General features: G+C 34.7%; 1 protein-coding gene across 1 annotated transcript; it reads left to right on the top strand.

Moving 5' to 3' along the window:
* Positions 1-56,707: 56,707 nt before the first annotated feature.
* Positions 56,708-109,380, top strand: LOC106088356 (cell death protein hid). The gene is made up of 4 exons (XM_013253833.2): positions 56,708-57,740; positions 92,031-92,487; positions 93,020-93,206; positions 108,533-109,380. The coding sequence occupies exons 1-4, from the start codon at positions 57,521-57,523 to the stop codon at positions 108,608-108,610; spliced, it is 942 nt and encodes a 313-aa protein (XP_013109287.2). The 5' UTR covers positions 56,708-57,520; the 3' UTR covers positions 108,611-109,380.
* The last annotated feature ends 34,799 nt before the right edge of the window (positions 109,381-144,179 follow it).

Here is a 144,179-nt window from a genome sequence, read left to right as displayed (position 1 = left end):
TTATGACTTCCCAATAACGTGGAGCACAAGTGCAGTTTAGGTACCAGGATCAATACGAAACCATACCTGATCAAAGACTGTTCCCCCTCCCCTCTTGAAATGTTCACAGATGATGCATAATGACACCGTGGTGAAAATAGGGTACTACATTTTTTGATATCTGAAGGGGGGCGGACCCTCCCCCTTACCTTAATTTTCAGAAACGCGAAATTTTGTGTGCTCTCATATAGTACCCTAAAAATAAAAATTTTCTATCCACATTTTGGATGGGGCACCTAGGGGGCTGCCCCACCCTAAAAACAACCAAACATATATTTTGACCAATCGCGACAATATGGGACTCAAATGAAAGGTACTTAGGATAAGCAAATGTATCTGATATCCAATTGTCAGACCAAGTGCTACCCCAACCCCCAAAACACCTCTAAATAGGACATATTTACCGACAATGAGAATATCGGACTCAAATGAAAGGTATTTGGGAGTAGAATACGAATCTAATATCCAAATGTGGGACCACGTTTCTAGGGGTCCACCCCTTGGGGCTTAAATAAAAGGTATTTGAATGTAGAATACTAATCTGATATCCAAATATGGGGCCAAGTATTTGGGGGGCCGCCTCTCACCAAAAACATCCCCCAAAAGGGACAAATTTACGACCATAGCAATATGGGGCTAAAATGAAAGGTCTTTGGGAGTAAAGCACGAATTTGATATCAATATTCGGGAAAAGTGTCAATGGAGCTACGCCACCCCCACAACACCACCCAAATAGTAAGTATTTTTTGACTATTGCAATATGAGGCTCAAATAAGAGGGAATATATTTTCAAGGCCAACTCACTGAGTGGCCGCCCATCCCCCAAAACACCCCCCAAGCCCGTCATGTTTGCCGACTGTGGAAATATGGGGCTCAAATTAAAAGTATGTAGGAGTAGACCACGTATCTAATATCAACATTAGGGGCCAACTGTCTAGCGGACGTCCCACCACCATAACAACGCCCTAAAGGACGTATTTACTTACTCACCAAGACAATTTGGGTCTTAAAGAGAGTGGAACTAAATATTCATAGTTTTTAAGGCAAATACCCCAAACCGGACATATTTGCTGACTTTTGCAATTAGGAGTTTAAATGAGATTAGTAAACGAATTTGATATCCAATTTTGAGGCCAATGGCAATATGGGGTTCAAATAGATGATATATAGATATATGAGAATAGAGCACGTTGCTGATATATTTTCCGGGCGTAGTGTTTGGGGGACCACCCCAATCCCCAAAACACCCCTTAATCGGGCATATTTACCGACCATGTCAATGTGGAGCTTAAATGAAATGTATTGGCCAGTAGAGCAAGAATTGATACCCACTTTCGGGACCAATTTTCTGGGGATCTACCCCTTTCCAAAAATACCCCACAAACAGCAATTTTTTAGTGACCATCGCAATATGGGGCTCAAATAAAGGTATTTGGGAGTAGAATACGAATTTGATATCCAAATGTAGGACCATGTACTTAGGGCATCACCCCATCCCCAAAGGGTTAAAATTTTTCGACCATGCCAATATGTGACTCAAATGAAAGGTATTTGAGATTAGAAAACGAATTTGATAACCTATTTTAGGGCCATATGTTTGCTGGACGCCTCATCCGGTAAACTTCTTTTAAGCCAAAAGCAATATGGGGTTTAAAAAAATGGTACTTGAGAGAAGAGCACGATGCTGAAATTTTTTCAGGGCCAAGTATCTGGGGGACCACCTCTCCCCCGAAAACACCACTAAATCAGACATTATGAGAATATCAGGCTGAATTGAAGTATTTTAAGAATGGAGTACACCTTACATCCAAACTTAAATTCGTAGACCAATAAAGATCATATGGGATTCAGATAAAGGCATTTATATTGTTAAACTCTCAGTCAAGTTAGCATGGTATTTCACTAAAATATCTTCGAAAATAAATATTCCAAGGAAACTTTTGTTCCATATAAAATAAAAGAAGGCGCAGCAGAGCGGGCCCGGGTCAGCTAATATTTTATAGAAATGATTGTACCATCTTTTTATACCCTCCACCATAGGATGGGGGCATACCCAGACCCCATAAAGTACATATATTCTTGATCGTCATGACATTTTATATCAATCTGGCCCGTCCGTCTGTCTGCCGAAATCACGTTAACTTTCGAAGAAATAAAGCTAGCCCCTTGAAATTTTGCACAAATACTTCTTATAGGCGTAAGTCAGTTGGGATTGTAGATGGGCCATATCGGTCTACGTTTTGATGTGGCTGCCATATAAACTGAACTGGGTTCTTGAATTCTTGACCCAATAGAGGGCGCAATTTGATTTCGATCTGACAGAAATGTTGCACGTGGTGTTTTGGTATCACTTCCAACCGCAGTGCTTAGTTTGGTTCAAATCGGTTCATAACCTGATATAGCTGTCATATAAACCGATCTGGGGTCTTAACTTCTTGAGCCTCTAGAATGTATTCCGTCACACAACTGTGCCAAGTATGGTTCAAATCGATCCATAACCTGATAAAGCTTCTATATAAACCGATCTTGAATCTTGACTTCTTGAGCCACAAGAAGAGGCAATTCTTATCCGATTTGGCTGACATTTTGCCCCCAATTCTTATCCGCAATTCTTATCCGATTTGGCTGACATTTTGCCCCCATCCTATAGTGGTGGATACAAAAAGAAGATAGAATCTCCCAACTAAAGGTTTTGCAAAAACATCATCACTCCAACTGGGCAGATATGTGCTTCACTACGCTTCCACAATTCTGCACAAAAGAGCCTATAATTACCGAGAAATATGAGCACGTACTACTCTCCTACACTTGAGTCTCTAATGGACTATTGTATTAGTTGCAGGAGAACATTATCAGGTTCTTCCTTTTTAATATCTGGTCGGTATGATCCCACCTTTGATATTTAAGGCCAACAAGGTTTTTTCCGTTCTTTATACTCAAACACAATTAAGCTGCACTCGACCATACTTTTCATTAGATTTAATTGAACAAGAAAAAAAACCACTCTTATTGGAAATAAAATTGTTATGCAACCCACTAGCATGGCTTCTCATTTGGAGTCTGTGGCCGGGTATTTTTTAAAGGCATACTCCATGCCTGACGTTCTGCAGCTATCATTCAAAAATTATGATGCGAGTACTCATGTCAACGCTAGGCCAGGCATTAAATTGCAAAAACAAATCAATAAAAAAATACATGCAAACGGTTGGTGGTGCAGGAAATTGCATTGCATTGCAGGGGAACGAGGAAAAAAAAGTGAATATAAATTCTCGGCAATTAATGAAGGCTTGACAATGCCTAAGTCTCACTTATAGTATGTACCTCTATTTTCAATGTGAGTTTTTAATTATGCAGCAGAATTTTCATGCCACTAAAAATGTTAAGAAAAAGATATGAGGAATATTATTTCCTTTTTTACATTGGCTGGCTTCGTGTCTTTATATTTCTCCCTCATTGAAGCCAAAAAGAAAAAAAAAAACACTTTCTAATTAAACCCTATATCTCTGGCTATCACCCCACCCATGGGCCATATATGCCACCTCATCCCCACCATCTTTTCTTTGTCAGATAGGGGGAGTTTGAAGATAAAACCATATCAACTACGCAATATATTGTTTCTAATAATAGTACATTTTACTGTACCCGCACCCAGATCATTTTTTGCCTACATACTCCAATTCGTGATGCTGCCCATACATCCATCCAACCATCCTTCTGTGGTTTATGGTTTGAAAGATTTATTTTCTATACACATTTCTTGGGGATATTGCCCCCTCACCATTCAATCGCAACTTCGTTTGGCAAAACTAACACAATTGCAATCGCACTCAGATGCACTCTGCAAATCTAAGGAACTCTATGGAAATGGAGATGGCGATGCAGATGCAGATGTAGCTGGAGCTGGAAGCAAAGTGTCTGAGTGGTGAAGCTGTTTGCTGTCTAAAGTGTGGGTTGTAGGCATCGTCTCAGTCATCTTGCGGTTGTGGCTATACCAATGCCTGACTGCCAGCCCGTCTTCCTGCCCAAACTCCCTTTAAGCATTAGTATTTTTACATATCATTTATGCGGGGTATTCTTGGAGCTGTTGTACAATATTTTTTTATGTTTTACTACTCCTCTGCCTCACTTAGTTAGTTATCATTATTTAAATAGACAAACGCACATAACGCAAATGTGATGTTAGGGTGTAACAAGAAAAAAAGAAAACCAAATGGAAAGAAATTCAAAACCAAGTAATTATCAAAAAAATTTCGCCTCTCAAGAAAAAACTCTGTTTGCTATTAGTATGTCCAACTAAACCTGAGTTTTTAGGAGTTTTCAAATTATAAGCCTAACTCAATTCTTTTCTTACATCGTGACACTCTATTATATGACATTTAGAAGGAGTTGCATTAAACTCTTCGTTTTTTTTTTGTTTTTAATTTTTTCATGCCATTGTGTGGTGGCATGCAACACGCGCCACAAATTGTTCATAAAACACAACAAAACACAAAAACCCAGAGATCTTTCGATTTAAATCGTACAACTGACTATGTTTACCATACTTACTACAGCGGCTTGTATTTCTGCAAAATAAAATGCATCTCATAGATTATGTATGTTGCATTCTGCCCCCCAATTCAATAGATGAGACTAAGGTTATACTTCTTGTTCGCATAGAAAGGATTACTCTGGAACAGTTCACAAAAAAAAAGTAAGAGCGTGCTAAGTTCGGCCGGCCCGAATTTTATACACCCTCCACCATTGATCGCATTTGTCGAGTTCTATGCGCGGTATCTCTTTTTAGACAAACATAGAATATTGAATAAGAACTGTTATGATATTGGAGCTATATCAGGTTATAGTCCGATTTGGACCATAAATGAATGCTGAACATTGTAGAAGTCATTGTGTAATATTTCAGTTCATTTGGATAAAAATTGCGTCTTGTAGGGGCTCAAGAAGCAAAATCGGGAGATAGGTTTATATGGGAGCTGTATCAAGCTATTGATCGATTCATACTATTGGGTTGCCCAAAAAGTAATTGCGGATTTTTCATATAGTCGGCGTTGACAGGTTTTTTCAACGGTTTGTGACTTTGAAATTGCATTCTTTCTTCTGTCAGTTATCAGCTGTTACTTTTAGCTTGCTTTAGAAAAAAAGTGTAAAAAAAGTATATTTGATTAAAGTTCATTCTAAGTTTTATTAAAAATGCATTTACTTTCTTTTAAAAAAATCCGCAATTACTTTTTGGGCAACCCAATATATTAGACACGTATATTGAAGGTCATGAGCAAAGCTGTTGTACCAAATTTCAGCCAAATCAGATGAGAATTGCGCCCTCTAGAGGTTCAAAAAGTCAAGATCCCAGATCAGTTAATATGGCAGCTATATCAGGTTCTATACCGATTTACGCCATTCTAAGCACAGTTATTGTAAGTCATAACAAAACACCTCATGCAACATTTCAGCCAAATCGGATGAGAATTGCGCACTCTATTGGCTAGAGAAGTCAAGATCCAAGATCGATTTGTATGACAGCTATACCAGATTATGAACCGATCCCAATCGTACTTAGCACAGTTGTTGAGAGTGATACCAAAACACTACGTGTAAAATTTCAGTTAAATCGGACGAGAATTGAGCCCTCTAGAGGCTCAAGAAGTCAAGACCCAAGACCGGTTTATATGGCAGCTATATCAAAACATGGACCGATTTAAACCATACTTAGCGTTGTTGTTGGAAGTGATACCAAAACACTACGTGCAAAATTTCAATAAAATCGGATAATAATTGCGCCTTCTAGAGGCTCAAGAAATCAAGACCCAAGATCGATTTATATGGTAGCTATATCAAAACATGGATCGATTTGGCCCATTTACAATACCAACCGACCTACACTAATAAAAAGTATTTGAGCAAAATTTTAAGCGGCTAGCTTTACTCCTTCGAAAGTTAGCGTGCTTTCGACAGACAGACAGACAGACGGACGAACAGACGGACGGACATTGCTAGATGGACTTAAAATGACATGACGATCAAGAATATATATACTTTATGGGGTCTTAGACCCATATTTCGAGGTGTTACAAACAGAAGAGGAAATTAGTATACCCCCATCCTATGGTGGAGGGTATAAAAAATCAGCTATGCAATAGAACATACTGACGGGCGGACAGACGGAGGGACTGACGAACGTGCATATATAAAAACAGCAAACAAGTTGTTTTATAATTAGCTGTACTTTTAAACAAAAGGCAAGATTTTAAATTACTAATCGTTCATGATATTAAAAGAGCACAGATGATGATTTGAGGGAAAATTTCTAAAGAAAATGTGTCGCAAGGCTGGTAATTTTCTATTTTAAGAAATATCTTCCCTAGAAAAAGTAAATCTCTTATGTTGTTACATATGTGACAGACGCTAAAAATACAAACAACTAGGGGGTAAGTTATGGCAAAAGTTAATGCCAACCCATGAAATAAAGTCTAGGGAAGGGATTATTATAGATAAACTTTTATGGAGAATATTTTCCTAATATTTACTGTCATATATTATATCGATATATATTATATCCAACACGTATTTTGAAAAAAAAAATTTAAATACATAAAAGGGTGGTACCAAAACGTGTTTTTTACCTAGGTAAAATCAGAAATTCCATATAAAAGTTGAAAAATCTCGTAAAATCTGTAAAAATTTTTCAAGAAGCTTTAGTCGAACTTACGGTTTTATACAAGACACTTATTTAACAATTTCACGCCTGGCCCTCTTCGATTCCATTGTCCGATTTTGTATGACTTATTTCATATTTTCATTATTTAGAACATTTATATTGACATAGTGTTTTTTATTTTTTATTGTGTTTGAAATTGCGTCCAGCTTAGACCGAAGAGCTTTTGTTTCTATTTAGAATTGGAAAGCGAAATAAAAACCCTTTAAACAGTTTAGGAAAAGCGTAATGTAGCTAAATGTATTGAGCAGGCTGCAGTGATAGCGATTTCGGCCTTATCAGAGAACTCTGTGGACTGCTTTGCCACTAAAAGATTGCATGCTTTCACCCTACTCAATAATTCCCATGGTAAAATGAATCGTTGGGTCGAGTTGGTTAACTTTTTCTTTGAGCGCCATAAGCAGTAATACACAAACGCAAAACTTGTTACCCAAGCAATCTTCGGTTGCCAATGGAATAACCTTTCGCTAAAATTTTGCTAAAGAAACCATTTTTATGGATTTTTCTGAGAAGAAGTTTTTAATGATATGTTCTCTAGGGACAACATTTTTTATATATAAATGTTTATGAAATTTTTCTTAAACAAATATTTCCAAAAGAAAACATTTATTTTTAAACCTTCTAAATAACAAAAAATCGATAACATTTTTCTAAGACAAAATTTCAATAAGTAAAATCTTGTAAAGTTCGGCCGTGCCGAACTTTGGATACCCACCACCTATCCCATTTTATTATCACTCCACTAACAAATCCATAGTTATATGTAAAATGGGGCTGGTATGGAACATATCTTATTCGGATCAATAGGACTCTGATACAAGTAACGGTTTCAGCGAAATCAGGCAATAGATCCGCTTTTTATTGGATTAAGGCCCTAAATTGCAACAACGGTCTATATGTCAGCTATATATATATACTAGCTGACCCGGGCCCGCTCCGCTGCGCCTTCTTTCACTTTATATGGAACAAAATTTTCCCTGGAATATTTATTTTCGACAATTAAAGAGATTTTAGCGAAATATCATGCTACGAAGATAGTATATCGCTTGACTAGCAGTTTAAAAATATAAGTTCCTTTATCTCAATCCCATATGATCTTTGTTGGTCTATGAATTTATGTTTGGTGTACTCCATTTTTAAAATACTTTATTTCAGCCCGACATTCTCATGATATCTGATTTAGGGGTATTTTCGGGGGTAAGGTGGTTCCCCAGACACTTGGCCCTGAAAAAATATCAGCATCGTGCTCTCCTTTCAAATACCATTTATTTAAACCCCATATTGCCATAGGGAGTTAACACGATGAGGCGTCCCCCAAACATATGGCCCCAAAATAGGTTATCAAATTCGTTTTCTAATCTCAAATACCTTTTATTTGAGCCACATATTGGCATGTTTTTGGGAAGGGGTGATACATGGTCCTACATTTGGATATCAAATTCGTATTCTACTCCCAAATACCTTTATTTAAGCCCCATATTGCGATGGTCAGTAAAAAATTGCTGTTTGTGGGGTATTTTTGGAAAGGGGTAGACCCCCAGAAAATTGGTCCCTAAAGTGGGTATCAATTCTTGCTCTACCGGCCAATACCTTTCATTTAAGCTCCACATTGACATGGTCGATAAATATGCCCGATTTAGGGATGTTTTGGAGATTGGGGTGGTCCCCCAAACACTAAGCCTGGAAAATATATCAGCAACGTGCTCTATTCTCATATATCTATATATCATTTATTTGAACAAACAAACACAAATTGTTTTTTATGTACAATATAAGATTTGTTAGTAAAAACAACAACAACAAAATGTTTGCTGAAACAGGAGAAAATCTGCCGAAAATGGGACAGCAGTAATTTGTTGCTTAAACAGCAACCATCTGTTTTAAAACTTTGAAAAGTTTAAAAAACTCAACAATTTTTATACCCTACACCACTGCTGTGGCACAGGGTATTATAGCTTAGTGAATTTGTTTGTAACACCCAAAAGGAAGAGAGATAGACCCATTGATAGGCATACCGATCGACTCAGAATCACCTTCTGATTCGATTTAGCTATGTCTGTCTGTCCGTCTGTCCATGTTAATTTGTGTACAAACTACAGGTCGCAATTTTCATCCGATCGTCTTCAAATTTGGTATGGGCGTGTCTTTCGGCCTAGAGACAAAGCCTATTGAAATTGGAAAAAATCGGTTCAGATTTGGATATAGCTCCAATATATATGTTCTCCCGATATGCATTAGTACTGCAATAAAATGGTAATTTGTTAACCGATTTCTTGAAATTTGGTATGGGCGTGTTTTTCAGCCTAGAGACGAAGCCTATTGAAATTGAAAAAAAATAGGTTCAGATTTAGATATAGCTCCCATACTCCCGACATCACAGGTGAATTTCATAAAAATCGGTTCAGATTTGGATATAGCTCCCATATATATATTCGTCCGATTTGCATATAATAATGCAATAAAATGGTAATTTGTTGATTCTCTCGAAATGCAGGAAGGATTTTCTAATGACTCTCGACGTTACTATTTGTTATAGCTCCCATATATATGTTAGTCAGATTTTGGGCAATTTGCAATAATGTTGTCATTTGTTAACCGTAGTTATTACAGTTTGAACATATTTTTGCTCGCCGAGTTCCATCAAAAATAGTTCGGAATTGGATATAGCTTCCACATTGTACTTATAGGGTAGGTGTAGGGTATTATACAGTCGGCACCGCCCGCCTTTTACCCTTCCTTACTGTTTTTTTTATTTTTACAAGCACATTACTTACAATTTTTTAAAATTTTCTTCAATTTGCTAATTTTTCATCGAATTTAAATAACAGCAGACAAACTAGCTATTTCTTTTTAATATATACTTTTTACAAATTTGTTTACTTATATATAACAAAAATAAATTCAAAAATTCAAAATTTTTTATTGAATATCAGCAGACTAATTTTTTGGGTGTATAAAAGGCCAGCAATGGTTTTGTCCTGCTTCGAGCGTAGCTAAACCACAGTTTTATGGCAAATCGGCTTTCATGTACAGATTCCCACCTTGTCAACGACTTCGCAATTGTCATCCCCTCTTCTATGTTCAGCAATCAATGTATGAAAGACTGGTTACCGTTTCGATCGCAACGGAGTGCCCCTTGCTGGTATATTCGTTTGCGGAATACCATCGCGTCCGGGAACCCAAGTTAGCGGCCGGTGGTTATTCATGGATTTCAAAAAATCCACCAAACATTTTGACCTCCAAGGTTCACGAATCCAATACCATGAGAGCCGCCATTCTGAGTTGCGAAAGCGGTAAAACCCTTTCCTAGATTTAATTTGCGGCTATTTTAATTGCACAGAACTTTGTCTGAAGGTCTCACCAACTTATCCATGTCGTGTATCTCGCTGTATACCCCAAACTCCGTCCTGGTCTTCGTCTTGAAGCCATATGTGTAAATCGAGGTCACATTTCATCCCGTTCCAAGAGAATCTACATATCTACGTTTTGCATTAACATACTAATCGGTATCCGGTTAATTGGTATCCGGTTATGATTTTGTTGCCCTAGTTAGGCCTACATAAACTACATTTAACTTTCAATCACGAGTAAGGCTTTTTTCCTTAGTGTTCTTATCGCCTTACAAGTGTAAATTAAGTGACGAGCAGAGAACCTACAAAGACGAACAACATCAAGAAAAAGTGCATATTCTTTAAGACGTAATTGCAAAACTACGTGGAAGGCTCGTGCTTGAAAGATAACGACAACATCGTGTAATCAAATTGCTACAAAACTGCGATTCGCATTCCGAACACTCACGCGCGCCTAATCACACAGAATGCATGCACACATATACACGGGGGCGCTGAGAAAGATTAAATTGGAAGAAGCTGACACTGTACTACGTAGCAGGAGTCCTACTTGAGACTCCTACCTCGCCTTCCCTCCCCACCTAGTCAAGTTGTTAGCAAGAATGTAATTGCATTGACTTTATTTTCAATCGCTTGGTTGTTCTGTCGATCAGTTGGTGTTGTATGTGGGCATGCAGCATAAGTCCATTGTACCACTGCCACTTGATTTAATGATTGTGACAGCGTGCTCTTTCATTTAATATTAATTGAAATTTGTTAGTGTTTTCGCATCGAAAGGCAAGCAACTCTGTGGCACACATATTCAAGTAAACGCTCATCATAGAGTTAAGAGTTTTAATTTGCAATATTTCGCAAAATAGAACTTACAACTCTTTCATATAGGCCAAAGCAACTTAAACAGGGTGAGGGTGGAGGTTACAGTTGCCTTGATTAATGCTTTGGCAAAAGGGGAGTAACATAAATCATTAGATTTAGACACAAACACAGTTTGCCTCCATTAACACAAAGTCTCCATTAGGCCACATGGAGCCTAAGGGTTCAGTCATTTATTATTTTAAATTAATAATTTTAAAAGTTTTATTGTGTGCTGTGTGTGCTGAAAGTTATTAATATCGTACCACTCTTTTTGTTTACCATCTGAAAAAATTAACAAGACCTACTTTTGAAATGCGATGTCCACCCCATACATACAAAAAAATGATTAGGTTTCGTTGGCTTATATTCTGCTGTAAACAGCAGCCTTACCAATGTCTACCACTTCTGTTACAACACGGTTTAGTGGAATTTTGTTAAATTGCGCAATATTCATTGATAGAAGGATTTGGAGAGACAAATGTAAAGTTTTTGATATTCAATATTCATGGAGGCCACCGTAAAGCAGAGCTTAACATATCCGCCTATGATGCTGAACGCCTGGGTCCCAAAGGAGAATATCAGAAAATGTTTTCAGCGGTGGTATCCCCTCCTATTGCTGGCTACATTTGTGAGGTACTATGCCATGTATTTAGAAACTTCTCCTCGCCAAAGAGGTGTCGCACTGCGGCACTCCTTTCGGGGTCGGTTATAAAAATGAGGTTCCTTAACATTGAGCTTGAACTTAAATCGGGCAGCACTCATAGATATGTGAGAAGTTAGCCCCTGCTCCTTAATGGAGTGTTCATGGGCAAATTTGCAATGTTCATGAAATGGTGTAAAATGCAACTCTGGTCTTAAATATCAGTTATTTATGTTTAAGCTGTATACTGCTCAAGATCCACACCGGAATTCACAAAACTTAATATGCATATAATTGAAATAGGTTTATTTGAATAACTCCCTTTAACGAACAGTCAAATAATAAACCTATTTTAAGGTTTCATTATCCCCTTCACCAACACTGTGGAACAGGGTATTATAAGTTTGTGCATTTGTTTGCAACGCTAAGAAGGATTAGAGCTAGATCCATTGCTAAGTACCCAGATCGACTCAGAATTACTTTCTGATTCGATTTTGTCACATCCGTCTGTGAGTCCATGTATTCCATGTATTTTCACTTAAATGGCTCTAGTAACTACAAATTTCCACCTATCTACAAAAAATTTGGCTTGGATTGTTTTGTTACTGGTCTTAACGTATATGAAACGACCATTTCAACCGATCTGCACAAAACTTGGCACGGATTGCTCTGTTGCTGATTTTAACATATCTGCCAGATTTGATCAAATCGATTAAGATTTAGCTCCCATGTATATGTATCGCCCGATTTGCACTTAAATGGCCGTAGAAACTAAAATTTTCAGCCGATCTGCACAAAATTTGGAGCGGGTGGGTATGCTGCTGGTCATAAAATATTTGCAAGATTTCATCAAAATCGGTTCAGATTTTGGGGGGGGGGGGGGGGGGAGGCACCCTACATTTTTGCAAAATCTTATAATTTACAAAAAATTCTGCTGCTAGTGTGAATTTGGTAGAGACGCCTCAAATTTTTTATTCAAAATTGTGGTCGCTACAGGGTGCAAGAACTAACCCATCGGCGGTGATATTTTGTCACAAAGCCAGAGCTACATTTTGCATTGCTTGCCAACACATTATTTATAAGCCTATCCTAGTCTTTTAAATCCGTCAAAATGTGCTTGACTTTGCGAATATCTAAGTTTTATAGTGATAGTTTCGACGAATCAGTTTCAGTTTTTTTATGACATTTTTTTTTTCTTTAGCGCTCATTTTAATTTGCTCTCAAACTAAATTTATGATTTCAACAGGTTATTGTTTGTTTCGGTCAATTGGTTTTAAAAGACTTATTTCCATAAACGTTTACGCAAGCAAGCTAAAAACGTTAATCAACTATAGCATATATAATTGTTAAATATTAAAAAAAAAAATTTACAAATTTTTACGAAGAGCCAACTACACGCAAAAAAATAACTCGCTTCACACAAAGGGAATTTTCGCCAAGTAAACTTATTTTCTAAAAAAAATTTGACTTTCTCACCGACTAAAGTACATATTTGTTTGCGTAAAAATATATGGCAAATATCAAATTGTTTTTTACCCTGACAATATCTGTAATTTTTGATATATTATTTGGGGTTTCAACTAATTTTTCTTTGTTTATAAATTAATTTAACGTCATTTTACATCTAGAATATTATTTTTAATTTGAAAAGTTCGTTCAAAGGCTGTAACTTAATTTAACCTCAGTTGGTAATTCAATCTCTTTAAGAATTTATTCAGATTTATTTCGATGTTATGAAGAACAATTATATTGAAGGTCCTCCAGTTTCGCACAACTCCATTTAGTTTTGTGTAATGTTCTGCTGTATTCGTCATGCTATAAATAAAACAAAACACTTATTATGGGAGTTGTTGTTTTCGCACAATAAAATGCCAGCTTTGGAAATGGATTCTTCTTAACTGCGTAAATAATACCAAACAATGTATGTGTCTTAGAATATACCAGCGACGAGCACAAAATTGCAATTATTTGGAAGCCCTTGGGCCTACTTGGACTTATGTTCTTTTGTACGTACACAATAGTGTGAGTATTTTCGCCCACCACTGGTCTATACATTCAAATATGCATCCTTTCTCTCTAGTAGGAGAGCCACACGAAAAGTTACTGATCCGGCACACGCTTAATTTTATGCGGCTATCGACCCACAATTAAAAAGTTTTTGGTACTATAACAAAAGATAGGTCCTTTTACCGTGGGCGAAGATGTTAAAGGGTTAAGAATAAACAAAGCTAGTTACGTTCAATAATCCTACGTTTATGGCAAACGTTTTATATGTTGAAGCGAAACGTTACAACGTTATAAGGTTATAAAAGAAAAGCCTCGTGATAAAATTATTCTGTTTATCGTAAAAATATCCCAAACGTTAAATTAAACAATGGGAGCTGTATCGAATTCTGAACCAATTTTTATGGACCTCGGCGAGCAACTATGTTCAAACTGTAGTAACTACGGTTGACAAATGACAACATTATTGCAAACTTTCCAACATCTGACGAACATATATATGGGAGCTTTATCGAAATCTGAACCTGTTTTGATCAAATTTTATAGACATTGTGGTAGTCGTCGAGGAAAGCGTTGTGCAAAATTTAGGCGAAAATCGGGCGATATATATATATATATATATATAAGAGCTATGAGAATCGCTAAACAAATGAGCACTTATTGTAACATTTCTCAAAATCTGACGAACAAAATATATATAGGAGCAATTTCTAAATCTAAACCGATTTCGAGCAAACTTCTTAGATATTTTGGTTAGTTAAACAAATTTTCCCGTCATATAACGTCTTGTTGAAAATCAACGATTTTTTATAGTCCAAAAAATCAAATCTTGATGAGCAATTTCTGAAAACCGTTTTGGAGTCTTATTGCATTTGATAGTTGCTATATAAAATTAAACGCGATAAGCCTACTAATTTTGACTACATGTGCGGTGTTATGTCAAAGTCATTAATATTCACTTTTCTTCGGTAAATGGTAATAAAATATTCACAGTTTTTTTTTATAAAAGCATAGTAGCTTGGGAAATAATAAGAATGTTTTATTATTGTAAAAATTTTTGAAAATTTTTTAAAAAAATTTAAATGCTTCAAATCGACTTCGGAGTCAAGCAATCTCCCCGGAGTCGGAGTCAAGTCAAAATTGCTCGACTACGCAGTGCTGGTTGTGCTCACAGTTTTCCCAACTCAGCCGTTATCACTTAATTCCCCTGAGGTGCCTAATAGTCGACACTTGCCGATTTTGAAAATTTTATATCATTTATCTTCTTTTTTCATAGATTTGTATAATTGCATATGATATTCGCATGGTGATGTGTTACAAACAATTTACAGCAATTTGTTGCACGTTCGTTCAGTATTTACAATGGACAACAATTTTATCATATATTGACTATTATATGATAAACTTGCAAGCTAGACAGACTTAGAGACCGATAGATAGACGGATAGTTAACACAAACGACTGTTGGTCTGTTTGGAAACTTTATCGCTATGACGCTCGAACGTCCGGCCTCGCGCCTGCAATTTATTCTGAAATTCGAGAAGAGTTCTTTTCAAAGTGTTGTCATTCTTTTGTCTCCTACAAACTCCAGATATTGACATACATCACACTATCGCCACAAACTGTGACGATAATGGTAAAGAAGTAACTTTTTCCACATGTAGTCATACATTCAAATCACATGCATTTAAGACTATTTCTTGCTGCTTTAGCTTCAGCTAAATGTTGTTACTGTTGAAATTGCAAGAGTATGAATATAAAGATGAAATTGAGAACGTCTTGCTGGGCAATTTTACGAGGGTGGTACCTAAACTGATTGACACACCAAAGAAGACATGTATGCAAAAAATCTATTTTTTTTTCATATATAGGTCGAGCCAAAGCTCTTTCATCCGTTACCAATGTAAGCTCAAGGGTATTTGGCGCCAATCTGACTATATGACTATATCCAATGGCTCTGTTCGAAACGAACAGAAACCTAAATCTCAGGAAGTGTGGAAACTCAGGGAATATTGTTAGAAGGCATTCGGAGCCCTCTAGCAGTAGGTCATTATGATATTTGTTTACATATAACCCCCATTAAAAGAATTGATCTTACAATTATTGCACCACTCTCGCAACGCGTATGTTGTGATGTGTTTTTTTTTGCTGGTGCTGCTCTTCTATTAAAGGCATATTGTTGTTAGTTTGAGAGTTTATGTTCATGTGGTAGTTTGTTGTTCTGTACTGAAATTATTTAACATCGTTGGAGGCAAACACCGACACACTCGCTTGTGTACCTCAACAATTATTACAGCATGCGAGAGCAGCACAAAAATTGCATTCGCCATCATGGCCCTGTCTGCCCATGTGATATGTTCAGTATTTGACTGATGTGGCTATTGCTGCTGCTACGAAAGTTGTATGCGAAATATCGTTCTGAGGTTGATGTTGTTCTGTAAAGGCTGCAAACAGCTTGTTGTATGGCATTGCTGTTATGATTATTATTATTATTTAGAGTTGTTTTTGCAGTTTTTGCTTGTGTTTGTTTAGTTTTTATACCCACCACAGAAGGGTGGGGGTATATTCATTTTGTCATTCCGTTTGCAACACATCGAAATATCCATTGCCGACCCTATATATACAATATATATATATATTCCTGATCAGTGTAAAAAACTAAGACGATCTAGACATGTCCGTCCGTCTGTGTTTTGAAATCACGCTACAGTCTTCCAAAATAGAGATATTGAGCTGCAACTTAGCGCGGATTCTATTTTTGTCCATTAGCAGGTTAAGTTCGAAGACGGGCTATATGGGACTATATCTTGATATAGCCCCCATATAGACCGATCCTCTGATTTAGGATCTTAGGCCCATAAAAGCCACATTTATTATCCGATTTCGCTGAAATTTAGGATAGTGAGTTGTGTTAGGCCCTTCGACTTCCTTCGTCAATTTGGCTCAAATCGGTCTAGATTTGGATATAGGTACCATATAGACCGTTCCTCCGATTTAGGGTCTTAGGACCATAAAAGCCACATTTATTATCCGATTTCGCTGAAATTTAGGATAGTGAGTTGTGTTAGGCCCTTCGACTTCCTTCGTCAATTTGGCTTAGATCGGTCCAGATTTGGATATAGCTGCCATATAGACCGATCCTCCGATTTAGGGTCTTAGGTCCATAAAAGGCGCATTTATTGTCCGATGTCGCCGAAATGTGGGACAGTGAATTAAGTTAAGCCCCTTGACATACTTCTGCATTATGGCACAGATCGGTTCCTATTTGCATATAGCTGGCATATAGACCGATCTCTCGGTTAGGTTTTGAGCCCATAAAAGGCGCATTTATTGTCCGAATTCGCCGTAATTTGGGACAGTGAGTTGTGTTAGGCCCTTCGACATCCATTTTCAATTTCACTCAGATCGGTCCAGATTCGGACAATGCTGTCATATAGACCGATCTTTCGATTTAATATTTTGGGCCCATAAAAGACGGATTTATTGGCCGATGTTGCCGAAATATGGGAAAGAGAGTTAAGTTAAGCCCCTCCACATATTTATGCAATTTGGTCTAGATCGATCAAGATTTGCATAAAGCTGCCATATAAATCGATATCTCGATTTAAAGTCTTGGCCCCAAAAAAGGCACATTTATAAACCGATTTAACTGAAATTTGACACATTGACTTATGTTAGGTTTTTCGACATCCATGTTGTATATGGTTCAGATCGGTTTATTTTTAGATATAGCTACTAAAAAGACCAATATTTTGCTATACACAATTCATCAATGACTTGTACTTATTAGTATTTGGTCCAAATCGGATCATATTTCGATATAACTGCTATGGGACATAAGGTATGCAATTTTCACCGGATTTTGATGAAAGGTGGTTTACATATATAGCCGAGTTGGTGGGTATCTAAAGTTCGGCCCGGCCGAACTTTCGGTTTTTTACTTGTTATATTTAAATGTGTTTGTGAGCGCTGTATGCAATGCAGTGCAATGTGCTATGCATATGAAATAATGCTGCAAAGTTTTTGAGGCACCACCAACTACCCATCGACGTCGTTCATACAATCCAAGCCAACCAACGAACCAATAAAAAAAATGTGCTGTTTGGGTCGCTGACCCAGAAATGTCAACAGGGAAGTTAAACTGTAAAAATGTTCTTTAATTATTTTTATTATTATTATTGCGAGTATTAAGTATTCGAGAGTATTATGTATGATTTTATTATGTTGTAAGGACAGGCGCACAGACACACTGCCCGCTTGCCCATATGTTCAGGCCTTATCTGAGACAAGAATTGAATTCACATTGGGCCAAAACCACTTACTTTTTATACCCTCCACCATAGGATGGGGGGTGTACTAATTTCGTCATTCTGTTTGTAACTACTCGAAATATTCGTCTGAGACCCCATAAAGTATATATATTCTTGATCGTCGCGACATTTTATGTCGATCTAGCCATGTCCGTCCGTCCGTCCGCCCGTCCGTCCGTCTGTCTGTCGAAAGCACGCTATCTTCCGAAGGGGTTAAGCTAACCACTTAAAATTTTGCACAAATACTTCTTATTAGTGTAGGTCGGTTGGTATTGTAAATGGGTCATATCGGTGCATGTTTTGATATAGCTGCCATATAAACCGATCTTGGGTCTTGACTTCTTGAGCCTCTAGAGTGCGCAATTCTTATACGATTTCGTTATGATATCCAAGTACGGTTCAAATCGGTCCATAACCTGATATAGCCGTCATATAAACCGATTTTGGTCTTGATTTCTTGAGCCTCTAGAGTGCACAATTCTTATCTGATTGGAATGAAATTTTGCTCATAGAGTTTTGTTATGATATCCAATAACTGTGCCAAGTATGGTTCAAATCGGTCCATAACCTGATATAGCTGCCACATAAACCGATCTTGGGTCTTGATTTCTTGAGCCTCTAGAGGGCGCAATTCTCATCCGATTTGACTGAAATTTTGAACATAGTGTTTTGATATCACTTCCAACAACTGTGCGAAGTATGGTTCATATCGGTCTATAACCTGGTTAGCTGTCATATAAACCGATCTTTGATCTTGACTTCATGAGCTTTTAGAAGGCGAAATTCTTATCCGATTTCACTGAAGTTTTGCCCAATGTGTTTTAATCTTTCTTAAAACAATTGTGCGAAGTACGGTTGAAATCGGTACATAACCTGATATAGCTGCCATATAAACCGATCTTGGGTCTTGACTTCTTGAGCCTCTAGAGTGCGCAATTCTTATCCGATTGGAATGAAATTTTGCATGACGTGTTTTGTTATTATATCCAATAACTGTGCCAAGTATGGTTCAAATCGGTCCATAACCTGATATAGCTGCCATATAAACCGATCTTGGGTCTTGACTTCTTGAGCCTCTAGAGTGCGCAATTCTTATCCGATTGGAATGAAATTTTGCACGACGTGTTTTGTTATTATATCCAACAACTGTACCAAGTATGGTTCAAATCGGTCCATAACCTTATATAGCTGTCATATAAACCGATCTTGGGTCTTGACTTCTTGAGCTTCTAGAGGCGGAATTCTTATCCAATTTGAATAAATTTTGTATTATTTTGTTATGATATCCAACAACTGTGCCAAATTAAGTACAAGTCGGTTCATAACCTGATATAGCTGTCATATAAACAGATCTGGGGACTTGACTTCTAGAGGACGCAATTTCTCTCCGATTTGGCTAAAATTAGGCAAGACGTTTTTTATTGGTACTTTCAACAACTATGTCAAATAAAGTACAAGTCGGTTCATAACCTGATATAGCTGCCATATAAACCGATCTGGGATCTTGACTTCTTGAGCCTCTAGAGGTCGCAATTATTATCCGATTTGCCTGAAATTTTGTGCGACGGATTCTCTCATGACCATTAACATACGTGTTTATTATGGTCTGAATCGGTTTATAGCCCGATACAGCTCCCATATAAATCGATCTCTCTATTTTACTTCTTGAGCCCACAAAGGGCGCAATTCTTATTCGAATTGGCTGACATTTTACACATATAATTTAATTGTGGTCCAAACTGGACCATATCTTGATATCGCTCTAATAGTAGAGCAAATCTTTTCTTATATCCTTTTTTTTTTGCCTAAGAAGAGATGCCGGAAAAAGAACTCGACAAATGCGATCCATGGTGGAGGGTATATAAGAATCGGCCCGGCCGAACTTAGCACGCTTTTACTTGTTTTAAAAAACTTTGTCATAAAAAAGACTGGTGTTTAAATTTGGAAAACTTCAAAAACTAATGTTGTACTACGCATTAGTTTTCTGGCTATTGGACATTACTCTCAACTGGCCAATATCGTAGGGACAATAATAGAAAAAATTTTGAAAATAGTAGAATAAATTAACTGAAATGTCTGAAGAAATTTAAGTATACACGTATTGAGCTCGGCCGTGCCGAACTTTGTATGCCCCCACCGTGTATATGTGTATGAGGCTTTGATAGGCTTAAGACTCAATATCGTCAGATCTGTCTATATGACAATTATATCGAAATGTGTAACTTTACCTTACTTTCATTGGCTATGACAGAACATTTGTCCCATTAGCCAAACATAGAAAAGCGTATCCAACACCTCGATCTTCTGCGCTCCTTCTAAAATCTCTGACACCAAGTTTCGAGATGTCCTACCACTTGATCTTTCCATTGGGCTTTTGGCCTTCAAACGACTTCTTCGCGAGAGCTTCTTCATTCATTCTGACAACATGACCTAGCCATCGCATCCGTTGAATTTTTATGCGTTTAACTACACGACAGCTTAATCCAAATTTAGTGCAATGTGGCAGACTTAATACAATATCGGCAGACTTAATACAACAACTGTTCAAAACTTCATCAAAATGTGGTAATAAAAGTGAAATTTATGGGTTAAAGACCCTTTTAGCCTAACTGAACCATATACATTTTGAAAGTGTGCAGACTCAAATTTTCGAATTCCACCGAAATCGGGTAATAAATGCGACTGTTAGGGGCTTAAAACCCTATATTAACAGATCGATCTATATGGCAGCTTTGGGTAAATAAAGTCCCACCGGGACCGTTTGAGCGTAATCGGGTAATAATTGCGACTTTTATGGGCTCAAGACCCCAAATCGGCGAATTGGTCTATATTGCAGCTATATATAAATATGGTTCGCTTTACCCTGCTAAAAAGCAGAAAAAAAATTCAAGGTTATAACAAATTTCAGCTCAATATTTCAATTTTTAGAGACTGTTGCGTGATAAAAACTGATAGATAGGCCGAGGCACGGACATCGTTATATCGTCTTTAAATTTTACAACGATCAGGAATACATATCGAGATTTGCCCGGGGAAATTATGTAAGCGACTAAATCCAATTTTTACAAGAGATGGTTTTAATTCAAAACTTTTATGATTTACAATTAAAATTTGGTATAGTACGTCTACTAAAGACTATTTACGCAAATAACCAAATATTTTTAATATATTTCCGTATAAAGAAATTTTTATGTCGCTTACATCATATTTTGCGGTCACGCTGGAAGACTAGTTCTCAAGAAAATGGTGGTTGCATTATTAACATTAACATTAGACTACAGATTGCGTTTTTGATACGATTTCCTTGAAATTTGGTACAGCTTTTTAAGGCTGTAGAAGCCACAATTTTCGTCCGATCTTCACAAAATTTGCCATTGGGTATTTTATTTGATTTTGTATGCAAAATTTCATAAAAATCAGTTCAGATTTAGATGTAGCTCCCATATATATCTTTCATCCCACATGGACTTTTATGGCTGTAGAAGCCACAGTTCTAGTCCGATCTTTAAAATATTTTGCACGCTGTGTTTTATTTAACGTCCGAATATGAAAATCGGTTCATAATTAGATATAGCTCCCATATATATCTTTCATTCGATATGGCCGTCTTAGGCTGTAGAAGGCACACTATTTACCGATCTTTACAAAATTTAGCATGGGTTGTTTTATTTGATGTCCTAATATGTGTGCAAAATTTCATAAAAATCGGTATCGCCCGATTTACACTTAAATGGCCGTTGTAGCTACAATTGTCAACCGATCTGCACAAAATTTGGCACGGACTTTGTTGTTGCACTTAATATATCTGGAAAATTTCATCAATATCGGTTTAGATTTGGATATAGCTCCCATATATATCTTTCGTTTGATTTGACTTTTTAAGGATGTAGAAGCCACAATTTTGGTCCGATCTTTACAAAATTTTGCCTGAGGTGCTTTATTTGACATCTACATATGTGTGCAAAATATCATGAAAATCGGTTTAGATTTGGATATAGATACCATATTTATCTTTCATCCGATATTGCCTTTTAAGGCTGTAGAATCCACAATTTTTGTCCGATTTTGCATGAGGCGTTTAAATTGACGTTCCAATACATGCACAAAATTTCATTAAAATCAGTCCTATTTTAGATATAGCTCCAATGTGTATATTTCATCCGATATGGACTTTTAAGGCAGTAAAAACCACAATTTTGGTCATCTCTACAATCTATAGGGCGTAAGATACTGTATTTGACTTCCCAGTATGTGCCGTTAAAATCGGCGCAGGTTTCGATATAACTTACTTTTAAAGATGTGGAAATCCAAATCTTTTGTCCTATGGTAGGAAAATCTTACAAGATTCTAAATTGCTATTTCAATTGGTATTCAAATTAAAGTCTGACTAGATTTCGAGATAAGTTCTACATATAAAAAGAACTACATGCACTAGGTGCTGTAGGGCATTATATAATCGGCACCGCCCGATTTTAAATTTCCTTACTGGTTATATATAAGATTGGCCGATTTCCACTTATAAGACCGTAGTAACAGCAGCACCCTTCTGAACACATTCGCCAAAGCGCATCACAAATAGTGGAGATTTAGATAAAGCCATCTTATTGGGTTGCCCAAAAAGTAATTGCGGATTTTTCATATAGTCGGAGTTGACAAATTTTTTCACAGCTTGTGACTCGGTAACTGCATTCTTTTTTCTGTCAGTTATCAGCTGTTACTTTAGCTTGCTTTAGAAAAAAAGTGTAAAAAAAGTATATTTGATTAAAGTTCATTCTAAGTTTTATTAAAAATGCATTTACTTTCTTTTAAAAAATCCGCAATTACTTTTTGGGCAACCCAATATTATGATATGGCCTAATTTAAACTTATATATAGTGTAGTTGTAGGGTATTATTTTCCTTACTATCCCATACTTTCCCTTGCTTTATATATAAAAATATGAGCAGAAAAGGTATAATTTACGATATAAGTAAGACTTTGTGACAAAACTTGTACAATAAAAACCAAATCGTTGTTAAATTAATCAAATTATTTCATATTTAATGTGGTATTTGGATGAAAGCGAAATATCGCGGTCACGCAAAAATGTAAACAAACCTTAAACGGCGCTTGCACCAAAATCATTTTCGCTCTTATTTTATAATGGTATAGCTCTGATATTTGAATAGAATGTGTAATTCCATTCGAGAAGACCACCGTAGCGCAGAGGTTTGCGTGTCCGCCTATGCCGCGTACGCCTGGTTTCAAATGCTGCACTGAAAAAATATAGACTTAATTTAACCGATTAAACATGGTATTGATTTATACAAATATACCAGGTGTTTGAATTATTTTTGATATAGAAATTCTATATTTTTTGTATCACGGCAAGTGGTTGGTAAATAAGACATACGTTGAATATATTTTTTAATAGTTTAAATTTTTATTTAATAGTATAAATTGTGTATTGATTAAGCTATATTGTGTTCCCTTTCACACATTTGTAATGGGAAAAGAAGTGCGAATGAGTCAAATATATGTCTAGTTTCTATTACATAAAGACACAAAGTAACGTGGCTAGACAAAAAAAAAATCATGAAAATTACAAGTGTGGGTTTTATCTCTACATAAAATTAAATTTTTTTTGTTATAACTGTAAAGTTTAACAAATTTATTGTGAAAAATTTTGGCTCAAATAGTATAATGGCGAAAAATGTCGTATGTGAACATATATTCTATATGTTGATTTCCAAACGCAACAAATTGGAGGACATTGTAGGATGTAAACATGATTAGTATATTCTTATTTTATTAAATACCTATTATTAATATATTCTTAATATTTTATTATCCATGTATAGATTATATTGACTTGGCCGCTGAGGATGGAAAATTACACTTGTAGGTCTATTGTACATTTCGTGGTATTCCACGCAAAATGCTAAGATTGGCTTTTATTTCGATTCATTTTAAATACGTATGTTTATAAATTACAATATATTGTTTAAAGCACTCTTAATAGACAGTGTCGCCTTTAACAAAAAAAGGCTCCAATGGAATCGACAATTTTTCTTTTTTTTAGGAGCCTTGGACCATTAAGAAAAAATATAAATACCTTGTCCATGTTTTATACGCAATTTAATCCAATAAAATAATTTTTTTTTTATTAATGTGAAAAATATCAATTATTAATTTTTTTTATTAAAACAGTAAAAAAGTTATATAAAAGAAATGTTTATGGAGCAAATAACCACTTTAATTGGATTTTTAAGCTTTTCAAAAAACTAAATTGCAAAATTGTTAATCAATAATACAAATTCCTTTATAGGTCCGATTTTACCAAATGTTTTAATTGATGTACAAATTTCTTTATTGAACGTAGTATTTCATTATTTCAGTGTGGCTATAACATCATAAATAACTTTACAGTGAGGTCTCCCACTGCGGCACACTGTTCGGATGCGTCTACAAAAAGGAGTCAACTTATCATTGAGTTAAAACTTGAATCAGATAGCACTCATTGATATGTGAGATGTCCGGTTCCGTACCTAAATGTCGCTTACATTATTTTCGCAGGATGGGCTCAATATGTAAGCTTTGAAAGGTAAATGAAATTTAATGTACATAGAATTGAAAGTAAAAGTTTTGCAAAATACTAAATTCATAAATTTCGTACACAGATTAAAGCAGCAATGAGCAAATTCACATTGTACTCAATTGTGTACGTACACAAAAACAAAAGCCCATGGGCTTTGGTCTCATAGTATTAAGATGTTCTGTTTGAAACAAGATATCTTCCTTATTAAACTTTAAAACTTTAATAACAATCCCATAAAGATTTCCTTAGCAGCAACTTTAAAAAAAGTATATCGTAAATTTGTGTATGCACACTTCATCTTTCCATTTTATTCGCACCCTATGGTTGAGTAAAGCTTATGGATAGTCTAAATGGTTCTTTATAGTATCTTGAAGTCAGCATTGAAACCAAAGGAGTTTATGTTTTACATTTGTTCATGCTTTTTCGCCGTTGGTGTAGATGTTTTGTCTTTTCGCTGACTGAGTAGTATTTGTGGGTCAGTAGTATGCAGCAGCACCATAATATTTTCTGGAAATAAACAAAGATAAGTTTCAAATTTAAAGAATTTATGTAATGTCATATAGTAAATCATGCAAAACAAAAATATCAGCACAATAAAAGTGAAAGTGATAATGAATCATTTCAAGCGAATCAAAAAAAAAAAAAAAACACCAGATATCATTAAGGGGAAAAAGCGACAGGGTTGACCAGTGGAAAAAATCAAGCGAAAGTCTAAAGTGAATTTGCCAAAGTTCAACATAAACAAAAAAGATGCTTTTATTTCACTAGCTTAAAAAAGCTACATAAAACGTTCTTGGCTCTTAAAAAGAAGACAGGATTGAACACGTTCAATCAATAGCTTAGTACAAAGGTTATAATTCCCACATTCAGCAGTTGATAAACCCTTTTTGTGGTGTTATGTATGAAGCTGGCTCAAGGTTTCCTTTGTTCCATTTCTTGCATTAACTTTTGTTATAATTTATTGGGGTGTTTATACTTACATTTACCACTGTTTGTTTATTCCTTAATTGCTCTTGTCCTGGGACAGGAATAAACTACCACATTATTGCCCTTCAGCCACAAAGAACAAAAGATCACCATCATCTTGCACATGATGCCATTGCTGCTGCGGCCGCAGTTAGTGCATGCTGCATAAAATAACACTTTGCATTGCAATTGACTGTCGTATGGTATGGTAACCAGGAGAGGAGCAATTTTCTTCTTCTGGGCTCAAATCATGCATAAACATGCTTAGTTTTATATTGAAATTTTAATGGTGGCCTATGCAATTTCGCAATGTTATGAAATACAAATTTTTATTTTATTTGTTTGATGTTCCCTTCACTAAGGCTGACTGCAGTTCATCAACTTGTTGACGTTCTTGTGCCATTTCCTCATTTTGTCTTGCGAAAACATATAGTTTCAAGTGTGATTCGTTTTTTGTGGTTATGAAATACGACGCTTAGTCGTATTAATCAGTTGACCTTGTTCTACTATTAATTATCTTCCTGGGAATTGAAAAAAAGAAACATGCGAACTTTTTTTAAGCAAATGCTTAAAATAAAGCCAGTGCAAAAAAATTGTTTTGTACAAATGTTGAAGGCTTTGTTGGCAATCTGAAAGGAAAATGTTTAAGCTTTATATTTTTATGTCTCTCCCCTTATCGCCATAAAGTGGGGGGGGGGGGGGTGCACTAATACAGTCTTTCTCTTTACAATACCATGAAATATCGGTATGTCGATTTTTTCTTCTGAAATCACAATGTCATTGAACGAATTGAGCTATCTTAAGCCCTTAAGATTGTGTATGGATAGTTCCTTGGTGTATGCCATCGGGGATTGCAGATGGTCTATATCCGTTCATATCCCCCAAGTTGCTTTGCAAGCGTATGCTGTAATTTGGTGTGTTCAGTACACCGATTTCTATGCAATTCTCGCAATAGACTTTGGGTTACATTTTCCATCTCCGAAGAAAGGCGGAAATGGTAGAGTAAGTTTAAAGTGGCAATCTGTAATCACACTCACATATTTTCCCCCATTCTGATGTCACAGGAAGAGGGAAAGGAAGATGCCTCCTAGTTCCTATCGTTGAATCATCCAAATCGCTTTAAAAAGTGATTGTTTACATCCTCTAATGCAGACAAGTCCTCAAAGAAATGACAATCTAAAGTGACAATCCTACTGCCTTCCATTCCGGGAAACACACCTAGTAGATGTTTCATAGACTCATCATCCTCAGAGTCTTTACAGATACTGTAAATGTCCTTACTTCCATTCTTCAGTCAATCATCATTTTTTCTAATCAGACTGTGAGCTGGCATGATGGATACAATGACTGAGACCTCTGCTTAAGCAAAGCAGTAGACCTCTTTAAGTCTAGATTGGGTACATAATTTTTGGAATGTTCACACATCCAGAAAAATTGATACGATCGTACCAAATATGGATCCCAAAGTTGACTTTCGACGAATCGATTGGTCGACTTTTGCGTAAAAAAGTCGAAGTCGACTTCCAATGATAAAAAAGTCGAATAATCGATTTTGAAGTGCAAAAGAAAGAGATACAAGTTTGGCATTGCTAATTTCCCGATATCTCTTATTAGGCAAACAAAGCATAAATGTAAAGAATTGCTATGCTTTTGGAGATATATCAAGTTATGTTCCGCTCAAAAATATCTACAAAATATTGTGGTAGTCGTCGAGGAAAGCATTGTGCAAATTTTTGGCAAGATTGGTCAATAAATGCGCTTTCAATGACACTTGGAATGAAAATCGGGCGATATACAAATATGGCAACTATATTTAAATCTGGGCCGATTTTTATGAAATTACCCAGTAACGTCGAAAATATAAGAAAATCCCTCCTGCCAAACTTCGAGAGAATTGGTTAACATTTCAAGCAAACTTTTCAGATATTGCGGGAGTCCTCGAGCAAAGCGTTGTGCAAAATTTTGGGCAAGATTGGTCGATAAATGCGCTTGCTGTGACTCTAGAAGTTAAAATCGGGCGATGATAATCTAAGCCGATTTCCATGAACTTCACCAGTAATGTCGAGAGTCAAGAGAAAATCCTTTCTGCCAAATTTCTAGAGAATCGGTTTACAAATGACAATTTTTACTGCAAATCGGACGAATATATATATCGGAGCTATATCCAAATCTCAACCGATTTATTCCAATTTCAATAGGCTTTGTTTCTTGGCCGAAAAACATGGCTGTACCAAATTTCAAGACGGTCGGATAAAAACTGCAGACCCACAGATGGACAGACGGATGTAGCTAAATCGAATCAGAAAGTGGTTCTGAGTCGATCGGTATACTTATCAATGGGTCTATCTCTCTTCCTTCTGGGTGTTACAAACAAATGCACTAAGTTATAATACCCTGTACCAAAGTAGTGGTAGGGTATAAAAAGGAAAAAAAAGCGTGAATGTGGTATCTTTTGAAATTAGTAAAAAATATTGGACATATTAGCTTTAAGATGGCGGGGTGGATTGATAAAAAAATTCGCCAATTTTGCATTTAAAAATTGTTATTTAACCTCCCCTTTATGAAAATACAAAGAAATGTTTATACCTTGATGGGAAAAGTTTACAAAAAATTGTAGGGAATAGAAGTATCTTCTTTAGGAAATTTTGCAAATTTTTGACAAAAAGTCCACTTTTTGATAAAGGTGAATGTCGACTTTCTTTGTTGCAAAGAAACAGAAATTTGTGTTAGGATCAGCAACATACATTTTAAATATGATCCAGATCAGACGTCCGTTGGACGCTTCCTTCGTCCCAAATATATATTAAATCAGTAATATTCTCCCAAAGTTGTTTAATTTAATCCAAAATTTTACAATCGACCTATATTTCCCTCTTTGGGAGTTTCTTTCGTTGTCCCCAAATTTGGAAATGACCTTCGTACCTTATTTCCAAACGCCTTTTATTTGCTTCCCATATTGTCCCGGCTGACCAATATGGGTTTATTGGTCACCACTGTTCTTCCTAAGACTTTAAAATTGAGTCCAATATTGTCCCGGTCGGCCAATATTTCCCTTTGGCGGTTTGCTCGAGGGTGGGGCGCCCCTCAGATACTTTTAAACAACCGATTCTCACTCTACTTCCAAATATAAAACGTTTCATTATGATCACTTACATATTTTGGCAATTATTGCTAAATTTGTTTGAGGCTTGTGTCTGGCAAAAATAATGTAAGTGCCCTTCGCGTCACAGAATTTATCTATCAAAATTCAAACTTACATTAAAATTGTTTTTGTTGTAAAATCATAACGGCTTGGATTATTGACACACAATTTTAACAGAAGGTGGAAACAGGCATCTGCTATCGATTCCTATTGAAAACTGAAAATCCCAAAATTCGGCACTTATATCTTTTTGCTTGTATTGCTGTTAACCAAACACAAACAAACTTGTATTGCTGTTAATACCACACCATTATTGGTTTTAGTACCAAACCGTTATTTTTATACCCTCCACCATAGGATGGGGTTATACCAATTTCGTCATTCTGTTTGTAACTTCTCGAAATATTCGTCTAAGACCCCATAAAGTATATATATTCCAGATCGTCATGTCGTCTGTCCGTCCGTCCGTCTGTCTCTCGAAAGCACGCTAACTTTCGAAGGAGTAAAGCTAGCCTGAAATTTTTTCACAAATACTTCCTGTTTGTTTAGGTCGGTTGGGACTGTAAATGGGCTATTTCGGTCCACGTTTTGATATAGCTGCCATATAAACCGATATTGGATCTTGACTTCTTGAGCCGCTAGAGGGCACAATCCGATTTGGCTGAAATTTTGCATGAAGTGTTTTATTATGACTTCCAACAACTGTGCTGAGTATGGTTGACATCGGTATATCACCTGATATAGCTGTCATATAAACCTATCTGGGGTCATGACCTCTTGAGCGTCTAGAGTGCGCAATTCCCATCCGATTTGGTTGAAATTTTAAACGACGTGTTTTATTATAACTCTCAATAACTGTGCTAAGAATAGTTCAAATCGGTCCATAACCTCATATAGCTGCCATATAAACCGATATGGGATCTTGACTTCTAAAGCCTCTGAAGAGCGGAAGTATTATCACATTTGGCTGAAATTTTGTACAATGGCTTCTCTCCAAAGAGCTCGACAAATGGGATCCATGGTGGAGGGTATATAAGATTCGGCCCGGCCGAACTTAGCACGCTCTTACTTGTTTTTTTGGATTTTTGGAGATATTTGGAGATTTACTTTCTTCAAGTTATCTAATAGCTGTCTGAGAATACCAATAATAATGCCAATAATGTGTCCAAATCGGTCTATAAACTGATATAGCTCTCATATAAAACCGATCTCCCGATTTAATTTCTTGATCCACTGGAAGGCCCAATTTTGGTCCAATTAAGCTAAACATGACCTTACAAGGCGGTAAATTTTTTATACCCACCACCATATGAAAGGGGTATATTTATTTGGTCATCCTGTTTGTAACACATCTAAATATCCATTTCCGATCCTACAAAGTATATATTTTTCGAATCGAATTTAACGATATCCGTGTGTCTGTCCGTCCGTCTGTTATAATCACTCTACAGCCTTCAACAATTTAGATATCGAGCTGATACGCCCTTTCGATGTCCGCAGGTTAAGTTCTTGAACAGGCCAAATCGTACCACATTTGGATATAGCTCCCATATAGACCGATCTGCTGATAAACGGTCTGAAGCCCATAAAAGCTTTATTTATTACCCGATTTCGCTCAAAATTTTAACATGGAGTTTTTTTAAGCTTCCAGCTGAACTTTCAATAATCTTACAAACCTCAGTGACATGTTTTATGGTGACTGCTGGAGTCTTCGAGCAGTTTATGAAACATTATACAAAAATCTGACAAGTGACAAAATAGCGTTGTATTTATACAATATGCGGTAAAGCAATCCGATAAACATATTCAATGCGACTAACTTATAAAGTATTCATTTTAAAATATATTTTCCTTCGTATTAATGATTTTTATATCCTCCACCATAGGATGGGGGTATACTAATTTCGTCATTCTGTTTGTAACTCCTCGAAATATTCGTCTATGACCCCATAAAGTATATACATTCTTGAACGTCATAACATTTTAAGTCGATCTAGCCATATCCGTCCCTCTGTCCGTCCAGCTAACTTTCGAAGGAGTAAAGCTAGCCGCTTGCAATTTTGCACAAATACTTCTTATTAGTGTAGGCCGGTTGGGATTGTTAACGGGCCATATAAACCGATCTTGAATCTTAACTTCTTGAGCCACTAGAGGGCGCAATTCTAAACCGATTTGGCTGAAATTTTGGATCAGGTGTTATATTATGGCTTCCGATAACTGTGCTAAGTATGGTTCAAATCGGTATATAACCTGACATAGCTGCCATATAAACCGATCTGGGGTCTTGACTTCTTGAGCCTCTAGAGGCCTCATTTGGCTGACATTTTTTGCAACGGCTTTTCTCACGACCTTCAATATACGTGTCAAATATGGTCTGAATCGGTCTATAGCCTGATACAGCATCCATAAAACCGATCACCCTATTTTACTTCTTGAGCCCCAAAAGGGGCAAATTCCTATTCGAATTGCCTGAAGTTTTACAAAATGTCTTCTACTGGTCTCCAACATTCAATTCGATTATGGTCCGAATCGGACCATAACTTGATATAGCTCCAATAGCATAGCAATTATCTTGTTTATCCTCTGTTAGCCTAAAAAGTGATACCGGGAAAAAAACTCGACAATTGCGATCCATGGTGGAGGGTATATTAGATTCGGTCCGGCCGAACTTAGCACGAATTTACTTGTTTTATTTTAAATGATAGGTTAATAAATCCTGAACTTTGCGTCTTGTTATTAAAGACAAAAATCTAAAATGAAGGAAAAAATCTACTTGACAATTAGGAAATTGACTTTGGTGCAAGACAACGGTGTACCGTAGTGAAATGAGCAAAATAGCCTTAATAGGAGCATCGTTAAATGTTATTTTTTTTAGGTTAAGATGCTTAGTTAAAAAAAAAATAATTTTCCAAGAAATAATAATTCGACAGTCATCTATGAATTAAAATAGGAACCAATCATCGATCAACATTTGAAACTGATGGTCATGCCCATTATTAAATGGGAAGTTAAATTCAAAGACAGCATCTTTATTTTATAATTTTGATTCTTTGGCTCGTTTTCATTGCTAAAATCCTACGAATAAGGAAACATTTTAAATTTTCGGCCAACTTTTTTTTTGTATATACCGAAGAATGATACAGAATCTGCCTTATCAATAACTAGCCGAACCGGGTCCGCTCCGCTGCACCTTTTTTAACTCTCAAATATCTTTTTTGGTTGGGGACACTTCGCCCTGAATGTGGATATCGAATTCGTGCTACTGTAGCCTATGTCCGCCTATGACGCTGAACGCCTGCGTTCGAATCTTGGCGAGAACATCGGACAAAATTTAAAGCGGTGGTTAGCCCCATTTCCCGAAAATCAATCAATGTTTTGGGGTGGGCGCCTCTGCAAACACATGGCTCTATATTGCCATGATTGGTTATTATATCTATTTGGAGGGTTTGGGCGGCCCCCGCGGCACCCGACTGTAAGAGTGCAAAAAAAAATTCGAACAAATCACATTACCAATCTCCTAGATCTGACCTAGTTTTGAAAATTAGGGTAATGAGAAAAGCTTTTTTGGGGAGACATTTCGACTTAAATATGGATATCAAATTCGTGCTCCAAATCCCTTTAATTTGAGCCCCATATTGCCATGGTGAGTATGTATGAACCGTTTGGAGGGTGTTTTGGGCTGAGGCGGCCACCGGCACTGTGCCCTGAAAATAGATATCAAATTCGTTCTTTAACCCCAAATACCGTAGATTTGAGCTCCATATTGCTATGGTCGAAAATGAAGTTTAGTTAAGGGGGTGATTTAGGGCGTATCCTCAAACACTTGGCTCCAAAATTTGATATCAAATTCGTTATCTACTCTTAAATACCTTTCATTTCAGTCCCATATTGCCATAAAGGTCAATTAAGCTGATCGACATATTTTTAGGAGGAAAAGGGCCACCTAGACTTTAACGCAAATTTTAATGTCATATTCGTAATCTGCTCCCAAACATCTTTCATTTGAATCTCATATAGCCATGTTCGCCTGATAAGCCCATTGGGGGCTATTTGGGGGTGGGGCGACCTCCCATTTCTTGGACCTAAGTTTTTATGCCATATTTTCATTTGAGTCCCATATTGATAGGAACGTCGAATATATCTGTTTAGAGAAGTTTTGATACGATGTTCGTATCAATCCCTATCAGTCGACTTTTGGTTTTGGTTGGCGTTTTTGAGGTAAGGATGAGGGTCCGCCACCACCCGATATCGAAAACTATATAAACAATGTTTCCTTCCAAAAACCTACACAATCTGTGGAACGAACAAACAAACCGAGTCTCATATAGTCATGATGGGCCCATTTGGGGCGCTTTTGGGGGGTGGGTGGCCCCCTACACTTTGATCTGATTTTGTATGCCAGATTCGTATTCTGCTACCGAATAACTTTCATTTGAGCCCCATATTGCTATGGACGTTCAATTTGTCTGCTTTTAGAAGTTTTGGGGTTAGGGCGACTTTCTGGGCAACAATTTTGAATGCTATATTAGTATTCTATTCTTCAATACCTTTTACTTGATATCCGTAATGTCCTTATCGGTCTACTTTTGATTTTGGGTGGTGTTTTTTTTTTTTGACTTGGAGCTTTGGGGACCTGGCAGGCCAATGTTTAAACCCCGAACTTTAGCCTATGGCTCTGTTGCAAGTGTATGGGGCAAGAGTTGCCTTTCTTTTTCAAATCAAGCTGAGACTTGCCAGCATAAGAACGGTCAAGCAAACACTTTAATATTCCTCAAACGCAAGCGGCATGGCAGAGTATTATCTTTATAATTTAGATGGTCATAAAATGTAATTAGTCATAAATTACCAGCTAATTTATTAAATACAAACAAATACCAATTCGATTAAAAGAACTAAAGGGCCAAGCCATAGGACTAAGAAACAGACAGACGCACAGCCTAAGAGTTAACAGCATGGTTGACAGATTTCCAATGGACTTAGTGGTATTGAAATCATTTCAATTTGAAAAGCAAGTGTCGGAGGGCCGGGTGTATGTATGTGCTTGAGTTCAATTCCAAATCTATTTGAAATTTACAATTTATGGTCACTTAACATTTCTTTCGGTTGTTGTTTAGTGTGTTTTTTTAGTTTAAATTATAAAAGCCATCAGAATATCCATTATGGTTAGCACTCCCAGTAAACGCACACGGCAGACAGGAGTTGAACTTCACTTAGAAGGCTATTTGATTAGGCTTCCAATGTAAGGGAATGAGAAGATTAGAGAGAAAGGGGACTTAAATTTTCTATTTAGAAGCGACCTTAAGAAGTTTCGCTTTGCAGCTATTAAACCAAGCTTTGATTCCAGCTGTAATTCATCGCCTGTCCAGAATGGTTTTTGTGGGGATTTTCTTTTGTGTGTTTGTTTTGCCGATTGTTTGTAAGTTGCCAGCCAAGTGTTTTGATTTCGTTTATATTTTGTTTGGGGTTTCTTCTATGCTATGAGGCTTCGATGTTTGGATCATTCGCTCTCTTGTCTGGACGGGGTCAGTGTTAACGTATTCCACGTTTTGTTTCGTTTTGTGCCCAAATGGGCTTCCAGAAGTGCATGACTGCCACACCTTCTTCTGGCTATTCCGTGTGCTAAAGAGCCAGCTAGGCAGCCATCCATCCGCCATCCATGCATCTGTGGTGCTGTTTTATGGCGTCCATTTGTATACGGTTTTCGAAATTTGAATTCAACGATCATAAATTTATAGATTTTATGTTTATATTTTGTTTTGATGTTCTCTGCTTTTTTGTGTCTTCCCTCTTTTATACAAAATGTCTCTTTTTTACCAATAGAAAAAAGAAAAACTGATATGGATAGTAGAGTTTTCTGTTATTGCTGTTGATGTTTTTTTTTCATGTCTAATCAATTGTTTGTCTATTTGTTTTGTTGTGATTCTCAGTTTCGTGGCATTTAGAAAATGTATCAAAATTTCATATAAATTCAATCATTAGTATTTTGTTATTTAAATAAAGTTTTTGATTTTTTTTCTTTTTTTTTTTTTTTGGTTCAACTTTTGATATATGGCAGAGGGTAAATCTTCATATCCATTGTATTGAATGCTTTAAATCGTAAAATTTGTGTTTATTGCTCCAATAGTGCAGCCGGTACAATGGTGTACCTATTGGTCTTGACATTCCGTTGCGGATGTAAAAATTGCTACTGCAGTTTAATGGTCAACAAAATTAGGGTGTCCCCGAACCATACCGGGGAGAATTTGTATAAAACTATATTCTAATTTAACATTCTCTCAAAAGAAAAACAACAACTATTTTAATAAATTTAATTATTTTTTTTTAATTTTATGCTTTTTTATCTTTAATGAAAATTTTGCCACAATTTGATTTCTATAGAAAATGTCATACTTTTTTTATAGGAAATGTTTTCAAAATTTCTTTTTTATAGAAAACTAGCTGACCCGGGCCCGCTCCGCTGCGTCTTCTTTTACTTTCTATGGAACAAAATTTTCCTTGGAATATTTATTTTCGACAATTAAAGAGCTTTTAGTGAAATACCATGCTATGCAATATAAGTACCCTTATTTGAACCCCATATGATCTTTATTGGTCTACAAATTTAAGTTTGGATTTTTAAAATACTTTTACTTTGGATTCTTAATTACTCCATTCTTAAAATACTTTATTTCAGCCCGATATTCTCATGATATCTAATTTAGGAGTGTTTTCGGGGGTGAGGTGGTCCCCCAGACACTTGGCCCTGAAAAACTATCAGCATCGTGCTCTTCTTTCAAATACCATTTGTTTAAACCTCATATTGCCATTGGTTTAGTGGGGTTTACACGATGAGGCGTCCCCCAAACTCATGACCCCAAAACAGGTTATCAAATTCGATTTCTAATCTCAAATACCTTTCATTTGAGACACATATTGGAATAATCGAAAATTGTTTACCCTTTGAGGGGTGTTTTGGGGAAAGGGTGATGGATATCAAATTGGTATTCTGCTCCCAAATACCTTTATTTTAGCCCCATATTGCGATGGTCAGTAAAAAATTGCTATTGTGTGTTGTGGGGTATTTTGGGAAAAAGGTAGACCCCCCGAAAATTGGTTCCGAAAATGGGTATCAATTCTTGCTCTACCACGCAATACCTTTTATTTAAGCTCCACATTGACATAGTCGGTAAATATGCCCGATTTAGGGGTGTTTTGGAAATTGGGATGGTCCCCCAAACACTAAGCCCGGAAAATATATCAGCAACGTGCTCTATCCTCATATATCTATATATCATTTATTTTAAACCCATATTGTCATTGGCCTCAAAATTGGATATCAAATTCGTTTTCTAATCTCATTTAAACTCCTCATTGCAAAAGTCGGCAAATATGTTCGGTTTGGGGCATTGGCCCTAAAAACTTTTAATATTTAGTTGCACTCTCTATAATACCCAAATTGTCTTGGTGAGCAAATACGTCCTATTTGGGGGTTGCTATGGTGGTGGGACGTCCCCTAGAGATTTGGTCCCTAATGTTGATATCAGATACGTGGTCTACTTTCAAATACCATTATTAAAGCTATATTGCCATGGTCAGTAAATAAGTCCAGATCTGATAACAATTGCTTCATCTAGAAGCTGAAGAAGTCTAATCGGGAGATCGGTCTAAATGACAGCTATATCAGGCTATGGACTGATTTAGACCATGCTTGCCACAGTTTTTGGAAGTCGTATCAAAACACTTCATGCAACATTTCAGCCAAATCGGTTAAGAATTGCGACTTCTAGAGGCTCAAGAAATCAAGACCTAACATCGGTTTATGCGGCAGATATATCAAAAGATGGACCGACTTGGCCCTAGCGCCTAGCTTTACTCCTTCGAAAGTAAGCGTGCTTTCGACAGACGGACATGGCTCGATCGACCTAACATCTCATGCCGATCGAAAATATATGGGTTTCCCAAAAAGTAATTGCGGATTTTTCATATAGTCGGCGTTGACAATTTTTTTCACAGCTTGTGACTCTGTAATTGCATTCTTTCTTCCGTCAGTTATCAGCTGTTACTTTTAGCTTGCTTTAGAAAAAAGTGTAAAAAAAGTATATTTGATTATAGTTCATTCTAAGTTTTATTAAAAATGCATTTACTTTCTTTTAAAAAATCCGCAATTACTTTTTGGGCAACCCAATATAATGGGGTCTTAGACGAATATTTCGATTTCGACAAGCGGAATGACGAAATTAGTATACCCCCATCCTATGGTGGAGATTATGAAAAGTTTAAATTGAAGAACCATTTTAAGACGCAAATATAAGCGAACAAATCTTAAGCACCCCCAATTTAAGTTATAAACAAGTAAAAGCGCGCTAAGTTCAGCCGGGCTGAAACCTGGGAACCCACCACCATAGATTCCGCTATAAATTTATACAACATACATTTAGTTGAAGGCCATAATTTTATTTTATTCTACATGCTTCTAGGAACCGAACAAGGATGATCGAGAGACCGGTTTACATGAAAGCTGTATCAAATTATTAACCGGTTTAGACCGTACAGTGGTTGCAAAATTTCACCCAAATCGGACAACAATTGCGGCTTGTATGGACTCAAGATGTCAAATCAGGAGATCGGTTTATATGGAAGCTATATCAGGTTGTAGACCGTACTTAGCACAGTTCTTGGAAGTTATAACAGATCACTACATGCAAAATTTCAACCAATCGGACAAAAATTGAGGCTTCCAGGGGCTTCCAGAAGTCAAATCGGGAGATCGGTTCATATGGGAGCTATTTCTAAACCTGAACCGTTATGGCCCAAAATCTGTACAAAATTTCAAGCGGCTAGCTTTACGCGTACGACCGCTATCGTGATTTCGACATGGCTAGATCGAATCAAAATGTCGAGGTGATCCAGAATATATATATTTAATGGGGCCCAGAACAATATTTCGAAGTGTGAAGGAAACGAACATAGTACCAGGCATAGGAGGAAACCTTTAATCTCAGCCATTTGCCATATTTTTAATGACAAAGGGCCTCTTCAAAATAGATACATTATTTTCATATTTCGTACGTTGGCTGCAAAGCGAAGTTGCCCAGGAAAACATTCCATTAAGGAAAAGGGCTACAAACGTGTGTGTGTGAGTTAATGCTTACAAGTTTCGCCTTATTCATCCTAGTACGTTTTCTTCTTTAATACAACATTATATGTAATAATAACTCAAATTTGCACTACAATGTATGCGATGTGTACAAGCAAACGTATAGCGATCGAATTGTCAATCATACTACATAAAGGCGCTATTGCACGGAATATAGATATATTATGATATGTCACTTTTTGTATTCGCATGTTATTGAATATGTTTGTCTAAACTGTCAATTAACATACGATTCACCATTTTCGCTATCACGCCTGTATGTTATTTTCGAATGACATAACCTAAAAATTGTAGCAAAAGCAGATTTTTTATGCGTAAAATTGTTAAAGTTGCCAGAAATCTGGCTAAATCATAAATTTGTGAAAACAATTTATTTTCTTCCTGATATCTTTATGTTTTTGTCAGAAGGAATAGAGCATGCTCTAATTGAACAAATGACATGTGCTATTTTAAAAAGTGATTTTCATATGTTAACATCGTTTGTATCACACAACATATAGAATTTTAGATGTGCTTAATTTGGCATGTCATAAGCCAACGACATGCCGTGTAATAGAGCCTTTAGCAGAGAATATATCTTCGGGCCCTTACACTTTTTACATACATATATGAATGTTTATGTACATACGAATGTATAATCTTGCATTTATGTTTAAAATTGTATCATAAATCCATAAAAAAAACTCAACTGAACTTCAATGGGTATAGGGCTGCAAAGGGCAGCATAACAGCAACAGCAGCTTCACCATCAGTTTCTAAGGCAGGTAGCTCCACCAGCAACACCAGCAGCAGCAGGAGCACACCATGTGCAGCAGCAAAAACAGCGGCGACACTACCAACAACAAATTTTAAGAATCATAGATAGTAATATTAAGGGGAGCAAAAACCAAGACCAGCAGCTCCACTATCGACAACAACTACGATGACTTTGTTGTACACTTTCGCCTATGACTTTGTGTACCGAAGAAACCAGGCGTGGAGTGTAAAAAGTCTTTATTATACCCTCCACCATAGGATGGGGGTATACTAATTTCATCATTCTGTTTGCAACTCCTTGAAATATTCGTCTAAGACCCCATAAAGTATATATATTCTTGATCGTCATGACATTTTAAGTCGATCTAGCCATGTCCGTCCGTCTGTCTGTCGAAAGCACGCTAACTTTCGAAGGAGTAAAATTAGCCGCTTGAAATTTTGCACAAATACTTTTTAATAGTGTAGGTCGGTTGAGATTATAAATGGGCTAAATCGGTCCACGTTTTGATATAGCTGCCATATAAATCGATCTGGGATCTTGACTTCTTGAGCCGCTAGGGTCACAATTCTTATCCGATTTGGATGAAATTTTGCATGAGATGTTGTATTATGACTTCCAACAACTGTGCTGAGTATGGTTGAAATCGGTTCATAACCTGATCAAATAAACCTATCCGGGGTCTAGATTTCTTCAGCGTCTAGACGGCGCAATTCCTATCCGATTTGGCTGAAATATTGCATGATGTGTTTTGTTATGACTTCCAACCACTGTATTATGAATGGTTCAAATCGGTCCATAACCTGATATAGCTGCCATATGAACCGATCTTGGGTCTTGACTTCTTGAGCCACTAGAGGGCGCAATTATTATCCGATTTAGCTGAAATTTTGTATGACATGTTTTGTTTTAACTTTCAAAGCGGTCCATAACCAGATATAGCTGCCATATAAACCGATATGTGATATTGACTTCTTGAGCCTCTAAAGGGCGCAAGTATTATCACATTTGGCTGAAATTTTGTACAACGGCTTCTCTCATGACCTTTAACAAACGTGTCGAATATAGCATGAATCGGTTTATAGACTAATATAGCTCCCATATAAACCGATCTATCTATTTCACTTCTTCAGCCCCTAAAGTGCGCAATTCTTACTAGATTTGGCTGAAATTTTACACAATGAATTCTACTATGGTCTTCAATATTCAGTTTAATTATGGTCCGAAATGAAACAGAACTTGATATTGTTCCAATAACATAGCAATTCTTTTATTTTATCCTTTGTTTGTCTAAAAAGAGATACCATGGCAAGAGCTCGACAAATGCGATCCATGGTGGAGGGTATATAAGATTCGGCCCGGCCGAACTTAGCACGCTTTTACTTGTTTCATTATTTATATATTTGAAAGAGCAACATCCAACAGAGAAAGAGAAGATAGATGGAATAACGCCAAACAACAAAATAATAGGGAGGACGAAAAAACAAAAGCAATAAAACGAATAACATTTATCGATACACAGAAGAAAAAAAGTGAACAAAAAAGGGCGCGCCGAACTTTGGATACCCACCACCTCGGGTATATATTTAAACAACCTTTCGTCAAAATCCGGTGAAAAATTTATAGCTTATGCCCCATAGCAGCTATATCAAATTATGTTCCGATTTGTGTATTACAAAATATTGATCTTTTTAATAACTATATCTAAGATAAAGCGATCTGAGCCATATATGAAATGGATGTCGAAAAGCCTAACACTTTTCAAATTTCAGTGAAATCGGATTATATTAGGTTGCCCAAAAAGTAATTGCGGATTTTTCATATAGTCGGCGTTGACAAATTTTTTCAACGGCTTGTGACTCTGTAATTGCATTCTTTCTTCTGTCAGTTATCAGCTGTTACTTTTAGCTTGCTTTAGAAAAAAAGTGTAAAAAAGTATATTTGATTAAAGTTCATTCTAAGTTTTATTAAAAATCCATTTACTTTCTTTTAAAAAATCCGCAATTACTTTTTGGGCAACCCAATAAATGCGCCTTTTATGGGGCCAAGACTTTAAATCGAGATATCGGTCTATATGACAGCTATATCCAAATCTGGACCGATCTGGGCCAAATTAACGAAGAATGTCGAGGGGCCTAACATAACTCACTGCGCCAAATTTCAGTAAAATCTGATAATAAATGTGGCTTCTATGGGTCTAAGACTATACGGGGGCTATATCAAGATATAGTCCGATGTAGCCCATCTTCGAACACAACCTGCTTATGGACAAGAAAGAATCTGTGCAAATTTCAGCTCAATCTCTATTTTTAAAGACTGTAGCGTGATTTCAACAGACAGACGGACGGACATGACTATATCGTCTTAGAGTTTTACGCTTATCGAGAATATATATACTTTATAGGGTCGGAAATGGATATTTTGAAACGGAATGACAAAATTAATATATACCCCATCCTTCGGTTGTGGCTATAAAAATCAATTTGTGTTTGCACTCAGACAAATTTGTTATTCAAAACAGTAAAAATATTTGCTGGAACGGCAGCTTTTGTCTGCTGAAAATGGGAAAGCAGACATTACTACATTCAGTGGTGATTATAAACATCAACTGAGACATACATTTACATGTTAAATTTGTATACCCTCCACCATAGGATAATTTCGTCATTCTGTTTGTAACTCCACGAAATAATTTTCTAAGACCACATAAAGTATATATATTGATCGTCATAACATCTTATGTCGATCTACCCATGTCTGTCCGTCGACAGAGAGACGGACGTCTCTCTGTCGAAAGCACGCTAACTTTGAAAAGAGTAAAATTAGCCGCTTGAAATTTTGCACAAATACTTCTTAATGGTGTGGTCGGTTGGGAATGTAAATGTGCTATATCGGTCCATGTTTTGATATAGCTGCCATATAATATATAGCTGCCATATAAACCGACCAATCTCTTGAGCCACTAAAGGACACAATTCTTATCCGATTTGGTTGAAATTTAGTATGAGGTGTTTTCTTGTGACTTCCAACAACTATGCTGAGTATGGTTGAAATCGGTGAATGACCTGATATAGCTGTCATATAAACCTATCTGGGGTCTTGACTTCTCGAGTGTCTAGAGCGCGCAATTCCTATCCGATTTGGTTGAAATTTTGCACGAAATGTTACGTTATGACTTCCAACACCTGTGCTAAGTATGGTTAAAATCGGTCCTTAATCTGATATAGCTGCGATATAAACCCATCTTAAACCTTGATTCTTGAGATGTTTGAGGGCGCAATTCTTGTCCGATTTGGCTGAAATTTTATACAACGGCTTTTCACATGACCTTCAATACGTGTCAAATATGATCCCAATCGGTCTATAGCCTGATGCAACTTCCATAAGGGCGCAATTCTTATTCGAATTGGCTGAAATTTTACACAATGACTTCTATTATGGTCTCCAACATTAAATTTAATTATAGTCCGAATCGGACCATGACTTGATATAGCTTTTACATTATAGCAATTCTTTTCTTATTTCTTTGTTTGCCTAAAAAAAAATATCGGGAAAAGAACTCGACAAATGTGATCTATGATGGAGGGTATATAAGATTCGGCCCGGCCGAACTTAGCACGCTTCTACTTGTTTGTTCTAACAACACCTTCATAATTAAGCAGCAGTATTTTCAGCAAACAATAGACAAATATGTATATCGCCCGATTTTCACTCCTAGACCCACTGCAAGGGCATTTATTGACCAATATTGCCAAAATTTTGCTCAACGCTTTCCTCGATGATTTCCATAATATTAGAGAACTTTTAAATCGGTTTAGATTTAGATATAGCTCCCATATATTATTTATCATTTAGATATAACAGTTTGAACATATTTGCTCTAAATTCGATACGGATTGTATAATAACCCATCTGAAAACATGCGCCGAGGTCCATCAAATTTGGTTCAGAACTGGATATAGCTTCCACATTGTACATATAGGGTAGGTGTAGGGTATTATACAGTCGTCACCGCTCGACTTTTGCCCTTCCTTACTGATTTGATATCAGCAGGAGGGCCCGACCCTCCCTCAAACTCTATTTTTCAGATACGCCAGATCTCGGAGATGGGTGCTGCGATGTAAGCGATATTTTGTTTGCCCTCTGGTAGTAGCCTAAAAACGAACGTTTGCTATCCAAATTTCGGGATGGGTTCCTAATGGGGCCGCCCCACCTCCAAAGTCTACCTAGTATATATATAAAGCAATCACCAGAATTTTGGACTCAAATTGAAGTTATTTGAGAGTAGAAACCGTATACGATATCCAATTGTAGAACCAAGTATTTGGGAGGCCACCCAGACCCTAAAACACCCCTAAATTGGACATATTTGTCGGCCATAGCACTATGGGGCTAAAATGGGACCAAGTTTCTGGGGGTCCACTCCTTCCCAAAAACACCCCCGAACAGCGCTTATTTACTGATCGTGGCAATATTGGCTTCAAATAAAAGGTAATTGAGAGTTGAATACAAATCTAATATCCAAATGTGGCACCAAGTTCTTAGGGGGCCACCCCTCCCCAAAATACCCACAAAGAGGACAAATTTACCAATCATAGCAATACGAATCTGCCATTAACATTCGGGAAAAGTGACCATGGGACCACCCCACCCCCATAACACCGCTTAAATAGAACGTATTTGCTGACTATTGCAGCATGGGGTATTTTAGAGTAGAACACGAATCTCATATATATTTGGCATCCTCAAAAACACCGCCCCAGACCGGACATGTCAGCCGACTATAAAAATATGGGGCTCAAATGAATTTGGGAGTAGATCACGAATCTGATACAAACATTTGGGACCAACAGCCAAGGGGATATCCCATCCTCATAACAACCCCCAAATAAGAACATTCCAGTAAGGAACACGGGCAAACTTCTCACATATCAATGAGTGCAGTCCCATTCAAGTTTAAGCTCAATGATAAAGGGCCTTCTCTTTTTATATCCGAGTCCGAACGGCGTGCCGCAGTGCGACATCTCTTTGGAGAGAAGTTTTAAATGACATAGTACCTCACAAATGTGGCCAACATAGGAGCAGAAAACCACTGCTGAAATTTTTATACCCACCACCGACGGATGGGGGTTATTCATTTTGTCATTCCGTTTGCAACACATCGAAATATCCATTTCCGACCCTATAAAGTATATATATTCTTGATCAGCTAAAAATCTAAGACGATCTAGACATGTCCGTCCGTCTGTACGTCTGTCCGTCTGTCTGTTGAAATCACGCTACAGTCTTCAAAAATAGAGATATTGAGTTGAAACTTTGCACAGATTCTTTTTTTGTCCATAAGCAGGTTAAGTTCGAAGATGGGCTATATCGGACTATATCTTGATATAGCCCCCATATAGACCGATCCGCCTATTTAGGGTCTTAGGCCAATAAAAGCCATATTTATTATCGGATTTTGCTGAAATTTGGGACAGTAAGTTGCGTTAGGCCCTTCGACATCCTCCGTTAATATGGCTTAGATCGGTTCAGATTTAGATATAGCTGTCATATAGACCGATCCTTCAATTTAGGGTCTTAGGCCCACAAAAGCCACATTTATTATCAGATTTTGCTGAAATTTGAGACAGTGAGTTGTCTTAGGCCCTTCGACATCTTCTGTTAATATGGCTCGGTCCGGTTCAGATTTGGATATAGCTGCCATATAGACCGCTCCTCCAATTTAGGGTCTTAGGCCCATAAAAGCCATATTCATTATCCGATTTTATTGAAATTTGGAACAGTGAGTTTTCTTGGGCCCTTCGACAGCTTCCGTTAATATGGCTCAGATCAGTTCAGATTTGGATATAGCTGCCATATAGACCGATCCGCCAATTTAGGGCCTAAGGCCATAAAAGCCACTTTTATTATCCGATCTTGCTGAAATTTGGGACAGTGAGTTGTGTTAGACCCTCCAACGTCCTTCGTCAATTTGGCCCAGATCGGTTCAGATTTGGATATTGCTGCCATATAGACCGATCCTCCGATTTACGGTGATAGGCCCATAAAAGCTACATTTATTATCCGATTTCGCTGAAATTTGGGACAGTGCGTTGTCTTACGCCCTTCGATATCCTCCGTTAATATAGCTCAGATCGGTTCAGATTTAGATATAGCTGCCATATAGACCGATCCTCCGATTTAGGGTCTTCGGCCCATAAAATCCATATTTATTATCCGATTTTGATGAAATTTGGGATAGTGAGTTGTCTTAGGCCCTTCTCCATTAATATGGCTCAGATCGGTTCAGATTTGGATATAACTGCCATATAGGCCGATCTTCCAATTTAGGGTCTTAGGCCCATAAAAGCCACATTTATTATCCGATTTTGCGGAAATTTAGGGCAGTGAGTTATGTTAGGCCCTTCAACATTCTCCATCAATTTGGCTTAGATCGGTCCAGATTTGAATATAGCTGCCATATAGACCGATCTCTCTGTTTTAGGTTTTGGGGCCATAAAAAGCGCATTTATTGTCCGATGTTGCCGAAATTTGGGACAAAGAGTTAAGTTAAGCCCCTCCACATATTTCTGCAATTTGGTCTAGATCGATCAAGATTTGCATATAGCTGCGGGAGGTGCATTTTTAATCCGATTGCACTGAAATTTGACACACTGACTTATATTATGCTTTTCGACATCCGTGTCGTATATAGTTCAGATCGGTTTATTTTTAGATATAACTACTAAAAAGACCAATATTTTGTTATATATTGTAAAATGGAACAATGACTTGTACTATTAGTATTTGATCCAAATCGGAACATATTGCGATATAACTGCTATGGGACATAAGGTATGGAATTTTCACTGGATTTTGATGGAAGGTGGTTTACATATATACCCGAGGTGGTTGGTATCCAAAGTTCGGCCCGGCCGAACTTAACACCTTTTTACTTGTTTTCTGATGGTTTCGCCAGGATTGGAACCCAGGCGTTCGGCGTCATAGGCGGGCATGCTCGGCGCTACGGTGGCCTCCATATCAATATGGGGCTCAAATGAATGGTTTTTGGGAGTTAAAAACGAATTTGATACTTATTGTTAGGGCAAAGTGGCGGATTGCTAGCCTCAGCCCCAGCCCCAAAACGCCCTCCAAACCGTACATATTTCTCGACCATAGAAATTTTGGGCTTAAATGAAAGGTATTTAGGAGTAGAGTATGAATTTTACATCCATATTTGGAAGAAATATTTGAGTATCCATCCCACCTCCAAAAGCCACTCCTCGTCAAATGGATTTAACGACCAATAACGACAGTATTGGGCTCAAATGAAACAGGACTTATTTACCGACTATGGTAATATGGGGCTCATATAAAAATAATTTGAGAGTATAGCACGAAGCTTATATTTACTTTAGGGGATAAGTGTCTAGGTGGCCACCTCAATACCAAAATACACCCCAAATCGTCTATATTTGCCCAAAAAGTAATTGCGGATTTTTTAAAAGAAACTAAATGCATTTTTAATAAAACTTAGAATGAACTTTAATCAAATATACTTTTTTTACACTTTTTTATACCCTCCACCATAAGATGGGGGGTATACTAATTTCGTCATTCTGATTGTAACTACTCGAAATATTCGTCTGAGACCCCATAAAGTATATATATTCTTGATCGTCGTGAAATTTTATGTCGATCTAGCCATGTCCGTCCGTCTGTCCGTCCGTCCGTCCGTCCGTCCGTCCGTCCGTCCGTCCGTCCGTCCGTCCGTCTGTCTGTCGAAAGCACGCTAACTTTCGAAGGAGTTAAGCTAGCCGCTTGAAATTTTGCACACATACTTCTTATTAGTGTAGGTCGGTTGGTATTGTAAATGGGCCATATCGGTCCATGTTTTGATATAGCTGCCATATAAACCGATCTTGGGTCTTGACTTCTTGAGCCTCTAGAGTGCACAATTCTTATCCGATTGGGATGAAATTTTGCACAACGTGTTTTGTTATGATACCCAAGAACTGTGCCAAGTATGGTTCAAATCGGTCCATAACCTGATATAGCTGCCATATAAACCGATCTTGGGTCTTGAGTTCTTGAGCCTCTAGAGTGCGCAATTCTTATCCGATTGGAATGTAATTTTGCACAACGTGTTTTGTTATTATATCCAACAACTGTGCCAAATATGGTTCAAATCGGTTCATAACCTGATATAGCTGCCATATAAACCGGTTAGGGGTCTTGACTTCTTGAGCCTCTAGAGTGCGCAATTCTTATCCGATTGGAATGAAATTTTGCACGACGTGTTTTGTTACGATATCCAACAACTGTGCCAAGTATGGTTCAAATCGGTCCATAATCTTATATAGCTGTCATATAAACCGATCTTGGGTCTTGACTTCTTGAGCCTCTAGAGTGCGCAATTCTTATCCGATTGGAATGAATTTTGGCACGTAGTATTTTGTTATGATATCCAACAACTGTGCCAAATATGGTTCAAATCGGTTCATAACTGATATAGCTGTCATATAAACAGATCTGGGGACTTGACTTCTTGAGCTTCTAGAGTGCTCAATTTCTATCCGATTTGGCTGAAATTTCGCAAGACGTTTTTTATTGTTACTTTCAACAACTATTTCAAATAAAGTACAAGTCGGTTCATGACCTGATATAGCTGCCATATAAACCGATCTGGGATCTTGACTTCTTGAGCCTCTAGAGTGATTTGCCTGAAATTTTGTACGATGGATTCTCTCATGACCATTAACATACGTCCCATATAAATCGATCTCTCAATTGTACTTCGTGAGCCCCAATGGACGCAATTCTAATACGAATTGGCTGAAATTTTACACAGGTCTCCAACTCCTGTAGAGTGCGCAATTCTTATCCGATTGGAATGGAATTTTGCACGACGTGTTTTGTTATGATACCCAACAACTGTGCCAAGTATGGTTTAAATCGGTCCATGTTTTGATTTAGCTGTCATATAAACCGATCTTGGGTCTTGACTTCTTGAGCTCCTAGAGGGCTCAATTTCTATCCGATTTGGCTGAAATTTCGCAAGACGTTTTTTATTGTTACTTTCAACAACTATGTCAAATAAAGTACAAGTCTGTTCATAACCTGATATAGCTGCCATATAAACCGATCTGGGATCTGGACTTCTTGACTTCTTGAGCCTCTAGAGGTCGCAATTATTATCCGCTTTGCCTGAAATTTTGTACGACGGATTCTCTCATGACCATCAACATACGTGTTTATTATGGTCTGAATCGGTCTATAGCCCGATGGGCGCAATTCTTATACGAATTGGCTGACATTTTATACAGGTCTCCAACATATAATTTAATTGTGGTCCGAACCGGACCATATCTTGATATCGTTTTAATAGCAGAGCAACTCTTTTCTTATATCCTTTTTTGCCTAAGAAGAGATGCCGGGAAAAGAACTCGACAAATGCGATCCATGGTGGAGGGTATATAAGATTCGGCCCGGCCGAACATAGCACGCTTTTACTTGTTATGAATGGCATAGTGCCTCACAAATGTCTCCAACATTAGAAGGCGATAACCACTACTTAAGAATTGTCCAATGTTCTCGCCTGGATTTGAACCCACGCGTTTAACATCATTAACGGACTTGCTTAATTCTGCTCTTCAATGACACGAATTCGATATCTACATTCGTGGCAAAACGTCCACATCTTAAAACTCTGCTAAAACAGGAGTTATATATCGACCATTGCAATATAAGGCTCAAGTTAAAGGTATAAGAGCATTAGAGAAGGTGCTGCGGAGCGGACCCGATTCGGATTGTTTCCTAGAAAAATATTTATTTTGAGAATTCTTCTAAGGAGTATCAATCCCACCTCCATTTTGGCAAAAAATTTTTTATGGAAGTAAAATTTTGACAAAGTTTCGATAGAAACAAAATTTTGGCAAAATCTTCTCTGGAAGTAAAATTTTGACGAAAGTTTCGATAGAAATAAAATTTTGACAAAATTTTCCATGAAGTAACATTTTCACACAATTTGCTTTAAAGAAAAGTTGAAAAATGTTCCTAGAAAATAAAAATTTAAAAATAGCTATATTTGTGGGAACAACCAACGTCCACATACAACCACAACCAAGTTAAAAACAAGACTATCGTCTCACAAATCGGATAAAAATGCAAGGAAGAAGCCCATAGAACAGAACACCCAGCTCGCTGCACAGTGCACCTTAAAAGGGCACACAGAACTTCAAGGACGTAGATATATTAGCCCAAGAATCTAATAACAAAAGACGCTACACTCTAGAAATGTTGCATTTAGTTGACACCCCGGGGGACAAACGCATGAATTTTAAGACTGAAACCGACCACTGTGCTCAAATGCACAGAAATTTGGAACAGAGACATGAACACAAAAGAGAAAACTTCTAGTCGAACTTAGACGATACAGGAAATAAGTCAAAAAGTTTGGTGTTAAATGTAATTATTCTGTCTATATAAATATATTTTTGGTTAATAATTGTTAGTGTTAAATTTTTAGTTCAAATCTTACGGTTGATCAACGGTGGTTGTCGAAATATCGATAAAATCTCTAGATAAAAATCTTTGCTCTAGCTCTAGATAAAAATCTTTTCAAATTTTGACAAAATTTTTTATGGAAGTAAAGTTTTCCAAATTTTGTTGTATAAATACATTTTTGACAAATTCTTTGATAGGAACAATCTTTTGAACAAACTTTTTAAAGAAGAAACTGGTTTATAAAATATTTTTTGAAATAAATAAAGAACATTTTCCATAGAAAAAAATTTCTTTAGAATTTAAATTTTTAGATTTTAGTTTAAATTTTTCAAAATATTCTAATTAAATTTTAAGAAAATATTCTATAAGAGAATCTTTCAATTTGTTTAAAAAATTTTCTATACGTTTAAAAATGGATGAAATGACTTTTTGCAGTGTATTTCTGCCAATGGTGAAACTGTAAAAAAGGAAATAAGAGTATAAAACCAACATCATCTTGGGCGCAAAAGGCTGATTTTCGAAACGAACGACAGTAGCAGCATCAGTTTTACATAAAATAACAAAAGCCAAACAGCAGCAGTATTGCCGTCTATGTTGCTACTGCTATTGCTTTCTGTCTGTTTGGCTGTTTGCAACAGCAACAGCATTACAAGCATCGGCAAAGTTAGAATCTGTATTTAACAATTATACAGCTTCAACTGGGTCGCTGACCTATCAAGTGATTTTTTTTCTCATAACTTCAGTTTTTTTATTTTCCTTTTTGTTTTGCCTCAAAACATATCCTCTGATGGTGGCAGCAAAATGTGGCAATAACATTGGCTGCACCAGTCGCCACAGAAGTAAACAGAGAATGGCCCAGAGTTCAGAACTTGGGTAACAGTAGCTCTAACTCTAAAAGTTCTGTGACTACAATCCAACTAGCAGCATAAACAGAGTAACAGAACATCAGCAGCTGCTGTTTGGTTGTTGGGTGTGCAGCGTCATCATCGTTGCCCTTCTCCTTGGTTTTGTGGGGCTGCTGATTGGGCTCCCCAAAGCATGCCTCATATAAAACACCCGGCAAAAATCAACAGCAGAATACAAATGGAGAAGAAGAATGATAGAATGAAAAACGCTTTTGTTTTGCTATATTTTTTGTTGTGTCTTTTTTGTATAGAGCCCAGGGGGAACTTCCTCTCAAAAAGGGTAAAATCCTATACAGAAAAAAATCAATGTTACTACAACAACATAGAACAACAACCAAAGTGTTGCCAACTGTGGCCCTTTGACTGTAAACACCGCAACATATGGGCCCAGTTCTTAGAGTAACCAAAGAAGAAGAAACGGCAGCAGCATCTGCAACACCAAATGTATATAGAAGTTCCTCGACCCATCCCTCGGCCACAAACACTATCATATCATTACAACAACGGCATACCTGAGGCCCAAGAGCACAACATCGGCAATAGGCTAGCCAGCAAGCCACTCCACCCGCCAGGATGCAGTAAAAGAAGATGATGACGTTGAAATGTAGTAAATTCAAATTGGGTTAATTTTTCTTTCATTGGTTGAGGCTAGCAGTTTTTGTTGCTATTTTTTTCTTTTGTTCTCAGTTTCAAACACAAAATAATCATAAAATGAGTATTGTATATAGAAAAAATAAGGGTATATAGAGAAGTAAAAGCGCCAAGATTTTCTAATTATACCAACATAATTATTCAAAAGCATTTTTACTGGACTCATAAATCATATTTGCGTATCGTTTTACACGGGAACTACATATGTATATTGGGGTGGTTGTATCTCAAAGGGAAAAAATCGATGTCGATTTTTGGGGGGCACCCCCCTAAAATGTACATTTTAAGATACCCAAAATTCAAGCACAATAGGGTGATGTTAAGACGTGTTGCTAGGTCATCAAAGTTTTGAAAATTTCGATTTTTTGGCTATTCGGCAATTTTGGCAATTTCTGAAACGGCTAAAGCTATTTTCTCATGTCATCATCAAATTAAAGGCCATTCCCTTTTTAATATTTTATGCTCCATAACGAAGAACGTAAGTAGTGCCGAATTCGAGATAATGAAGCCAAGGTCCCTAAAGGCAACCCTTGTGCTGATATTCAGTCTGTCGTTTTTTGTAATTTAATTCCAGATCGCATTTATTATTAAATCATCACAAAATTGTGCACGTGTCACATTCTAAGCCCAAAGACAAACGCTATGAATTTTAAGAAAAATCGGTTCAGATTTAGATAAAACTTCCATATATATAATTCGCCCTATTTACACTTCAAAGGGCGTAGTTACAAAAATTTTCGGAATGCTGTACTATCCATCCGAAAGCCTCTGGCAATTTTTATTTATATTGATTTAGATATAGCTTCCATATAAATTATATATATGGGAGCTATATCTAAATCTGAACCGATATGGCCCATTTGCAATCCCCAAGCGGCTGGCTTTACGCATTCGACCGCTATCTTGATTTCGACAGACGGACAGACGGCTAGATCAACTCAGAATGTTGAGACGAATATTTCGAATGACTAGATTAGTATATCCTCATTCTATTGTGGTGGGTATAAACACGACTTACGTTCTTCGTTATTGAACATAAAATTAGAAAAAATGGCATTTAATTTGATGTATGACACGGTCAAATAGCTTTAGCCTTTCTAGAGATATTAGTCTCCGAAGTCCCTACAGTCGGCAAATAACCAAAAAATTATCAAAACTTCGAGGTTCCAGCAGCACGTGTTAACATCTACTAGTTGTGCTCAAATTTTGGGACTCTCGAAATCTAACAAAATAAAAAACTTTAGGGGGGCGCCGACAAAAAACCTCTCTAATGTGTATGTACCGTGTTTGAGGATAGAGTCTACTGGATCAAATGTGGTCGTAGCGACTCTGACGATACAAAACATGGCAGACGTTCCATGTAGTATCAGTTGATATGAGAGACGGGCGACATAAATATATAAACACCTGTAGTCTCTGAACACTATTTTGATAGTATAAAAATTATCGAAGTCGCACATTATAATCATTTAACCACTTTGGACTACCTCCTATAGCTCCAACTTTTTTGTTCGCCCCTTATTTGATCTCTTGTTTGACTGGCTGTGGCCCTTCGTTAATGGCTTTGATCCCTGAATGTCGACAGATAAACACACACAAAAACGAAAAGACAACGAACGGCCAACATTAGCGGCAGCATCGATCGGCCATTAGCTTTACTTGCCGGCAACTTTGAGGTCAACAATTAATAGGGCATTGCAATTTTTTATGTAAACATTTACAATGTGCTAAAAGATCTTATGATTCGCTTTTCCTTTTCAGCTGCATGTTGCTAATGCCGATGTAACAGGCTGATATTGTTGCTGCCTGTTGTTTGTTTTTCCCCCATTTGATATGCATCCATCCATCCATCCAGTTTGTGGCCACTGGAGAAGGAAATCTCTTCCTTGACGTTTTCCATGGAAACCTAGAATAGTGAACTTTAAAATAGTAATATCGCTAATAGCTACAACAAAAACAAAAAAACCAAACATATGTTGTTATTGCTTCTAGTCATGGAGAAACTTGGTTAATCGCTTAGTTGATTCTTCTTTTCATTTTATGCCAATGATGGACACAACTCATGGCGAGGCTAACAAGGATGATGATGCCCTTGCTGTTGATGTAAAGCCTGATAATATTGACAAATAGTTTTAGGCTTTGATGTTTTTTTCTTCTTTTTCTTTCTCTATTGAAATTGGCAACTTTTTCCAGAGTTCTTCAAAATGTTTATAATTTGACGCGACGATAGATTAAAATAATTCGCTTTTGATGCTTTTCCAGATCTCTTTGGGAACAGCTTGAATCAAAAATAGCTTGAGGTTAGTTTATTTTTTAAAGAAATTGATTGAATTTCGATTCTGTATATATTGAGCCTCGTTTTACTCTTTAGTATGAATTCAAAAGGCACAGAAGATATATTTTTCAATGATGTGAGAAAAGTCCCACGTTATTTAACTGAGCTTATATATCGCAAACAGTTTATGCGACCAAATTTTTTGTCGGCTAGCCTAAATTTACATAAATAATTGTTATAATTGTTTAGAATAAATTGAATATATTTTTAATTACTTTTTCTAAACATTGTTTTTCGACATAGAGTTGTTGTTCTAGTATTTACTATTCTTATCTACATTATCTAAAACATTTTCATTTTTTTTTTATTCTAAAGTCTCTTCGAACCATAATTTTTTTCAAATAGTTCACGATTTTGAGTTCTCTTAAAAAAGTTTGCTTCTCTTTTTTACAATTTTTCTTTTCATATCATTATTCTATACAAATCCCATAGCACTACAAGTAATATCATCATCCACCAGTCCTAACACACACACCCGCTTATTAGGCTGCTCACACAGATACGAACGATTTGTTTTTGTAGTTTTGTTTATATTCTTGAATTTTATGCTATGCTCAAGTATCGGCAAAAGCAGAAACAACAGCAAATAAGCCGTTGAAGACAAATGTGAATATCAAAACAAAACAAGTGAAAAACATGCAATCGTATGTTTTGTTTTGCTTAAGCATTCGTGGCGTAGGCTACTGCTTGTTGTCATTGCTGCTGCTTTGTCGTTGTTGCTATTGCTGATAATGATGATGACTGTGATGTGGTTGCGGTGGTTTTGGTGTGACAGCGATGGTGAGTAGCACGCTGAGCCAACAAAAAGAGGGGGCCACTCTCTGATTAACTTCACATCTATACCTGTTTCAGAGCTGCCATATTAGTTTGGTGAAAAATCTGAAGTAACAAAAATTTGGCATTTTCAGTGCTCCAATTTAATAACTCGGATTTTTTTTTTAATATGATGCATAGTTTCACATAAAAACGGTGCTCCTTTACCTAAGTAAAGGCCCAGTACGCACCTCAAGCGAAATTTTCGGTAGGAAACACGTGGTGACAGAAAACTATGCATTCGTTTTACCGCACTTTAATTAAGCGTTATTTTTTAGAAATAACTCCATTATGTGGTGCAAAAAATTATCAAAGCAATAATTTTCTTGCTATGATATCAAATTAAAATATATAATGCATTCATTGTCACTCTGCAAACAAAACAAACAGAAAATTTTGGGAAAAACCGGGATAAAAATTAGTTTGATCTCAAGAAGTTAAAAGTAAGATCAGTTGTGTGGCATCTTAATCAAATTATAACCAAAATGTTGGCGAAAACAAATAAAAAATACGTTATTTATGCGATGAAGAAGTTCAAGCGGGGAATCAGTCTATATGACAGCTTTATTTAAATATTGTTCGATTTTGACATGAGTTTCAACCTATGTACTAAATTTTTGCAGAATCGGGTCAAAAATACATATCAAATAAGTTCAATTCGAAATCAAATGAAGCAAGAAATCGAGATACATACTACATGGCGGCAACATACATATAACCATTCTGATTAATTGCCTTCGAATTGGAGTGTAGTTGTATGTTTATCACGGGGTCTTATGATTTTCAACGGAATCAGGAGTATATTATTCGTAAATAAGCTTAAGAAATTTTATCGAAATCGATCTTTACCGTAACTAAACGGTCCGTTTTTCGCCGTGTTTCACATGGGTGTTAAGTTATTTTTTTTTTTAACAATTGAAATACGGCTGCTCTGAGATGAAAACGTTAAATAGGAAAACCAATAAAAAATTAGTACTAATCCAGATATTGCCCATTTGCAATACCCAACGAACTACATCAATAAGAAGTATCAATGCAAAATTTCAAGCGGATAGTCACAAAATTCCGGACTTAGATTTCCTTTCTCGAGGTTAGTTTTTAGTATTTAGAGCGTACAACAAGCCGATTACTGGCTACGGTGTATGTCCATAGTGACATGGGACGGGTTAATGTCCCCACCTTCTTTTCAACCTAAGCTAAGCTAACCTACTTTATTTTGGTTAATTTGTTTTATTTTTCAATAACTAATTTTATTTATGTTATTTTTGCTTAGTTTTTAAACTTATTGTGTTTTAATCTATTTTCATCGTCTGAACTTAATTTTCTTTTTTATTTTATTTAATTTTTTTAATATAATATTTTTAAATTTTTTAAATCATTTTATTTTATTGTGTTATATGCTAAATGTTAAATTTTTTGTGTTGTTTAATTTTCTCAATCATTTCACATGACGTTTCATTTTATTTTATTTCGTTTTCTTCATTTAAATGTTGTTGACTTATTTTATTTCATTTAGGCCAGGTTTCTCTTCTGGTTAAAGGAATTTGGTTTTCTGAATTTATGCTTATTGCTTGTCCTAACGATAAACCTTAACCGGCAGATGGGTTCCAGTTAGCGACTTATCGTCCCAATGAATACAGCTGTATTTTGTTTACCAACTGCTGCATAATATTGCCAATAAGAATTTGCAAAATGATAAGAAACTTCTGCGTGGGGGAAAAAACAACAAGAATAAATTTGTAACCTTTTATTTATAAAAACACTTCAAATGTTTTCGCTCTCACACTCTCTTTTACTAAAATACAAACGACTTTCCGTAAAAGTTTGTGCAAATTTTTGAGTACGCGAACACTTTAATTGCTGATTGCTGGTAATGTTGCCATATCTTTTAAATTACCTTAAAAGTGTACGTGAAAACGAAATTTGTTAACAGGAGGTTCAACCCCACGATAAATTAATGTTCTGATTAGCTAACCGAACTTTTTTTTTTCTACGAGAAACTCGCTCTAACAATTGTTAATTTTTATCACTTGTAGATTCTATATTTATACAATTTTATATTATTTATACAATTTTAATTTATTTAACTTAATTTAATTTTTTTTAAGTCTTATAACTATTATCTAATTTTTTTTTATTTTATATTATTTTATTTGGTTTTACGTTTTTTATTGTAGTTATTTTCTTTGATATTACTTATTTTTGAAGTTCTAATTTTTATCTTTTATTGCCTTTTATAATTGCAACTAGTTTTTGCTAAAAATTTTAGCTGCATGGCAACTCTTCTAAAGAGTACCTAAATTAAGGCTTGTTTAGTTCATTTAGTTACTCTCGCTAAACCTGAAACAGCTCAAGAGCATCAATACAGCAGCAGTATTACTGCTGCATAACAAACAAGTGATGTTGTTAATGGCCTTTGACAGAGTGAAATTCTCGCTACAGGGCTCTGTCTTCTCTTCCTATCTCTGATACTCCACTGCCATCTCTGTTGTTTTGTTTTTGTGGCATTCTAAGGTTGGTTAATGAAAGCCTTTAACTCGGACAATGCCAAGACCGTCTGCTGTCTCAACACAATTTGTAATACTTCTTCGCAGTGAGAGGCTTGTGTTCTGACTTTGTGTATATACAAATCTTCTCTCCATCATGTCATGAGCATACATTTGATATGCATACATATGTACGTATGTACTAAGATAGATGGATGCATTTGGACAATTTGTCAATGTGTTGGTTTATGCGGCTGTTTGCTGACTGTGTGTTGGTTGCTTGGTTGACTATGTTGCGTGCATGATTTTGCTGTTGCACTGCGGTGCATGTTGTGGGCCTATGTTTTTTTGTATTCATATTTCGATGGTTTTTGTTGCTGCTGCTGTTGGCTGGCTGTATTTACTTCTCAGTTTCCATTCTCGTTCTCGCAGCCTATTTTCTGCCCAGTGTGTGCTTTGTTTTTGTAATATGGATTTTTTTATTTTAATTCTGTGCTTAGTGTAGTGTGTTGTATGTTGTTGCTGGTGCCGCTGCTGCTGCTGCTGCGAGGACTGTGTTTCTGTTGTTCGTTCTTGCCGTTGTTGTGAGTAGACAATAAGCAAAAGTGCTCCCCAATCCGTCGGGTCGGGTATGGTGTGAGGCACCTATCCGCAGTATCAGCAGTTGATTTCGAGCTACGAAGCGAGTAAGACGTGTGTTGTTGTAATTTATCTGTACGTTCGACGACGTTTTAAGTGCTTTTTAGTTAAGTTTTCTTTAAGAAAAATCACAAACCGAAGAAAAAGACAACAAGCAAAAAAAAAAAAAATACTAAAACACCAACGACTTGAGTGCAAAGAAAGCCAGTAAGCGTTAACAATAAAAAACAAATATTTACTAAATACGACTTTTGTGAAAAAGAAATTGTGCAAAAAATTTAATAACCTAAAAATTTATGAAAAATTAAAAAAATTGTGAAATACCCATAAATCCTTACTACAGAAAAAGTACAGTGCTAAAAACTGCCAAGTGTATTATAAAAAATAATTAAAACACAACACGTGAAATTATTTTTTTAATTAAATTTAATTTAAATTGAATTAGAAGAAAAGTTCTCAAAACAAACAGAAAGTCACAAAAAATTTAAATAAAACGAAAGAAAACAGAGAATTCTTATTAAAAACAACATAAAAAACTAAACACTATTTGGGGGAAACAAATAAAAGTTTTCCTAAGGACAACCACTGCCACGAATTATTTGCTGCCTTCCAAACATTCAACTTGGTCATCGGCAGCAACAACAACAACTGCCGGGACATTATTGCCATAAACATTATTGTTGTTGCTGTTGCCTACAATAGTTTTCGTATTCTCATAACAATGGCTGTGCCCTTTTATTTGCCAGAGGGTGGTGCCGATGATACCGCCTCATCCGGCGGCACCACCTCTTCGGATGGCACCAACAGTGCTGCCAGCTCATTGCAATCATCACCCAACACCACTTCCTCAGCAACACAGACACCAATGCAGAGTCCTATAATGCCGGGTGATTTTGCGAGAATACTCAATGATGTCTTAAATCATTTTTCTGCCAATAATGGTAAGTGTTTAAAATTTTGTCGTGAAAGTTATTCGATTATAAACATAGTAGGTATTTATCAAGAATTAAGCAGTCGTTTCTTAATTTGACAAAATGTTGGCAAAATTTTAACATTTTGTTTATGATTGTTTTTGTATTATAATTTCTTTTTTATTATTTTTTTAATTCTTTAAATTTTTAAACCTATTTTTTTAAAACTTTCCTTTTTTCCTTATTTTATTTTTCCATGTTTCCTTTATAATTTTTTCAATTGCTCACATTCCTTATAATTTTTATAACATTTAAACTTTTTTGTTAGTCGCTTAGCGTTACAAATAAGAATCATTGTGAAATTCTTCACCTGACATCGTTCGTCTGCAAGAGCATGCGCAGTCATGTAACTGACTATACGACTGCAAGATTTTAATATAAAGAGAGAAAGAGTTAATGATAACTAAGGTGATCGATTCAAATCAGGTATCAATAATACATACTAAAGCAAGAAAATTTTGTACAGTTTGGAAAAATAACAGCCAAGTTTTGTGGGTTGTGGGCTTTTGTCTTATGGTAATTTCGATTATGAAAAAAATGTTACACCAAAGTTTCACTTATACTGTGCAACATTTTGCAAATGTCGCCTCAACCTCTCATAGTGTTACACCTTTTGCATCTACAATTGAACATGTTCGTATGTTCATATAAATAATACGGTCGCATCCTCGTCTTCGGATGAAAAACTTTCAAGCAATGTACATATGTAATATACCATTAGCTAAATATTTAGATTTTTTTTTGCCCAAAAATCAAATCAAATCAAATCAAATCAAATCAAATCAAATCAAATCAAATCAAATCAAATCAAATCAAATCAAATCAAATCAAATCAAATCAAATCAAATCAAATCAAATCAAATCAAATCAAATCAAATCAAATCAAATCAAATCAAATCAAATCAAATCAAATCAAATCAAATCAAATCAAATCAAATCAAATCAAATCAAATCAAATCAAATCAAATCAAATCAAATCAAATCAAATCAAATCAAATCAAATCAAATCAAATCAAATCAAATCAAATCAAATCAAATCAAATCAAATCAAATCAAATCAAATCAAATCAAATCAAATCAAATCAAATCAAATCAAATCAAATCAAATCAAATCAAATCAAATCAAATCAAATCAAATCAAATCAAATCAAATCAAATCAAATCAAATCAAATCAAATCAAATCAAATCAAATCAAATCAAATCAAATCAAATCAAATCAAATCAAATCAAATCAAATCAAATCAAATCAAATCAAATCAAATCAAATCAAATCAAATCAAATCAAATCAAATCAAATCAAATCAAATCAAATCAAATCAAATCAAATCAAATCAAATCAAATCAAATCAAATCAAATCAAATCAAATCAAATCAAATCAAATCAAATCAAATCAAATCAAATCAAATCAAATCAAATCAAATCAAATCAAATCAAATCAAATCAAATCAAATCAAATCAAATCAAATCAAATCAAATCAAATCAAATCAAATCAAATCAAATCAAATCAAATCAAATCAAATCAAATCAAATCAAATCAAATCAAATCAAATCAAATCAAATCAAATCAAATCAAATCAAATCAAATCAAATCAAATCAAATCAAATCAAATCAAATCAAATCAAATCAAATCAAATCAAATCAAATCAAATCAAATCAAATCAAATCAAATCAAATCAAATCAAATCAAATCAAATCAAATCAAATCAAATCAAATCAAATCAAATCAAATCAAATCAAATCAAATCAAATCAAATCAAATCAAATCAAATCAAATCAAATCAAATCAAATCAAATCAAATCAAATCAAATCAAATCAAATCAAATCAAATCAAATCAAATCAAATCAAATCAAATCAAATCAAATCAAATCAAATCAAATCAAATCAAATCAAATCAAATCAAATCAAATCAAATCAAATCAAATCAAATCAAATCAAATCAAATCAAATCAAATCAAATCAAATCAAATCAAATCAAATCAAATCAAATCAAATCAAATCAAATCAAATCAAATCAAATCAAATCAAATCAAATCAAATCAAATCAAATCAAATCAAATCAAATCAAATCAAATCAAATCAAATCAAATCAAATCAAATCAAATCAAATCAAATCAAATCAAATCAAATCAAATCAAATCAAATCAAATCAAATCAAATCAAATCAAATCAAATCAAATCAAATCAAATCAAATCAAATCAAATCAAATCAAATCAAATCAAATCAAATCAAATCAAATCAAATCAAATCAAATCAAATCAAATCAAATCAAATCAAATCAAATCAAATCAAATCAAATCAAATCAAATCAAATCAAATCAAATCAAATCAAATCAAATCAAATCAAATCAAATCAAATCAAATCAAATCAAATCAAATCAAATCAAATCAAATCAAATCAAATCAAATCAAATCAAATCAAATCAAATCAAATCAAATCAAATCAAATCAAATCAAATCAAATCAAATCAAATCAAATCAAATCAAATCAAATCAAATCAAATCAAATCAAATCAAATCAAATCAAATCAAATCAAATCAAATCAAATCAAATCAAATCAAATCAAATCAAATCAAATCAAATCAAATCAAATCAAATCAAATCAAATCAAATCAAATCAAATCAAATCAAATCAAATCAAATCAAATCAAATCAAATCAAATCAAATCAAATCAAATCAAATCAAATCAAATCAAATCAAATCAAATCAAATCAAATCAAATCAAATCAAATCAAATCAAATCAAATCAAATCAAATCAAATCAAATCAAATCAAATCAAATCAAATCAAATCAAATCAAATCAAATCAAATCAAATCAAATCAAATCAAATCAAATCAAATCAAATCAAATCAAATCAAATCAAATCAAATCAAATCAAATCAAATCAAATCAAATCAAATCAAATCAAATCAAATCAAATCAAATCAAATCAAATCAAATCAAATCAAATCAAATCAAATCAAATCAAATCAAATCAAATCAAATCAAATCAAATCAAATCAAATCAAATCAAATCAAATCAAATCAAATCAAGCATAGGTTAATAAATAGATAAGTAACAAGTAAAAGCGTGCTAATTTCGGCCGGGCCGAATCTTATATACCCTCCACCACGGATCGCATTTGTTGAGTTTTCGGCATTTCTTACGTAAAAAAGGATAAAAGAAAAGATTTGCGCTGTTATTAGAGCGATATCAAGATATGGTCCGGTTTGAACAACAATTAAATTATATGTTGCACATCTGTGTAAAATGTCAGCCAATCCGAATAAGAATTGCGCCCTTTGGGGGCTCAAGAAGTAAAATAGAGAGATCGATTTATATGGGAGCTGTATCGGGCTATAGACCGATTCGGACCATAATAAACACGTATGTTGATGGTCAAGAGAGGGTCCGTCGTACAATTTCAGGCATATCGGATAATAATTGCGACCTCTACAGGCTCAAGAAGTCAAGATCGCAGATCTGTTTATGTGACAGCTATTTTATCAGGTTATGAACCGATTTGAATCATACTTGGCACAGTTGTTGAATATAAAACGTAACAAAACACGTCGTGCGAAATTTAATTTCAATCGGATAAGAATTGCGCCCTCTAGAGGCTCAAGAAGTCAAGACCCAAGATCGGTTTATATGGCAGCTATATCAGGTTATGAACCGATATATAAGAATAAATAGCAAAACACGTCGTGCGAAATTTCATTTCAATCGGATAAGAATTGCGCACTTTAGAGGCTCAGGAAGTCAAGACCCAAGATCGGTTTATATCGCAGCTATATCAGGTTATGGACCGATTTGAACGATACTTGGCACAGTTGTGGGATATGATAACAAAACACGTCGTGCAAAATTTAATTTCAATCGGATAAGAATTGCGCACTCTAGAGGCTCAAGAAGTCAAGACCCAAGATCGGTTTATATATCAGCTATATCAAAACATGGACCGATATGGTCCATTTATAATACCAACTGACCTACACTAATAAGAACTATTTGTGTAAAATTTCAAGCGGCTAGCTTTACTCCTTCGGAAGTTAGCGTGCTTTCGACAGACAGACGGATGGACGGACGGACGTGGCTAGATCGACATAAAATGTCGCGACGATCAACAATATATATACATTATGGGGTCTCAGACGAATATTTCGAGTAGTTACAAACAGAATGACGAAATTAGTATACCCCCATCCTATGGTGAGGGAATAAAAATATCCCTTTATAACACTTATAATCTGATTGTTCTATAATCCTCCTGCTTCAGCCCATAGGAGCCTTGCTTCGCATGAAATTTGTTAGGTGAAGGACATGAATAATCCCTAATAATCCTACCACATACGGACTAGATGCCATGAACATTCCATTAAAAAAACTGAGGGTAAACCTCTTGCATCTCACAACCCAGATGGGCCCCATAAATGGATTTAAGACCCACATAAAGTAGTCCCCAAATAAAAATGTTAATCCCAGGAACTTGTTTGACAAAAATTATTAATTTCCACAGAGAACCATGCCGGTTTTGACTTCAGGAGCCCTCCATCACATTTATACCGTCTTATATCCGCACGTAATAGGAGCTCCACAGGTACATTATTATACAATATGTTGAGAAAGTTCCAATATAAATTGGTCTTTATGTAAAATCTCACGTAAATTTTGTCTTTAGAGACAATTGCAGCGCAATTTTGTCTTTTAAGAAAATGTCATTATAATTTTGCTTTGGCTATAATTTTATTAAAAATTTTTCGTTCGAGAAAGCTTTGCCAACATATTTTGTTCGGAGAAAATTTCACCGAAATCTTTTTGGAGAAATTTTGAATTAAACTTTGTTTCCACACAAATTTTCATAATATTTTCTTAGGAACATTATTTTTGGAGAAAATTTATAAAAATGATCAAATCAAAATTAATGTAAAGACAAAAATTTCAGTAAAATTTTCTCAAAGACAAAGTAACAAAGTATGTAAAGACGAAATTTCATTTAAATTTTATCCAAGGACGAAGTCTCAGTAAAATTTTATTTAAAAACCAAAATTTCAGTAAAGTTTTTTCTTAAGAAAAAATTTTGTTTCAAGATAAATTTTTTTCTTTGAAGACCAAAATCGTAGTAAAATGTTCTCTAAAGACAAATATTCAGCGAAATTTTCTCTAAAGTCAAAATTTTGGTTGAAATGTTCTTTAAAGACAAAACTTCAGTGAATTTTTCTTTAAAGACTAAATTTTAATAATTTTTTAAAAAAAAAGGAAATTTCAGAATAATTTTCTTTTAGAAAATTCGCTTGAATTTTATCTAAGATCAAATTTAAGTAATATTTTCACAAAATACAAAATTTTTGTAAAGGTTTCTCTAAAAATTTAATTTTTTTCAATAAAATTTTATTTATGATGAAGACTTTACTGAAATGTTTATAAAGAAATGTAGGTCATTAGAATGTATTCAATTAAATTTTGTATACACTGAAACAGTATGAGCTGTGAAAAATGCGCTTTTTATTCTAAAAAACCTAGCTTGGCAAAATAAAAAAATAAATATTAATTTCACCAATAAGAGTTTCATTAATTCGTGCCATTGACCTGGATTCATGTTCTTGATTTCAAGCACATATTTCGTCATTTTATGTAGAGGATAAACGTGCTTAAATATAATCCCCATAAATCCACTACAAAAATCGCTTAATAATAACTTCTGGCCAATTAATAAAAACAAAACTTTACTACTTCAGCACTTTTCTAGGGGATATTGTCATATCCATTAAATGAAATGCGTCTTGAAGGCGTTCGCTAACTAAGCCATAATTCACACCTGTATACTGAAAAGTTGCATTGTCATTATAATCACCATCGTTATCATCATGGATGGTGTCTTATATACATTTATTCATAGTTATTGGCACTTTATGTAAAATAATATTCACAACTATATGCCATAATTATATTGTGGTAATAATGTGTACTATAATCAGCTTATGTATCTAATTTCAATAAAAAAAATCCTCATTTTCTGTTTCTCGAGCATAAAAATGTCTTAAATTACCAAAGGCAAACGATGCAAGCGAAGCCCGCAATTATGACGATGCCGATGACTATAAAAAATAAGCTAAAGTAAGCATTTTCTGTTATTCCGCTATAGCAGTCAGAGACAAGTAGATAATAAAAAAATAAATGTTGTAAAATGTAAAAAAGTTCATAAAAATTGCATTATTAAGTGCATTGATGTATAGGGGATAACAATGAATAAGAGGTTGATGGTAAAAAAGAGATTAAATAAAGAAAAGGATGCATAAAGAATGAGGTAAATTGCTTTGAAAAACTAATGGACAAACTTTTAAAAATTCTTCTAAATTACTGACCTAGGAAAAAAGTACATTCTAAGCAAATTAATATTAAAGCAAGTAAAAGATTTCATTTAGGCATATTGTCCATTACCTTAAAGAACTTTTAATAAATGAGTCATAAAATAACAACCTACATTGCCCCTAATATGTATACATATTCTTTACCTAGATTTTAAATCTATGCAAAAAGATCTATTAATGCGGTTTTGTGTTTAATTGATAAAAAAAAATCCTATGGTCTTTACAAGACCAGGAATTATTGCAAAATCACTAGTAATGGAGACAATAAAAAGCCACAAAATCTTACTGACCACAAACACCGCCTTCGCCAATTTAATAGTAATGCTTTTTTTTTCTTATTCTCTCGAAACACAGTTGGCCTTTTAAAAATATTAGCTAAAATAACCGTTAAATGCATGGTATTTGTGAGTGTACTAAAGTCTTAATTAATAGAAGTTTGAAGTCATTTTGCTGCATATGTAAGATTGCAGTTGTTGATGTAGGCAACAAATTCATGCTAAATTTAATAATAAAGCGATGTTGACGTAAATCGTTAAATACAATTTGTAATACAGCACAAGGAAATTCAAAGAGTATTTCATTAGGGTGTCATGCTATACTGTAAGAATCAAATATCCAGTTTAAAAAGTTTTTAAAATATGTTTCTAAGAATATTTTCGAGAAAATGTTATTTAAGTTTTTCTTAAGATAAAAATTCTTTCGAGAGTTTTTCAATGAAATGGAATAATTCGGCGAAATTTTCTTTTTGGAGAATTTTTTATTAAAATTTAATTTTAAGAGAAACCTTTACAAAAATTTTGTATTTTGTGAAAATATTACCTAAATTTGATCTTAGATAAAATTCCAGCGAATTTTCTAAAAGGAAATTATGCTGAAATTTCCTTTTTTTTAAAAAAATTATTAAAATTTAGTCTTTAAAGAAAAATTCACTGAAGTTTTGTCAACCAAAATTTTGACTTTAGAGAAAATTTCGCTGAATATTTGTCTTTACAGAACATTTTACTACAATTTTGGTCTTTAAAGAAAAAATTTTTTCTTAAGAAAAAACTTCACTGAAATTTTGTTTTTTAAAATAAAATTTTACTGAGACTTCGTCCTTGGATAAAATTTAAATGAAATTTCGTCTTTACATACTTAGTTACTTTGTCTTAGAGAAAATTTTACTGAAAATTTGTCTTAACATTAAATTTCACTGAAATTTTATCTTTAGGCAAAATTTCAGTGAAATTTTGTCCTCACATGAAATTTTGTCCCCACATGAAATTTCATGGACATTTTGTCTTCAAAGAAAATTTTGCTGAAATTTTGTCTTGAGAAAAAATGTTTTTCTTTAGAGAAAATTTCTCTAAAATGTTTCCTTTAGAGAAAATTTTAAATTTTTTCTTACAGAATTTTGACTGAAATTTTGTCTTTTGAGAGAAAATTTCACTGAAATTTTGCTTTTAGATTTGCTTTAGAGAATTTTGACTGAAATTTTTATCTTTTGAGAAAATGGCACTAAAATTTCACTGAAATTTTGTCTTTAGAGAAAATTTCACTGACATTTTGTCTGTAGAGAAAATTTCACGGAAATTTTGTCTTTAGAGAAAATGTCACTGAAATTTTGTCTTTAGAGAAAATGTCACTGAAGTTTTGTCTTTAGAGAAAATTTCACTGAAATTTTGTCCTTAGAGAAAATTTCACTGAAATTTTGTCTTTAGAGAAAATTTCACTGAAATTTTGTTTTAAGAGAAAATTTCAGTGAAATTTTGTCTTTAGAGAAAATTTCATTGAACTTTTGTCTTTAGAGAAAATTTCATTGAAATTTTGTCTTTAGAGAAAATTTCATTGAAATTTTGTCTTTAGAGAAAATTTCATTGAAATTTTGTCTTTAGAGAAAATTTCATTGAAATTTTGTCTTTAGAGAAAATTTCATTGAAATTTTGTCTTTAGAGAAAATTTCATTGAAATTTTGTGTTTAGAGATAATTTCATTGAAATTTTGTCTTTAGAGAAGATTTCACTGAAATTTTGTCTTTAGAGAAAATTTTGTTGCCTAGATTTAGGTAGCAAAAAATAAAAAATATCTTTTTATCTTAAAATAATATGAACAATTCTATCCAATAACTTTAGCAATGGACTTAAATTCAATGTTTTGACTTAATAATAACTTCTGTTTGATGATTTTGTTCTACCTTTTTGTAGAATTTTTATACATTTAGCTTTACTTCGTCAAAATTATAATTTACAGGTATTAGCTAAGCTGCCTAGTTTGCTTGGCTCCAACTTAACGCTTTTTAACACTTAAGGTCAATTTGAAAATGGGTTTGTCTGTCTTACAACATGAACTCCATTTGCTCAGACAATGGCCACAACAGCGGCAGCAGCCACCAAAAACCATAACAAAGACAACAGCCAGTACCAGTAGCGAGCCATGGAGTTTCCTTTGAACCAGTTCGAAGCTGATACTTTTTGCCAAAGTGTGTTTGTCGCGTGCCCATGCTAGCCATGTTGGTGCTCCATTTGTGTTTTGTTTCTTTTTGACTTCTCCGGCCCCCTCCCACCCAATATTTCCTTTCTTATTATGCTGCTTAGTTTGTATACTGACACAATCAATTTTTATGTTGTTCATAATATCTCAGCTGGTATCTTATGGCACATTAATAGGCCTCACACGCCCACTTTTATTCAGAGTCTGTGTGTAGATCCATAATAACTACAAACCAGTCATGTTGTAGCTGCTGTAAATAAAGTTGTGGCTTTGGTTTTTCTTTAAAGATCAAGGGGAGTTTCCCCTCATTCGATTTTTTTCTCTCTAAAGAAACGTAAAAGCCAAAGAAATATCAACAACAACAAAAGTTAAATCTTGTAAAGCTCGCGTGCTCAGATATCAAATAACGTTTTTTCATAGTTTTATTGTTAAGTTCTTCGTTTTTTTCTTTTCTTTGGTATGCCTTTTTGGAACTTGACAAAATCTAGAAATTCAAGTTTTTTCATTCGTTTTGTGAACTTCTGGTGCTTTCGTTTGGCAAAGCACCAGTTAACAAGACGAAGAAGAAGAAAAAAGTTTAGGTATCCTTTGGCATAAAACTTGTTTTCTTGGTGCATGTTTTTGCTGGCCATTAGTTGTTTGGGGGCTTATGATCATTTATTCTTTGGAGTACGAGTATATTGTTGGGGTTTGCTAGCAATTACAAGCATGTTAGTTGCAGTTTGAATTGATGCAACAGCATGTGTAAGCTACTGAACTCTTTATTTCTGATCTGAAAAATTCAATTTTTGTTTTTTTTTATCCAGGGGGAATGAAATAATCAATTTACCAAAAATAAGTCAGTTTTTAGTAAGAGTAATTCAAAAAAGCTGAAGGGATATTTATGAGTTTTGTTTATATTTTTTTATTAAAGAATACAAATTTCACCTATACAAATTTAATAAAATTTAGCCCTTATTTGCAACATTTAAAGCAAATTAATTTTAAAAATTGTAAATTAAGAACAGAACTGAAACAAAATCATGATTAAAGGCATTTCCCTTTTTAGTTTGCATGTATTAATTTATTTACAAAAAAAAAAAAAAATTGCTTTTAATTTCACATTTTAGTTTTTCTTATTTTTTTTTCCTTTTCTACTAAAGTAAAAAAAGAGATATTTATATTTTATATCTATTATATTTGTTCTATTGCTTTGTTTCATTTATTAGATTTAGTTTAAAGTTATTATTTTTTTTTTTCCTTATGTAAATAAACATATTTTTTTTTTATTTTACTAATTTTATTTGCAACTATTTATTACGTTTTATTTAATTTTTGTTCTTTTTATATTATTGTATCTTATATCAAATTTCATAGTTTCAATTTGTCTTTTGTTAATTTATTTTCTTTTATGTCGATATATATAAATAAAGAAAATTTTTTTTTCATTTTATTTTTCTTATAGTTAATTTTTTATTTACATAAAGTTTTTGTTATTTTAAGCAGTTTTATTTAACCCATTTTTAACACCTAACCTTACGTGTAAGATGGTTTTTTCTTCCATGAAAAAGGGAAGGTACACTCAGTGTATTCGGAAATCATGGTTAGAAAAAATGTTAGGAGAGACTCCAAATTAAATATCAAAAATAAAATTTAAGATTTTTTTAATTTTTCCTATCTTCTACTGGACTTCGAAATGTACTAAAATTGATATTTTGCATTCATAGAAAAAAGTTTGCTGAAAATAGCAGACACTGTCTGCTGAATGTTAGTAGTAAATTTTACTTACTCCTGAAAAGTCTGCTGTTTGCTGAAAATGGTTGCTGCCTAATTATAAAGGTGATGTTAGAAGAGAAATTAAAATACAAATGTAAATGTGGGTCTCAGTGAATTTTTAAAATCACCACAGAATGTATACTTGCCGTAAAATTTTTTCTTTAAATTTAGAAACAAAAGGACTGGCAGTAATGAACACAATAGTAGCGCAATAACTAAAAATGCGAGCAAGCTCTGCCACATTTGGAAATGTTTGCCAACGAATGGAACAGGTAGCTTCTTTACAGTAATATTCCACAAATTAAAATCATCTCTTCCTAAAAATTTTCAAATAAAAAATTAAAAAAAAATTCAAGTATTAGGCAAACATAAAAAATTGCATACTATTTTTAGCAGATATTTGTACTTGAAACAGCAGATTTTGTTTACTGATTTAGCTGAGCGAAATGTTTGCTAATACAGCAGCCCTATGTTTTTTGAATAAGCAATAATGTCTGCTTTCCCATTTTCAGCAGACAAAAATTGCTGTTTTAGCAAACGTTTTGTTGTTTTGAACAACAAATTTTGGTTGATCAAAATATAAAGGTTGCAACAAAGTGCAATTTTTCAAAAAAAATCATTAGCTTAATTTTACGAAAAACTATAATAAAAATTCCACATGTAATTTATTATTATGTAGTCAGGGCAATCCGCAAAAAACTATTTTTCAATATAAGTTGATAACATACAGCCAATAAATACATGTAAATGTTCGCCAAGTCAATGATGCGAAAACGCAACACCAGTCCAAAGTAGACTATAAAGATTTTTTGATATACAACTTTTTATTTATTATTATATAATTCCTGCTCAAAGAAATTTCAAATTGAAATTTTAATTTAAACTTTAATTTTAATATAATTTAAACATTTATAAATTCTTATTTATCACTATTAACAACCTTTCTTTTTATTGGTGTTTTGAATGCAAAGCCTACTTTAGGGCTTTTTTACTATTGAAAATTACGATTTTATTAAGTTTGATTTGTAAAAAGCTAATGTGAGATAGTTTAGTGAGATACACTAGTCTTTTAATCGTTGAGGTTTTTATAGAAATTTAGTATGAGTCTATAAGCCCACAACATACTTTTAGGGTTTGAACAAATATTTCTGGGTTTAACGTTTAACAAAACATATGTCGATCTATTTTTTGTTTGCCGGTTTGGCTGGTCATTTGATTTCATCTATTTTTCATCAATTTCCCCATTTTGTTGAAGCTTTAAGCTTTGCTCTTCTACTTAATTGCAAGTTTAAAAACTCTTCCATCAACTAAATGCGCAATAAATTTTGGTCCAATAGTTTACTTGAAGTTTTGCCGTATTTTGTCCATTTTTTTTTTTGTTTTGTTTTTGTAAAATATTGTTCACACCTTAAACTCAATTTTTAATAATTTTTTCCTTTTTGTACCCCAATGACTTGTTTGCCTCATGATGAGTCACCATCGTCATGCAGCAAAACAGAATGGACAAAATAACCTAAACATCAACATTTGCATTGCCGACATGAGTAGCAGCATCATCATAAACCATTTCTTGCCATATAGCAAAAAAAATATCACGACATCCTCAAAAGATGAAAACACAGATACACAAAGGGAAATTCTAACACACTACACAAACACCAACCACACCATGGTCTAGCCTAACTGAAATTGCACAAAAAAAATCATTGGTTTCCACCCAAACAACTTCACTTTATTCAGTCATCAGTATGTATGCCGCCTGAATCCCTTTGTAAGTAAAGGAAATTCACACTCATTAGGATAGGAACTTCTTTTTTTGCAATCCCGCTCTAGACGTCTTGTCGCATATTTGCCACCCTTAGACCCTCACATCAAGGCCTAGACTGGGGGATCCTACTCTCGCCATGGGTGCCGCTGAAGAAAATCCTTTCGTGACTCAGCATCCTTTTTCCGGAGACACCAAAACATGTTACCAGCGTTGTTTTCCACAAAAGCCTATTTTCCTCATCTCTTCATTTGAGGGATTAAGTGTTAAAATTTAAACGCCTTGTGTTGTTGTCATGCGTTACATTTTTTACATCAAAAAAATCCCTAAGCATACACTGGGACAAACCCATGCTTTTCAACCCAAGACTTACTAAAGGCAATGCTCTTGACTTTGCTGGGTGGCGAGCGCATGCAAGCGAGCTGCACTTGTCAACACTGCTGATTTTGCTGCTGTTGTTGGGTCTTCCGTGCTGCATGTTACTTGCCACATTTTTCAAATATTTCTATATTTTATTACTCTTAAGCTTTCTCATTTTGTTTTGTTTTGGTTTTCTCTGCCTAGTTGGCATTATCAGCTGTTTTTTGCACAACTCTATTGGGGGTTCATGGTTTATGCACATTCTCTTCTACCTATTCTAGGATTTGTTTTGCTCAGCAACTTCGTTATTATGAAAAATTATGTAGCCTAAAACAGGGCGCGTTCCCATTATTTGGGTTCCTCTTTCAATGTTTATTTACTTAGAAAAACTTTATATATATGCAGAACGAAGGAGATATCAACAAAACGTCGAAAAATTGCAGAAAGGAAAGCAAATAAAAAATGGCGGCAAACATGGCCGCCTAGAAACAGCTGCTTTTTGGTATTCTGAATGCCCATATAGGCTGGGAATGGTATAGACACATAGAAGGAGGGCTCGTCGTCTGGGTCTTTAGGGCCAACACATACACACAATCGCGTGCCTGTTTTGGAGTCTCCGTTTTGCATTATCCTTTTGAAAATGCCATTGGAGTTGTGTTGAATGCTTCCGCGCGCTAATGTTTTTTTTTTTTCTTTACGGAGTTTGGGTTGCTTATGTTTTGTTGGCATATTATTCAATGCCATTGACTTTGTTTACTTTGCTGCTTTGGATTTGTGAAAATCTATGCACAAAAAAGAGTTTTCCTAAGGTTTTTCATGGGCCTACTTATGCTCTGCAAAGGCATTCAGCATCAACAAACCACCCCAAACCCTTCCAATATTGAGACTTTATGTGTAGATTTTGTGGTGTTTACAGGAAGATTAACAGCTTTTTTTCTTCAAGCCTCATATTTTTTTTTTTGTTCGACCATGAACTCACTTCCTTGGCTTTTCAGTTGGTTTTTTTATTTTAAAGTTTTTTTTTTTTTTTTTTTTTTTTTTTTTAAATGAATATAGTCATGTTGTCTTAGGAAAAAAAATGAGAAAAATATAGCTTTTCTTCCACCAAACGTGCTTAAGTTTATACCGTCTATATTATAATTTTCAAGTGGTCTGATGACAAGATCTAGGAAGTAGATACAATTGCTTTTGATCTCCTTAGACAAAGCTTATGTTTGTGTGTTTGCAGTGAAAAAAGGTTTGTTTAGTTGGTATTGTTCTTGTCCTGTCTTTTATTGTCCTTGAAGTATACAATAAAGAGCCATTTTTCAAGTATTACGCTGAAAGTAGGCAACAACAAATGTTTGCTACAAAACAAATAGGCGTGAAATTACCCCCAGACACTTTATAATTATGGTATTGTGGGGAAAATAAAGGCTTTAGCCACAATAAGAAAATAAAACTGTCAATAGTAGGGGGAGTAAAAATGCCGAATGGCTTGCAATGTTGTATTTAGCGAAATATTTTCTAAGGTATATATAAGCATTTTGTTTTGACTTTCTGCTTAATTAGATAGAAAAATTAAAGGGTACTTAAATTTCATATTTATTTGGGATAGTATACTTGTATATGGACTAAAATATATGAGAAAAGTATTAATTTTATGATTTAAACAATATTAAAAAAAAAAAAAAAATTAACAAAAATTAAATTGGTATCACAAATGTATGTAAATTATATTTTTTGATTTAATTGAATCAAAACTTTTATAATTGTAGTCAGTTGAATTGGAAATCCTGCTATAGAGCATAGAAATGCATGCTATGTATATGAAGCGGTAAGTGAGGAGTTTGCTCCCTGCTCGTTAAAGAAATGTTTGTATGAAAATTTGAAATTTTTTCAAGTTTTTTGCGCTATTTATCTAATAGTCGGATGGGCAATAGAATAGATAAGAATTGCTTTCGGTAGTTGCTTAAGAGGTCAAATCGAGAAGAGGGTTATACGAGATCTATTTCAGGCTATGAACCAATACTGATCATATTTGGCACGAACGTCGGAGATCACAGTAGAAGTCATTGAAGTAATTTCAGCCGAATTGAGTAAGAATTATACACTCTAGGATATATATACTCTATGGGGTCCTATACGAATATTTCGAGGTGTTACAATAGTTTACGCTTAGTCCTTTTTTCTAATATAATACAATCTATTTTAAAAGGCATTGAATTCCATTGCATTATTATTACCTTACATTGCCTACTTCTAGGATGCATCTTTCCATTAATAATGAGCTTAATAACATTTAATCTCTTAATTTACTAATTGTTATAATTAAATTTTTTTTCATGTATTATTATATATTTATTAACAAATTAGCGAGACATTATAGAAAATCAAAAAAAAAAATAAATCAATAAAATATAACAAACACCCAGCCAACAAAAGCTAAACAAAGCTATGTAATAAGGCGATAAATTTCCAAAGCTACTTATTAATATATTGTAGAATTACCGAAAAACAACAACCACAACAAAGCAAATGTAGAAAAAAATAGAAAATACGTTTTTACAATTATAGATTAATCATCACAGCGAACAAGCTAAGCTGGCTGGCGTTTTATTTTTACAAAGAAGCTCAAGAAAATTAAAAAAGAAATAAACGCAATTAAAATAATTAATTTAACAAAACACCAAGTCCCCCCAGAGTTTATTACAAAAGAAAATCACACGTTTTGTGTGGCAGACAAGCAAAATATAAAATTACATTTGAATCTTCAAAAAGACCCATATAGGAGGTGATAAACGGAAATCGTGCGTCATATTTCCAGATGCATGAAATAGGAAAATAATAATGAAAAAAAAAAAAAAATTAAATGATGATAATGAAAAAAAAAGAAGGCGAAACAATAGTTTTGATGTATATATAGAAAGACAGATGGAGGGAATCTAAAGCAATACGATTTCATTTTTGTTTAACAATGCATTGAATGCATTTGAGCTGCATGGGGGCTATGACGATTATCAGCAAGTACTCCCTTTGGAAAACGGCAATAAGTTATTGTTTGGCTAATTTTAACTAATTTTTTTTTATTCTTGCCCCATTGAACAACACATTGTTGCAATCTTAACTATTTTCTATTGTGTTTTTTCTCAAAGAAGAATTTCACAAAACAGACGTATCAGAAAGTAGTAGTCATAAGACCTGTTTGTTGCTCTGCTACAATACTAGCTACCATGTGTGCGCTATTCCATCATATTTGCACTTTTGTTCATTGCCATGCCGGCATATGCTGTAATCACAAAATTAGACGACGAGTCTATGGGTAATTGCAAGTGTTTGTAAGTGCGCCTTTCGACAGATGGAGGAATGTCTGAATGATGGTATTACACTTAATTATCGCAAAATGTTAATTGTCGTTTATAATTTGTTCTGTAACAGTCAGTCATTGTATAATAGATCGGCGTACTTGTAAGCTTTCTATATAAAAATTCTTAATCATTTTTTGAGTTTTCCATTCATTGAAAACTATTTTCTGGCCTGCAACAATGCTAAGCAAAAGTACTGATAAGCAAACAAATGCGTACAATTTCCACTATTCGTTTTAATTTTTAATGCCAAGGTCTTTTCTCATTACCCAGAGATGTGGTGCATTATCATCAGAACTTGGTAATGAAATTGATAGTAGACATATTTCTATACCATTTTTGTTAAATGTCATTGGAAGCTGTAATTGGTATGGTTTTTTTTAAGACTGTAGAAAATTATGTCAATGGGAAGTTCATCACGTGTGCTAAAATAATTATAGTGGAATTGACATGTCAAAAATTAGGTTATGGGGATTTTTTCTTGGGATAACTAACACAAGGGCTTAAAAGTTATTTAAAATAGTGTATTTGTAGTTGAATTGGTGCTTACTTTTTAAAGACATCTGTGATTCCACCATAATTATAGTGCCAACAAGGATTTAAAATTTGTTGTTTTTCTACTAATGAAAGAATAACAATTTTGAAGTGATTTTGATTAAATGGTTTACATCGTCAAGGATCCCGTTGAATAGGATACAACCATCAAAGGTTGCTTGGGTTACTCCAAATAAGATCGCAGGAACACTGATGATGCAATTCAAATAAGGTCCGATAAACACCCTACTCGATTGACAACAAAAACAAAACTTTGATATGCTGCCTTCAAACGCTATCACAGAATACACTGGAAGTCCAAATTTGACATTGAAAAGGAGGAAAGAAGTATTTGTACTTCTGGTAAATGGTATTTTTCGAAAAGTAGCGCAACGGTCGGTAGGACAGCGAAAATCTTATGTACCACGAGCTCACTTATGTAAAATCGGTGCGGCAAATAATAGCATGTATATGGCATGCGGGAAAGATGATGAGACGTTTGTAAGTAGCTTGGCATTCCTAACTTAGATTTTCTTTTTCGAGATTACTTTTTTAGTATTTAGAGCGCACAAACAAGCCGATTACTGTCTTAGGTGTATGTACATTGTGGCATGGGGCGGATTAATATCTAAACCGTCTTTTAAATCTAACCTAACCGTAGGGAAAAAAACCCACTACATAATAATAAAGGAAAAAAAATCATATATAGCATATTTAAAAAAAGTTAAAAATGTTGCATACTTTGTTGTTGTAGCCACATTTTCATTTAGAGGTGGTGATCCTTGTTCTTGCCTTGTGGTTTTTTTATATATAACTCAAATTAATACTTCCTAAACATTTTTTCAATCCTTGACCATTTTAAAATTATGGCAATGCTCAGTCTCATTAGTCGAATTGATTTCCTGGCAATCTTTGCCTTCACAAAAATCATCCCATTTTAAGAAAGTGAAAGATTTGTTCCGTGAATACCATAAACGTTGAGTCATTATAACTTTTAAAGGAATTTGTCAACAATTTTTTCACCTTTTTTTGAAAATAAAGAAAACATACTTTTTTCATCTACAGTTTCATGACTTTGTTGTGCACTTGACAAAGTGTCAATCATTTCTACACAGGCCTGGTCATTTGACAAATAACTAACGCAGCTATTGTCAGAATTGTTTAAAAAAATTTGAGGTGAACAATTCACATAAAAAAGTGTTGAATCTTAATGAATGATTGACTGTTGTCTTGGCCAAAATTGAAAACTAACATGACATGACGGGGAACATAAAAAACTTTTCAATAAATTGACATGAGTTGGTAACCAAGATCAATACAAACAGTAAAGGGGAGGCCGGTAAGTTTAAGTAGCCAACAAAAAGCTATTTTAAACTTAGAACACAGCTAATTAACACATGTTATTGTGTAATTAGCCGCTAGAATCACAACAATCCTCTAATAAGTCTCTAAGATGGCCCCATTTATGGTAAAAAAATTTTTAGTTTTAAATAATACTTTATTAAGTGTCACGTTTGAGGCTGAAATTGTTTTCCTATGAAATTCTCTCACGCATGTAAACTTCAAAAAAGAGATGCCCAAAATGTATATCCTCATCGAGACATAAAAAGATTAAGCACGAATGTTGTTTGTTTTTGAGATTCAAAAATGGCCACATGTCCTCAGCCACAGAACGAAATAAAAACCGTTAGCTTTAATTTATAAATGTTGTTTATTTTTTTAAAACAGACTAAGCCTCGATTTTATAAATGTGACTTATTTTATAAACAGACTAAACCTTGTTTGGGGGATTTTATTTTTTCAAAACGCCTACACTAAAATCTTCTGTATCACATGTTATTGCAAGGCCTTCTTATACCTCATCACCATCAACCTCATCATTGGGGTCAAGTCAAGATGTTTAAGTGTATTTGCTTGTTCTTTGTTAGATTTGGGTTAAATCTTCTTAAATGTTTCAATGAAATGTTGGCCATTTAAGGCATATTTTGAAATGCAGGCTACTTTTTCTTTCAAGTCGCCTAAACAGGCAACCATTTTTGACAAACGTGCTATTAAACGTTTTTCAGCGCATGTTTACAATGCATGAGTGTTGATCGATTTTTATCAGCTTTAACAGCAAATAACAGCTTTGGTCAACGACCATTCACAGTTAAAGCTGTGCTTGCAATTAAGAATGTTTTTGTTTTGTATTGCTGACGTTTTTGAATTTTGTACAAAAAAAGAGCAAACGTGTTTCAGAATCAATTTATCAGACAATTACGACATAAGATTAAGAAATTTTTGATTTAACTATTGTAGCTCTTAAGAGAATCGAAAAAAGGTCAATGAACATTTGGTCAGTCATGAGTCAGAGTTTAATGATATATTGAAAAAGGCAAAAGACAAAAGAAATGCCTTAAAATAGGCAATATGAATGCCTATATTAATATTTTGCCCTGACTATTTACACCGGTATTCATAAAACTTAAAACAGTTTTATAGTAGGTTTATTTAAGAGTTATATAATAAAAATCTGTCAAATAAGCCTTCTTTAACGCTTTTTTGTGAATATGTGTTCTTTTTTAAATATATTTTATCAGACAAAAGTTTTCATCCTCAAAGTAGGCAATTAGTGAAAAATTTTCCAAAATTGTGCTAAAACAAGAATATTGGGAAAGAAAAAAAATCTCAGACAAATGTTGGCACAGTCTTCAGCCAAAAATTGTCGAATCATTCTATTCTTAATGTTAATTCAATAGCAAAAAATGAGTTTCAATGATTCGCTAATAACTTAGCTATGAGAAAATGGCAAATGTTGATCCATTAGACTAGACCCTATTGATAAGTACTGTTTGGTGGCAGACGAAATCGCGACCTAGGAATCAAGCTAATGCTATTTACAACAATTTAAAAAAATATTTTTTCCAATACTTGTGGCCAGATAAGGATCTCAACCAGCTTTTTGTTACTTAAGTTTCAATGATATTTTTCACTTATTGCTTATTTTTTCAGAGTTTAAAAAGTTTAATCCTAAAAGTAGGCAATACAAATTTTATTTTCTCATTTCGTCAAAAAAAATTAAAATACGACTCATTCTAAAAAATGTATAGAAAATAGTATAACTTAAATTAGGTTTTATTTGTTCAGTTCAATATTGTCATGGCTGTTAGAAGTCATAGAAAAATACCATATCCAAAATTTAAAGCAAATCAATTAAAAATTGCGCCCTCCAGTGGCTCAGAGGGTCAAATTGGGAGATCGGTTAATGTGCAAAATTTCAGTCAAATCAGATAAGAATTGTGCTCTCTAGAAGATCAAGAAGTCAAGACCGAAGATCGGTTTATACGGCAGTTATATCAGGTTATTAACCGATTTGTACCATACTAAGCACAGGTGTTCAAATTGATACCAAAACACCACCTGCAAAATTTTATTCAAAATGCTCAAGAAGTTAGAGCAAAGATCGGTTTGTAGGCAGCTATAGCAAAATATGGACCGATTTGGCTCATTAACAATCCCAACCGACCCACACCAATAATATTTATGCAAAACTTCTAGCGTCTAACTTTACTCCTTCGAAAGTTAGAGTGCTTTCGACAGACGGAAGGACATGGCTAGATCGACTTAAAATGTCATGACGATCAAAAATATATATATACTTTATGGGGTAAGACCTCATATGCATATTTCGAGGTGTTACACACGGAATGACGATATTAGTATGCCCCCATCCAGGATTCACTGAATAAGGTTAAGCCAAGCGATCAGCCGATATACTTTTTTTTTAATATTTGGCAGTACTTGGCATTGAGGATGTCAACTTGTTCTCTTTTTACATTCATTCTTTGTTTACGTTTTCTCCTATATGATGACATTTTCAATCGTCAGATTTGACATCCTTAATGATGTTTATGGGGCCTATCCACTTTGTGTTTTGCATGTGACCTAACCTTCTATTAGTGAATCCTGGCCCCCATCCTATGGTTGAGGGTATTAGAATATCGCAATTATGATTTTTGATAAAATTTTTTAATGGATATGTGTCCCCTCCGCAAAGTATGCAACATATTTGAAAATGTGTCTTAGCTTGAATAAAAATAAAACAAATATATTTGTTCAAAATATAATTTTTGTGTACGTTACCGTCCAAATAGTATGCCAAAGGTGTTGTGATTATAGCAACGTCGAAATGCCATTAATTTTAGTTTGTTTTTATACTTTTTATTATAAAACCGCGATTCTTTTCATCCGTGATGTTTAAACATTTTTTTGCTCAAAATATATTTGCTATATATTTTGTTACACTCCTAAGATTATGCAACATATTTTATTGTATTATAATGAATACAGCGCAATATCGCTGTAAAATATTCTTACTTTGTCCTCTCTTGTCCACTACGATTTGTAAAAATATTTTGCGAATTAATATACTAATCATTGCTTAAAAGTTAATCATGTTAATTGTTTCGTATACAAGTTCCCTAAAACTAACCCTTAAAGCCTAAAACTGCTGCTGTATATGCTGATATAGTCTTTTAGTTGTTGCCATTATTATTATTAGTTTTTCATACACTAACAAATGAATAAACAGCAATAAACGTTAATTATTTTACTTTGACCTCCAATCCTTGATCTCCAGCGGTGGTGCTGTAAATAGCAAGGCAACACATGACGACAACAACAAGCCAGCAAGCAAAGACAAGCTGCAACATATTTGCAACTTAACGAAACATTTTGCTAATGATTCTAGAGAGGGGGAGAGTAGCACAACGAAAAAAAAAATTAATTTGAAACAAAAGGCTATAGCTGCTGCTACAGAACTAAATACTGTTGTTGCTGTTATTCTACAGCGAAGATTTTACAGCATTTTAAAGCTATTTAGTAAAACTTATAACCAAAGGGGCGCACAACAACATTAGCCAGCCACTTAAGCTTAAAGTGCAGCCAGCAGGCAACGTGGACATACGTGCACAGATTTATAAGCTCTATGATATAATTTATTTGCTTTTCTGCTGTGGTAGCTACGATGGCTGAAGCATTAAACACGATTTAAGAAAAGGAGTGGTTTAACAACAAATGCTAACAACAGTCTACTACTCAGTCTGCGAGCTTATACAAAAAGTAAAGACAATTGTTTCTTAAGAGCCATACCATTAGGCAACAACATTAGTGGAATTGCATTTGAAACTCGTTTGATTCCATCTTTTCAGAGTTGTACTAGGTTTCTTTGCAGCAAAGTATGATGGTACTCGTAGCTGCTGTTGGTGATGCTGATGAGGACGACAACGTTGTCAGCCAGCTGCATGTTTGTCTTTATATTTTTTCTATAAACAATAATTCACGTGCTTTAGCTATTATAGAACAAAAAATTTCAGCGAAATAATCATTTACTCTCCTACATATATATATATATTGTGGCCGGCCGATCGGTCCATCACACGTTGTGCTTAAATGAAGCAAAAAGCGCGCGCTTCACTTCAAAACAAATGTAACCTTGAAAAGCCAACAACATCGTTAAGATGCAATTCTGCAGTGCATGGCAATGTTTAGGATTTATTCAAATGTTTTGTCTATGTAACGAATACGGTTAACAACAAAACGAGTCATTAGTTTCAATGAAACTGGTCTTGAAAGATGCAATAGGGTGGCCTAGACAATGGAGCAAATAAATGTATAGAGAAAAAAACAGCTCTAAATGGAGAATCATTAGGGTTGATGATAGTTGAAAACTGGATATTTTTTTTATACTAGGAGAAGTTAAAAAAAATTTGGAGGGGGTGGGGGGGTAGTTTAAGCTGGTTTAGCAACAATAACAAGTAAAAAGGCGTTAAGTTCGGCCGGGCCGAACTTTGGATACCCACCACCTCGGGTGTATATGTAAACCACATTTCATAAAAATCCTGTGAAAATTGCATACCTTATGTCCCATAGCAGTTATATCGAAATATGTTCCGATTTGGACCAAATACTAATAAGTACGAGTCATTGTTCAATTCTGTACAACAAAATATTGGTCTTTTTAGTAGTTATATCTAAAAATAAACAGATCTGAACTATATACGACACGGATGTCGAAGAGCCTAACATAGGTCACTTTGTCAAATTTAAGTGACATCGAATTATAAATGCGCATTTAATGGGGCCAAAACTTTAAATCGAGATATCGGTCTACATGGCACCTATATCCAAATGTGGACCGATTTGTGCCAATAATGCAGAAGAATGTCAAGGGGTTTAACATAACTCAACGTCCTAAATTTCGGCGACATCGGACAATAAATGCGTCTTTTTTGGGCCTAAGACCCCAAATTGGAGGATCGGTCTATATGGCAGCTATATCCAAATCTAGACCGATCTGAGTCCAATTGACGAAGGATATCGAAGGGCCTAACACAACTCACTATCCCAAATTTCAGCAAAATTGGATAGTAAATGTGACTTTTATGGGCCTAAGACCCTAAATCGACGGATCGGTCTATATGGCAGCTATATCCAAATATACACCGATCTGGGCCAAATTAAAGAGGGATGTCGAGGGGCCTAACACAACTAACTCGCTGTCTCAAATTTCAGCAAAATCAGATAATAAATGTGGCTTTTATGGCCCTAACTCCCTAAATCGGACGATCGGTCTATATGCCAGCTATATCCAAATCTGGACCTGTCTGAACCAAATTGACGAAAGATATCAAAGGGCCTATCACAACTTTCTGTCTCAAATTTCAGCAAAATCGGATAATAAATGTGGCTTTTATTGGCCTTAGACCCTAAATCGGCCGATCGGTCTATATGGGGGCTATATCAAGATGAAGTCCGATATAGCCCATCTTCGAACTTAACCTGCTTACGGATAAAAAAAGAATCTGTGCAAAGCTTCAGCTAAATATCTCCATTGTTGAAGACTGTAGCGTGATTTCAACAGATAGACGGACGGACATGTCTAGCTCGCCTTAGATTTTTACGCTGATCCAGAATATATATACTTTATAGGGTCGGAAATGGATATTTCGATGTGTTGCAAACGGAATGATAAAATGAATATACCCTATCCTTTTTTGGTGCGTATAAAAAGGATGTAGAGAAACAATGGACAAATCCAAAATAATCAAAAATACCTGTATATACCAAGGCGCAAGAACAAAGAAAATAATAATGGGGAAAAATGATCAGTTATAATCATGCTGTAGCCTTTAAATATTGCAATATTGAGCTGAAATTTGGATGACATCCGTATTATCATGCATGTTAAGTTCTTGAATACGCCAAATCGAACCATATTTGGATATAGCTGTCATATAGACCGATCTACTGATTTAGTGTCTAAAACCCATAAAAGCCGCATTTATATTTAGATTTCGCTGAGCTTAAACTTCAATCGAACAGCACTCATTGATATATGGGAAATTTTCCCCTGTTCCTTAATGGAATGTTTATGGGCAAATTTGCAATTTGCGTAAACCGATCTTCCGATTTAGGATCATAATCCCATGCAAAGCGGATTTATTATCCGATTACGCTGAAACTGTGATTTGAATAAGAGTTCTTGTGACCTGAACCAAATATGATCTACACTAGTCTATATTTGGATATAACGAAGGATATGGTTGTGCAGTTATAATAAACTAGGATGACTAAAATATGCATGGTGATGGGTATTCAGTTCGGAACTTAACACGTTTTAACTTGCTTTGTTTAATTTGGATTTACCTCTCAAAATTAATAACTTTTGTTTTGACTTAATTTTTCCAAACGCGTTTAATATTTTCTCCTGTTTTGAAATAAAACTTAGAACGTATAGTGTTTTTGGTTTTATTTTTTTCCATGAGTTTCACATTGCATTTATATTTTTTTCAATTAAAAAATTTCCTGTATAGTAAACCCTCCTTAAAGTATGCAACACATTTAATTTTTGCCTTTTCTTTTCAAATGAGACTTTTAATATAATACTTTTTCCATAAAATCATGAAAAAACTAATTCTTTTTTTTATATTTTGCCCCCCATAAAGTAGGCGATACTATTTTTTATTATTTATTTTTTTATAACGCTTTCCGCCTTTTTTTTTTCTTAAAAAACACTACGATCATATCAATGTATTTTCACGTATTACTTTATTCACAAATCTAAAGCATACAAAACACCGTATTTTCGCTTTAACTCTTTCTTAAAATGTTCTTTATTCTTTAACAATTTTTTTTATTAAAATTAGACTTTCTAAATAAATTTATCCTTCTTTCACTTTCTTCCAAAATTCCAGGACCCAGCAGCATGCAAAATTTTATTTTTGTTTTAAAAATGCTTGCTTTTAATCATATTTTAAAAGCATACAATCATTTAAAAAAAGATTTTTAAAATTGTTTTTATAATGTTTTTTTTTTTTTAATTGTAATTGTACTCTCTTGAGTGTAGGCAACGTACATTATTGTAACTACTTTTTTAGACTTTTGATTTTTTCTAACTTTTTTCAAATTACTCTTGTTTAATACATTTTCCCCCAAAATTCTCATACCCCCCCTTACTTGAACCGCGTGGTGTGCCCACATTTTTTTTATGTAACATTTTGCAACTATTTTCAAAATTGCTTGATCTATGCAATATAAAAACACTTTATTATTAATAAATAACAATTATAATAATGCATTAGATCGTTTTTAATTATTCCTTAGCTCTGGTGTACGACTTTTGTAAATTCTAAACATTTTGCTAAATGCTGCGAAAACAGATATAATACAAACGACAAAGTTTTCAAATGATACGAAGATAATCGTTAATGATAATTTAATTACAAATTTATGGTGCTAAAATTTATGACAATTTGCAAAAGTGAGAATATAAAAACAACAACAACCACAACATGCTACATGGCTAACAATTAACAACAAAAACATGATGCACGTGCATAGATGTTCAAAAGCTTTAAGACTGATAGATGGTATGATGGCCTTCTTTTTGAGAAAAATCAAACAAAAACAAAAAAAAAACTTTAAATATGATGAATATAGAAAAAAAGATTACAAACATTGGCAAAATTTGAAATTCAAACAATAGATTGATTTAGACACAATGGCTGGCCAATTGTCCAATGAATGATGTAAAATCAATATGTCGTACGTATAATGCCCCTTGTGCATAGCTTGCAGCTGACAATAATCAATCACTTTACTCTCTATGCATCTGAAGTGGTTGTTTCTATTGCTGTATTACTGAATCTGTAATCATCAATTAAAGATACAATAAATGTCTTTTAGAAGTTAATACAAAACTGAAACACAGCAATCTGTTGATTGCAGTTACAAGATTGTGATATCATATGTTTTTCTTAGTAAGCGAAAATCTTGAGAGAAAATATTAGCACTGTTAAAGTTCTTTAAACACGTAAGACTAAGAACTGCGTTAAATAAATAAGACGAGCACTAAATAGTAGTTGGGGTAAGCTTTTATTTATTTATTGGGAAATCTTTGTATTGGTAATTAGGTTTTCCCTTTAAATGATAGTAAAACTCAAAGTAAAATAATTCATCTCATTTGTTATAAGATAATATCTCGCAATATAATACCTATATATATATATATATCTAAGAATATCTAAGAATTAAATAGAGATGCATTCGTAAATAAAATTTTAAATTGTTTTGGCAAACGATTCAATTCAATTTGATTTTATTTTATTTATTTTTCTTAGCATTTATGCCTTAAACTTCGCAGTGGCTCTTTAATGGAATGAAAACTTGCATAACGACTCTAAACAATTTTTGGTGGAAGGTTAAATTATTATAATAAATTATAACTTGTTTTTTGGAAATCTATGGTTCGGTAAACAATCTAATTTAAAATTTACTTACCTATTTCTTTTTTGTTAAGTATACCTAACAAAATGCAGCGGTTTTTATTTAAATTTTTTGAAAATTTTTAATAACGACTTAAAATTGTTGTTTGTTGGTAGACCTTTGTTTTGGTAATTTATTTTATTTTCGAATATATCTGTTTTCCTCCATAAAATTATTCCTTTTACGATTTTAAAATGATTTTTAACGACTTGTATTTGACTGTCACTGGTAGTTTAATGGCCTTTCACAAGCTATGGTATGGTATCTGTCTGCCCATGACATCGTAAAATGCTCTTTTACCTTTTTTGAATGCATTTGGAGTGATATAACAAAATGCCATTTTAGGAATATGCCATAAAAAACATGCAGGCTTTGTCATAAACAATTTTGCATAATATTTATTGTAGTCCTAACAGCACAAGTACCAGTAGCAGTCAAGAAGAGAAGACAAATTTAAATATATATATATATATATGTATATATATTATATATTAATGGTTAAACAAAAACTAGAAGCTTTATTGTGTTATGTCTTTTTGTTATCACCATCTTGAGTGCCAGTCAAAGTCTAGACATTAATTTATATGAAATGTTATAACTATGAGTTTAAACATGACCAATCAAAGCTATTACTTTAAAGATTGATCTGGCCAGACATTGGGAAATAATATACAAATGTGTGTTAATGATAACAAACTGAGACATGCATCCATCCAACGGATGGATGATCCTCATTTGTTGCCTGCCTGCCTTTTAAGTCGTTTTAAATCTTTTTATTAAATTAAATAAAATATCGTTAATCTACAATTGTCTGCAATTTTATGCAAATTTTCTGTCTGTCCTTTGCTCTGTCTGTCTTTCTGCCTTGCCCCTTTGTTGCCACTGTTATGTTCATTCTACACTTTTTTTCTGTTTAACAAAAAAACATTTTTATGGCATTACAGTTGGTATGAGAATCGCACTGTGGCAGTTACAGATACGGGCACAAGTGATGTGCAGAAAAAGAAACACCAGCCGGCAAATCAGCAACCAGTTGTTGTTACAGTGACTGCAATTTATTTGCCACCAAATGTAATAAAGAGTAATATAATCAACAACAATCAGGTGTAGTTTCAGGGTCAATGGGTCTGTGAGTAGAGAAATGCCGCCCTAAAACATATGACGACAACGAACAGTTGTTACTACTAACACAATTCTCAGACAAAGCCCATAGCTCTAGGTGGTCAGTAATCTTAAAGAATCAATCAATTGCTGAAAAACAAGTAAAAGGCATTAAATTTGACCGGGCCGAATTTTGGATACCCACCACCTTGGGTTAAATGTAAACAACATTTCGTTAATATCGAAATATGTTCCGATGGACCAAACTCTCCACACTCACAATTCAAAATAGTCCCACATGGATTCAAGACCGTAAATCGGGTGATCGATATATATAGCAGCTATATCCAAATATAATCTGTTCTTCGTAGTTTTCGAGGAAGATGTGTAGGGGTCTAACATAGCTCACTCTTCTTAGTTTCAGCAAAATTGGTGATCGGTCTATATGGGGGCTATACCCAAAAATGGTCCGATCTAAACCATACTCGACACGGACGTTGAAGGGCTGAACACAGCTTACTGTGTTATGTTGCAGCGAAGTAGAGCAATAAATGCAGCTTTGATTGATCTGAAACCTTTAATTGGGAGATCGGTCTTTATGGGGTGCATTTTAAGATATAGAACGATTTCAACCATATTTGGCATGGATGTCGCGGATCTGTACACAAATTTCAGTGAAATTGAGAAATAAATATGGCTTAGGACCTTAATTCGCAGGTCGATTCGGATAATAAATACAGCCTTTATGAGTCTAAGACTCTGAATCGAGAGATCGATCTATACGGGAGCTATATAAAGATAAAGTCCGATATTGCCCATCTTCAAACTTAACCTGCCTATGGACAAAAAAAAAAGAATCTGTGCATAGTTTCAGCTCAATATCTCTATTTTTAAGATTGTAGCAAGACCTCAATAGAAAGACAGACGGATTGACATAATTAGATCGTCTTAGGTTTTTACGACGATCACGAATAGATAAACATTATAGGGTCGAAAATGAATAGTTCGATGTGTTGCTAACGTAAGGACAGAATTAATATACCCCCATCCTTTGATGGGGTATATTAATCTCAAAAAACTCAGATTTGAAAAAAATATGTGTAAATAGAATATGCCAATATAATTTTAAAATTTAAAAAATCTCAATTTATAATGTTCCCCCCTTAGTTGTTGCTGCTGCTTTTGTTACTGTCATTCCACTAATTGAGTTGATTTCATCGTAGGCGTTCTGACAGGCGCCATAATAATATGCATTTTATTAAAGGGATAGCAAGAGTATATGCCATATATTGTATGTAAAGAAAACGTCTCTATAATTGCTTTATTAAATATGTAAAGTATATGTCAACATTTCACAATTGATTATTTTGCCATTTTTTAAATGGTTTTATGGTGGAAAGTATTATTATTGTCGTTGCATTTGCTATGGAAGATTTATGGAAGTGGAGTTTATTTAATAAAAGTGTGTTTGATGGTATTGAAATTTTTTTGTGCTGTGGTAACAGGAATTGTTTGCGACAAAATGATCGATTGTTTAAATTGTATAAAAAAGGGACTCCTTATTGATTTCATTTAGCTACTTTAAGCTATAAAAGTATTACAAGTTTTGAGCAAAAGTTAAAGGATTATTTTTTTTTAAAGCAAAACGAGGTTTGCATGTTTTACTAAAACATTTCCATACAGAAATAATAAATGGTAGCAGTAATTTATTTTTTTTTTATAATTTTCTTTAACAAATATTCAAAATAATATTATGAACATTGATAGTATTTGCAATAAATTAAATTGAAATTTTAAACTGATTATAAGAATATTGACAATATTATTGACAATGTGAGAATAACTAAAAGTTGTCTGTTACAACCAATTATCAATTGAGATTCTTCTGCTTAGTTTTTTACATTAAAGAAATATAGTGCAACTTCTTAATATATATGAAATTAATATAAAATGTTATGTAATGATTTATAAGTACGAACATAATTATAAATTTTTGTTCCTGTTATTATCTACTTCACCATTGGATAAGCTAATTAGTTCCATCTTCTAATTGACTTTTTCCTAAATATCTAAACCTTAGTTCTCTCATAATTGGGCATATTGCAATGACATGTTGAATAGTTTCATTTTGCTCTGTGTTACATAAGGTACACTGCGCACTAACCGCTCGGTTAAAAAAGTTGGCATTAAATGGTAGTTTATCGGCTCTGGTTCTCCGAGTTATAGAAATCTTTCATGTAATCTACACCTACATTGTAATTTAGAAATTTGTAATAACGGGTTTCGCTTGTTTGAGCTCGATCAATTTCTTTCCGAATAACTTCGTAATTTGAGTTCTTCCATCCACGTTTTTATGCGTCTTTATATTCCATTGTTGAGCACTTCTTGTCAATCTATCAGTCGAAATATTTGCTTCGCTCATCCTGCTTATTAACGTTCCTGTCCAAAAAACTCTTCTATTCCATTCCTTCAACGCTGGTTAGTCCTTCGTTTCCATATTGATATAACGCCATGGAAATAAAATGCATATGCATTTGTAGCGTATAGAAGTGATTGTCAACTGCATAGGTCTCAGAAATAATAAATAATTTATCTTTTGCTTTTAAAAGGGCCTCGGTTTCACAAAATGGTTTACATAAACGATATTTCTTACCTAGGAATATCTAGTAGTTGCTGGAAGTGTTAACGACTACAATCAAAGGCTTCCCAAACCAAGCGACAGAAATTGACACATTACACTGCATGTTTTACGAACATGCACTTCAATGTCTCCACTACCTTTGGATTTCAGCTTACATACGTTTCCTTGTTTCCGTGGAATTTCTTTGGGAAGGTAACCGCTTAAAAGCAATCAGTATTCGATAGACTGAACAGCTACTGGTATTGCATCGTCAGTGTCTCTACTACTTAGTTTGTAGTCAGTACACCAACGTTTTGTTGCTTCTCCAGAATCTCTTTGAAAACCCAACCGCTTAAGAACAATAAGGATCAGACGGATGGAACATGCATTGCTTTTGTATCCTCAGTGTCTTTACAACCACGTTTGAGGTCACCGTACATCATTCCACCAAGGTTTTGTCGTTTCTGTGCACAATAGGATCCGACTAACTGAGCTATCGCTTTGACAACGTAAGTGTCTGTGCGAAGTCAGCATCCAAGTTTTTTTTGCATATCTAAACCAATGATGCCCAGCCCTTTACGGTAAAGTTGATGGCAAGTCACACATATTCTTAAGCTCTTTGTTTCAGTCGATGTTGAGACAGCAACGGGTGAACATGCCCCGGGGAATTCGCATCGGGTTTCTTTTTTTTTAAAACAATGATTTTTTTTATTAAACCCTTGGAGGATATAAACAAGTAATTAAAACTTCTTGTTGAATGTTTACTTTTGCAAAACACTAATATTCAGTCCATAAAAATTATTTTCTGCATTATGAGAGAATAAAAATACTTAAAGAGAGTATTCACACATACAGTCTTATTTTCGTTTTGGATAACGCTGATCTAAACACTGAAGAATAATCAGGGTGCGAATGATTGCATGACAGTGTCAGTGTCTCTACGACCATTTTTGAATTCAGTATTCCAACGTTTTGTTGTTATTAGTGTGGAATCTATTTGGAAATCCAAAAGCTCAAGTACATTCCCAATCCAACTAATTGGACCATGTCTGAGTCATCACACTCACATTTTTTTGTTACTGTGTAATCTACTTAAACAGCCAAATGCCAAATTTGACAATCGAATTCGACTTCGACGTGGTACCAAAAGCGAATTTTCGTCTTCCACAACCATTATACCATTTTGTCAAAACTTGGAAATTCGTCTACGCCATCGCCAAACGTAATAAGGGGGAGTATGTCGGTCGGTTAATGGTAACCAGTGCCGAAATGACGTCCTAGGTTGGATGTAGTGGTTTTTAAGGAATCTAGTTTTAGTTCCTTGCATAAAGTGTGTATATAAAAGAGATATATAGATAGATATATGGAATTTATTATAAAAGCACAATGTGAATGCTGCACTACTACTGTGGCTGTGACAAAATGGCTCAGAATTTCGTATAGCTCCCATATATATAAATCATTCGTTTTACACTTATAACGTTAGGTTGGAGAGCTACGCTCGAAGACCTTTGGTCCTTTTATTCCCCCTAGAAGAAGAGCAGAAGGAGGGGAAAAAACAGATAAGCATACACACAAACAGATAAGCATACGAACAAACAAGATAAGGGCAAAAAAAAGAATTAAAGCATAAGACAAGAAGAAAGAACCCACCTTCGAGAGATAATCTAATCAGCCAATTCAGGCCTCTACAAAACTCCAGAATGACAAGATGAATATAGGACGTCCTTTTTCGTAAAATATTCGGCCACCCTACAGCACCAGCCCACGCCTTATTCCCGCATCTATTTTTATACCCACCACTGAAGGATGGGGTATATTCATTTTGTCATTCCGTTTCCAACATATCGAAATATCCATTTCCGATTCCGATTCAGGCCTCTACAAAACTCCAGAATGACAAGAAGAATATAGGACGTCCTTTTTCGTAAAATATTCGGCCACCTACAGCACCAGCCCACGCCTTATTCCCGCATCTATTTTTATACCCACCACTGAAGGATGGGGTATATTCATTTTGTCATTCCGTTTCCAACATATCGAAATATCCATTTCCGACCCTATAAAGTATATATATTCTTGATCAGCGTAAAAATCTAAGACGATCTAGCCATGTCCGTCTGTATGTTGAAATCACGCTAAAAATAGAGATTTTGAGCTGAAACTTCTGAAAACACAGATTTTTTTTGTCCATAGGCAGGTTAAGTTCGAAGATGGGCTGTATCGGACTATATTTTGATATAGCCCTCATGTAGACCGATCCGCCGATTTAGGGTCCTAGGCACATAAAAGCCACATTTATTAAACGATTTTGCTGAAATTTGGGACAGTGAATTGTGTTGTGCCCTTCGACTTCCTTCTTCAATTTGGTCCAGATCAGTCCAGATTTGGATATAGCTGTCATATAGACCGATACGCCGATTTAGGGCCTTAGGCCCAAAAAAGCCACATTTGTTCTCCGATTTTGCTGAAATTTGGGACAGTGAGTTGTATTAAGCCACTCAAAATCTTTCTGCATTTTGATCGATATTTCGATTTAAGGTTTTGGGTCTATAAAAGGCGCATTTAATGTCCGATGTCGCCGAAATTTGTGACAGTGAGTTGTGTTAGGCCCTTCGATATTCTTCAATTTGGATCAGATCGGTCCGATCTCTCGATATAAGGTTTTGAGCCCATAAAAGGTGCATTTATCGTCTAATGGCGCCGAGATGAGGGACAGTGAGTTGTGTTGGGTCCTTCGATATTCTTATTCAATTTGGCTTAGATCGAAACATTGACTTATGTTAGGCTTTTCGACATCCGTGTGGTATATGGTTCAGATCGGTTTATTCTTAGATATAGCTGCTGAAAAGATCAATATTTTGTTATGCACAAGTGAACAATGACTTATACTTATTAGTGTTTGGTCCAAATCGGAACATGGAAGGGTGAGCCAAAGTTCAGCCCAATCGAACTTAACGCCTTTTTAATTGTTATTGTTATTTTAGGAGAGTGTTCTGTTCTTGCTTTCGTCTGCCTGATTTTGTTGAATATCCAGATCCAGAAACTCTGCGACTAAAGTGGGATACGTCCAGAGGGATCTGGATCTGAGACGAATGGGTCTGGCTGGGCATTTAAACAGGTGACGTGTGATCCCAGGTCATAACTGTGACACACACACATCCTGCACGTTGACATCAATCCTTTCTCTATAAGAGTTTAAGCGCCTGCACCTGGCGGATCATAATTGAGCCAGAATTACTCTGGTTTGCCGGGGGGTCTGCAAGTGCCATATGTGGCGGTCGTTCCTCAAGGACTACATTGACCCGATGTCATCTGCATTAATGTTGTCTAGACCCGCTTTATCTAGAGGTTCCCTCTTGCGGCGCTGTACCTCACGCTCTAGGTTCACAAGATGATTCGGATGGTCCCTACGAAAACAGATATTCGCGCAGTCATCCTGGAAGGCCTCCAGCCCACCAAGAATCTTGCACAGTGGAGATCTCACTATATGCGGCAATCAGCGATCCATTCCTGGCCAGCTGTCGGCTGCTTCGTTCCCCGCCACACATTAATGACCTGGGAACCAGCAAAGCCTGACAGCTCTTTAGATCTTCTACCTTGTTTTGAGCTCATGCGACCCGACGCCAGAGCCTTCAGCGCCGCCTGACTGTCCACGTATATCGTGACAGTTTGATCTGGTCGTCGCTCACGCATCAACATTGTCTTCAATGACTTCAGGATCGCGAGGATCTCCGCCCCAAAGACGCTGAACCTGTGCAAGGGTGTAGTTACTACAATGTTTAGCCGATTTGCACGAAATTTGGTGTGTAATATTGTACTCATCACCTGAAAGCCTCTGTTCAATTGCATCAAAATCGCTTCAGGTTTGGATAGAGCTCCCATTAAAGTTATTATTATATCGACACAGATGGGATTAGTTGCTTATTCGACGGTCAGTGAAACCCTAGATATCTGACTTCAGAGTTCATGATTACCTTCAAACATAAAATGCTTAAGCATATAATTGATGTTTTTCTAAATTTTAACGACTTAAGGCATAACACCTTTATGAATGGATTCTTTTTTTTGCAAATAAAAGTGAACAACATTTCTTTCTATTCGTCATTTTTCAATTACATATTTTCCTTTTTTTTCATTTTCTTCCAGCTGGTGCCCCCGTTTTTCAGTATCCCACACCACCCAGCCCCTCATGCTCCGTCTACAGTCCTGCTTATATGGGCGGTGAAGTGTTCTTTCCACGCAGCCGCAGCACTCCCAGAACACCACGCACCAGCGTTAGTTTTGCCGCAGGTGATGAGGTGAATTTCTTTCATCAATCAGCACCAACCTGTTCCAGTGCGGCGGCTCAAACGTCTCAAGCGCCACAATCAGCTCCGCCAGTTTCCCAAAGTAGTCATCATTATCTCCAGCCACATCAGCAGCATTATCCTCATTACCCACATTTTACTTACAATCACAGTGTACCGGGTTATTACCAATACACCCCGCCACCTACACCCACCACAGCCAATACCAACACATCAACTGCTGCGGGTGCGGTGGGACCATCCGGAGGTGCTGTTCACAGAAATTTACATCGAAGTCTATCAGACACAGCCAGAAGGTAAGCCTTACATATCTTAAACTAATCCAAAATTCTGTCTACATTTTTGCATTTTTTCCCATCATTCAAAGCGATGGCAGACATAGGTGACGGCCTTGTCTGCGCCATTATTACTTAAATAGGCTACTCAAGCAGACATTTACGGCTGGTTGTAGGCTACTACAATTCAAACAAAGTCCAATGGCGTTCTCTTATTAGCGAAGAGTTTAATGCTTCAAATATTAATTCTCCCATGAAATTACAAAACAGACATTTAATTATCACCACCAATGCAGCAAACGCTCGGCCCACCATAGGACTAAGTATTGAGACATGCTTTATGGCATTTGGTCTAGAATTCAAGATAAGCTTTTGTGCCTCTGTCAGTGGTTTTGTTAGTTGCCTTTTCTTCATCAACGATCAATTTGAGTTGTCCAATACGCCGAGACCATTTAACATTATTAATCACATGTCGTCATCTATATATGTTTAATTAATTATTATTTTTTTATTTTATTTTCTTTTCCCACACATCCTCTCTATGATCATGCAGATCACGCTTGACCTCAACTGGTGAAGATGAACGTGAATATCAGAGTGAACATGAGACAAGTTGGGATGAATTTGATGATCGCTATGACAATTTTACTGCGGGTCGTGAACGATTGCAGGAGTTTAATGGACGAATACCGCCACGCAAGAAGAAAAAGGATGTGCCAAAACCAAAACCCGAAAAGAAGGTAAGATAATATTAAATATTCAAGTATATAGAAAGAAAAATTAAAGGATTTAAAGAAAAATTGTTTTGGCGGAAACTATGAAGACACGATAGGAGTTCATAAAAGTATTCCATCTGCATAGTTTTGACATAGTCAGACAACAAATTTAATCGCTGGTTTCGCATGAAGTTGAACAAAAGCAAAAGCATAACAAATCTCTCAATTCTTATTTATAATAATTTTTCTTCTCTGTAGTTTTGTTACTAACGATACATTTTTTACTTAACGAACCTGAATGTTAAGCTATTCGTTGACTTCTTGCAACCTGCAGTTATAAATTGTATCTATATGGGAGGTTCGGAATTATTCTGTGTACTCGCGATGATGGCAAATATTGACCAATATTATTTAAAATAAAACTTAGCGAAATAATTATTTCTGAAAGCTCATCTGGAAAACTTTCCCAGACATAACTAACACAAGTCAAGCTATTTTTCACATAGTTTTTTAGGAATATTTTATCAAACTTTAATGAAATTCAGGATTCGCCAATAGAAGGTTAGGTCACCTGCGAAAACATAAAGTGGATACGCCCCATGAACATCATTATGGATGTCAAATATGGCGATTGAAAATGTCATCATATAGGAGAACACGTAAACAAAGAATGAAAGTAAAAAGAGAACAAGTAGACATCCTCAATGCCAAGTGGTGTCAAAAATTAAAAAAAAAAATTATGTCGGCTGATTGCTTGGCTTAACCTTATTCAGTGAATCCTGAATGGAATTTCAATATCATGAACATAACGAAACTCTAATAATCGGCTGAGACCACAATACAGTAGTATCTTTATTGTGTAGATTTATTTTACTTTAAAACGTAACATACATAACCCTTCATGGTGCAAATTGCTACAATGTTTCTAGCGTAACGAACCTAAAAAGGTGGCTTATTCGTTAATATTGTTTAACGTAAAGCTTTTATAGTTTTTTAAAACTTTACGAAACTTTTAAATACAAGTAAACATAAACAGGATGGTATTTCTTCATTTTTAAATATATTCGGCAATGTTTAATGAGTCGCTAAACGAATCTTTTCTAACTTTCTTCATGGCGAAATGGCAGAGCGAACTAATTTATACATTCTTAGAAGCTACAGTGTGTTATTTATGCTAATTTATTCTTAAATAACTAGTGCTAGAACTACCAGATTTTTTGAAATGGCAAGCATTAACTAAAAATCTCAAAAAAAAAAAAACTTAGCAAAACTACTACTTTTGTTGGGAGTGATTGACAGCCTTTAAAGCTCACTTTACGTTCGCTTATATATATTAATACATGTATTTTTGGAAATATTCAATTCATATTTCATAAACTATAAATTATATAAAGTTGAAAAACTTTTAAAACTAACGAAGTTCTTCCTAGAAATTGTTTTTAATTTTAAATATTATCATATAAGTTTAGTAAATCGAAATTTTTTTCAAAAAGAATAGCTAATGATTATTTACGGAACGAAAGAGTTATATGACCCTCAGAGCTTTTGAAGTGCCAAATTTTGCCCAAAATCTCGTTACAAAAAAACTTTACGAAACTACATCTTGGGTCAGATTCATCTGACAGACCCAAAGGCTCAATTTTGTTGACGTTATATACAATCACGATATACTTCTTTAGCATTTTATAAGATATCAATATTAAAAACTTAATGAAACTTTTGAAACAAAGCTAAATTTACAAAATTGAGGTAATAGTCACTCTCAGTAAAAATGTTTAATTAAATTTAAAATTTTAAAAATTTACGAAACTATTAAAATATATATTAGCTTATAAAAATGTGCCAGTATTTCTATTTTGTAGCGTATTGTAATAATCTTTCATAAAATGTAACATTTGGAAACTTAACGCAATTTTCGAAATTCTGAAGATATAAAAATTAGCTTATGCTTAATGAAAGAATTTTTCTTGAGTATTTACAACTTGAATAATCTCAAAACTCTTCAAAATAAAATTTGACCTTATCGATTTTTTTTTAGCTAAACGAAACACAATTACTAGTTTATCTATAATTTTTTCCTTTACATAGTATCCGATTTTAATAAAATACTTAATTTTTGAAACTGAACAAAAGTTTCAAAACTTCGAAAATGTGACAAAATTTCTTAAAGCATTCTAAGTTAATACTAGTTCTTTAACTGTATTAAAAAGTTTGAAAATAAACCAAAAACTACCAAAAATCACCGGTCTTTTGTACGAAGTGTTTCAAATAATGCCATATAAATTCAAAATTACTACATAACATAATAAGTGACCCTAGAAAGGAAACCTATTCATCCAAGTGCAAAAAAAACATACTCTTAAGATAAACTATGCTAAACCGTTCCTTAAATCCAAAGTTCAATAACCATTGTGAACTCAACGAAACAACTTCACATGTGGCGAAACCTTTATTGTTTCAATGCTCTCCTGTTGTTGTTGATGGTTGACTAAGCCCTTCTTTTCGTTTTTAATTAGTATAATCGCAGCATTAATGAACATTTTCATACAAAATTGCGTTGTAAATAATTGTTAATGGTCGTTGTTTGCTCAAAAACAACCTTTCGTTGATTTTTTTACTAGAAAATCAACAGAGGAAAAAGTGCATAAACCTACTGTTCTTCTTCGATAAAGGCAACAACAACAACAATAGCAGCGAGAATAGTTAATCCTTTGTTCCCCAAAGCTTGAGCCCAGCACGGGTTTAAAGATACAACAACGGCTATGAAAAAAAAATCATAGCAGTGACAGAGAAAAAAAAAATATTGCCAACCCAACGAATCAACGAACATTCGTTTAAACTGACAAACGTAAAGAAAGAACTTTACAGTTTTGAATTATTTTTATAGCTCTGAGCTCAAGTGACACATGTGTGGTGTGCAAGCTTGGCGAGTTGTTGTTATAATGGAACACTGTGAATGAGTAAGTAGTAAGTGCCACAGCAGAAACTTGACGAAGCGTTTCGTTGCTGCACTCTGGCGAGGGGAAACATGACAGGGCTCAATTTAAAAAGAATACAAATACAACAAAAAGAACACCAGAGTATCGTACGCCTGCAATTCAGCGACAATCTTTTGACTACAACAACAAGCACAACATCAGAAATCACTCTACAACAAAAACTAATAAAGTAAGGAGCGAGAATGAATAGTTAAATGCATAAATGTATGGCAATTTTTAGTTTTATTACACTACACTTCACAACAACACCATTATTCGGAGGACTGTAGCACTGCGCAATTAATTTTTATCGCAAATTTGCATTTTATTTATAGTCTTAGGTTTTTTTTTAACATTTTCTTCGATCTAGCAAGTGAGCTAGAGGCAGGCATCCAGCAAGCCAGCAACCATCATTTTTTAGTTAAGCATTGGTTTAGTTTGGAAGAACACAAAAAAACTGTCTATTTGACTAGGGTGTAAGATGAGTTCAGTTTAATTTAGTATATCGTTAGATTCTTTTTGATTTGGTTAATGACTTTTTCGAGTATGGGTTCGTAACGAAGGTGGTGTGATCAGTAAAAATACAAAAGCGTTGTTGGAAATCGTAGATGTGTGAAATTTGTATGTCTTAACAAAAACTTTTTAGTATCTAAAATATTTTAAATTAGCAAAAATGATCATCATCCATTTTAAATTTGGTGTTTGTGACATTCAAATTGCTCAAACTCTTCATACTCTATTACTCTTCAGAAGACATTTGGTAAAGTTTTTTGACTATCGTTTCTGCCATCTTCCGGTGATGGACTCTGATGAAGCGGGGAAAACCATGAGTTACTAGCATTGGTCATCGAAGGAAGGCTTAAGATTTGGTGGCAATTTTGTTAATTTAGAACCTATTTGCGATTGAGGTCGTGGAGATACTTTAGATGCAGAACCCAGTGATGTTTCTGTTTATAGAAACACTGATTATGGATGTAGAAACATTGATCATTCAAATGATCATAACGTTAAGCTTGTGGAACAATTTCAAGGATGCAGAACGCAAAGCGCCTCAAGAGCCGCTGATAATTATGTAGTGTGCAAATGAGGTTTGTGTCATAGAGACACTGATGATGCATAACCAAAATCAGCCTGTAATAAAACAAAGCACCCTTAAGCTCAAAAAATCATTTTTAAGTTTATGATCACTAAATGTATAGCGTAAAGGATGTTTTAGTCGCAGAAACACTGATAATATGGAACCATAAACAGGCTGGAATAAAACGAAACCTTAAAAAGTAACCAGATAGTTTTGACTAATCAAAATGGCAGTTGGACTAGTCTGCTGACATTTAAGCGATTTAAAAGAAATTCGTAGAGATAGTTAAAAGGCAGAACAAATTAGAGGTTTCTGGCGTTGATTCAGCGATTATTTGGAGTACAGGGAGATCCTACTTATAAAGTCAATAGTGATATCGAACCCAGAAAAGTATATCGACACTTAGAAAACAATGTAATGTGAAAACGCAAGTTAAAGTCGTAAAGACACTGATGATGCACGGAATCAAAACTGGGCTTCATTACAAGCAGAAGAGTGTTGATTTTTGACAAAGAATCAAATGCATACTCGTCTCCAGATCAAACTCTTGGCGGCTACTGACTCAAAAAAGAAAAATGTTAACGGATAAGAAATCTTGTCTGAATAAATGGGTTATTATGAAACTAAGTTGAATAACGCATTCTCAGCAGTATTTGGCAAAGATTAGAATGCATCCACCCTTTCAGATTTCACTCTAGCGTCTATTGGCTAAAAGAAACACATGTACATTTTTTGCCTTTAGATATGCCTTAAATAAGGTTTGAAAATGGCGGGGAAGGTCCTAGAATACTTACCTGTTGTGGGACATTTCAAATAGAGCTGAGAGTATCTGCAAAATAATTATTAAATTATAAAACTATATTTAATAATGATTTCATTAAGAGCAATCTTCAAAAAACAATTTTACTGATATAGCCAAAACATTAATGCCAGTCATCAACTGAGTGGGTGTCGTGCTCGGAGTACTGATAAGTTTGTTGTGGATTTGACTTCCACTAGAAGCTTAGGAATGACGCAACAAAAGTGTAAATGTGGTATCATAAAAGGTTAAAATAATTAAAATGGGTTTGATTTTAAATGTCCACTTTAATTTATCCTACTTAAAGTCTTGTGATTTTTCACAGTTATTCGCAGCGAAAATGCCTACTAAATTATTGCGAAATCGGACACAAATAAAAGTCAAACAACAAAGACTACATCATTGGTGCCCCTTTCGTGAGCATTCAATTACAATTGCAATAAATTGGAGCGAAATTTATACTGACGCAGCGACATGTCGCTACTGTTTTGCTCTGTAACACTTATTTGATATGTGTCCGCACTTTCTTCGTCACCATTATTTTCTAATGCGTCTTGAGAGTTGTTCGGGCGAAAAGACAAAGGCAGTATTAGACTTAAGACAAAACATATGACTAAAAATTTCGAATACAGTTTGGTTTTGTATCTCAAAGAAATACTTCTATTCGCTAGACCCAACAGTATTTTAAAATTTAATTTCTTTCATTCCATTATTTTTCCCCGTATTAACATTCCCACCTCCTTTGTTGCTCGCTGTATATTTGTGAACTGCAATTTGTCACTTGTGTGAAGCATGTTATTGCTATATGACTTGACGGCAATGATTTGTTTTATCTCAATCCGTTTGCACAAAGATTTGCGTTCCCGTCGTATGGACCCGCGCCGCTAGCCCCTGCTGTTCCACATGTCCACGGCACAAGTCTTCTTTTGGGCTACACATTCACTGTATGCAGTGCAGTGCAAAGCAGTTCACATTTATTTTACTTTGATTGCAAATGATTTGTTGCTGATAGTGTTTTTTTGCTCTTAGTATTTTGCTTCTGTTGTTGTTAGTCAGGTTGTTGCTTACAAATGCCGAATCGCCAATATTCATGTTGCAGCACGTGCACTTGGGTGCTGCGTTAGCTGATGTTGCTCATTGGCAAAACTCTAAATATAAACGACACTGAAAGTTTGAACAGATGTAGAAAATTTCCTTGTATTTTTTTATAGTTTTACACATGAAACACAGTATAAAATCTTAATGTAAGGGGATATGGAAGAAAAACGTAAACGCAAAATGTGTAAATTTTTTGTAATTTTTCTGATTTTTTTCTGTTCATTGCCATTTATGAGTTAATGACCTTTGCATTGCAAGTTTCTTCAGTTTTGTGTTTTTGGGGGAAACAGTGGCAGTGTTGATGTTCATTTGACTATATTACTAAATGGAAAGCATTGGAGAATTAATGATTAAATGATGGCTAATGAACGATTTATAGAATTTCTGTTCACGAGCGAGCTCAGCCTCATTTCCAAATGTATACCAATGGATGCGATATCATGTGTACAAGGAATCTGTTGATCAGGTAGATTTTTTACAGATATATTGCACAAATAAAAATCATCTCTTCCAACACAATTTCTAAAAAAAAAAATAAAAAAAGCTTAAAGTATTTAACACAAGCACCAGGCAAACATAAAAAATAGCATAAACATTTTTTTACTTAAAACGGCAGTTTTTGTTTACCGATTTAGCTGACTGAAATGTTCATTAATACAGCAGCCCTATGTTTGCTGAAACAGCAGTAATGTCTGCTTTCCCATTGGCTAAAACTACTGTTTGAATTACAAATTAGATTATCGTCGACTAAGTTCTGCATCAACAGTGAATTTCAACATGTTATCGATGTTTCTGATGAAACTAACTAACTACTAAATTTCCCATCAACATTGCAGTTGGAAATTGAGAATACCTCTCATATCAGTGAGTGCGGTTTAAGCTCCATGATAAGCTCATTTTTATTGTAGACTACGGATGGCATGCCGCACAGCGACACCGTTTGGTAGAGATGTTTTAACATGACAGAATACATCACAAATGTAGCCAGCATTAGTAAGGGGAAACCACAGCTGAAGATTTTTCTGATGTTACCATGGTAATTTGGACCGAGGCGTTCGGCGTCATAGGCGGACATGCTAAACTCTGCACCACGGTGGAACAATTTTTTAAAAATTACTTCACTTTAACAATTTTTCTTCATATTACGATAAACAAGACTAAAATGATGCCAACGACACTATATAATTTTAAATGTCATCTTTGTAGAAAATCGTATACATATTTTACTTCCAAATATGCTTCCGTTTCGATTTTCTTCCCCTGACTAATTCTTATTTTACTTTACAGAAGACTGTCAGTTTTTTTAATCCAATGCATAAACGTACCATTCTTACTTTTAAAATTGAAACATTTAAAGGAGCTTCTAAATGTTGATTTTTTAAGAGCTATAGGAAAGTTTTTCAAAACTTTCAGAAAAATGCATGAAATCTTCATTTGAATCGATAGTTCGGTCCATATAATTTAATGTTTGAAGATTATTTCATGCAAATGTTGACCGCGACTGCGCTCAAATAGTCCATTCGCTTAATCCAATTTTGGCATACTCATTCCCACATTTCCGCAGGTAACTCACGAATAAATGCTTCAATGTTGTCTTCCAATGCGTCAATTGAAGCGGGCTTTTCTGTATAGACATGAGCTTTAACATAGCCCCACAAAAAATAGTCTAAAGGCCTTGAATCGCACGATCTGAAATAGTCCCATTCACAGAAAAAATTAAAAACTGTGTTCAATTAAGAAATATGTACATTCAATAAAAAAATTTGCTGAAACAATATAATTTATGTACATATTTAGAATGAATCGTGAAAAATACCAATCTAAGCAGTTTGCATTGAATACCACGAAATCTACATCCATATACATTATCTTCCATCCTCAGTGCCTAAGTCAATAGAATCTATATATAGATAATAAAATATTAAAATAAGATAATTGGTATTAATAATGTATTTATAAATACCACGTTCACTTTCTACAATGTCCTCTTATTTGTTGCGTCCTATTTGTTCACATAGGGGATTTTTCTGTATAACATTAACTAAGCGCAAAATTTTTCACAATAAATCTGTTCAATTTTAAAATTATAATAAAGAAAACTACACTTTATATAGAGATAAGAAACACACATCTAATTTTCTTGATATTTTTATTGTCCAGCCACGCTACTGTGTGTCTGTATGTGATAGAAGCTAGAAATATATATATGACTCATTCGCACTTCTTTTCGCATGACATACATGTGAAAGGAAACACAATATAATCCGGGTCAATACACAATTTATACTATTAAATAACAATTTAATTCGTACAATTAAAAGTATGTTCAACGAATGCCTTGTTTACCAATCACTTGCCGTGATACAAAAAATATCGATTTTCTGTATCAAAAATAATTAAAGCAATTAAAACCTTGTTTGAGAAGATTTTTGTAAGTCATTACCATGTTTAATCGGTCAAATTTGGGTCTATGTTTTTTCTGTGTTATTACGCGTGCTGTGTGGCATGTGGCAACGTCTTTTTGAAACCACATGTCGTATAAGTCAAGCTCTTGCATTTTGGGTAAAAAAAAAGTTGGATATCATCTCATGATAGCGCTTACCATCACAGTTAGGTTACGATTAATTTCATTTTTCAAGAAGTACGGTCCAGTGATGCCACCAGCCCATAAACCGCACCGAACTGTGTTTTTTTTTCAGGATGCATTGGTATCTCTTGCAATGCTACTTGGTGGTCTACACTTCAAAATCGACAATTCTGCTTTTTCAATGGGTATGTAACCATTGAGCCAAAAAGGCGCTGAACATAATTTTAGCGCGATTAACTTTCTTAACAGAGCACGCATTTTGATAATAAAATTCAATAATTTGCAAGCGTTGTTCGTTTGTAAGATGATTCATGGTTAAATTATAGACCAAACTGAAGATGTTTGATAGTGAAACAAAACACGAAAAGTGAGTGTTGCCAAAAAAATAATAGCTAAAATATCGCCCTTAATTTGCTATGTATTTCTGAGTCGTTAACTAAGATGCAACGTTGTCCTTGACTCAAAGTAAATTTCCGAACTTTAGCTACGCTCCTAAAAGTATTTGCATTTTGTAATGCAGCAAGAAAGAAAATTGCTCTACCTCTTATATTTCTACTAAATGAAGACATCCAATTATTACAACAAAATACACATGCCCAACTGCTACTCTAAACAATCGTCGATTTTGCTTACATTGAAAACTCACTCTTATGGCAATCGACGATTGGCTAGCTTACAAAATAATATTCTCAGCAAGAAGGTCAACTATATTTCCAACAACATTCGCCATAACACTTTTTAACAATGTTTTCGACATGAATATATATCTCGAAACTTGGTGTCAGAGATTTTAGAAGATCGAAGCGTTTGGAACGCTATTCTAAGTTTGTCTAATGAGACAAATGTTCTGTCAAAGTAAAGTAAGGTTTTAGGGTCTTAGTTTTACAATGACTTCTACTAAATTGACCTCCCTTTCCTAACAATATCAAGTATAGTTACTTTAATTATCTTAAATCTAGTGATAATCTTTATTAAAATAAACGTACTATAACTAACTTCTTCGGGACATAAATTATACCCCAGAGTATAATAAACACCCAGACGTTTTCACAATTTCTCAGCCCAAAAAGGGAGTATATCATAATAGTCCTCCTTCCTGCCAACAAACAAATACTCAAATAGATAATCGCAAAGTATAACCAACACACTCCAATACAGTAGTGGCAAGAAGTAGTAAGGTGGTGACCTAGTTTAGTCATAATCGTTGATGCAATTAAAGGTCCTTTAGATTAAATCCAAAAACCGGCCAAGCAAAACAACCCATAAATATGAATGAGAAAAACAACCATCGCATCATTGACCAACATCATCCTCATTGTTATTATCCTTAACCAAAGTCCATTGAGTTCATTACAAAGACCACAATATTGACCTTACAATGTAGCAGCTAGCTATGTTGGCTAGCCAAAGGAGGTGTAGCATGTTCATACATACAAGCAGGGTGTTTTCTTTTTTGCTTTGTGTAATGTCCTGTTGAGGCCATAAATTATTTTCATGACTCTGGGTAAGTATAGGGGCGAAGCAGATTTTCTGCAAACATAATAACAATAATCATTGCACTTTTTTGCTCAATCTCTCTGTGTATGTGTCTGTGAGTATTGTTGGCTGTGGTAGTTTTGCAATCTATAACAATGGTCAAATAATTATATTTAATAAATTTTGCTACAGTTTTCCGCTCTTCTTTCCCCCCTCTGGCAACATTGTCAAGCCTTGCAATTTTTATTCATTGTTAAATCATCTTCCTAGTCTCATTCAGAGGGGTGGGTGGTGGTGGTTGATCCATTTGCTTGTAATAATTTGTAACATTTTTCATGTGGACGTTTATTATAATTTATATACATTTGCATAATAAATACATATTCAGGCCTTTGGAACTGAGCATTATTGTTGCAACAGTTTAGTTTAAGCTTCATTTAGTACTCGTATCATGGTGGTCATATGTGAAAAGTAGTTACGTGTTAGAACGAACATTAGGAACAAGTGTTAGGGTTTTGGGAGCAGTTAGTTGAATAGTAAACTGAACAAAATAGAGCATTTAAAAGGCTGTAGTAAACATGTTTTCTGATTAAAATCATTTAGCTTAGAATATATCACAAAAACAGCTAAACTTTGTATCGAAAATAAAAAATTTACTACGATTTTATTTTTTCTATACTTGGTAAAAGATGGCGCCTTCATGTTTGAAGACTGTTTAAAAACATAACAACAAGTAAAAGCGTTCGGCCGGGCCGAATCATATATACCCTCCATGGATGACATTTGTCAAGTTCTTTGCCTGGGGCTCTTTATATGATAGAAAACACGTTACTTTGCCAATACCTGCTGCTATTATTTTATTCACATTATTATTAATACCATGTGGTATTATATACCAGACGAAGGAGATTACTTGGAATTGCGTTAGAACCAATCTGATATCCGCTTAAAATTTTACACAGAGACTTCTTATTGATATAGGTCGTTGGAGATTCCAAATGGACCATATCGGTTCATGTTTGGATATAGCTCCCATATTAGGCGGTCTCTCGATTTGACATCTTGAGCCCCAAGAAGTCGCAATTGTTATCCGATTTGGCTGAACTTTTACAAGTAGTGTTCTATTACAACTTCCAACAACCGGGCCAAGTAATGTCCAAGTCGGTCAATAGCGTGATATAGCTCCCATATAAACATACCTCCCGATTGAACATCTTCAGGCCCTGAAAGTCGCTTTGGCATCTTGAGCCCTTGTTTTTATACGTATTGTTCTGTTAGGACTCCTAACAACTGCGCTCAGCACGGTGGAATTTCTCGCTTTTTTTGTATGGAGAAAAAATATATAAAATTAAAACCAATTATTTATACAATTGCGTGTACAAATACTTGGGTTGCCTTTTATATTTCAGGATAAGAGAACACAATAACAAATATTATTCTTCGAAAAAAGCTTTATTGTTTTTCAAAATAACCCAATTAAGATCTATACAAATCAATGTTTTGCGTGCTCAAAAATGCAGTTGTTTCGTATATTTTTTATATTTAGAAAATGCCTCAATCGTTGTTTAGAAATTCAACAATTTTGAATGGATTTATTGAAAAGTTTAAAATTTTTAAATTAATATTAGCAGAAATTATTATTTTTCAGGGTGTGAGAATTTAAAAAAATATATAACAATTATGATCTCCGGGGAGCATTGATTGTAAATATATTTACATGTTTTTTGTTTTGCTGATATTTGATTTTTTCGGAGGAGTGTTAGTGTTGATTAACGTTAAATACAAAGCATTTAGCGGGAATGGCGTAGTATTTGTTCATAAACTAGTGAATCCGCTAGGTTGATAAATAAAATCTTATATATAAAAATCAATTTGTGTTTGTTTGTTTGTTTGTGTGTTCCTTATAGACTCAGAAACGGCTGAACCGATCTTCGTGAAATTTTCACAGATGGTGCTTATTGATTCCGTGGTGAAAATAGGGTACTACATATTTTGATATCTGAAGGGGGGCGGACCCTCCCCCTTATCCTAATTTTCAGAAACGCCAGATCTCGGAGATGGGTTGCGCAATTTAAGCGAAATTGTGTGCTCTCATATAGTCCCCTAAAAAGAAAAATTTGGTATCCAAATTTCGGACCAATCACGGCAATATGGGAATTTAATGAAAGGTATTTAGGACAAGAAAACGAATTTGGTATCCAATTGTCGGACCAAGTGTTAGGGGGACCACCCCAACCCTCAAAACACCTCTAGATCGAACATATTTACCGACCTTGGCAATATGGGACTCAAATGAAAGGTATTTGCTAGTAGAATACCACGGGACCACGTTTCTGGGGGTCCACCTCTACCCCAAAACACCCCCCTCAAACAGGACGTATTTACTGACCATGGGATATGAGGCTTAAATAAAAGGTATTTAAGTGTAGAATTCAAATCTGACATCCAAATATGGGAACAAGTGTTTGGGGAGCCGCTTCTCCCCATAAACATCCCCCAGGGGGGACAAATTTACGACCATAACAATATGGGGCTCAAATGAAAGGCCTTAGGGAGTAAAGCACGAATCTGATATCAATATTCGGGAAAAGTGTCTATGGGACCACCCCACCCCCACAACACCACCCAAATGGGAAGTATTTGCTGACTATTGCAATATGAGGCTCAACTAAGAGGGATTTTAGAGTAAAATACGAATGCGATATATATTTTCAAGGCCAACTCACTGAGTGGCCTCCCATCCCCCAAAAACCATCCAAGCCGGTCATGTTTGCTGACTATGAAAATATGGAGCTCAAATTAAAGGTATTTGGGAGTAGACCACGTATCTGATATCAACATTAGGGACCAACTGTCGAAGGGACGTCCCACAATCATAACAACCCCCAAATAGAACGTATTTGCTCACCATAACAATTTGGGTCTTAAAGAGAGTGGAACTAGATATTTATAGTTTTAAGGCCAATACCCCAAACCGGACATATTTGGTGACTTGCAATAAGGAGATTGAATGAGATTAGAAAACGAATTTGATATCCAATTTTGAGGTCAATGGCAATATGGAGTTCAAATAAATGATTTATAGATATATGAGAATAGAGCACGTTGCTGATTTATTTTCCGGGCTTATTGTTTGGGGGACCACCCCAATCCCCAAAACTCCTCTAAATCGGGCATATTTACCGACCATGTCAATGTGAGGCTTAAATGAAAGGTATTGGTCGGTAGAGCAAGAACTGATACCCACTTTCGGGACCAATTTTCTGGGGGTCTACCCCTTTCCCAAAATACCTCACAGACAGCAATTTTTTACTGACCATCGCAATATGTGGCTTAAATAAAGGTATTTGGGAGTAGAATACTAATTTAATATCCAATTTTAGGACCATGTATTAAGGGCATCACCCCTTCCTCAAAACACCCCCCAAAGGGTACAAATTTTTCGACTATGCCAATATGCGGCTCAAATGAAAGTTATTTGAGATTAGAAAAAGAATTTGATAACCTATTTTGGGGCCATGTGTTTGGGGGACGCCAAGTGTCTGGGGAACCACCTCACCCCCGAAAATACCCCTAAATCAGATATCATGAGAATATCGGGCTGAAATGAAGTATTTTAAAAATGGAGTACACCTTACATCCAAACATTAATTCGAAGACCAATAAAGATCATATGGAATTCAGATAAAGGCACTTATATTGTTAAACTGATAGTCATACGATATACTATTTTCGTAGCATGGTATTTCACTAAAAGATCTTTAATTGTCGAAAATAAATATTCCAAGGAAACTTTTGTTCCATATAAAGAAAAGAAGGCGCAGCGGAGCGGGCCCGGGTCAGCTAGTACATCATAAGACATGATAAAATATCTTCGGAAACCAAAGATCATGAGCGTGTTCGTGTTTTCATTCAAATGCCACTTGTGGTTATCGATGTATATGGAAGCTGGATAAAACAAATTTAGCTTCGTCAAGATATAACATTGTTTTTTGTTATTATTTTATATAAACAAACAAAATAAATTGAAGGTCTTAAACTAATCTCGGTTTTGTTCTAAAGCCAATAACAGTTAGGTATTAAAATTAAAGTTAGTACCTGTTTGGTAATAAATTTAATACCAAATGGTACTCATCGTTTTATTTTTATAGCCTTCAACATAGGATGGGGGTATGCTAATTTCGTTATTCTGTTTGTAACTCCTCGAAATATTCGTCTCAGACACCATAAAGTATATATATATTATTGATCGTCATGACATTTTATGTCCATCTAGCCATGTCCGTCCGTCTGTCTGTCAAAAGCACGCTAACTTTTGAAGGAGAAAAGATAGCCGATTGGAATCTTGCACAAATACTTTTTATAGGTGTAGGTCAATTGGGATTGTAAATAGGTCGTATCGGCCCATGTTTTGATATAACCGATATAAACCGATCTTGGATCTTGACGTCTTAAGCCACTACAGGGCGCAATTTTTATCCGATTTGGCTGAAATTTTGCATGGGTTGTTTTATTATGATTTTCAACAACTGTGCTAAGTATGGTTGAAATCGGTTCATAACCTGATATAGCTGTCATATAAACCAATCTGTGGTCTTGACTTCTTGAGCCTTTTGAGGGCGCAAATTCAATCCCATTTCGTTGGAATTTTGCAGAGTATGTTTTAAATTGGTCCATAACCTGATATAACTGCCATATAAACCGATCTGGGATCTTGACTTCTTCAACCTCTATAGGGCGCAATTTTTATCTGATTTGTACAACAGCTTCTCCCATGACCTTCAACATACTTGTCAAATATGGTCTGAATCGGTCTATAGCCTAATACAGCTCCCCTACTAAACGATCTCCCTATTTTACTTTTTGAGCCCCTAAGGGGCCCAATTCTTATTCGATTTGGCTGAAATTGTACACAGTGACTTCTACTATGGTCTCCAACATTCATTTCATTATGGTCCGAATCGAGCCATAACTTGATATAGCTCCAATAGCATAGCAATTATTTTCTTTTATCCCTTCCTTTCCTTTGTTTGCCTAAAAAGAGACACCGGAAAAAGAACTCGACAAATGGGATCCATGGTGGAGGGTATAACACGCTTCTGGTTGTTTTAAAACTACAACAGCTGGTATTTATTTATGTCATACTGGACTGTGTCACTATCAATACCGTATGATATCGAAATAAGCCCGTTTAATATCAATTGTGTAGTAAGGTCCATAGCTTTATATAGCCTCAAAATTCTATATTTTTAATGTTTCACTTCTTCTTTTTCTGCATTACAAAGTTCTTTGACATTTTCTAATTTTTCTTAATTCTTTTTTTTTCAATTCCAGGAGCAAAGCTTTACTTGGCCCGCTGTTGTAACCGTATTCGTTTTTGCCATGGGTTGTGGTTTTCTAGTAGCTCGATGAGTATTGACCCTTTAAAAATGAACAGCCACAACATGGAATAATTCATCAATTTACATAAAAGCAAAAAAAGCAACGAATTTATTTTTCAACAAAAAAATAAACGTTAACACAACTCTCTAGTTCATTGTTTGTGAGTCATACATGGGAAACCCGAAAAGGAGCTGGAAAAGCGAAAAGTTGGTGCACAAGAACAATAAGATAAAACAACAAAACGAAGAAGCAGCAAAAGCGTCAACGCGGAAACTTACACGGATCAATAAGCCAATATAGATACAAAAAGGAGCAATTGAAAGAGGGTTTTGTAAGAAAGTGAAGGAAACGAAGTCACATTAGCATTATGAAGCAGTGAAGACACAAAATATAGTAAATGTATTGCTCAATTAAAATCTACTCTTAAAATATCCTTATAAAGAATACAAAGCATAATGAAACATGAAAAACACAGCAAATTCACAATTCAGACTGGCAGCAAACAAAGAAAGACAATGAAATGAGAAAAAAAAAACATTTCTTATACAAAAAATACTATAACGCAAAAACAGAACTGAGATTTTTGGAACAATGTTTTTTTGATACAAGTTTACACAAATAATTAACAAAACAAAAAAGAAAAACAATATTTTAAGAAGAAATTTTTTACAAAAAAAAAAAATCGAAAAACAAAATTTTTGCTAAAACTTACTTAATACAACAGATATACATAGGCATACATATATTTTTGGCCCAATATTTACAAATACATCTACAAATATAATGAGAATAAAATGCTTCAAACAATTTATCATTTGCTGTTATGTACACTAAAATACAAATTCAATAAAAAAAAAAATAAAACTTCTCTCTAGAAACAAACTTAAATTTTCTACACTAAGCTTTTATAACATACATATATTCATATACTATACTTACAACTGCTTTTATAAACAGTATTTATGTTAAATGAATAAGCAAAACTTATTTTTTATAAGTCACAAAAGTTATAAGTGAAAAGATTGTTCAGTTTAAAGATTTTAAACAAATAAGAAAACTCTAAAAAAAATTTCAGTTGAAATATTTAACTTTGAAGTAAGATTTGTAAAGCTTTAATTTGTTTTAATTTATTTAGTATGAAATTGTTTCAAATTTTAAATGTTTTGTTTTGTAATACTATTGTTCAAATTTAATCAAAATAGTTTAATTATTCTTTAAAATTGTATCTGAAAAACTTTATGCTTGGCAATTTGTTTTTAATTATTATTTTTTTTTCTTTTGAAATATAAAACTAAGATTTAATATGATAAGCTTTTTGTTTTTAAAAGGTATTTAGAATTTATTTCCTTTTGCTCAATTAAAGCCTTATATTTCATAAAACAAAGATTTGATAACTTTTTAAATCTACCATTTTTGGAATTCAACATTTGTTTACTTTGATATTTCAAAATTTCGAAGCTGATTTTTCATAGATTTTTTTTGTTTATTTTTTTTATTTTTTATTTATTTTTTACTTTTTGTTCTATTTTAATTTTTTTATTGTGTTTAATTAATTTTTACTTTAAATTCTTTTTATTTTAGTTTAGTTTTTTCTGTAATTTTTGGGTTTTGATTTTTTTTTGTTTCATTGACAATTTTTTATTAATTTGTGTTTTTGAATCAAAATACACAAATATTGTATAATTTGATAGTTTCAAATTCAAGATTAAGAATTTCTATTTTTTTTTAAATTGCTTTATATTTATCTTATTATTTTTATCTGTTTCACATTATGAAATTTATTTTAAAGTTTTAAAAATACTTGACAACTTTATTATTTTTAATTGTTTTGTTGCTATTCTTTTCTTTGTTTATTAATGTTTAATTTCTATTTTATTTTCTGTTTTAATCAAATTCAGTACATATTAAATATATTCTTATTTTATTTTCATTTTTAATATATTTTGTTGTATTTTATCTTCCAGTCTTTATTTTACTTTTTCTTTATTATTGTTTTATTGATTTTTCCAATATTATAGTCTTTATTTTACTGTTCTCATTGTTATTATTATTTTCATTCCATTTTTTTTTTTATTTTAAAGTTTTTTTTTTAATTTTTCTTTATTTTATGTTTAAATTATTTTTATTTTATTTTTTTTTTAATTTATTTTGTTTTTTTTAATTTTAATTTATTTAGTTTATCTTTTAGTCCTTATTTTATTATTGTTTTCTATATTTTGTTATAATTGTTTTTGCTTTATTTTATTTCTTTTCGTGGTATTTCGAACATTTTCAACTCGAGATAATGTTCAATACTTTCTATTCAAAGAATATCATAGCAAAGAACTTATATAAAAGTTAAGCAAGTGTGTGTTATCATTCAAAACACTTTGTTTTATTTAACTGCTTTATATGTTATTTATTTTTTTGGTATTATATTTGCACTTCTCCTTTTTTATTTATTATTTACTTTTTTTGTATTTCTTTTTTAAGATTATACTCTTAACTATTTTTTTTATTTTTTATGTCTTTATTTTACTTTTTATTATTATTTTTACTTTTTATTTCACATTTTATTTTACATTTTTGAATTTTTTTGTTTATTTTGTTTTTGTATTTTTTGTTTTGCTTTTGTTTCATGTTAATTTATGTGATGTATTATATTGTTTTATTTATCTGTTTTATATTTTATTTTATTTTTATTTTTTTCAATATTTTATTTACTCATGGAATTTCCGTTACTTTAATGTCCGTCCGTCCGCACTTATCTTTAAAACGGACAAATGGAGAGCTAAAAGTTGCATAGTTCATAGAGTTCAATTGAACTGTCAGCGAAATTTAATGAACGAACTGAACAAGCTCTCTCAATATATATTCTCTTCGTTCACCATCTCAGTCAGTCATTGGGTAATCACATAGTCTCTTTATTTGCTGGGATACTGCTCTTGTTGAATCAAACATTTCTTCACCAAGCTCAGTTAGCTGAGTAATCGCAAGCAATCGTTTCATTATCCTTGTTCTTTCATTAGTGGTAGCAATGAAGATCGATTGGTGCACAAAAACCGCTTGCTGAATAAACTAAACTAGTGAACTTACTGAACGAACTAGTTCAGCAGACTGAGCGTTTGGTCATTACTCAACATTTTTGAGCTGGTTCTTAATACTTAAGTATCATATTCGGTCGAATCTGGCGAATTATCCAAAAAAAAGGCGTTGAAGTGATTACATGTCGAGACCCTGAACAAAGAACACCTTGTTTTAATATGTATAGTGTGGCCGACGGAAATTTCCAGCACATTCTCAAAAATTTGGCAGATGTATGTCTTGTATGTCAAAAGCACATAAACTTTTATACGATTAAGGCTAACCACTCGTAATTTTGCAAAATTACTTCCTATTGAGTTAGGTCAATTGGGATTGCAAATGGAGTAAATGTCTATTCTTTTGTATGCATGTAGCTTCCATAGAGACCTTTTAGTCCATAAAAGCCTAAATTTTTTCTCGATTAGGGTGTGAAACAGGCCAGTGAATGAAAAAGGGGAAAAGAGCTAAAATTATGTACGGGATACACTTATGACTCCAACACCCACACCAAATATGGTCCCGATACAATATGGAGCCAAACGCCGACACACGGATTGAATATGTCTAGATGCCTCTATCATTAGTCGATTTAATTTTTACCAAACAGATTTCAAGTAAAACTTAATCATCTATGATTGTGGGAAATAAGAGTTTGGTCCGCATGAACTTTGTTTCCTATTTCTAAAAATAGACTAAAATTGTTTTATCACTTTGTTACAAGTTTTGATTGGGTAAAACAAATTAAAACATTTTTTTAAATTCAATTTTTTTAAATTTTTAATATGTAATTTTTAATTTTGCTTTTATTTGTTTAATACATTTTTTTTTTAATTTGTAATTAATTGATTGTTTTTTTTTTAGTTTCTTCATATATTTCTTGTTTTTTATGTATTTTTTTGTTTGAGTTTATTATATATTCTTTTTTTCTTTATTCATTTAAATTTTTTTATTTTTAAAATTTTTTTATTTGTAAAAAGTGTTCTCAAAGTGTTCGCTATGAATAAAGTTAAAAACAATCTAATGCCAATACTTTTTCAATTGATTGCAACCTTATACTTTTGTGATTTAAAAAAAATAATAAAATCATTATTTATGAAAGAGTCTATGTTCGGTTGAAGGTGCTTAAATAATTATGTTTTGTTTTTAGTGAAAACAAAAGATTCTAAAAATACTTAATACACAAATATTTATGCTTAGAAAAAACAATCAAAACACAATGTGAATGTTGTGTTATGCCACAATCCATGTCTTCTTTGGTAATTTTAATTACACAATTCTTATAAACATTAAAAATATTCTTATTTTCTTTTAAATACCTAGGAAATGCATATAGCCTTATTTGTGATTTTTTGTTTTTATTTTTGGATTTAAATGTTAGTGAAATTGTTTTTTATTATTTGTTAAACAAAACAATACATCAGCACCCACATAAACATATGTTAAAACATGCTCGTTTGTCATAAAGCGAAATCGTTTGAAATCATTATAAATTAATCAAGTTTTCAAATTGGTCTCATAATTCCTATGGTTTTGTGTTGAAAACAAAAATTTTACGATTTAAGCAAATGTTTTAAGTTTTCCAAGTTTCGAGTAAAAGAAAAAAATTATAGTAAATAATAATGATCTCAACGTTTAGCAGTCATCTGCGCAAAAAAATCCAAACGAAAACAAACAAAGGAAATTGAAGAAATACACACATACATACATATAAATAAATACATACATATATATAAAGCAAACGATCTCCTTAACCAAAGTTTTTTTTTCAAACTACTCCAAGTTTTTTTTTTTTTATTTTTCTCTGGTAGCCAATAAAATATTTTGTTTTAAATATTTTCTTTTTTTGTAAAGTTGTTGTGTTATTTTTTGTTGTTTATAAATGTTACTCAAACCTGATTTAAAACGAATTTAAAACATTTGCTTGAATTCCCCAAAAACTAAAACAAACATTTATAAAAAAAAAAATTATGTATGAATAAGAATTCAAAAAAAAAAAAAAACAATTCCCAAATACAAAATGATCTCATGTCATAATAATCTTTTTAAATAAATATTTAACATAAAAATATTTGTTTTAAAAAAGATCAAGTACGCCAAGCGTTATATGTTAAGTATAAATATTAAATGATAAAAGGGTCAATCGTAAATAAAAATATATATTTTTAAGAGGATTTTGCACAATTTCTTGTCATTGACAGTTTTGTTTAGTTGTAATTTTTTTTAGGTGTTAATCAATACACTTAAGGTAGTATTAATTTTTATTAATAACTTGAAAATGTTCGTTTTTTCTCCATGTCTTAGAGTTAAGTAAATATATGCATATGTAAATAGATCAAATATTTATAAATAAATTATAGCCCTTAAGTTGTAGTTTCTATTCGTCTACAAATCATAAACATTTTGGAAATGTTATTGAATTTTTTTGTTTTGCTTAAGCCTAGTATAATATTTTCAGTAACTTGCCAATAAATTTTCGCTATACCATTTGTATTTTACAAAATAGTTTGCATTCACACAAAATAGTACAATTTTTTCATTGCCTTGAACAAAAGCAGTGAGAAGTTTTCTCACAAAACTCTCTCTCTCTCTCTCTCTCTTTGAAACATTCTTTTTAATCATTCAAACATTTCCATTAATTTTAAACTTATTTAAATCATACAAAAACCAAACAAATTTGTAAATTTCAAAAATAATGAACTAGAAACTAAGATTTGTTGGGAGTTACTCAACATGCCATGGTTGCCATGGTAAGGTTTCTGTTATGCAAATACTGAAATTTAGTTCATTAATTTTTGCTTTGTAGTTTTCACAATGATCTCGGATTTTGAAGTTTGTAATGCTTGAATTTATTTTCACTTTTTTTTTTTGGACCGCACAAATAGTGCAGATGTTTTTAATCAACCAGCCAAAGTGCGTAGAGAAAATAAATTCGCAAGTGTTTAACAACAAAAATTGCAGTTGCTAGAGTAATTTTTTTTATATATGAATCGCCAGAATAAATTTTAACAAAATTTGATCAAGAAATTTTTTCATATTTACATACTCGTATTGAAAGTAAAACAGAAAAAAAAAATTTGCACAAAAAGTCATAATTTTTCATAAATGTGTTGTTTTTTTTTATTATAATAAGTTGTATATAAAGAAATTAAAAAAGAAATCAGCCATTTTCCATTTGTGTTAAACAATTTTATCTCTGCCAATTTAAAAACTTTGTCATGCATTTCATTTGTATTCATATTTTTATTAGTTTTAATCGACATATAAATCTAAATAGCAAATTTATGCCTAAAATTAAGTTAAGCTTTCTATACATCTCTTTGTTATATTATACATACGAACATACATACACTTATGGCTCTCTCCTAATCTCTTCAATATTGCTTTAAGTTTTATTTTTTGTGTAATTGTAAATTTTTGTGTGTCTATGTTTTACTTGTACTACCAATACAAAAACATTGTTAATCAATATTTTGTATTTTTTTTTTCATAAAGCAAAAATTATCATTATTAAATATTTTTTTACTACTTATATGATGTATTTGATATATACAATTGCGTGTATATAAATTTCTTATATATGCATATCATCATTATTATGATCTCATCAATTTTCACACAATAAACATATAAGAAAAATGGAATATAAAAAAAGAAAAATAAAAATTTTATAAGCATTTTTTGTGGAAAGAAAGCGTTGTTTCATTTAAAGTCTAAGCAATAATATTTGGAAAATTGTTCAACACAAAAAAGGGTCGACTGAAATTGGAATTTTTTTGTCCTGGTCAAAGGATTTTGATAATGATTTGAAGATAAAGTGGAAGGAGTGAAAAATAAGTATCGAGGGCCTAATTCTCGCATCCGTTATCGAACGATTTTTCTGTTCAAAGATTAATTCCGTTTCGTAGGTAAAAATTGGAACATGGCTTACGATCGTAATTGATCAAAAAGTGATAGATTTCGGGGAAGAAAAAATCGGTACGCCGAGCATCTCGAAGATAAACAAAGCAAATGCTGGTTATTAAAATAGTTATTACCACAAAAAAAAAAAAAAAAAATAAAACACATTCTAACTATATCCAATTGTTTTTTCAACGATGTGTTACTGTTTTTACAGAATAAATTGTTGTTTTATGTGAAAGAGGACAAAAAATATGTGGATTACGTCGCATTTAGCCAGCCAACGGTACTTGTTTGATGTTTGTTTTTTCGTGCACGAACAAGGAGAACAGCAGCCAAAGTACAATTGGATAAAGTCAGAACCTTGTTCTTAAATTTAGTGGTTAAAGAATACAACTTTTGGTTTGGTCATGTTTGTAAAAAACTTAATAATTAGCTTTGCCGAATTTGGCTTAAGCCGAAAGTTAATTTTTGTCCAATTAAAGGGACTAAAAATGTGAATATATTAAATTATTGTTTTATTTAATTAAATAAATACTTCTATTTTCTAGGTAAATTGCTGCAGACAAAACTCTCACGTTTCTATTCGAACTTTCGAATTGAATTAATCGATAACGGATGACATAATCCAAAAAATGCGATCGTAATAAGTGGATTGCTGATGCAAGAATTAGACCCCTGATCTAAAAATGAAAGTTGCCATGATTAACGATCACAACTTTCCTATTGGAATATAGCTCGCAGGCTGAATTTCATTTCATTTCACACAAAAAATACCCCCAATATCTTTTTTTCGAAGAGCCCTATTTAAACACGTTAAGCTCGGCAGGGCCGAATCTTTTGTACCCTGCATGGATGGATGGATCATATTCTTTAAACATTTGTTTTCATAGGCAGATGGGCGGTTATGTGAACTATGTACATTATATCGTCTCATCCTATAAGGGAGAACATTTTTTTTGCAAATAGAGAAACGCATAATCACAATTTTTTTTTGCCTCTTGGTCGTAATAAGTGAAATACTAAATATCATGACGATCGGTTAACGAGAAAATTTGCCGAAATGTCATTCAAAATTGGAAAAAGTGCATGTTTTGGTATCCATTGGAGAATTTTACGTCTTAGATTTAATTTGAGCACAAAGTAAACATTTATATGGCACTTGATGTTAAATAAATACATGTTTCACCTACACTCATAGAAAAAATGTTGTTGAAATTGTATACACTGTCTGCTAAATATTAGCATTTATATTATATTGCTGTTATTGTAGCAGTAGTTCTACTATTACAGCAGTAGTGCTGCAATTTCAGAGTAGCAAGCTTTCTGCTGAAAAGTATGTTGTTTGCTGAAAATGACTGATGCTTAACTATGAAGGGGATGTTAGGAGAAAAAATAGAACAATATGTAAATGTGTGTGTCAATGGATGTTTTCAATCACCACTGAATGCTTACTTTCCATAATGTTTTTTTTCTTTAAAATTTAGATACAAAATGGATGGCAGTCATGTGCACATTAGTAGAGCAATAACAAAAAATGCGAGCTAGCTCAGCCAAATTTCGAAATGTCTTCTTTACAGTAATATTCCACAAATTAAAATCATCCCTTCCAAAAATAAGCCAATTTGTTATTCAAAACAGCAAAAAATTTTGTTAAAACAGCAGTTTTTGTCTGCTTAAAATGGGAAAGCAGACATTACCGCTGTTTCAGGAACCAAAGGGCTGCTGTATAAGCAAACATTTCGCTCAGCTAAATCAGCAACCAAAATCGGCTGTTTCTGCTATTTTTATACCCACCACCATAGGATGGGGGTATACTTATCTAGTCATTCCGTTTGTAACACCTCGAAATCTTGATCGTCTCGACGCTCTGAGTCCGTCCGTCCGTCTGTCTGTCGAAGTTACGATAGCGGTCGATCGAGTATAGTTAGCCGCTTGAAATTTTGCACAGATACTTAATATTGATGTAGATCGTTGGGGATTGCAAATGGGCCATATCGGTTCAGATTTAGATATAGGTCCCATAAAACCGATCTCCCGATTTGACTTCTTGAGCCCCTGGAAACAATTTTTATCCGATATGTCTGAAATTTTGCATGTAGTGTTCTGTTATAACTTCCGACAACTGTGCTAAGTACGGTCAACATTGGTCGATTACCTGATATATCTCCCATATAAACCGATCTCCCGATTTGACTTCTTGAGCCCTTATAAACCGCAATTTTTGTTCGACTTGGCTAAAATTTTGCATGCGGTGTTCTGTTATGACTTTCAAGAACTGTGTCAAATGCGGTCCTAATCAGTCCATAACCTGATATAGCTCCAATGTAAACCGGTCTCTTGATCATCTTTGTTCGGTTTCTATAAGCTTTAGTTTTCGCTGGTTTGACAGAAGTTTAGATGTAGAATAAAATTATGGCCTTCAGCTAAATTTACGTTGTATAAGTTTTTAGCAGAATCCATGTGGTGGGTTCCCATGATTCGAACTTGCACGCTTTTATTTGTTTGAAATTTTGTTGGAGATGGTTTTAATTTGTGGAATAATGATCATTGTATCTCTTGCTTAAAAGGTAAGATGTCAAAAAATCCTTTTAACGACACGGTATACTAGATTGAATACATAGTGACCTCTGTGGTCCGATGGAGACATCTTGAATTGGTGGTAGCAGTGTATTCTAGAATTTATCGACGATTTCTCAATAAAAGTATTTATCTATTTTATGAAACGGAAATCTGAAGTTGCTGATAAGTTTGTTGAATTCAAGAATTATTTCGAAAATCAAACAGGCAGAAAAATTAAATCCGTAAGAAGCGACAACGGCACAGGATTTTGCAATGGAAGAATGAAGCGGATTATGATGGACAAGGGAATATTCGCCTCAGCAAATTGGCAACCATATTTACTTCACCAAAATGGTGTATCCGAGAGAATGGACCCTACCATAGTTGAGAAAACGAGATATCATTAACTCAGTCTTGTTTTGGGCTGAAGCAGCAAATACCGCTGTTCATTTAATTAAACTGATTCCAACCAAAACACTCTACGATGTTTCGCCGGAGTTTGGTCTGGTAAAAAATCCTGTTTAAAGTATCTGAGCATTTGGATGCAAAGCCGTAATACATTTCCCTGAACAAAGAAGGAATATACTGGATTTAAAGGAGAAAGAAGCAATATTTGTTGGATCATAAGAAAACTTACCGTTTTTATGATCCTAAAAAAAATCGAATTTTTGAGAAAAATTACGATCGATTTCATAGTTTTCGCCTATGTGGTTCAGTCAATCTTATGATGATCATCTAAACTATGCCTTGCAAGACTCAAATGATCAAACGGCAGAAGAACATCAACATGAACAAGATAATTTAAAATCTGAATATTACTTATGTAGACGAAACGAATTGTTCATTACCTCATGGGTATGATAATGCATCTGATAATGTAAATCCGATATCATCAAAATCTACATGAACTTTAACACCGGTAAGTAGATATGGATATGTATGTCATACATTTATTTGAAAATACCGGTAGGCCTAAGGACAACGATAGAAAGTTTGTAAGTCTGTAAGCTACGGAGATCGTTATATGGTCTTAAACAAGCCAGTCGGATTTGGAATAAAAAGTTAGATGGAACTTCAAAGAAAATTGGTCTTAGTCTAAAATCAAACCCTGTATCGATTACAAATTAAATGAATATGAAAGAACATACGTCACAATATTTGTTGACGATATTTTGATTTTTACTAATTCTACAATAAAATGAACATAAAGGAAAGGCTATCAGAAAGTTTCAAAATTAAAGATATTGGTGAAGCGCACTATATTCTGGGAATAAGATACAGAAAACGGAAAGAAGAATTGTATATCAAAAACGTTTTGAAAAAGTTTAACATGGACAATTGCAATTGCATCAAAGGAGGATGAAATTTGTAACGTCGCATATCAAGAAGCTGTAGAAAGTTTGACATATGTGGCACAAGTCTGTCAGATATATCAGCAGTGGCGGTTTTGTCAAGATATAACAATAATCATGGAAAACCGCGCTGGGAAGCAGTCAATCGTTTTATGAGGTACCTCGAAGGCACAGTGCTTAAAGTGCACAAGCTTAAATTTTCAAAGGACAATAATGAATATCTACAAGGATCTTCTGATGCAGATTGATGAAAGGAAGTCCACTTCAGGGTACGTTTCATGTTTCAGAATGGAACTATTTCCTGCAATTCAAAGAAACAATCAACCACCGCGCATTTGCATTTGCGCAAAAAGCATTGTGGTTGGGAACTTTGTTCAAAGAATTAGGAAATTCTTCTTTTGTCAAAATTAAATGTGACAACCAAAGTGCAAAATATTTTACCCTTAATAGCACATACCATGCACGATCAAAACGTATTGGTACCCATTTCGTGAGGGAATTAGTCGAAGATAAGAAATAAGCTATCGAATAAATAAACACCAATGATATGGTAGCCGATGTCCTTATTAAACCTTTATCAAGATTAAGGCACTTGCATTGCTGTAAACTGATGAGATTAGAAGTTCAATCTGGTGGAGGTGTTGAAGAAAGAGAATGAATAACCTAATATACTACTTTACATGGAATAATTAAAACAGAACATACATAGTTTTTTTGCTTTTCTAAATTTGTCATATGGTACAGAAAGAAAAAATAAATGTTTTCGTTCGTTGTAAAACTCTTAAGGCCTGGTTATGCTCTCGTAAATGTACAGTAAATGTGGGAAAACGTGTCAACTGTATTCGGAAAGTAAAATTCAGAATAAACAGAATTTTACGTTCCGTTTTTGTGTCATCTGACAAAATTTGAAGTTTGAACAAATTTCAAAACCAAAAATGTATATTTAGAAAACTGTTAATCTCATATTCTATGTTTTCTCTGTGGCATTTATCACAATTTATTGTTAATAGATTGGGTTTAGATTGAATGGGTAGCCTACTAGAAAAAGGTGAGTTCACTCGGTAACCAGTCTGACTTGTGGTGAAAAGAACATTAAAAAGTGAAAAATATATGATAAGAAGATATTACAAGAAGAGAGTAGGGGTAAGCGCATATACATTGCCGTTGTATGTGCTAATCCATATTAGCACAATGTCGTGAAACTGGAGTCTATTCAGGGACTCCACGCACTTCGTCACGAAATTAGAGCTCACTGTTCTAGAACCCACAGTCTTGAGGGTTCCCATATATACTAATTTCGAAAACTGCAATTCTCCTCCCAGAGTTTTTTTGTTGCGTCTATCGCTGCTGAAATTTTGAGTGTGTTGTAGTATAGCCCCAATCCAGTTCCTGTGTCCATCTAAGATTCATCTATAAAGACCGAGGTATCATTCTCTACAAACACAGTATTCGCTTTCTACTCCTTCCTCGTTTGCAAGCCAAACCCGATATTCAATGTAGTCTTAAATCCTTCTCAGTCTGCCCACCGCATCCATAGTGTCCAGAAGGGTACCTTGGCTGTATTCATTCTCCTCCAGCATGCCAAGTTCCTCAGCCTAAGCGCAACCTTCACCACATAGTTCGGAATATAGACCGAGCGAGAACACCCCTTCCTAAGGCTTTCCCCTTATCACCTGCCTTCCGACCACATCCCAGAAGTCCGGGTTGATAGTGCTGTCACGTAGCATACAGTCCGTCCACAGGGAGAAACTTGGTTGGATCTCCGTTCGGCTCAGAGCGGTGACTGTCGACCCAACTCCTCGTTGTTAAATGCCCTTTCAATGTTCGGGAAGGCCACCATCGCGTACTCCTTTAGATTGAGAGACGCCTTGACTTCTCGTATCACTATGTGGAGGGCCGTCTTCTCCGACCTGCCATTAAGGTATGCTGAAGTTCTCCGACCGCAGACCTTCCCTCTCCGTCAAGTCTTGTTTGTTGATAAAATTGTTTCATCTGTTTTAAAATATAGAATTATTTTATAGAATTTTCATTTGTTTCAAAATATTACTTACGATCTATTTCTATGTGTAGCTATTAGAAAAAACCTATTGTTCACTTCCAATAAAAATTGTACTTTAACCTCATACCATGTCTGAAGTTATAACTATCATAAATTTCATTGTCACATATTGCCAAACATAATGGGGTTTTCCCCACAATTATCATCTCATCTTCGCCCTTCACAACGTTTCGCCGACCCCTTCCACGGGACAGTTAAAAATAGCGTTGTTGTCGAAACGCCAAGACATTATTATACAACTCAAGCCTAAAACCGCGAAGAAAAGCAATTATCGTAAACTTTGCGAACACAACTAAGCAAAATGCAGTTTTCATGTGGGAGGAGATATACAATAAAGCATACCTTATGGGTGAAATCAAGAATTTTTAAAGAAGAAAAATATTAAAGCATTCTTTTAGTTGCACCTTCTGTGTAAACAGCTAGTCAAGGGTGGTAAAAAAATTAACAACAAAGGGGTTAAACCACAAGGTACTTGCTCTCCTAGCTCTGGTTTGTTGCCATGACTTTAAATCTATCAGTAATAAATTGATAAAAATATATTTAGAGGGTTTAAGTGTGTGTATATGCTTCATGTATATTAAAAATGTTGACAGTTGCAAATAATCGGTTTTTATACTGCCATAAATTCAGGTAATCATTTTGTTGACAACAAAAGAGTTATAGTTGTAGGAGATGTTTCAATTTGCTTTCTACTGCTGTAGTTGTGGGTTTTTATGCGAAATAATTAGTTGGTATTTTAATCCGATTAAAATTATCAATTATGCTGCATTTTACATACAAGCAAAAGTAAGGCCTTTTGTAGTCCTATTAACTTCTATAAAACCAAAGAGTGGCAAATCAGCTTAATTAAGTAGAGATTTTGATAACATTGCAATATGGGAAATACATCACAAAATAAAGCAAATCTCCCAACTAGTTACAAATAATTGTGGCAATTTTTGTTTTGTCATTTTTGCTATTTTATAAAAATCTTCCCAGGGTTTTTGACCTTAGAATCCTTTAACCTCTTATTATGTTGTTTTTTTTTTATTGTGGTGCGCCCAAATCCGCCCTTCAAAATTGTAGAATGCACGCTGTTTCAACAGCCGCTTTAGGAAATTTAAAACTTTAATTTAATTTCCATTTAGCTCTTTCAAGGAGAAATACCCCCTACTGTTATGACAGCTAAACTGCAATTTCATTGACACATGTCTCAATGGGGCACACTTACACTCATGCCAGAACAAGCTAGCATATTTGATGTACCACGCCAATGCTTGTCAATTTGTGTTATTTGCGGCAGTGCGTTCCATTGAAAAGCGTGTTAAAAGAAAGCCTCACGGGCATTTTAACGCCATTTATGAGGAGTATGACTGAATGCGGCTCAAATGAGGGCCACTTTGCACTAGCCAACCAACGTCTAAATTATCATCATCATCAGCGGCGGCACAATGGTAAACGTTTTTGGACAGAATTTGATTCTGCAGTGACACTTATGTCTAAAAGAAGTCACGTGACTGTTAACATGTGCACAGCTAGAAACGGTGCGAGTTTGAGAAATTACATGTTATCACTTGGAACAAATCATAATTGACAATGTAAATGACGTTTGGTCTTTGCCGTTGCAAACCAAATGGAGCCACATCAAATCTTTTCAGTCTCACATCTGTAATTGGATACAAAGGAAAGCAAGTAGCTATTGGAAATGGAATACTATACTTCAAAGCTTCGGTTTTCTTGCTCTATGGGAAAATGAATACCTCTTTGAACGTTTAAACTAAATACTTTCTGATAAATTTATGATTTTTAAGTGGAAAATTACTTATTTATAGTCAAAGTACAACTTATTATTAAATAACATCTTAATTACTTATCTGTTGCTGATACATGTGCTTGCTTGAGTATTTGCAATGATATGTAACACTGTTATGTTGTCCTATAGGCATATGAGGTGGAATCAGAAAATCTGGGGAGAGGTTGAAGCAAAAATGGAAATATAAGATTTGGAAGTGCTAGCTTAAAAAGGGTAATTTTTTAAGAGCTATAGGAAAGCTAAAAAAACACATAGAATTCAGGACGGTCCATATAATTTATTATTTCAAGATTATTTCATGCAAATGATGACCATGACTGCGCCTGAAATGGTCCATCCGCTTAGTCCAGTTTTGGCATACTCATTCCAACATTTCGGCCGGTATCTCAAGAATAAATGCTTCAATGTTGATTTCCAATGCGTCAATTGAAGCGGGCTTATCTGTATAAACATGAGCTTCAACATAGTCCTACAAAAAATAGTCTATGATCTAGGCGGCCAATTGCCCGGTCCTGAACTTTAAATAAGTATTCACCGAACTCGCCTCTCAATTGTTGAAACCACATGTCTTGCAAGTCAAGCTCTTGCATTTGAGCTATTTGGGCTAATGTTACCAAAAGGATAACAGCTACAAAATCACCCTTAATATACATCTCTTTAACCTTATTGTGATACCATATTCCGCAGAGAGCCGTATATTATTCGGCAAGGAAGTGATTTGTTGGACGGCGATTATAAAATCGAATAAGAAGACGTTAAGTTCGGCCGGGGCGAACTTTGGAAACCCACCACCTTGGGCATAAATGGAAACCACCTTTTGTCATATTCTGGTGGAAAATGCATAATTTATGCCCTCATATCAAAAAAGGGTTCGATTTGCACCAAGTTTAGCACGGACATTGAGTGGTCTAATAAGTACAAGTCATTGTTTAATTTTGTAGAACAAAATATTGGTCTTATTGGTAGTTGTATCCAAATATAGACCGATTTCAACCATATGCGACACGGATGTCAAAAGCATAACATAAGTCTCTGTGGCAAAATCACGAAATTCGATTATAAATGAGTCTTTTATCGGGCTAAGACTTGAAATCGAGAGAACGGTCTGTATGGCAGCTATATACAAATCTGAACCTATCTGGGCCAAACTGAAAAGAGATGTCGAAGGGCCCAACACAATACACTGTCCCAAGTTTCGGTGAAATCGGACATTAAATGCGCCTTTTATGGGCCCAAAACCTTAAATCGAGGGATCGGTCTATATGGCAACTATACCCATACCTGGACCGATCGGGGCCAAATTTTAGGAAATATGTCGAAGGGCCTAGACATCTCACTGTCACAAATTTCAGTGAAATCCGACATAAATGCGCCTTTTACGGGCCCAAAAACTTCAATCGAGAGATCGGTGTATATGGCAGCAAATTTTGGCAAAATCGGACAGTAAATGCTCCTTTTATGGGCCCAAAACTTTAAATCGAGAGATCGGTCTATATGATCTGATCTGGATCAAATTACCGTAAGATATCGAGGGGCTTAACACAACTCATGCAGCAGCTCATGACACCCAGGGATACATGTCCGATCCCACAAAACCTATGCAGGGCTAGTAACCTGCCCTCGTAAAATTACAATTACTCTGAGAAACAAAATAATAAAGGATGAAACGGACCCCCTATCTTAGACGGCGAAGTACAAGGCATATATTACCGCTTTACAGAAAGTGCGATGGGCTGGGAATGGCGTCAAAACAACATCAAATGGTGAAGAACTATACTACAGCTGTCATAACGCGAGGCATAAATTTGGCTGTGGATTTTTGGTTAGTCTTAGACTGTAACAATTTGTCTCCAGCTTTACTCCTGTGGATGAGAGGCTAGCCACAATCCGCATAAAATCCAAATTCCTCAAAATCAAGGATATTTTCTATGAACGCCTAGAGAGAGAATACGGTCGCTGCCCCGTCCATGATATTAAAATCGTTCTGGGAGATGTTAATGCAAAGATAGGGAAGGCAAATATCTTTGGTTCAACAGTCGGAAAATTAGCCTACACGAAGAAACTTCCCATAATGGATTACGGCTAATAGATTTCGCCGCGGTAAAGAACATGGTAGTTAACAGCAACAGATTTCAACATCGAAGGATTCACGTGGCCATATGGTTGCCACCCGATCAAAACACAAGAAACCAAATTGATAATGTGGTAATAGATGGAAGGCATTCATCCCGCGAGTTAGATGTACGATCAATCCGAGAAGCAAACAAAGATTCGGATCATTATTTGTTGCAGCAAAGGTTCGCATCCATCTGAGCATAGCGAGAAAATTACGATCAGCCACTGCTCGAAAGGTGGACATTGAAAAGCTGCAAACACAACAGATGGCAACGACATTCTCCACTCGACTGACCCAACTGCTTGATAAAATCACTTCTTGTCCTGATGATATAACGGCGCAGTGTCAAAAAATTGCACACTCCATGGAAAAAGCAGCGAATTGCGTACTTGGGTATTGGAAGCTTCCCCCAAGAAATCCATGGTACGACCAAAAGTGTCGAGAAGCTACTGAAGTTAAGAATGCGGCATAAAGAGCAACCCTACAATCAGTAGCAATGCGTCAGATGAAGGAGAGGTAAAAGGAGAAAAGGAGAGAGGAGAAACGCATATTCCTCAGAAAGAAGAAGAAAATGAAAAGACGTGAGTGTGAGCAAAATGAGATGTTCAGGAGTCAGAAAAAAGTCACGAAATTCTACCAAAAAAATCATCAAACCGTTGGCTTTCGTAGAGGCACATCGTCCTGCTGAGACAAAGAAGTTACTAATGACACAGATAGTGAGAATATGGAAAGAACATGGTACCAAGCTGATAGTGTCCGACGATGACGGCCAAGAGGATACCGCAGTACCAATCCCTGATGATGGTATTGAATGTTTACCTTCTAGGCAGAATGAGGTCCATGTTGCTGTGACCCGACTGAAGAACATCAAGGCAGCAGGAGTCGATGGGTTGTTTGCTGAACTGTTTAAGACCGGAGGCGACATGCTGATAAGGCGTATGCATCAGCTTGTCTGCGCGATCTGGCTATAAGTACGCATGCCCGATGATTGGAACCTCAGCGTACTACGTCGCGTACATAAGAAATGAGACAAGACGGAATGTGCGAACTAAAGAGGAATAAGTCTCCTCCCCATTGCATATAAAATACTCTCGAGCGTACTGCGCCAAAACCTGGAAAAGACCCGAGGAGAACAAATCAACACCTACCATCCCTTTGTTGACCACAAAGTCGCTTTCGACAGCCCTATACCTTCAGAGGTATTTCAAGCCATGGCTGAGTTTGGTATCCCTGCAAAATAAAGACTCTGCAGGATTACACTTGTTGATAAACGTTCCTCAGTAAGAATAGGAAAGAATCTCTCCGGGCCATTCATTACCAAACGAGGTTTCAGACAAGGAGTCAGCTTATCGTGTGATCTCTTTAATATCCTTTTGGAGAAAATTATACGAGATGCAGATGTGAATAAATATGGCACACCAATCACAAAAGAACACATGCTGCCGACAACATCGACATCAGAGGTCGGTCACCGGAAGTAGTAACTGCAGCCTGAAAGAATCGAGAGAGATTCAGTGAAAATGGGTCTGGCAGTAATTAGAAATGAAACGAAACGGATGGTATGAAGTCCCAAAACGTCAAAACCCGATTAGATTCAGAAAATGGAGATAGTTGGAAACCATAACTTTGAGATAGTTTGCAAGTTCATCGATCTCGGCACCGCCGTAACCGAAACGAATGACACCAGTTTTGAAATAAAGCGCCACCTCTCGACAGACGAAGATTACACTATACAAGACACTGATAGTTATATGGTTCTGAGGCATGCGTACTTCTGAAAGTGTTTAAGAGAAAGATTATTCGTAAAATATATGGATCAGTTTCCGTTAGTGGAAAATATAGGCGTCCTATGAACTATGAAATATGAATTTCGTATGCAGGAAAAAATTTTTTGAGTGATTATAACCTTTTTTATAACACCACCATAAAATGGGGGTATACTAATCAGTCATTCCGTTTGTAACACCTCGAAATAATGATCTGCGACACCCATAAAGTATATATATTCTTGATCCTCTCGACATTCTGTTTCGATCTAGCCATGTCTGTCCGTCCGTTCGTTCGTTTGTCGAAATTATATCGCTTCAGATTTGGATATAGCTCCCATATAAGCCGATCTCCAGATTTGACTTCTTGAGCCCCTCGAAGCCGCAATTTTTATCCGATTTGGCTGTAATTTTGCACATAGCATTTTTCTATGACCTCCAACATCTGTACCAATTACGATCCAAATAGGTCTATAACCTGATATAGCGCCCACATAAACCGATCTCCCGATTTGAATTCTTTGGTCCGCGGAAGCCCCAATTTTTTACCGATTTGGCTGAAATGCATGAGGTATTTTGTTTAAACTTTCAACAACTGTGCCAAGTACATTCCAAATCGGTGTATAACTTGATATAGCTCCTTTATAAACCAATGTTCCGATTTGACTTCCTGGAAGCCGCAATTTTCATTCGATTTAGCTAAAATTTTGCATTTAGCTTTCTGTTATGACCCCCAGCAACTGTGTTAAGTACGGTTCAAATCGGTCTATAACCAGATATAGCTCCCATATAAATCGATCTCACGATTTAACCTCTTGCGCCCCTGGAAGACGCAATTTTCATTCGATTTGGCCTTAATTTTGCACATGGTGTTCTCTAATGACCTCAAACAGCTGTGTTAAGTGCGGTCTAAATCGGTCTATAACCCATAGCTCCCATATAAACCGATCTCCCGATTTGACTTCTTGTTGTTTTTCAAAATTATTTTTATCTGAACGGTACTCGACTATTTTGAAAAAGGGCATAATCAACTCAGAAACGTCTGATGGAAAGGAATTGGCTCGGACTGTCTTCGAGTAGGGAATTTTTAATTCAGTGACTTATAAAAACTATTCGTTTTCTCTCCCTTCATATCATTCACTTTCCTAAGTGAAATAGGTATAAGGTAGAAATTTTTATTCAACCTTTTCCTAACTGCCTAGTTCCGACCTCGCTGAACTACATTCCTTTTGGGGTTTTGCAATATCTCCTTCAACAGCTCTTAGAAAATTATTATATCCAAATTAATTAAAAGCTCTTTTAATAAACAAAACAAACAAAAAAAAACTACTTTATGATAGCTTTTAACTTTAAACCACATGCACTCACACTAAAGCCACGCTACACAAAGCCATATAACCTATAACAGCTACTAGCAGCTGCTCACACTGAGTAACGTGTAAATTCTTATAAATACAGATGCACAGATACTCAAGCAAAAAAACGATAAATTTAATTAAATGTTACAAATACACACATTCACTCAGTCCTAAGATTCACAGACACACTTGTTGTCAAATATACCACCTAGCTACATCTCTGTTCCCTCTTGTAATTATATGGATGATAGAGTCAAAACAAAACTCCTACAGGTATTTGATTTTAGAAGAGATAGCATACTCTTGTAAGTAATATACCCAGCAGCAAAAATTGTCGTACTAGAGACGAAAGAAATTAAATTGGCCCCTGACAACAGAGGGAAATCAATCTGTGGCTTTGTTCATTACAAGTATAATGTTTTTATTAAACCCACCACCTAAGGTGGTGTGTTCATTTGCAACAAATCAAAATATCCATTTCCCTAGAAAGTATATATACACTTGATCATCATAAAAATCTAAGACCATCTAGCAATGTGCGTCTGTCTGTTGAAATTACGCTACTGTCTTTAAAAATCAAGATATTGAGCTGAAACTTTGCACAGATTTTTTTTTTGTTCATAGGGAGGTTCAGTTCGGAGATGGACTATATCGGACAATATCTTGATATAGACACCAAAAGGACTAATAATTTGTTCTACAAAATTTAACAATGACATGCACTTAATGTCCGTGTCGTATTTGGTCCAAATCGGATCATATTTCGATATAGCTGCTATGGAGACATAAATTATGCATTTTTCACTCGATTATGACGAAAGGTGGTTTACATATATACTCGAGGTGGTGGGTATTCAAAGATCGGCCCGGTCGAATTTAACGCCATTTTACTTTTTTGTTATGTACCCAGGAAAAGCAATCCCAAACGCCAAATTGCAGATTTCATGGGTACATAAATACAATTTTGTATGCCTGTATGCTATATTTCTGTATACGTCTAAAAACTAGCATTGACCCTTACTCTTCCTTAGACACTTAAGATATATTTTCTCTTTTTATGCTTAATTTTCTACACAAAGCATTTTTACTGTATGATTACAATAAAATGTGCTCTACTTCTTTCGACCCACTGGGAGTCTTATTCAACGATTGGTTTATGTTTAGGAGAGTAGTGCTTTATATATTGCCACAAGACTAACATAATCGCGAATTCGGCGAATAAATGCACCTTTTATGGGGCCTAGACCTTAAATCGAGAGATCGGTCTATACGGCAGCTGTATCCAAACCTGAACCGATCCAGGCCTACCTAAAAAAGGATAGTGAAGCGCTTAACACAACTCACTGTCCCAAATTTTGGCAAAATCGGACTATAAATGTGCCTTTTACGGGCCCAAGACCTTAAATCGAGAGATCGGTCTATATGGCCTATTTGGGCTGAATTAAACAAGGATGTTGAGTGGCCTAGCACAACTCACTGTCCCAAATTTCAGCAAAATTGGAAATTTAATGTGGCTTTTATACCTTAAATCGGCGGATCGGTCTATATGGGGTCTATTTTAAGCTATAGTCCGATATGGTATTTGTGATTAATCGGCCTATGGACTGGAAAAGAATCTGTGCAAAGTTTCAGCTAAATATCTCTTTTTTTAAAGACTGTAGCGTAATTTCAACAGACAGACGGATGGACATAGCTAGATGGACTCCAGAAGATATATACTTTATAGGCATCAATATTTGGAGGTGTTACAAATAAAATGACTAGATTGGTATACCCCCATCTTATGGTTGTGGATTTAAAAAGGTGTTTCTTCGTGAAATATAACTTAAATGGAAACACCTATATAACTCCACCGACCGAATATTTATAAAATTGTCGGAAACGCTCAAATCGCTTCTTCTATTTCCATATTTGGAACCATCTTAACTGTTGATATCATTCGAAATATGATCCAACCGGGTATTGATGCATTTCCTAAAAGCTCCATAACCAGGAATACATCTTAAAGCATAAATATTTAATATACAGCGGTCAAAAAAAGTATTCATCATTAGCAAAATTGATAATAAATTCACTTATTTTGGGTAATTGAAGAAAATTTAAAGTAAACAAATAATGCAGTTTTATGCAATAGTTTATTTTTCGTAATATGTTTTAAAATAAATTCAAAAAATAAATTTAATTAGCGCAAAAAATGCAATTTTATATAATAACACCAAAAACAGAACAAAAAAAGTATTCATCATTGATGTGCTATCATCAAAGTCAAATTCAAATATTATTTGGGAATCCCCCTTTTCTGTTTTATTTAGTAAAGGAGGCTTTGCCCTTGACAGCAAATATTTAATTTATTGAAAATATAGTTTTTGTCAAAATGGGTCGTAAGCAAAACGAGGTTTCTGATGAGGTAAAAGTTTTGATAATAAAACACCACAGGAATGGTTTAACTCAAAAAACTATCAGTGAAATATTAAATAGACCACGATCTACTATACAATCCATCATCAGAAAGTGGACAGAAACGAAAACTGTTGACAATAAACCAAGATCTGGTCGACCAAAAGCACTTTCAGTTGGAGATGTGCGTTGGCTAGTGCGGCAAGTTCAGAAAACTCCGAAGACAAATGCGACCATTCTTCGTAAAAACACTATGGAATATTTAGGGAAGGAAGTTACTACACAAACAATTCGAAATACACTCAAAAGGCATAGTTACAGAGGAAGAACTGCACGTAAGAAGCCCTTTATAAATAAAATAAACCGAGTGAAAAGGCTAAACTTCGCAAAAATGTATGTAAAACAGCCCGAATCATTTTGGAAAACAGTCATTTTTGCAGACGAGAGCAAGTTTAATCTTTTTGGGTGCGATGGAAAGGTCATAGTGTACAGAAAACCAAATACAGAGCTTGAAGAACGAAACACAGTTGCTACTGTAAAACATGGTGGAGGTGGCTTAATGGTTTGGGGGTGTATGGCGGCTTCAGGAGCGGGAAATCTTGAAATTATTAATGGAGTAATGGATCATAAGTATTACATTGACATTTTAAAGAGGAATTTAAAAGATAGTGCTGTAAAACTTGGGCTTGGTAATAACTTTCAATATTATCAAGATAATGACCCCAAACATTCTGCTTTAAATACCAAGATGTGGATGCTGTATAACTGCCCCAAAGTCATTAAAACTCCTCCTCAAAGTCCCGACTTGAACCCAATTGAACATCTTTGGGAACATCTCGAACGCAAATTGAGAACGCGCAATTTTTCGAGCAAGAGTCAAATGCAACAGGTGATAATGGAGGAATGGACTAATATAGACCAAAATATAACCGCTAAATTAGTCCAATCGATGTCAAACCGTTTAAAAGAAGTTATAAGACGCGGTGGTCGAATAACAAAGTATTAATTTTTTTAAATTATGTTATTTATTTTTTTTGTTTTTTTGCAATGATGAATACTTTTTTTGTTTAATTTTTTGTGTTCAGCTGTAAAATGGCCCTTTTTGTTCCAATAAATACTATTTTTTTCTTTAAAAACAATGAAATTGTGTACATATATATCACACAAGCACTACTGCATCATTAGTTCAATATGTTTTTATTCCAATTGTCTTTTGTAGACTTATTAAAAAAAAAACATTGAATGATGAATACTTTTTTTGACCGCTGTACATGCCCCCATACGTGTGGAAACTACGTACACTGCAGTTTTTCAGTTGCTTTTGTCATTGTAGTTGGTGTAAAAACAAGTAAATAGCATGTTGCTGTACACACTATATGTTGGTGTGTTTGTGTGTTGTATACATGTGTAAATGTAGTGTAGTGTAGTTTAGCAAAGTAAAGCAAAGTAATGTTTTATGTTACGGAATGCTTAAAGCATAAAAATGCATTAAAAATTCATTAGACGATAACTCAATGATGAAAGATATTCAGGCAAAGGAATCTTCTACGAAAATCTTAACATTCAACAGGGGGAGAGTAAATATATATATATCCTAGAAGTCTGGAAGGGCACATATTATCATTACTAGCGGAATAAAGGAAGTTCATTGGATCTTTTATAGGAAGAACAATTTGCGTAATGGATTTTTCAGGATATGGTAATGCATTACAATTACTGAGAATAATTTTTAATCGTGTATGTGACATAATCTGAAAAAAGTCACTTTAATAAGTCAAATTTTTTTGGCAATATATATGTTTTAGTACATGTGAAAACTACAAGATAGAGCATTATTTTAGGTCCGTGTAATTACCATACTTTTTGGGTTAAAACTTTTTAACAAATTAGTTTTCTAACCGCTGTAATTTTAAACAAATGAAGGGATCTAAAAATGCCCAAAGAGATTATTCCTAATACCTAATCCTAAACTAAAATCCTATCCTTAACTGAAAAACTATATATCACAATTTTATATTTATACACTATTTATTGGAAAGAAAATTATTTCAAAAATTTTAAAATTATTTTCTTCAAATTAAAAAATGAACAAAAAATTGTTCAAAAATGTTGTTAACAACTTTTTCAAAATTCTGTCCAACATTTTTCTATAAATAATTTCTTTACAAATTTATTGATAACGAAAATATTGCGCAAAATTTTATTTTTACAGGAACATTTTTAAAAATTTTATATCATTTTGTTGTTGGTTTAATCACCTTAGATCAATGTGTTTTTATGCCTTGTTTCTATTTCAAAACAAAACAACAAAAACCCTTTAAAGAATCTCAACATTTGTGGTGTGTTAAATGTACCAAGGTGCGGACTACAATGATTGCGATTTCTTTTAGTGGCATAGCAGTCTGACGAGGCCCATGGCAAAGCCCAACATTCCATTCAGAGGGCATGCCTCTACCATTGCACTGCTCACTAATTAGTGAGTGGGTGGAAGCATATAATCTTTTGCTTGCATAGCAATCTGACGTGGCCCCTGGCAAAGGCCGAAATCGCGTTCATTGCATCCCGCCCCTTGATACATTTAACCCACCACAAATGTTCAGACTCTTTAAAGTGTTTTGGTTGTTTTGTTTTGAAATAGAAACAAGAAATAAAAACACTTTGGTCTAAGCTGGTTAAACCAACAACAAAATGAAAAAATTTTGTGACCAAACTAAAGAAGCGCAAAAGAATGAAAATTGTATATCTATGGGTTGGGCACCCCACATTTTTTCAAAACCGAAAATTGCCAACATTTTTCTGTTACTGTGGAATTGGTAAAGATACCAACTTTTTTTGAAAATTGCGGTCGCTATTGGGTGCAGGAACTGACCCTTCGGCGTTGAAGTTTGGTCATAAAGTCAGAGCTGAATTTTGTACTTTTTGACTGACACACTAATCTTTCAAAGTGTGGTTGTCTTTGCGAAAATTTTTTAATTTAAAGTTTTCCTAATTTATTGAAGATAAAATAAGGTGGTAGAACAAAAATCAGAAGAGATTTCAACGTTACTGCAGATGTAAACTTTTTCTTTCTTTACCCACTAATTAATGTCAAATGAGTTGGCGCCTTGTAATATAAAACTTGCTCTTATAGATAAAAGTCAGCTGACTAATATTATTTTTCAACATTTTCTCACTTTAGGTGGGTATTAATTTATAGTTTTTACGATTACTTTTTGCAGATAATAGATTTTGAAGCGAAAAGACTTTCATATTTCATTCATTGGGGCATTCCCATTATTTATGATAAAAGTTAAAAAAAAAATGTTATGTTATCAGTGATATTTTTGTAGTCTTTCAAAAGAGTAATCGTGAAAAACATGGCTATTTCACTGTGAAACACAAACTTAATATCCACCTTTTTGTAAACATGCAACTTGACTCGTCGAATTTCAATAAAGATTTACGCACACAAGAATTAAAGGGATTTCCTTGGAAGAAAATCACAAATTCAAACAGTAAATTTAAAATGTTTTAAATACTTCACTGTGTTCAAATCTATGGTCAAAGCCAACGCATCTTACAAATTTCTATTAGAATTTTTGTCCTTTAATGAGCTCCGCATCAATTGCCTTAAATACTGTATTATGAATTATGGAATTTCAAGAAAAAAAAAGAAATGGTTTTATTTGAAATAATTGTTTTGAAATGTTAGCTAATCTAGGTCGTAATTTCGGAGTTTAAAAATTGTATTTCCGAATCCTTAAAATATTTCATTTCATTGCTGATGTAATTCAAATAATTTATAATTAAATATAACTAATCATCCTTTGGTAAAGTTTTTCAGACTAACAACCAAAATAATTCATTTAAAGACAAAAAATTTTTGGCAAGAAAATGCAAGGCTTGTTGAAAGTCGGCAATTTTTTATATCCCAAAAATCTAACAAAACAATTTCTCAAAATTCCTAAGAGTGAGAATTCTGGAATCCGTTTTAATGTCTTGTTGCATTTGGGGGTTTCCATATTAACAAAATAAATAAATAACAAGTAAAAGCGTGCTAAGTTCGGCCGGGCTGAATCTTATATACCCTCCACCATGGATTGCATTTGTCGAGCTCTTGTCACGATAACTCTTTTTAGGCAAACAAAGGAAAAAAGAAAATAATTGCTATGTTATTGGAACAATATCAAGTTCTGGTTCAATTCGGACCATAATTGAACTGAATATTGGAGACCATAGTAGAAGTCATTGTAGTAGAAATTTCAGCCAAATCTAGTAAGAATTGCGCACTTTAGGGGCTGAAGAAGTAAAATAGGGAGATCGGTTTATAGGGGAGCTGTACTAGGTTATAAACCGATTCATGCCATGTTCGACACGTATGTTAAAGGTCATAAGAGAAGCCGTTGTACAAAATTTCAGCCAAATCGGATAATACTTGCGCCCTTTAGAAGCTCAAGAAGTCAAGATCCCATATCAGTTTATATAGCAGCTATATCAGGTTATGGACCGATTTGAACTATTCTTAGCACAGTTGTTGAAACTGAAAACAAAACATGTCATGCAAAATTTCAGCTAATAATAATAATAATAAATAAAATAATTGCGCCCTCTAGTGGCTCAAGAAGTCAAGACCCCAGATCGGTTTATATGACAGCTATATCAGGTTATGGACCGACTTCAATCATACTCAACACAGTTGTTGGAAGTCATAATAAAACATCTCATGCAAAATTTCAACCAAATCGGATAAGAATTGTGCCCTCTTGCGTGTATTTTTGTCTTTAAATATAAATATTGTATAGAATTTTAGGAAGCATAACAATTTGTAAGCAATAAGCAGTGTCGAAAATGCAAAGTTTTTTTGAAATTTTGACTTTAAAAAATAACTTCGAGGTTAGGTTGTCTTTAGAAAGTTTTTCGCTGAAATTTTGTCCTTTAAAAACAAATCATAAAATTAAGTCTTTAAAAAAAATCTATAAAAAAAAATTTTATTAAAATTTTGTCTTTAGAAAAAAAGTTAAGGAATGTTGTCTTTGAAAAATAATTGCCATGCGGATCTGGCCCGTGTCTTCAAGTTGGTTCCTCTCTCCAGTTAGTTACCATCACGATCTGATCTAGGGAGTAGTGGTCCCTCACTTATTGCTGAGCATGGTGCCTCCTCACTCGCTTTGAAATTCCTCATCACAGACTCGTTTCTGGCCGTAATTCGAGTCTGTCATGCGTTAATTCATTTCGGAAGTGTCGCTAATCCCAGAAAGTGACTTCAACGGATCATCAGAACTTCGGAAAATGTCGAAAGAATGAGGCTGTCAGTTGTGCGTTCTCCCCGGCGTTCGGCTCTCAAACACGCACGCTCTCTAGATTTCGCTCTCTCTCCAGTCTGTGCGATTTCTTTTTATAGGGTTATTTGAAATATCTGGTTAATTTCGATCGACCATGGAACATAGCACACCTCAAGCCCAACAATCGCGATGCCATTGCCAACATATCGATTGAAATGCTGGAAAGATTGGACACGAATTTCAAAAATCAACTTCATCAGTGTATGAAAAAAATGGGGTCGCCATTTACCCGATGCTATTTTCATGACTGCATGACTTTTTTTTTGAGAGTAAAATATCCCTTTTATTCTCAAAAAAAAAAATAAATAAACAAGTAAAAGCATGCTATTTTCGGCCAGGCGGAATCTTGGGAACCAATTTGGCACAGTTGTTGGAAGTCGTAACAGAACACCGCATGCATTTCAGCCATATTGGTAAAAATTGCGGTTTCCAGGGGCTCAAGAAGTCAAATCGGGAGATCGGTTTATATGGGAGCTATATCAAAATCTGATCCGATATGACCCATTTGCAATCCCCAACAACATACATCAATATTAAGTATATGTGCAAAATTTAAAGCGGTTAGCCTTACGCGCTCGACCGCTCTTGTGATTATGAGAGACGGACGGACGGACATGGCTAGATCAATTCAGAGACGATCAAGAATATATATACTTTATGGTGGTATAACAATAACTGATGTACTTTTTTCACTGACCTTTCAAACAAGTAAGTTTCTCTGACACACCCTTTGTATTTCATGTGCACTCATAAACTTTTGACTGATTTTTATAGTCTTTTGGGGCATGTGTCAATAAATATTGTTAGAAGTTCTCCCCATGTTAACCTGGTTGGTGGTTATAATACACAACAATTATGTAATTTTCAACATGCCACATTTAACAACACGGCCAACTTCCTTCCATTTCTGCGTTATGCCTTGTCATATTGGGAAAAACACAAATCTGTGGCAGGCCTTTGGGAATCCTTTGAACATAAGTAAGCATTTAAACTCACACGCAAAAGTAATTTTGCACACGTATAGAAAACATGAACAATGTTGAGATTCGGACCAGCCCACAACAGTCCACTTCCCCCTTACCGAATACGTAACAGGATATTTAACCCAATGGCCAAGAACAGAGCCGGTTTAATGGTGGGAGGGTGGAAAGAAATCATTATGACCTCTATAGTTTCAAAGGGATTGTTAACAAATTATATTTCTATAGATATGTTTGGTGTGTGTGTGTGGTTTCCCGATTAAATTGTTCAACATTTGCCTTAGTGTTGAAACTATAGACTTAGCACGCGTCTTGTTAGAGGAAACCACAATTGTTGCCAAGGATAACGAAGAAGAACAGGACGTATGTGTTCAATTATTTGTGCCTGTCGTGCTTAACATTCGTATCATGTCAAAAATGGATTTCATATTTAATAACTATAATTACTTTAAATACCATAATACAAATCTCGGTGGCACACTGGGACCTCTTAATGTCATGCTTGGCGACGTTGTATGTTAACAAGGAGTTGGTCGTTGTCAAACACCAAACCGCCACAATAGCCACAAGCTTAACTAATCTGTGCTTTGGTATGACATGCCCTTGGGTTGGCGGTTAAAGTGTCAATCATTTCATTCATTAGATTCCTTTCTTCCACTCATGTTTTGGGGATTATAAGGGCGAAAAAATGAACATTTTGATATTGTTTCTGCATCACCGCCATAGTATGCAGATTTTCTGGGTGTGCTATCATTTGTTCTCTTCTCATTCGTCACTTATAATTGTAGGATAAGCGTTTAATTCTACAGTTTGAGGTTTCTAGTTTCTTTGATAGTTGTGGGAAAAATTATGAATGGCTAAGTGGCAGAATGAATCCTGTCAGGATATCATATCCAATAACGATAGTATAATGATATGGTCTTTAGTAGACATGAAAAGGATTATTTGACAACCAGTAACATGAATAAAATGTGTGGAAGATGTGGGAATATTGAACAATAACGAGAAGAAGGAGTTTTTGGTCAATTATGCGAACTAAGAGACCGCTTTTTTATTGCCAAGTCTGAACGATGTGCTGCTTAGAGGAACCACTTAGTCTAGATATTATACATGGCTGGATGCCTTACATATGTTCTTGCTGTGATATCAACGCAGGCCTTCGGCGTCCCAGGCAAACATGCTAACCTCTGTGGCGTGGTGGCCTTCTATTTCTTGGCATAACACTTATATAGGAGCTATACCAGGTTATAGCCCGATTTCAACCATACTTGTCTCCGTTACTGGACGTTATAACAGAACACTAAAAGCAAAATGACAGAATAAACACTACATTTAAACGAACACTACATGCAAAATCGGTTGATATGGGAGTTATATCAAGAACTGGTCATATCGAAAAGGTTACCCTTATCAAGCGGAGATTCTTGCAATTAAGAAAGTGATGGAATGGCTAAGATATAATGTTATAACGACAATCAGACAGCCAGGCAGCCATTAAATCCCTGGAGAACCTATTTTGGAACACAAAAACCGCCCTCGCCATCTGCCGCAGATCTCTTAACGAGATGGCTGAGCAGTTCAAAATTCACCTGTACTGGGTTCCGGACCACAAAGCTATACCAGGGAAGTTTAAAGCAGAAGAGCTTTCCAGACTAGAAACTACCATACACATTTCAGGGAAACTGGAATCTGTGGGTATGCCTCTAGCGGCATGTAAGCTAAGTTTTCAGGACCAAGCCCGTTGGACAATGAATGAGGGGCTGTGAGCATTCCAAAACTATGTGGTCTAATCTAGACTTCAAGAGGTCTACTGCTTTGCTGTCACTGGCTAGAACGGACGTCCGTCAGGACAGGTCACTGTCTAATCGGAAAACATGCTGACAGACTTAAGGTTGTTAGCAACGATTTTGCAGAAGCTGTGAGGACCTCGAAGAAGAAGAGACAATAAAACACCTTCTGTATGTGTCCCGCAGTAGCAGTCAGTAGGAGTTCCATTTTAGGTTCCCATTTCTTTGAGAACCTGTCTGATTTAGCGGATGTGAACATTCGCAAGTTGTTGGGCCTTTAAAAGTTATCTGGATGGTTCAACGGTAGGAACTAGAAGACATCTTACTTCTTTTGTTCCTGTGGTATCACAATGGACGAAAACGTCTGAGTGAGTCTGATGGCAGACTGCCACTTAAACCTAACCTATATCCAAATCTAAGCCGGTATGGCCCATTCGCAATCCTCAATGATCTACATCATCCCGGCACGGGATAACATGAGCATCGCACAAGCTGCAACATTAATATTCAAGCTTCTTCGTTATCACGAGAAGGTTAGCGGGGAGCTACCGGGCGCGTCCACAGGTTGCGGATAGTGAAATATCCATGTGAAGTAGCAGCAACTGCAGTCGCGGGCAATCAGAGGTATCGAGTGGAGAGTCTAAGTGAGAGGCCGGGTGGTACCGGCTCTTGTTTAAATACTGAGTGCCTACAATGCTCTATACGACTAGGCAAAATATTGGCGCCTAGTCGTGGCGCGATCGGGAGCGAGCTTGTTCGCTTATAAGAGCTTGACGAGGATCGCCACCTCCATATGCAAATGTGGCTGCAACAACAACAACCTACATTAATAAGATGTATTTTAAGCGGCTAGCTTTGCACGAAAAACTGTTAAAGTTTTCTTTGAGACAACGTCGGAGCTGAATGCTGCTTCTCCAGACTTTCTGCGAAAATCTGATAGGAAAGAGATGTTGCACAACCATGCACTAGTATCATAAACAGCGCTGTTAGAAATATTGAAAACATACGGCGTCGCTTCTGTAAACGTGCGTAGTTGATTTTGTTAACCAATCGTTATCAACATCAGTTCACAAGGTCTTTTCGAAAGATAAACTGCTCACCAAATTCATCCTACAATGTGACCAATTTCTCATCAGTTGTGTGACATGTGGCACTGTCTTGTTGAAACCAAAAATCAAGTATCATGGCACGATATAATTCGCCTTTGATGGTATCGTCTTTTCGGGGTGCGTAATTTTTTCTTGTTTCTTGATTATGTATCCGTTTAGCCAAAAATGAGCCTTATCGCTGAACGAAATTATTCGTAAAAACAGTGCTTTTTCCATGGAGCCGTTGTCACAGAACACGAATTTCGGTAGTAATTTTTAATGATATGCAGTCGTTGCTCGTTTGTAAGTATCTCCATGATGAAATGACAGAATATACTGAACCGTTTTCGCTTTCACAGATGACGTTTGGACAAAATTTTCAACCAGTGCTGCCAATCCGAAAAATTTAACCCATAAAAAACACTTTTATTAACAATTCAGATCGAAATTTAACAAATTGGGCACCAAAACACCAACTATTGGAAATAATGACGCAAAATCAATTTTTGTTAGTGTCATTAACAGGGATGGTTGAAAACACTAACATTAATGTTGAATCATCCTTCAACAATGCGTATATCACCAAACACAGAGATTCTTTGAATTTTTATACTCACCACCATAGCATGGGGGTATACTTATCTAGTCAATCCATTTGTAGCACCTCGAAATATTGATTTGCGACCCTATAAAGTATATATATTCTGGATCGTTTCGATATTCTGATTCGATGTAGCCATGTCCGCCCGTCCGTCTGTCGAAATCGCGATAGCGTTCGAACGTGTTAAGCTTACCTCTTGATATTGTACATAGATACTTTTAATTGATGTAGGTTGTAGGGGATTGCAAATGGGCCATATCGGTTCCGATTTGGATATAGCTCCCATATAAACCGATTTCCCGACTTGACTTCTTGGGCCCCTGGAAGCCGCATTTTTTGTCCGATTTGACAGAATTGTTCATGTAGTGTTCTGTTCTGACTTCCAACAACTGTGCCAAGTATGGTTCAAATCGCTCTATTACCTGATATAGCTCCCATATAAACCGATCCCCGATTTGACCGATTAAGCTGAAATTTTGTACATAGTTTTCTCTGATAATTTTCAACAAATGTACTAAGTATGGTCCATATCGGTGTATAACCTGATATAGGGCCCATATAAACCGATTTGATTTCTTAAGCCCTTACAAGCCGCAATTGTTGTCCAACTTGGCTGACATTTTGCATACCGTACTCCGTTTCGACTTTCAATAACTGTGCCAAGTAAGGTCCGAATCAGCCTATAACCCGATATAGCTCCCATATAAAACGATCTCCTGATTTGACTACTTGAGCGCCTGAAACCCTCAATTTTTGTCCGATTTTGCTACAGTTTTGCACATCGAGTTTTGTTATGACTTCCAACACCTGTGCCTGATATAGCTTCCATATAAACCAATCTCCCGATTTGACTTCTTGAGTTCTTACGAGCCGCAATTTTTGTCTGATTTGGCATAAATTTTGCATGCAGTGTTCTATTACGACTTCCAACAACTGTGCCAAATACGGTTCAAATCAGTCTATAACCTGATGTAGCTCCCATGTTAACCGGCCTCTTGATCATCCTTGTTCGGTTTCTAGAAACTTTAATATTTGCTGGTTTGACAGAAGTTTGGTATTTAGAATAAAATTATGCCCTTCAATTATATTTATTTCGTATAAATTTTTAGCAGAATCCATGGTGGTGGGTTCGCAAGATTCGGCCCGGCTGAACTTAGCACGCTTTTACTTGTTTGAAATGAAATTTGTACAACTGTGCACTAAATGCCCAGAAACAGTTTCAAACGTTTCTTTCACAAAAAAGTGTTGTTGGTTTATGAACATTTGTAGTTGATTCAATAATATTTGTGAGTAAATACTGTCAAAGCACAGTGGGAGAAAATCGAAGAAAAACTAGTAAAAAAAATATGCTAAGTTAGAACGGGTGGAGATATCTCTTTGAAACTTGAAGTGGTTAGAGCTGAAGTGTTAGAGAGATCAAGGCCCTAGGTCGACCGGACGGCTTTTGGCAAGCCCCTAAATTTGATCACCACGGTATGTCGAAAATTTGTTGTGGCTGTCAAAAAGTAAATTTGCTGCGGAGTCTACAAATATTGTTAGGTGCAAAAAACTCTTTGCATGTCCAATTGGGGTGTCTGGGCTTTGGAAATATTTTTTTCCAACTTTTAATAGAAAATTGCCTATTTTGAATTACATATAGCACCTGTATAACTTAAAATATGTTTCACTTAAAAGGCATATACAGTAGACAACGGATATAAGAAAGTCCAAATAATTCCACTTTTTTTTTATATGCGTTTTTTCCTATACAGAAATATTGCATATAAGAAACTAGTTTCTTGTACAGATATAAGAATTTTTTTCTTATGAAAGTAGTGTACATGTGCATCTTATGTAAGTAGTGTGCATATTTCTTAGTACACAACAAAAGCCAGCAAGGTTTGACGTAATGTGCAAATGTGGAGAGATTCCAACTTTGCTCTACGAACATCTACATGACAACTCGCTTTTCGTCTGAATATGTGTTTTCAATGGAGTTGTAGTCAAACCACATATACCGCATTTATTCCGATATCTCATAATTTAAATGTTTTTACAGAAAATTTTTGAAGTGGAGTTTTCAAAAATATTTCTTATATACGTTTGTTTCTTATAAAAGTTGTTTTCTTATCTAATCGTTTTGCAATGAAGGTCATTGTATTAAATTTCAGCCAAATCGAATAGGAATTTGCGCCCTTTAGGGGCTCAATAGTAAAATAGGGAGATCGGTTTATATGGGAGCTGTATAAGGCTATGAGCCGATTAAGACCATATTTGACACGTATGTTGAAGGGAGAAGCCGTTGTACAAAAATAGGAATTGGGCACTCTAGAGGGTGAGGAAGTCAAGATTCCAGATCAGTTTATACGGCAGCTATATCAGGTTATGGACCGATTTGAACAGTTTTTGGAAGTTGTTACGAAACACGTCATGCTATATTTCAGCTTAATCGGATAGGAATTGCGCCCTCTAGAGGCTCAAGAAGTCAAGATTCAAGATCGGTTTATATGGTTGCTATATCAGGTTATGAACCGATTTGAACCATACTTAGTACAGTTGTTGAAAGTCATAACAAAACATGTCATGCAAAAAGTCAGCCAAATCAGATTATAATTGCGCCCTCTAGTGGCTCAAGAAGTCAAGATTCAAGATCGGTTTATATGGCACCTATATCAGGTTATAAACCGATTTGAACCATACTTAGCACATTTTTTGGAAGACATAACAAAACACGTCATACAAAATTTCAACTAAATCGAATGAAAATTGCGTCCTCTAGAGGCCCCAGAAATCAAGACCCCAGATCGGCTATAACAGGTTATCGACAGATTTTCAACCAACTAAGCATACTTGTTTGATGTCATACCGGGAACGACATGTCCAAAATTTCAGCCAAATCCGATAAAAATTTTCGCTTCTAGAAGCTCAAGAAGTCAAGGCCCAAGTTCGGTTTATATGGCAGCTATATCAAAACAAAAACCGATGTGGCCCATTTACAATCCCAGCTGACCTACGCTAAAAGAACTACTTTGCAAAATTTCAAGCGGCTAGCTTTACTCCTTTGAAAGTGAGCGTGCTTTCGACAGACAGACGGACGGACATGGCTAGATCGACCTAAAATGTGGTAACGATTAAGAATATATATACTTTATGGGGTCTTAGACAAATAATTCGATGAATTACAAGCAGAATGACGAAATTAGTATACCCTCATCCTTTGGTGGATGGAATAAAAATTATGAATATTTGAGCAAGTGTTTTCAATAAAGCCTAATAATGAAAATACTTATTTTGACCAAAAAATGGAAAAAATACACTTTTTCACATTTTTTGTCTTGCAAGCTGTTATGGCGAAGATAACTAAATTTCACAATTTTCGCTTGTTTCTCTTTCGAGACGAGCTCATTGATCGGAAATTTTTCTTTGTAAATGGAAAAGGAACTCCAGAGATCGCAACACACACCGTCCACTATGGGACGCG

Source organism: Stomoxys calcitrans, chromosome 1 (assembly GCF_963082655.1).
Source record: "Stomoxys calcitrans chromosome 1, idStoCalc2.1, whole genome shotgun sequence".
Taxonomy (NCBI): Eukaryota; Metazoa; Arthropoda; class Insecta; order Diptera; family Muscidae; genus Stomoxys; species Stomoxys calcitrans.
This window is presented reverse-complemented; position numbering and strand designations above follow the sequence as displayed.

Coding starts and splice junctions, on each gene's coding strand:
- LOC106088356 (XM_013253833.2), top strand. CDS start 57,521: ATGGCTGTGCCCTTTTATTTGCCAGAGGGTGGTGCCGATGATACCGCC. Junction 92,488..93,019: donor CTATCAGACACAGCCAGAAG/GTAAGCCTTACA, acceptor ATGATCATGCAG/ATCACGCTTGACCTCAACTG. Junction 93,207..108,532: donor AACCAAAACCCGAAAAGAAG/GTAAGATAATAT, acceptor TTTCAATTCCAG/GAGCAAAGCTTTACTTGGCC.